Raw genomic sequence first — 144,179 nt, 5'->3', positions numbered from 1 at the left:
CCTAAAAAGCATCACTGACAACTTAAGTTTTACTGCTTTTGAACTAAAAATTATGTGCCCAACTAAGGATCATACAAGTTTATCCAGTCAGAGAGGGTATAACAAAGAAGCATTATGCCTACAGAAGCTAGGAGCAGGTATAACCTCAAGGAGTGCTGAGGGAGCATGCTTATTACTGGCTGCTGGATGACTCCTGCCCACTGAATAGTTTCAGTGTTTACTTTCTGGTACACCGCAGGGGCAGGGCTATATTCTTGAGCAACAATATGCCCTCAGGGACTGGCATGCTTCTACCAGCTCCAGCCAACCTCCCCTCTTGGGCTCTCTTAGTGCAAGCAGCCCAAATCTGGATGCCTCCTGTGCATTATTTTCTCCCCCTGTGTCAGAGCAGGGATAATTGGACCTATTGTGTAATTAAAAAAATAGAATTACTCAATGCAAACTGTATCCAAACAATCTTGAGTCTGAAAAAAAATGAATACAAGCAAAACAATTTCAGAGGCTTTATTCCTCTCCAAATTGTAAGCATCAGAGTGCCTTCCCAATGACTTCAAGTATCAGGGGGTAGCCGTGTTAGTCTGTATCTACAAAAACAACAAGGAGTCTGGTGGCACCTTAAAGACTAACAAATTTATTTGGGTATAAGCTTTCATGGGTAAAAACCTCACTTCTTCAGATGCAGAAGTGAGGTTTTTACCCATGAAAGCTTATGCCCAAATAAATCTGTTAGTCTTTAAGGTGCCACCAGACTCCTTGTTGTTCCTAATGACTTGATTGACTGCTGTTGTTTCAAATGTTGCTCTTGAATGTATTTGCTTTATTTTTGTCAGCCCTTAACTCTTTAAAAATGCAGTTTATGTTGAGTGTATTAACACAGACTGCATAATACTAAAGCTCTGTATATGATTGCACTGTATTTAATGTAGCTTGTGCATTACTTTCAAGCTCTGCAAATCAAAGGTTCAAATAATAGGACTGATCATTTCTTTAGTACAAGCCACAATCCTTCTAATATTTTATGTTTTGCAAATGTATTTTATCATACTCAGAATAACAAGCATTGCATGCTTCTAATAGATATTCATCAGACACTAGTTTAAATGATCTAACACAGAAAGAATGTGTATGTTTTGTAGAAAGTTGAAGTGATGTAGATGGCTCAGTGAATATCACCTAATAATCAGTTATTTTGTCCATAAGTCTCAGACCAATTCAGAAAGAAAATAAAGCTTCACTATCCCCATTTTACAAATAGTGAAATGTAGGCACAGAGATTAATTAATTTACCAAGGTTACACAGAAGATCAGAAGCAAAACTGTGACTATAACCCCAAATTCCTGATTTTCAGCCTCATTATTTAGCTATAGGTTCATGCGGCATCTTCACTATCAGTTAATAGTAAAGTTACTATTGTAGCTAATAACTCCAGTACCCCTGGCTATCCTACAAGAGGCACAAGAGAGAAACTCTTTGCTCTGCCTCCAAACTTGAAATTGGAGCTGCACAGATAGATCCATGTGGCCGTGGAGATCAGATTGAGGGACTGGGGCCTGTATGATCTCTCTCTCCCTTCCCTCTTGGGAAATCCTCTTGTTTTTTCCTTCCTGTATTTTTATGTGCATGCAGTACTGCTTTGGTAGCTAAGGAGTATGCCTAATAGGCCAGCTTGAGTCTCTTGAGTCCCCGTTTACTGTTTTAAGAACTTTTCACATACAATGCAGATTTTCTTGATTTCATCTAAATTTTTCGAGTTCATGTAGAACGTATCTGTTACATGACTGAAAGGCTAGACAATGAGAATGTTACCAGAATCCCTTGTCTGTTCTAGGCCAAAATTCTGCTCTTACTTATGCATGTTTAAGTCAGTGGGAGTTATATATCTCATCTACTTTCTCTGGAAAATGTAGTTAATACTAGTTTGTATGTACTCCATCCATTGCTTTTTAATCTGCAGATCTCACAGTGCTTTGCAAAAGCAGACAAACACTATTATCCCTGCTTTCAGTTGGCCTAATTAAGGTCCAGATCCCACAGTGAGTTTTATTTGGGCAGACCCCTGCATCCACATGGAACTCCACTGAAGTTAATGGGGCTGTATGCAGGCCTGGACACCCTGATCTTGCAATGAGCTAAGTCAGGGATTGGCAACCTTTGGCACGCGGCCCATCAGGGAAATCTGCTGGTGGGCCGAGACATTTGTTTACCTGCAGTGTCCGCAGGTTCGGCCAATTGCAGCTCCCACTGACTGCGGTTCGCCATTCCAGGCCAATGGGGGCTGCAGGAAGCACCACAGGCCGCAGGATCTTGGAGTCATTATGGATAGTTCTCTGAAAACTTCCACTCAATGTGCACTAACAGTCAAAAAAGGGAACAGAATGTTGGGAATCGTTAAGAAAGGGATAGATAAGACAGAAAATATCATGTTGCCTCTATATAAATTCCATGTTACGCCCACATCTTGAATACTGCATGCAGATGTGGTCACCCCATCTCATAACACAAGAACTAGGGGTCACCAAATGAAATTATAGTAAAAGCTTTTTTTATCCAGCATGTTGGGGGAATGGGGGGGGGTGCTGGTAAATGAAAAATACCAGTTAGCTAAGGAGAGAGTTTGGGTGCGGGAGGGAGTGTGGGACTGGGGGTTGGGGCACGGCAGGGGGGAAGGATGCGGGGCGTAGGCTCTGGGAGGGAGTTTGGGTGTGGCGGGGGCTCAGGGCAGGGGGTTGGGGCATAGGAGGGGCTTTGGGGTGCTGGATCTGGGGGGCGCCCACCTCGGGCAGCTCCCTGCAAGTGGCGACCTGTCCCTGCTGCTCCTAGGCAGAGGTGAGGCAGACGGCTCTGCGCGCTGCCCCCGCCCTGCTCTGAGTGCTGGCTCCGCACTCCCTCTGCACTCCTTATGGTCTTTCCTCCGCTTAGGAGCAGCAGGGACATGTTGCTCCTTCCGGGGAGCCACGTGGAGCCAAGTAGGGAGCCTGCCGGCCCTGCACCAGCCGGACTATAAACCAGACTTTCTATGAAGATTAGAAATGCCGGTTTATGGAGCTTTTCGGTTGGCACAAGGCCGGATAACACAGCTTTTAGGCAGCAGGTTTAAAACAAACAAAAGGAAGTATTTTTCCACACGATACACATTCAGTCTGTGGAACTCTTTGCTAGAGGATGTTGTGAAGGCCAAGACTATAACAGCGTTCAAAAAAGAAGTAGGTAAATTCATGGAGGATAGGTCCATCAATGGCTATTGGCCAGGATGGACAGGGATGGTGTCCCTAGTCTCTGTTTGCCAGAAGCTAGGAATGGGCGACAGGGCATGGATCACTTGATGAATACCTGTTCTGTTCATTCCCTCCTGCGCACCTGTCATTGGCCACTGTCGGAAGACAGGATACTGGGCTAGATGGATCTTTGGTCTGACCCAGTGTGGTTGTTCTTATGAGAGAGAAACTTTAAGGCAAAATTCACCCTCAGTCAAGATGCTGGAATAAATGACAAAAAGGTCTTTTATAGCACCATTTACGGGTCTATAAATAGCAGTAAATCTCCAGTCCTTTAGTTTTGTATTGAATTTGTTCAATTACAATAAGCCACTCATTTGTTCTGTTGATATGAACTTTTAAGAGAAAAAAAAATTATCTAAAATTTTTTCCAAGTGCTTTTTGTTCATTCATTGTTAATAAAATGCCTGAGTATAAATCTGGAATAAGACTAGTTTCAGATTTATTGTGCAATTACCAAAATATGACTTTACAAAGCAAATCCTTTGGAATAAAATTTTCTGTTTGTTCGGATACTAATCAAGTTAAAATTCTAATTCAAATTACTGCTGACAGTAGGGATGTAAAATGTTAAACGGTTAACCGATTAACTGATAAGTATCTGTCTTATCGGTAAGGTATTCCAGTTAACATTTAAACTCTGGCTGTGGGACTTCACTGCCATTTCTCCCCTCCCCTCCGTATCCCGGCTGCCATCCCCTGTCTGCGAGCCATCCCTGGGGTCCTGGCTACCAGCCCCCATCCCCCCGGTCCCAGCTGCCCCTGCACCAACAGAGCCCCGGGCGTGCGGGCTGGCAGCTGGGACCCGTGTGTGGGGGAACAGGGGCAGCTGGGACCCCGGATGTGCTTCCGCTGGGGGTTAAACATTTAACCAGTAAAATTTTAATAGTTTAAACGTTTTCTTTTTTTAAACGTTATTTACATCCCTAGCTGACAGTAACCTTAGCTTGCTTTAGCTCCCCCTCCCCCTTTTTTTAAATGCTTTAGAGGTAAGTCTTTCCAACAGAGAACTGATTTGTTAAAAAAGCCAAATTATCCTATTAAATATATTGATTATAATACTATTTATAGAACCTTAACACCAATCAATTACTCTTTTTGTCCTGAGAAAAGGAGATTTCACTGAAATGAAGTGGCTAGTCAAAAAAACACTAAAGTAAAAAAATATAATCCTTACATTTGGAATTGGTGTTACTTAAGAAAACAATGACAGTATCTCAGATGCCATTTGTACCTTTGAAAAACAGGGAAGCAGTAAGACAAGAAGTAAACCAGTATGTTAAAGGGCAATGTTCAAGAGATTGTTCAAACCATACAAAGATCCTCATCCTCCAGAATTTTTAAATCTAATCCTAGTAAAGCCAGTTAGGATCATGAACTGTAGCAGGCAAACTGAAAGAATGAAACTAAAAGGGCTAATATGGAAGAGCAAATAGGTAAAGAGATAAAAACAAATAGAGATTATTTAACTATGTCAGAAGCAGGAAGCCTATGAAAGAATCTGTGGGTCCATTGGATCGCCAGGGTTGTTAAAAGGATCAATCAAGGAAGATATGGACATCACTAAGAAGCTAAATGACTTCTCTGTATCAGTATTCCCTATAAAGGATGTTGGGGAGATATCTACCTAGAACTACTCTTACTTGGTAATAACCACGAGGTACTATCAGAAACTGAGGTGTCAAATGGAGGAACAGGAACTCATTGATAATTTACAAGCAATACGTCACCATACCCAGATGGTACATCTAAGGTCTGGTCTACACTACAGGGTTAGGTTGAATTTAGCCGCATTAGGTTGATTTAAAAACGAATGCATCTACACAACCAACCCCATTCCATCAACCTAAAGGGCTCTTAAAATCAACGTTTGTACTCCTCCCCGGCGAGGGGAGTAGCGCTAAAATAGACTTTGTTGGGTCGAATTTGGGGTAGTACGGACACAAATCGACGGTATTGGCCTCCACGAGCTATTCCAGAGTGCTCCATTGTGACTGCTCTGGACAGGACTTTGAACTCCAATGCACTAGCCAGGTACACAGGAAAAGCCCCGGGAACTTTTGAATTTCATTTCCCGTTTCGTCAGCGTAGCGAACTCAGCAGCACATGTGTTGTAGCAATTGAGGCCAAACAACCCTACTTTACTAGTTAGCCTAACTGGTGAAAAGTGGATAAAGTTTCATGAATGGTTAAAACGATTGGTTATATAAAACTATTTAAGAAAATATGTGAGAAGGAGACAGACAGGCTGAATTAATGTCAACAGAAAGGATCTACCAATACCATTCAAGGACTGGGTTAAGATTATGACTGGTAAACAAAATTGGTTTGGCAGAAATTAGGCCTAATTAGTTTGTCCACCAATGAGAGGATCGATTGGGACCCTTAAACAGAATCTTTAGGGGAGAAAAGTTTTTGTTTTTGCTTTTTAACCATTACTGCCAGAACACCAGACCTCGATGCTCCACTGGGGATGCTTGACCATCATTGCTGCACCAGTGAGGTCCCAAGCCTGATGCAGATGAGATCCTGCTCTGCCTTCCCCTCCCTGATGTACTCTTCTCTCCCCCCCATTATCTTCCTCCTGTCCTATCACTCTCTGCTGGCTTTTCACCTGATCCTGAAATCAACTGTACTGCATGCCACCAATATAGGGACATTATATGGCCAATCCCACTATGCCCAGGCTGAGAAGTACCAGTGAAGGAGAGGGACCTCGGCAGATCAACTAGACTCAGGAGGAGAGCGAGGGTCCAAAGCAACTGCTATCATGGCTGATCTGCCAGCTCAAAGCATCTGTGACATAGCAGCCACCATGTATCCTGAGAACATCAACAAAAATCATATCTTCCCCTATCTTTACGATCCTCTCTCTCTTCTCTCCCTTCTTTGTCTCTGTTTTGTCTAAAGCAGGAAAGTGATTATCATTCCTGACTCAGAAATGAACAACGGAACTAACCCTTTCTTCCCCACCAAGGAGGGCTGTTCAACTAAATAAGAGACTTTAACCAATATTCAATGTCTCCAAAAAGGGACTTGAATAGGCTTTAAGTAAGTTTGTTTGCATAATCACTCAATTACAGTTTCAATGTGTTTTGCCTTGTTTTGATATTTTTTTCTTTTCTGTTTCAATTAATTTCATAATATGTTTGCCAAGATGCTACGGTCTCTATATACCAAACCCTGAACTTTGTTTGATGCTGGAAAAAGGTAGGGGCTTGTCCACGTTGAAAAGTTACATCACCATAGCTATGTCTCTCAGGGGTGTGGATTTTTCACATCTCTGAGAGACCTAGTGAAGCCAACCTAACCCCTGCTATGGATGTTAGTATTCTCCTAAGAATTCTTCTGCCAACCAAACTACTGCATCTCAAGGAGGTGGATTACCTACAGTGATGGGAAAACCCATCAACAATAAGTAACAAACCATCATGGCTATTCTTATTTATTTGCCAGAGTTAGAACAAATCTACTGTTCACTACTCAACTGAAAACAAAATAGTAATGAATGGTATTTGATAAACTGAGCACAAATCTGGAGTTTCTACCTTAATGAGATCATGCAGTGTTAGTGAGATTTGGAGCTAGCCTGCATGCAGTATGGAACCATAGCATGGAATTCGTCATTAATCTACACTAGTTTTACCCCTGCCCATATGATAGGAAATGACAGCCCAAGAACTGCAGCACCTTTCCTGCTGAGATGGAGAGGGCAGGACAGGATAACCAAACAACCTGAGACCCTAGGTCAGCCAGGTTGGGAGAGGTGGGGCAGCAGAGGAGCAGGATTAAGTCATCATGACCCCTCAGGTGTCAGGCCTTGTGCCTGTGGCTCTCCTGGGGTGAAATTCTGCAATCCTCCTAGTCTCAAATTGGGCCCTGGGCTACAGTGCCCTGTGAATCAACCATGCTTACCCAGATGGCTGATTGAGTCTGGGCGCTTGCAGTTCTTCTCTTCAGGAGTCTGGCCAGTAGTGAATACACTGACCACACAACCTTCTTAACCCACAGTATTGTTTATTTAGTGGTAGGAAAAATATTTTAGAAAAAAAGGGATTTTATAACAAGAAACAGCCTACACGTCAGTCACCTAAAAGGCTATCATCCCCCAATGGCAACCTATGCAAGCCTAACGTCTAACACTCCCAGCAATGTCCTGTGTGCCCCACTGGTTCCCCCAAACAACTAGTGTCTCTCTTGAGAAAGGCCCTTTTCAATCTTGCCACAGTTCTTTTGTTCTTTTTCCACGTTCATGGGCCTTTTCTTGTCCTGGTTCAAACCAGTTTTGTAGGTTGGCTGGGGACAGAGGCAAAATCAAAGTTAGCTATAGTTCTGGCATTTTCTCTGAACAACTTTTAAGTGTTTACTGAGAAGTGGCTGTCTTGAGCTATACTTTTCCTTCCTGCCTGTTTTCCCAGACAGACTCATATTGAGCTAAACCAATATAGTCATAAAGAAAACAAACTGACAACCAGGTCAACATATAGCATTCATAAATCATTACAGAGCAGACTGAAAATGCAGGTGTTCTTGGTATGTGTGCACTCTGGTTATTTAAAGGGAACAGTTACTGAGCTTACATTTATTATTCCATAGAAGCTGACTTCGATTTAGGTCAGCACCAATGCCATTTCAAAAGCTAAGGTAATTCTTTCTTTCTTTAATTGATACTTCCAGTCTGAAGGTTTATTTTAGACTTTCCATTAGAGAGTCTACACTGAAGACAATGCCATCATGCAAAAGGAAAAAAACTCCTCTCAACTACAACCTCTGAACACAATGGGCCGGATTCCCTTCTCACATGGTGTAAACCAGGAATAAATTCACTGTAGTCAATAGAAGTGCATCAGTGTAAAATTGGTATAAATGAGGTAGAAACAGGCCCAAAGTGCTTCATGCAGTTATTAACAACATAGCTAAATTGGATGAGAATAGCTATGTCACAGCCTAGTAACAACCAACGAACACTAGGATCAGCTACACTACACACAGGTTTGTTTTTAACAGCTGTTGACAAGACCGTATGAAATAATTGTCATACATATTAGAATCAAGGGCTAAGAGGTAATAGTACTTTGACCTTTCTACTTAGATTCTGATTTGATCTTTTGGTTTAGAATCAGTTTGAATTGGAAACCAAAAACCAATTCTAATGCTCTAGTTCTTAAAGTTTCCTAAGAAACAAAAAGAGGCAAAAACATCACATGACATGCAAAGAATTACTAGTCCTACAAAATATTATCAAGAAATGAATGGGTAAACTACCAAAGAGAAGGATGATGAATAGTAAAGAACACATCAATGATACATTCATAAGGCTAAAGAGAGAGAGCCTGAAAAAATGAATTATTGTTCTAGTACAAATTTGTTAACAGGGGGAAGCAGATTTTCAATTGACTTGAATATCTGGAGTAGCAAAATGATATTTAGACTCATTTTGTCTTGTTGATCATCTGGATTATATTAGAAATTATGTCTCTGCTTGTTTGTGTTAGAGCTGGCCAACTATACCATAACCCTGATTTAATTGATAGTACAAATTCGTTTCCATAATTTTCATTCTGGTAAGCATACTCAACTTGTAGATGTCCTTCAGATTCATGAATTCTAGTACCAACTGAGCAGTGATTTCTCTTTAGTGTGCTGCCAGGCTTCAGGTTAAAATTCTAGATGGGTTAGAAAAGAGAACTACTGTATTATCATAACCCAGAAAGTACCTTACCTGCAGTAGCACTCCCACCTTTCCATGACTTTTGATCTCTCACTCACATTGAGATTTACAGGACAAAGGAAATCCTTTGCTCAGGTAAGTGGCCCTTCAAAAAGATGATTTGTAAATATGCCACTCTCCTACAGCACCTGCCTCTCCCAGTGCATTGCTGCATTTATTACATGTGATGAGGATGTCCGGGAGGCCTTTTGCTTGTGCCCTTTCACATGAGGATTTATATCATACTACTTTTCTCAGTGACTTTCTGCATTCCCTTTGCTACCCACACTAATTTTGAATCCACTTGAGATTTTTCTATTTTATCATCTATTTTTCTTGCATGATCTTTGAAGAGGAGTCCTAAACCAGGACTGTGACATGTTGTATTGCTAAATTGATTATGATATCACAGACTGATCATATGCTCTGCATCACAGAATCAAGAAAGAGGCTGTAAAGAAGAAATTCTGTTTAAAAAAAAAATTAGACAAGTAGCAAAAGCCAAAGAAAAGTTAGAGTCCTTTCACAGGTAGATTGATTTGTGGTTATATGTGTGAACATCTTCCCCAGTGTGAAATTCCCTTTTGAAACGTTTGAAAAAAGTTAATATTTATTTTAATAATTCAAAATCCATTAATCACTTCCATTTTTACATAGAATAGGTGCCTGATAACGTATTTCTTGGCACTTCAATAGCCACTGACATTTCCTAACAGGGCAATGTGGCTGCTCAGATCATTCTTTGAGCCTGATTTTACAGTCCCTTGCACACACAAAATTCCCATTGAAATCAATGGGAATTTTGCCTAGGATCTGAAGAATTAAGGTCCTGCATAGGTGATGTAGCCTTCAGAGGAAAAGAACTAGGCACTCGGCTCTTCATTCCAAGAAGCTGCATCCATAACACTTGGCAGTTCTACTCTTCCCCACAGACAATACACTGTATTTTGTGGACATCAGCTTATTTCACATGTATTTTCTTATAAAAACATTTCCAGCAGCTAAAGGATTCTTCAGTATATTGGGCCAGATCCTTAGCTTCACTAAGGTCAGTTTGTGCCATGATATACAAACATTTTTTCAGAGTGCAAAGCATCATAGAGTCACATCACAATGGACAGTAAACACAACACACAAGAGTCATTGTCCAGCAATCTTCCTCCACATTCGGCAGTCTTCACCCTGCTTTGAGAAACATGCCATACTGCATCCTGTCCAGAAAACCACATTGTCAAACCACACTCGCCAAAGGTACCCCCTTCTCTGGCACCTGACACCACTCCCTGCAAAACTTGCTTCAGCAACCTTCCTGTGTTCATCTGAGCCACATGTTCTGAAAACTCAAGTTTTCTTTGTCTGATCATCTTGATATTAGGTATCACTCCGGTTACGCTGTAAATTTAGGCAATTACCTCCTCATTAGTCATGTAAAGAATAACCAACGTGCAGCAATCACTGTAGCGTTTCAGTTTAAAGGCAGTAAGCCTCTTAATATCCTGTTTCCTTAACGTCCATGTCTCACATGCATATTGCAAGATGCTAGAGACAAGAGACTGCAGCAATTTAATTTTATACTTCGTGGTAATACCTTTATTTCTCCAAACATGGCTAAGAGTCACTGAAGCAGCAGGTGAATCCAATTCTATGTGGGCTCTCTAAGTGGTGTTTAGCATCCATTGTAGTCATGGTACCCAGGTATTTGAAGTGCTCAATGCACTCAAGCTCTCTCAGATTCCATCTGCTAAAATGAGAGAATCAGTGTCGACATTTAAAGTATCTTCACTAGCTTTAGAGTTAAAACCCCAATGAGATAAATAGAAGGTGGGGCAGAGGAGTTCACACCCTTTCAGCCGTTGTTTCAGATGGTCAGCAGATTCTGGAAGACGATCATCTGCTGATTTTTGTTCAGTCTACACTAGAAGGATTTCTTTGTAACAATGAGGGTTTTTTTTTGTTTGTTTGTTTGTTTGGGTTTTTTTTAAGTTAAAATTCTGCAGAAGCTGAATGTGTCAGGAAGGCCACATAAATATATCAAGTGGGCCAGATCTGGTCTGGGCATTTGACAATGCTGGTTTAGTGCTATGGTCTTTAATCTATCTGCATCTCAGTCTTCCCACCTGTAAGATCGGGACCATTTTCACAGGGGTAATGAGGATGAATTACTTAGCATTTCCATAGAACTTTTAAGCTGCAAAACATTTACACATTTATAATGTAAACAACAAAATGGTTCAGGTTTTTTTTTTTTTTTTTTTAAATCGAGGAAACAAATTGAGTGTTTTCTGTTTTGCACTGTGTTTAAGAAGTGAAGTGAAGAAACTTCTATTTAAAACAGACCAATGCTTTCCTGTCTAATTTCTTTTATACATAGTTCAGTTGGGGGAATCTCTGGGCTCCCTTTGTAAATAATCTCTTGGCCCACGTATCTGGAAAAAATAAGAATACTTGAGGTATAACAGATGACAGTTTGGAAAACAATAAAACAGAAACCAGATGGGACAATAATATTTTGTCCATGGATTCTTTGTTAGTGCTTCTCGCCTCCCCAGCACTGCCAGTGTGAAGTGTTCCAAATACAGTAGGAACATGCTGAAAGTTGTTTGAATCTGTTCCTCTGAATACACTGGGTAGAGAATACTGGGACACATTGAAGGCAAGGTTATATTGCATAACTGTGGGGATTGAAGAGACTTTACTTGCATGGAGGATATTTATAAAATTAAACAATCTGAATCTTCTCTTTTTTTCAAAATGTATTTTCACTATAGTGTAGTTTGTCCCATTTGAAGGGTATTTGAGGGAGTGGCCGTTTCTTCCCAACCGGGCCCCCGATCCTGCATTCCTTGTGCACTGGCACTCCTACTGTAGTCACTTGGAATTTTGGGTGTACAAGACATGCATTATGAGGCCTTAGAAGGAGCAAACAAGGATGACAGAGGCATGACTAGTTCCCTATTACTATATTTTACATTGCAGTGGCACCCAACAAGTGAGAGGCATTGTTTTAGCACAGAGGAGATGCAGCCCCAAGCTCAGTGGCTTCAGCATTGGCCTGCTAAACCCAGGGTTGTGAGTTCAATCCTTGAGGGGGCCACTTAGGGATCTGGGGCAAAAATGTCTGGGGATTGGTCCTGCTTTGAGCAGGGGGTTGGACTAGATGACCTCCTGAGGTCCCTTCCAACCCTGATATTCTATGATGACAATCTAAAAAGAGAACGACAGATAAAAGAGAAAGAAAGGGGAACAACTTACAAGCAGAGTATTTACAGGTCACTAATTTTTGGACAGGTGCTCTATGGTTCCCTACACTTACAGCAAATAAAGAATCACTGTTAAAGTAATTGCTTGCAAAAGTGAGGTTTAGCTAAACACTTGCTAACTAGGTCCACATTTGGGTCATACTGGAAACTACCCTTTTGCAAACTGAATGGACAGGGAAACTCTTATTTTATTCATTGAATGATACAAGACAAACCGAAGTTTGAAACTCCACTTTTTGATTCCTGTTTCCCAATTAGATTGTAGTGAAAAAAACATCAAAGAAACACACACTATCTTTTCTATATGGTGCTTATGCATATTGCAGCTGTACATATTGAAAGGTAATGTGTTTTCTCTGATTTTGTACAAAAAAGAAAGTCAATCAAACTCCCTCCAGAACTCTGGGGAATTTGCAAATTATGGATGCTCTTGCACTAAACAATCATCCTAGATTGTGAGCTTCTGGGGCAGGACTTTCTTTGCTTGTACATTGGCTAATACAAAAGGCCACTAATCCCTGTTTGGAATCCTGTGTTGCAGCCACAATACAAACAATAAATGAAATACAACATTCTATGCAGCCAACACAGTCATCTTCCTTTGGGGAAAACATACAGGTTTTATTATGCTATACATGCATCTTTCACAATTGTAGTTTAGAATTTTTTTTTTTTGTCCTTTACTCTCGGTAGTGTACATCCCAGGAGATAGGTGTCTGTCTACATGATAAAAAAAACAACCTTACAGCGGTCATCTTGTTAGCAGTCTCAGCAGATAAGCTAGGACAAAATAGCCTGGATGATTATACCTTCTCATCTGAAGAAACAATCTCTCTCCTGGTAAAGGTCGAGGTACATCACTGGGATAATATATAGGAGGCTTGTAGCACTGTTGTTCATGATGTGCCTGTTCTGTGTATAAATAGATGATTTCACCATGATGAGTAACTATGACATCATTCTTAAAACATTTGATGAACATTTCATTCCAAAAGGAGATAGAATTCTCATATGTGCATGCTTTTACCAAAGGGTACAAAGGCCCAGAGTAAGCATGTTAATTTTTATATGAAAAAACAAAGTATGGTGACATTAGGAAGAAGAATACATAAGACTTTCTAATAGATGAGATTTTTGAAAAGGAATTTTCAGGAAAAAAGTACAAACTTAGAAAAGTTACTGAGTTTAGTGTGGAGCAGGAAATACAAGGGACATGGCAATATGAGTTTGTGAACATGCCACCCAGAAAGCAATAGTGGAATTATAGTGCAAGAAAAAAGGAAAAGGAAGCACTATTAAAATAATCTCTTAAAAGCACAATTTCCTGAGCACAGTGTAGCATGGGAGAACACAAGATGGAGGAGTCTGCTCAGCCAATGACAAGATGTTCAGGAAATGTTAGAAAAAAGGAACATGTCCGTCAAAGCAAATAAATCAGGGAGATTCCTATTTCCTGGGACCGCTGTCCAAAGACAGCATTCATTAACAGTCTGGGCTGTTAAACTCAATATTAGCATACTGCTAAATTTAAACAGATTCATGAGCAGAGGCGACTGATTTGTAAAGACTTTTAAGGAGGGGAGTCCGAGAGCAGCCCAGGAAAGTCATTTAACCCATCTGAGCTGTGCTGAGCATTTTCTTTAGCTGCTATTTGATGTACTTTCTGTTCCTTAGCAAGGAAGCATATGTTCATCTACAAATAATCCCTGGTGTTATAAAACTATTTCTAACTGTCATCTGTCTTTGCCAACAGTTGCTGAAAGGAGGCCAGAAGGAGAATAGTGCTTCATAAAAGCTGCTTCCCAGTGCTATAGCAGGGCTAAACAACTCTTTTGTTTACATTCAGAAGATCATTTTCTCTGGCAGAACAAGACACAAAACTTTTAAAGACTTCAAAATAAAAATGTGGGTATTACAAGGGAGCTTTGGGGCCTGATCTTGCTAGGTGCCAGGCACCCTCAGTGCCCACTGACATCAATGGGAGTTGAGGGTGCTGGGGACTTTGCAGGATGAAGCCATAGAGGCCCACTTCTGGCCTTTCCTCTGAGAGGGTTGTAGCTCCTTCTGCAGTGCAAGAGTGTGTTTTTACTCTGCAGGAGGGGCAGGCGGGGAATTCTTAGGCTCCTGCCTCTGTACTGTGCACAGCTGCCGAGCACCCAGCCTGGCTTGCCCCATAATGCACAAAATAGCTAATCAGATAAGTCAATGTAACAAGGGGCTTGGAAGGCCAGGCAGTGTAGGGATTGGCGTGCCTGATGTCCAGCCCCTTGTTTCCCTGATCAACATGCCTCAGTCTTTCAGAAAGCAGAGGTAGGGGGACCTATGCCCTCCCACTCCACAGGGCCCTGTGTGAGCTGACCCCTGAACAGGGGGAACTCCAAGCAGGGAGTCCAAAAGCCACTCCTGGGCTACTTCCTACCAGAGTCCCTTCAGTTTGGGGGGTGGCCCATAGTGTCCAGTTTGCTGGGGCACCTTGTCTCCCATGGCACCCGCCAATGGATCTGGGCAGTGCCCTGCTGCAGTCCCAGGCTCCTTCGGGCAGGGCAACCATGAGTTTGGTGATGCCAAACTGCACAATGTCTCTGGGCTGCAGTCACCCAGTTACCTCAATCGCTGGAGGTTCTGAGGTCTCCTCCACAGTCTCCCTTGGTTGGGAGACAGAACGAGCTCCCTGGTGGCTGCCTTGGCTAGCGATCCTTCTTTCAAGTAGCACCGTAGCTAGCTCCTGCCTCTTCACCAGTTAGCCTTGAACTGGAGCTGGCTCTCTCCTTTTCTCCCCACTCCAGGCCTGGCATTGGCTGCAAGTATGATGGGCAGGGCTAGCTGGGCCCAAAGGCTCTCCTTAACCCCTACCATGGTGGAAGACATTTCTCTGCTTCATCACAGTCAGTGTATTTCCATGAAAGACAAGCATTTATTTAAGTATGACCCCGTTCTCTTACAAAAGGAGTATGTTTTTGGGGGGATGGGGAGGGAGATAAGAATGTGCTAATTTAAGAAATGGTCAGGTCATTATGAAGCGATGCATGATGCTTAAAATGTTGTGTATATATTACATATTTAAAAACAATTACCTAGGCTTCTGAATCATCTGAGTTCTTAACACTGCCTGCTTGTCTGCATGATTAGGACTGGAAATTGCAGCTATCTTACATTTTAAATCATGGCTGCCCTTGCAGTCATTAACAGTAATTCTCAAGGACTAAAATAATGGGAACTAGATATTATTCCCAGTGATTTCAGGAGAAACATTCATAAAAATAAGATTTGCCCAACTAGGTCTCCAAGGTAAACATTTTTATGTGTGTCCGTGGTCAAAACATAAACCCAAGTTTGTTACATGTTACAATTGTGCAATATCCACCACGTGGATGAAATTGCCTATAAACTGAAGATACTCCATGGGCCAGGAAGCTAAGAACTAGCTAGAATAATACTCATTACAAATATAAAGCCTATATTGTGTTAGTATCAGAAAAGATTGCGCTAGAGCTCTGATCTGAGTTTTTCTAAAGTAGAAAAGTTGCACAAATAGGGAAGGCAACTTTATATAGTTGTTAAAGTCAAAGCTTGGGAGACCTGATTTCTGTTCTCGCCTCTGCAAATGATTGTCACCTTACACAAGTCACTTAACTTCTTTGGATTCAGTTTCTCCATGTGTAAGAAAGGGATAATATTTACCCACCATTGCAAGTACTTTCAGATCTTTGGACAAAAGGCTATCTATGGTTATTATAAAGCAGTGTTATTAATATAACTGTAATTAAACCTGTTTTAAGTAGTCAATAAGGGGACCAGCAAAAATTGTCTATTCAAGGTGGGCTTTAACTAAAGGCAAAGCACAGTGATATTGAAAAAACTTTGTGGATACTTCAAAGTGCTCTCAAGATAAGAGATTGTCCATCAGTGGTGGCTGTTGGTGCAGGTTTCACAGTGTGAAATAAATGTATGGGTGCTTGCCTCAAAGAAGTAAATTCTTGCTCTGTGTGTATGCACCATAATTGAGAGCTCATGAATTTTAGATGCATTTTTCTGAAATAATGTTTAGAGCTTGTAGAAGAAAGGCAAGTATATTCCATGAAAAATGTAGGAAGAACCACTTTTCTTTTGTTTTTCTCAAAATGTTTAGTGAAATTCACAAGTCAACAACTGAGATGCTATTCACACTAGGTTGAACAAAAGCAGAAAATATCACATATGCTCTACAGCAGGGGTGAGCAAACTTTTTGGCCCGAGGGCCACATCTGAGTGGGAAAATTGCATTCAGGGCCATGAATGTAGGGCTGGAGCAAGGGGTTGGGGTGCGGGAGGGAGTGCGGGGTGTGGGAGGGGGTGCAGTGTACAGGAAGGAGCTCAGGGCAAGGGGTTGGGGCAGAGGAGGGTGCAGGGTGTACGAGGAGGCTCAGGGCAGGGGATTGAGGTACAGGAGGGGGTGCACAGTGTGGGAGGGGGCTCAGGGCAGGGGGTTGGAGTGCAGGAGGGGTGCGAGGTACAGCAGGGGGCTCAAGGCAGGGGGTTGGGGTGCAGGAGAGGTGTGGCAGGGGGCTATGGGCAGGGGGTTGGGGTGTGGGGTGCACAATGGGTTCAGGGTACGGGCTCCAGCCCAGCACCACTTACCTGAAGTGACTCCGGGGTGGCAGTGGCGCGCACCAGGACTGCGCCGCTCCGGGAAGCGGCCAGTACCACTTCCCTGCAGTCCCTGGGTGGGTGGGGGTGGACAGAGAGCTCCGTGCGCTGCCCTTGCCTGTGGGTACCTCCCCCAAAGCTCCCATTGGCTGCAGTTTCCCGTTCCCGGCCAATGGGAGCTTCAGGGGAGGTACCCACAGGCAAGGCCAGCATGCTCAGCCCTCTGATCCCCTTCCCCAGGGCCGCAGGGACGTGATGCCGGCCACTTCCCAGAGCGGCGCAGGGCAGCAGCGCCACGGGGGTGGCAAACCCATGGGCCGGATCCAAAGTCCAGAGGGGCCGGATCCAGCCCGCAGGCCATAGTTTGCCCATCCCTGCTCTACAAGCAAGCCTCTTCAGCAAGATTCAGATATATTTTTAGACATTTTGGTACAGGCACAATAGAACATATGCGTAAGACCCCAGCTCCCAGTGTCATATGATGAAGTCAGAATCAAACTTTCCTTAAAAATAACTAACTATGGACTTGTCTACACAGGTATACTCAGGAAAATTAATTCAAATGAAATCCATTAATGAAATCTGTGAATTTAAAATGGATATTGAAACCACATTAAACCCTGCATGGAAGCTTTTATTCAGAATTGAAGTCGCCTTAATTCAGTTTAGGTCAATTCAAAGAAGTTACCTCATTTTGTAAATTAAGCTAAACCAAATTTAAGTCACTTTAATTCTGAATGAGCATGTCCACATAAGGGTTACAGTGATTTAACTATCTACTATAAAAGTTAAGTCAGATTAATTTTCCTGAGTAGCCTCATGTATACAAGCCCAATTATATTTTTAGCGGTTATGGTTGCAAAGGAAAGCTTGAAAATGTGACCCAAATGAAAGTGATGCTGTGATGTCTTCCTGAATCTGCAGACAGAAAAAAGAACAGCAGCCATTAAATCCCAGGAGAAACCATCTGGTCTTGCACCCACCACCAGGATAGGCCTGGCTCCTATTGCTCTGGGAGGCAGCAGGACTGGGTTATTAGGAAGCATGGATGCCCCACTGGACTCTGTGGGATGGCTCTGACTTGATGAGGCTCAGATGCACCGCAGGACTCTGCTCCTCTCCTTGGCTCCACAGGTCAGACTGGGTTGGAGAGACAAAGTGGTGATCCTTTCCCAAACACCAGCTACCAAAATGAGTTGCCACTCAGTGGATTGAGAAGGTCCATGGTCGCCTTTATCCTTTCTTATATGCTTTGATAGTAGTGAAATAGTCAGCAACGTAGACATGCCAAAGGTTAACAACTAGCATTTGAGTTAACAACCCATTGAAATGAATGGGGCAGTTCACTCCTCTTGGTGCTTGTTTCTGGCTCTCTGCAGATGCAGGCAAGCACCACTTCATGTGTTTAGATTGGGTCACGTCAAGAATTTCCCCCTTACTATAAAGTCTCTTTTTAGAAAAAAAGAAAGCTTAGATTCTGGAGAACAAGATGGCAGCTCAAAGATACACCACATTACAAAGTCACCCCTATTTGAGTCTTCCTTTAACTGCAGGCACAGTGAACAAATTCAGAGTTTTAGGCCATGTCTGCACTACAGGCATTACAGAAGCACAGCTACTGCACTGAATGGGCTTAATTATCATGGACTTAAAGAAAGGGATGTGTGGTAATAAAATCTGATGATGATACCAGTCAAAGGAAGAGAGTTAATATAAGAGAGACTAGGAGAACACAATCTAGCAGGACTTGGATAGAAAAATATTCTTGATAGCCATGGAGTCCCAAAATGTTTTGTTGTATGCACAAGCAGCAGTTATTTCAACTCAGATTCATCTCTCCTGCATGCCTGTACAATTTACTTTCAGGTACTAAACTTGTGCCTGGTGTTTTTAGTGCTTGACACTAGATGTCTCTCTTGTGCTGAGAAATGGTGCTCTTTCAGAAGCAACTGGTGAGCAGCCAGCATTTCCAAAGACAGAAAATTGGCCTTGTTGTGCCACACCATGTTCTGAACTGTAGGGTTTTGGAACAATAATGCACACTATAATATACTGGCCAAAAACATTACAATTTAGAATACTGTTACTACGGTGTTTTGGATCACTACTGTACAGTACATCTGTATTTTTAAAATGAGGTACAAACTTGTTATTACTTAGTATTAGGGTAATTGCTCAAGACCCTAACTGAGACCAGGGCCCCAGTGTGCTACGCACTGTACAGATATAGATAAGAGAAAGTCTCTGCTCTGAGGGAGCTTTTGGGCTGCAAATATGTTACAACCAATATATTTGTTCATTTTTGAGGGGGGGGGTTGTAGGGAGGAGGTTTGTCTCTCTCTTTAGCTAAGGAAAGGAGAGAGGGATATTGAAGGGAGGGGGAAAAGGAAAAGAGGATGGAAGCTGGGGGCTATGGAGGGCAGGTTGAGGGAGGCTGAAATAAAGCAACGATTAGGAAGGGGGTGGGAAGGAGTTGGTGCAAAGCAGCAGAGGGGAAAGAATGTCCAGAGTAAAAGCCAAACAACACAGCCCTCAGGCACTGATGACCTTATCAGCATCCAAAGGACCTCCCCCTCTGCTGTAGCTGCATGTCTCTGCTCCTGCCATCTTAGTTTCTGGGGGACTCTTCCCATCAATTTCTTTCTTCCATGAGCTCGCAGGACTACAGGGAGGAGTGCATGGGCCATCCTGCACAGTTATAGGTCCAGGGTTGCTAACTAGGAACAAGCAGCTGTGTAGTTTTGCAACTGTAGCGAGGGGGCACGGTCTCCCTCCCTGACAGATGGGGAAGAGAACTGCAACTACCCCCAGGTGGGCAGAACCAGGGTACCCGTGGCTGCCCTGCTGAAGCAGAAGCGGGACAGGCACTGGAACTATAAAAGGCAGCCCCTCCAACTCAGTGGGAGGAGAGCTGCTAGAGGAGCAGGATGTCTCCCCCTGGCTGCTGGAGCTTGGAGCCGACGGAGGCCACTACAGCGCCAGAGACCCAGAGGAAAAGACAGTTACCTTTTCCGTAACTGGTGTTCTTCGAGATGTGTTGCTCATGTCTATTCCACCATAGATGTGCATGCTCGCCACGTGCACCGGTGCCGGAAATTTTTCCTCTAGCAGTACCTCTAGGGGAGCGCCCCCCCACGACCCCTGGAGTGACGCCCCATGGCGCGGTATAAGAGGCGCTGCACGCTCCCCCCACCCTCAGTTCCTTCTTGCCAGACAACTCCGAGGGGAAGGAGGGTGGGATGTGAAATAGACATGAGCAACACATCTCGAAGAACATCAGTTATGGAAAAGGTAACTCTCTTTTCTTCTTCGAGTGATTGCTCATGGAATCACTTATTGTGGAATACACAAGCTATATCTGTTGGAGGTGGGTAGGAGTTCACAAGGACGGAGAACAGCCCTGCAAACCCAGTGTCATCCCTGGTCTGGGGGATGCTCGTATAGTGTGAGGTGAACACGTGGTGGACCTACAAATATCCTGGAGGGGGACATGGGCCATGAAGGCAGACGATGAGGCCTGCGCTCGAGTCGAGTGTGCCCTCATAATAGGCAGCGGCGGGAACACCTGCCAGTTCGTAACAGGAACAGATGCACAAAGTGATCCAATTGGACAGCCTCTGAGTGGAAATCGGCTGGCCCTTCGAGCGATCAGCCGAGGCGACGAACAGTTGTGAGGACTTTCTGAACTGCTTATTCCGCTCGAGGTAGAAAGCCAGAGCCCACCGCACATCGAGCATGCGCTCTTCACTGGACATGTGAGGCTTGGGGCAGAGGACCAGTAGAAAAATGTCCTGACCCATGTGATAGGTGGAGACCACCTTCGGGAGGAATGCGGGATGTGGGCGGAGCTGGACTTTGTCTTTATGAAAGATGGCTCAGAGGTCAGGGCCCTGAGCTCCAAGACTCGCCTGGCCGATGTGATTGCAACCAGGAAGGCTACCTTCCATGAGAGGTGAGACCAGCAGCACGTGGACAGTGGTTCAAAGAAGGGCACCATGAGATGAGCCAACGCCAGGTTTAGGTTCCACTGTGGGACTGGGGGTCTAGACTACAGAAAAGGACGGTCCAAACCCTTAAGAAACAGGCCAGTCATAACATGGGAAAATACCATGTGCCCTTGCACCAGCGGATGGAAGACCGATATGGCTGCCAGGTGCACCCTGACCGACAAGGGTGCCAGGTCCTGGGTCCTCAGGTGGAGGAGGTAATCTAGGATAAACTGGATCGGGGCGGTCACTGGGGAGATACCCTGGTCCACCGCCCACCTAGAAAATCGGGACCACTTCGCCAAATAAGTGCGGTGACTGGAGGGCCGTCTATTTTCGAGGAGGACGCGCTGAATCTGGTCCAAGCACATCCGTTCCTCTCCACCTAACCAATGAGCAACTATGCCGAGCAGCCACGCCGTGAGGTGAAGAGCAGCTGGGTTGGGGTGGAGGAGGCGGCCCTGGTCCTGAGAGAGCAGGTCCGGGCAAAGCGGCAACGGCCATGACGGAGCTACCGCCAGGCCTGTGAGGGTCCCGTACCAATGCTGCCTGGGCCATGCCAGGGCAATGAGGAGGACCCGGGCCTTGTCTAACTTTATCTTCTCCAGGACCCTGCTTATTAGGGGGAATGGGGGAAAGGCGTAGAGAAGCCGGCCTGACCAGGACAGGAGAAAGGCATTGGAGATAGCATCTCTCCCCAGCCCCTCCCTGGAGCAGAACCGGGGGCATCGCCGGTTCTGCTGAGTCACGAATAGGTCCACCTGGGGAGTTCCCCACCTTCGGAAGAGCCGGTGGGCCACTTCCGGGTGGAGGAACCACTCGTGTTGCGAGGAAAAGTCCCTGTTCAAGCGTTCCAGGCACCCGGTGGGTGGAAGGCCTTCGGGTGGATGTCACGGGCTATACATAAGTCCCACAGCCTGAGGGCAGAGGATCGGGTCCCACCTTGCCTGTTGATATAGAACATCGAGGCCATGTTGTCCGTGAGGACCCTGACTACCTTGCCCTCTAGGTGCGAGCGAAAGGCTAGACACGCCAGCCGCACCGTCCTGAGCTCCTTGACGTTTATATGTAGGGTCAGGTCTTGAGCCGATCACAGTCCTTGGGTCTGAAAGTTCCCCACATGGGCCCTCCAACCCAGGTCCGACGCATTGGACACCAGCTCCAACGACGGGGCCCTGTCCCTGAATGGGACCCTTGGAGCATGTTGTTTGGGGCGGACCACCACTGTAGTGAGGCGATCACAGAGTCCAGCACAGTGACGACCTTGTCCATCCTGTCCGTGGCCTGGGAAAACTTTGAGACCAGCCAGAGCTGGAGGGGCCTCATCCTGAGTCTGGTGTGATGGACCACGTATGTGCACACCGACATGTGACCCCAAGAGTTGCAGGCAAACCCTGGCTGTTGTCACCAGGAACCTTGTGACTGAGTCTATGAGACCTTTCAGGGTCTCGCCCTGTCTGGCGGGAGAGAGGCCCTGGCCGATTCTGCGTCAGGAGAGCCCCGATAAACTCTATGCATTGGACCGGGACTAACGTGGACTTGGTGTTTACCAACAGGCCCAAGGCGGTGCCCCTGGACAGGAAGAGTGCCACGTGATCCCTCACCTGCGACCAGGAGGTGCCCTTGACAAGCCAATCGTCCAGATAGGGGAATATCTGGACTCACCGCCAGCTGAAGTAGGCCGCTACCACCGACATGCATTTTGTAAACACCCTGGGGGCAGTGGACAGACCAAATGGAAGGACCGTGAATTGGTAATGATTCTGTCCCACCACGAAATGGAGGAAGCGTCTGTGCCCCTAGAATATGTGGATGTGGAAGTACACGTCGTACTTGTAGATCGAGGGCAGTGTACCAGTCCCCGGGATCCAGGGAGGGGATGACAGAGGCCAGGGATACCATGCGGAACTTGAGCTTCACCATGTACTGGTTCAGGCCTCACAGGTCCAGGATGGGCCTGAGCCCCCCTTTGGCCTTTGGGATAAGGAAATAACGGGAGTAGTACCCCTTGCCCATGAACTCCTCGGGCACCGCCTCTATCGCCCCTAGGCCAAGGAGCTGCCCCACCTCCTGCTTGAGCAGAGCTTCGTGTGAGGAATCCCCCTAGAAGAACAGGGGCAAGGGGTGGTTGGGCGAGGAGGAAGTAAACTGGAGGGTGTAACCCCGGGAAATGGTGTTGAGGACCCATCGGTCCGAGGTTAGCCACGACCATTCCGGGAGGAAAGCACACAACCGGTTGGAAAAGGGAAGCTTTAATTGTGGGTGGATCCCCGATGAGGACTGGCGGGGTGCCCCTGAGCGTCCCATCAAAAATGCCTTTTCCCCGCCTGCTTGCTCTTGGAGGACCCAGGCTGGGGGGCAGGCTGAGACTGCCTCTGAGGGCGTCTCTTACAGTCCCGCTGCGTCTTATGAGTGGCCTCGTACTTCGTGAGGGAGGCCTGGGCGGTAGTCTGCCGCGGCTTGAATTTAGGTTTTGCCGGAGCTGGAACATAGAGGCCCAGAGTCTGGAGGGTCGTGGAGTCTTTCAAGCCATGCAGCCTTGTATCTGTTTACTCCACAAACAGAGCTTTCCCATCAGACGGGAGATCCTGCATGGAAGACTGCGCTTCGCTGGACAGCCCGGAGAGTAGGAGCCACGACGCCTGTCTCATGGACACTGCGGAGGCCATTGATGGTGCAGCCGTGTCCGCGGAATCCAAAGCTGCCTGCAGTGACGCCCTAGCAGCCGCTGTCCCTTCCTCCACTAGTGCCTTAAACTCCTTCCTATCGCGCTCCTGGAGGGAGTCCTCAAACTTAGGCAGGGAGCCCCACAGATTGAATTCGTACCGGCCCAGGAGAGCCTGATGGTTGGCCGCCCGTAACTGGAAGCTCAAAGATGAATAAATTTTCCTTCCGAAAGAGTCCAGTCTCCGAGAGTCTTTGTTCTTTGGGGTCAGGGCTGGCTGACCCTGCCGTTCCCTATGGTTGAACGACTCAACCACCAAGGAGTTGGGCGCCGGGTGGGTATACAAGTACTCATGCCCTTTAGTAGGTACAAAGTACTTACGTTCTGCCTTTTTAGAGATGGGAACCAATAAGGCCAGTGTTTGCCACAGGGCATTTGAAATCTTAGTCATCCCTTTGTGGAGAGGCAAGGTCACCCTACCCAGTGCCGATGGGGAAAACACGTTAAACAGAGAGTCCCAGGGCTCCTCCATCTCCTCTGCCTGGAGGTGTAGGTTCGCTGCCATCCTCTTTAAGAGTTTTTGGTGGGCCCTAGAGTCCTCCTGCAGGACATAGGGGGGCGGGGCCGCAATCGCCTCCTCTGGGCGGGGTGAAGAGGCCGGTGTGGTGCTCTGGGTGTCAGCCAGCACCGGAGAGTCCACCACCTGGTCGGACTCTGGGCACGATGCCAAGGACGTACATCCCACTGACTCCTTCCTCGGGGGTCTGGAGAGGGAGGCCGACAGTGCTTCCGAAGCTCCAGCCACCGAGCAAGCCCCACCAGGGGCTGCACCGGAGGCCACGGTGCCCACTGGTACTATTCGGCCGGCCACGACGCTCAGTGGCACTGCACCTGCTGTGGCACCGGCGGGACTGACTGTCCGGGTTGGCTGGCCTGGCCCATTGAGGGACAGCTACAGATGGAGACCGGGCTGGCATAAGATCCACTGCTCTCCCTAGACTGGGAGGAGTGGCAGTGCCGGGATCTATGACGGCCACGGGACTGCGATCTTGATGTGGAGGACTGGTACCGACAGTAATAGCTGCTCCATGAACGGCCTCGACGGGCAGACCCGCAATGGCGAGACGCCGGCAATCAATGCCCGGGGCTGCGATGTCTTGTTGGAGACTCGGAGCGGGAGGCCAAGCAAGAACTGCGTTGACGATCGTGTCGTGACCGACTGTGGTACCCTCTCCGAGATGGGGACCGACGGCAACACCCGCCGTGGTCCTGTCAAAATTCGCTCCTTGAGGACAAGCGGTGCTGCGAGTCCCGACGGACGGAACCCAGTCAGACAGTCTGGTCAGCATCCAGAGCGATCCACCTGGACTCTGCCCCAAGCGGTCTCTGGGCAGTGATCGGCATTGGGAACGTTCCCTCGACAGAGACCAGTACCAGGCCAGAGGCGGCTGCGGGGATCACAGCGGCGGCTTGCCTCTGGAGCGCGGGGCCGACATCGGCAGCGCTCCAGGCACCGGCATGGACATAACATCCCGGGCCGCCTGCAGAGCTTCAGGTGTAGAAGGCATCCGGAGAGACCTGTTCCGAAGGTGCCGGGCTACTCCGCTCAGCTTGAGTCAGAGGCCTGGGGCCCAGTGAGGATCGAGGACTGCCCGACATGGGCCTAGCTTCTGTCCCAGATTTCCCTCAGTGCCACTGCAAGGAGGGAGTCTTCTTGGCTCTCTTGGTGTGCCCTGTGGGTGGGGAGTGGTGCCAACTGGTCGATGGTACCAGTGGGTCGCCGCGTACCGGTGCCGGGTACTGGTTTGGAGTGGTGTGCTGGGATTGGGGTCAGCGCCAACTCCATCAGGATGGTCCGGAGCCTAATGTTCCTTTCTCTTTTGGTCCGAGGCTTAAACGACTTGCAAATCTTGCACCTTTGGTTGATATGGGTTTCTCCCAAGCAGCGCAAACAGTCTGCGTGCGGGTCGCTCCTTGGCACAGAATGCCTGCAAGAGCCACACGACTTAAACCCCGGGGCATGCCCTGGCCCTGGCTCACTGACTAACTAAATAGCTAACTAACAACAGGTACTAACGTTGAACCAACAGTTCTGGGGACAAGCTACAGCAAAGCTGGAGCAGAGCAGTTCCGACACACCTTCACTGGCAGCAAGAAGGAACTGAGGGTGGGGGGAGCACGCAGCTCCCCTTATACCGTGCCAGGCAAGCGCCACTCCAGGGGTCGCGGGGGGCACTCCCCTCTACAGGGGGGAAAAAATTCCGGCACCAGTGCACGTGGCAAACATGCACATCTATTGTACACATGAGCAATCACTCGAAGAACTGCCGGAGCTGCCAGACACCAAGAACACAGAGGTGCTGTTGGGGCTGCCTCTAGCCGTTTACCCCAGCGAGATGGACGACAACCCGGAACCCAAGTACCCCCAGATTGGGAGTGTAGGAAGGAGCACAGGGAAGCCGAATAGGCTTCAGCTGTGTTACTGACTAGAAAATGGCCAGTGTGTTGTGGCCAGATTTCCCTGCTGACCCGGTGGTGGACCACTCCACTACTGTTAGGGCCCTGGGCTGGGATGCAGTGGAGGAGGTGGGCCTGCATCCCCCTGCCACCTCACTGTCAGGAGTGGCAGCCTGTCGGCTAATTCTCCCCTGAATGGAGTCACTTTAGGAGCGCTGACGGCCAGGGAGAGAACTGCAACCGCCTTACAGCAACTATTTTAAAAAGTATGAAACTACAGGTAATTGGTGGTTAGCTGCCTGTGGTTTTAGTAAAATGTCTGCAGCCATGCAGCTTCAAGCTGATCTCAAACTAAGAAGCACTGGAACAGGTCAGAACGGAGATTGGAGATCTCCAGGTGCTGTAGGAAATGGCCTAAATGCAGGTTGTATTTTTCCCCATGAGCTAGAACTGGGATAATCCAACAACAAATATTTGTGCATACCAGTTATTTGAATCAGCAGGTGGTTTAACCCTGTTTATTTGCAAACATTTGGATGAATGTTCCCAAGCACAGTCCTCAGGTACTGTTCCCAATTATGTCAATGAAAACAAAATCATGATGAATGCTAGTACAAATTTCTTACAAGTATCAACCCAAAAAAGCAGTTATGGTACTTGGAAAATAACTGTTTTATTACAAAAATAAGATTAATTGAAGAGTTACAAATAGAAAACAAACACATAAAAGCCACAACCAGAATCTGACTAGAATGGCACTACACTTGCTCTCCATGTAACTCATATCACTAAACTCATTTCCTATTTTTCCTCACACTCGTTGGCATTCATGTGGTGTGGCACATAACTGCTAAGTCCCCTCATTAGGGATTAATTTTAAGGCATCTCAGTCCTGCAGTGAAAGATTTTACTGTATATTTTAGTGATTTTTGCAATTCTATTTTATTTTTGTAGTAATCTATTAGCACAAAGGGCTCAATGGCATATAGTAAATTACTGTATATACTCGTTCATTAGCCCATTCGTTTATAAGCCGACCCCCCAAGATGGTTAGGTAAAAATAGCAAAAACTGTATGATCCTTTCATAAGCCGACCCAATATTTCAGGGGTTGGCAAACTTTGGCTCCCGGCCGTCAGGGTAAGCCGCTGGTGGGTTGGGATGTTTTGTTTACTTGGAGCGTCTGCAGGCACAGAGCCCCTCAGCTCCCTGTGGCTGCGGTTCGCCGTTCCCAGCCAATGGGAGCTGCAGGAAGTGGCGCGCATGCCTGCAGACAATCCAGGTAAACAAAACAACAATGTATTAGATATTCTATTCAATGATTCCATAGAGTCTAAAATCATCAGATTTTGGTGTAGACCTGTTTATAAGCCGACCCCTACTCTTTGATGCGTCACTTTTTTCCCCAAAATATTCGGCTTATGAACGAGTATATACCGTAAATTCAAATTGTCATCGCTTGGGAGTGTTATAAAAAGGCAAAAACAAGCTGAGCAAGCATCTTCACTCTATGTGGGTCTTAACAAAAATTTCATGAAGAATTTATGGCTGTTGCGTAACTCAGCCACTCATCATCTAAGCTGGATGAGCAGAAGGCATATGATACTGTCTCTGCACAAATTGCACTGGTTCTCTACTTACTACTAGATCCAAGTCAAATTTCAGGTACTCATCTACTAAGCACTCAATGGAATAGAACCCAGATATCTCAAAGATTGCCTCTCTAATACTGATGATTGTTTAGTGGACTCTGACTAATAGAAACCAGGTTTGAACTCAAGGGACTTTGCAGATGAGCCTTCTCAACAGCTGGCCTAAAGCCAAGGAGAACTCTCCCAAAAGATATCAATGAGAGTTCTATACCACTGACATCTTCAAAAAATGCTGTGCTATTCTATTTTATGCACTTGTTGTGCATAAAAATAATGTGCTTCACAGAAAAAACAAGATAAAGTCCCAGCTCTTCAAAACATTCACTAACCAACTGTAGAAGAAAATGTGGTAGCACACCCCAAAACAGAAGCCAATGCTTAACCAAAGAGCAAAATGCAAAATTGCCTGTCACTTCTAACCTAATCATACTGATTTTCTGTAACTCATGTACAGCACCTTGATATCATGACAACAAGCTCTTTGGAAATGCTTATAGATCTAATACATTTTTGTACAGAATTTATAATATAGATGAGAATGTGAGACTCCTTTAATTCATACTATAGCTATTCGTAAATCAGGCAAAAACATTGGTTCAGACCATACCTCACTTGCATATCTGGAATTCCCAGGGCAACCAACAGGACTTCCAGCTGAAGTTAACCAGAGTTTTGAATATACAAAAAATACAGGAACAGAACCATAAGTTATATTTTCAGTCATGGCAGCTATTGATAACTGTTCTAGAAATATTAGTATGAATACAGAAAACAATACTAGCTGGAAGAACAGGTATTAGATTATTATTTATGTAAGTACTTTGGGAAAGGAGCTGTCTTTTTGTTCTGTTTGTACAGTTCTAGCACCATGGGGGACAGGTCCATTACTGGGGCTCCTAGGTGCTACCACAATTCACTCACACACACACAAAATGAGCCTGCAGTCAGCCTTTCCCTCCAACCCTAGAAACCCTGATGGGGAAAACCCCTTTTGGTGATTATACAGCACACTCACTGTACCTTTACCAAATATCTTTACTATTATTATTTCTTGCCTTAAGTTCCAGGTACAATGCAGCATGGTTACAGGGACCCTTTCTTGCTCCCTGGTTCAGTCTTTTATACAGCTTGTTTTTTTTTTCTGTAACCTATCCAGCCAGTGAACTAATTAGCTCATTATACTCCCTACAGGTGCAAGTGATCCCCTCTAAGGGTACATCTACACAGGGATAAAAGACCTGCAGCCCCAGCTGGGCTAGGTCAGCTGACTCAGACTCATGGGTCTTGGGCTGAATGGCTAAAAATTACAGTGTAGCTGTTTGGGTTCAGGCAGGATCCCGAGCTCTAGGACCCTCCATCTTTACAGAGTTCCAGAGGTCAGGGTCCTGCCTGAACCCAAATGTCTACACAGCAATTTTTCAACCCTGAGTTTTTCAACCCATGAGCTGACCTGGGCTAATCAGTTTTGTTGTTTTTATCCCTATGTAGATGCACTCTGACCGTCCAAACTCAATCACGCTACTTAATGCCTTCCTACTCTAACTGCACCCAGTGTCCTGTGTGTTCTAAGTGACCAGGGTGCTGGTCCCAAAAGGGGCTCTATTTATAACTGCTCACAGCACCCTGTCACAGTCCAAAATTAAAGAAGTAATCGCAAAAGCACATATAGGAAAAACATTTTGAGATATCTTGTTACAGCCTATTTTATTCTGAGAAAATTTACATTTCATCAGTCAAATGTATAAGTTTCAAAAAGTATCTAAAGTCTTGAGAATACAGAAATTGTTGTTGATGTATATTCTAGTAGCCCTTCCGCTCGCTCAGGCATACATGGAGGATTGAGAGGAATGGGGTTGCTCTTGCTTCTAGAAAGGGTGTAGTATTTTTTTTTTTAAATGTGATTGTCTGGTTGGAGATTGATTTGTTATATAGATCCAGGCTGGCTTAGACCGGCATTGTCATTATAGTTGTTTTGCACAGGATACGTATTTTACATTCTATCCCAGTGCTTAAATCTTGAGAGGCAGACAGTTTCAGTCAAATTAAATAAATGAGTGTTTATAAAAGATATGAGTTTAATTAAAATGGGCAAGATTCACCGTGATGTAGATAGAGCGCAATAATAGTTGTACCAGAATAACTCCCTATGTGGACACACTTATTCTGGAATAGAAGTGCCTTCTTCAGATTTAGCTTAATCCACTTTCAAAGTCCACTTTCAGTCACCAAATTCTTATTCTAAAATAGGAGCGTCCACATGAGAAATGATTCCAGAGTAATTATTCTGAAATAGCTATATCAGTAAATTTCCAAGTGTAAACAAGCCCTAAGAATAATTTCTTTAACATTATTTTGCAGTTGCCTCAAAGCAAATAAAACAAGAGTCAATAACCCACTACCGTACCAAACAAGTGAATAACATTTTATTAATTAAACACATTGCCTTATAAACCATGCAGCATATAGGTTTATCATTGAGTGGAATAGTGTAAACATTATGTCAAAGAAGTTCTGTTTTAAGGATTCCCTCTCTCTCTCTCTCTCTCTCTTTGGGTGGGTGTATGTGTGTGTTTGCATGCACCAGGCTGGGGAGGGGCATAGCCTGGGGTAGCCACTCCTGTGCTATTGATAATACATTCATGCTCCATACACCCTTCTAACAGAGACTAATCCTACATGCAGACTCACACACTTTTCTAGTAGACTACTCCACCTCACACAGTGCACGGTAAGTTTAACCAAAGAAGGAAAACAGGATCTGATTTTGTGAGGAATCGTTTTGTTTTGAGATGGGTTTGTTAGTGAATTCTGGCCACATCTTATCTTTGATGCTAGAATTAAAAAGAGATTTGTTCTCCAATCATGTTGCCAGTGGTCTTGTATCCATATTTACAAACCTCTTTCTGTTTGTTAAGACTTTGACACTTAACTAATTTAGAGAATTTTTGAACTGGGGAATACAGCAAAGAGACGTTCAGAATGCAGTGAAGAGGTTGTTAACTTGCTTTAGCCATGTAAGGAAAAAAAGAGAGATCATAAAACTGGAAAACGATATTGTAGAGAAAAATCTTTGTCTACCATTGATGGTGTTCTAAGAACCAATCTGCATAGCATAATATGTCAAAGCAAAAACAAAGCAGAGTTTGGTTATTGCAAATGATGGCATTACCTATCTTCAGTATATTGATTTCAAGTTTGTGTAATAAAACCACAAGTGAATACCTCAGGAACAGAAACTGTTTATAGTAAAACCATCCATCTGTGGAGAGTGCAGAGATGTGGTGCCTTCTGTAATTAACAGTGCCGATTTCTGAATGACCCTTTCTGACAAAGAGTAGGAGCAGCATATCGCTTGGTCTTATATTTGATTAGGATTTAGGGAGCATTAATGAATTAATGTTTGCAGAGAGATTTGAAGTAAACAGCTATATACATGACAAGTATTAATGTCTATTATTACTGAAGGCGCTGTCTCAGCAACCTTTCAGATACGCTTAATAAAGGCGTTATAAATGCTTCATAAATAATAAGAATGACCAAACAAATAGTTATGAATGACTGATCTAGTGGGGCATGCCCAACGCTGATGCGCGTGTGCTTGATGAGAGATGCATATTAATAATAATTAGCCATGCCTGTGCTGCATGTCCCCTGCTAAGTGTGCGCCCTGTCTGTCTCTCTAGGGCTCGGGGGATGCCGAGGGCCCCTCGCTCCTTCGCCGGGACTCTCCATCCCTACTGCACTTGCATGACAAAAGGCAGCCGCAGCGCAGCAGCTCCACTGACCTAATGAGATGAGGGTCTCCCGAGCCCTTCCACTGAGCCTCCTGCTCCTGGGCTGCCTGGGGGGCGCCGCCAGCGGGCAGGCCCGAGGGGCCGGTGAGAAAGCGGAGCGCCCCGCGCCCTGGGCGCAAGCCGGGCAGTTCTCTACCCGGGAGCAGCATGCGTGCAGCTGGGAGCTGGTCCGAGGGGAGGAGGCCACCGAGCTGCAGCTGAGTTGCCAGGCGCCTGGAGAGGGCGGCAGCGAGGGGCTCCGGTGCGTGTACCGGGGCCAGCCGGAGCGCTGCGCCGCCTACAGCGGCAAGAGCCGCCAGTACTGGAAGCAGATCCTGGGCAAGCTGCGCCGAAAGCGCCACCCCTGCCAGGACAGCAGCCCGCTCAAAGCCCGACTCTGCAGCAGCAAGAAGGGGCCGCCCGAGGCGCAGCTGCGCCTGGCACCCCCCAGCTCCAGCTCTGCAGCGCCTGGGGCCGCCGGGGGCCCCGCCCGGGGCAAAGCCAAGGCCCGGGGCAGCGTCCAGGAGGCGCCTACGCTGCAGCAGCCCGGGGTCCCCGGCGCCAAGGCGGTGAGCAGCGGGGCACACTCTAGTGCCCTGGAGAAGCGGGGCAAGGCGGGCAAGAGGAAAGGGGGTCCCGGCTCCCCGGTGCCCCCCGAGCAGCGGCCGCCCACGGCTGGGGGGAACCCGGAGCCGCCCACGGAGCTGAGCGAGGACCTGGCCGAGACCTACTGTGCGGAGCAGTGGCACTCGCTCTGCAGCTTCTTCGTGAACTTCTGGAACGGCTGAGGCGGCGGGGGGCGAGGAGGGAGGGAGATGGGCGGGGTGGGGGGAAGGGTCGGGTCCGGGCGGGCAGTCGGGTGGGTGGGGCGGAGCTGGGGGTAGGAGTGTGCAGCTGTGGGACACCCGGGTGGGGGGAGGGGTATAACTTACTCATTGATACTAACCCTGCAGCCGCTGCTAACCCCGGGGCAGGGCGGGAACTGGGGCCAGGCCTTTGCACGGGGGTGTTATTGGCTAACCTGACTGACCCGTCCCTCCTTCCAAGCACCATGCCGTGTGTAGTCTGCGCTGCTATTTCAGAGATATCTGCTCTGGAGGTGACCGCCGCCCCTCAGCCTACGCTCCGGTAGTTAAACCCCTAGATTTTCTGTACTGTGACTTGCGTTTACTCGCTGGGAAAGGGCGTCCCCTTGTTCACCAGGAGCAAACATGTGCCAGTGAGTTGTAGTGCAGATGATGATGGATGCAACATTAATAATAAAGATGCAACTCTTTTACAGCAGTGTGTGTGTGATCTCTGACTTGCCCCAGCCTGCTTGTGGCTGTGATGCCACAACTGAGCCCCGCAGGACCAACTGAGGAGTTGAGGCAGCAGTACCCTACATTAACTGACTGTTAACATGATTCCCTGAAGGTGGATGAGGGCCTCGAGATCCTGAAAGACTTTCCGAGGTGGCAGAATGCCTACACAGCACTGGGGCAACAGTGAAATTATACCTCTGAGTATATTGTGCAAACCTTTCATCCTACTGAAGCTAGCCATTCATACAAGACTTAGTTTATTTTCTAGTCTATTGTGAAAAGCTCCAGAGAAACAGTCAATATTTATGTGGCTATAGAGGCTGTCACCATAAGCTATTGCTTTCTCTGTTCCTTGTGTCCTGCATTGTGGAGTGCTGAGAAACACTTACTGAAGGGAACCTACTTACTCTAGGTGCCCTGGGAATATGCTCTCTTTTCCTCCACCCATGCAAATGAAACATATTTTAATAGGCATTCAAATACACTCCTCTGAGTCACACAATTTAGGTACTTTTTAGCTTATTTAACTCTCTTTGGCTGGTATTCTTTCAAAGGTGACACTCTCCCTCCTCCCCCCCCCCTTCATGCTCACCTTTTCATAGCACTTCTGCAGCACCATTTGCATCAGTTTTCAGAAAATAAATTGAAACAGTGGTCTCCATTGACCCAGCTCACACCTGTTTTTCCCTCAGGAAAGTGTCAGTTATTACACTTCACTTACTTACAGCTTCACCTCACTTATATTTAGTCTCATATTCATGTTATTTCCTACTGTGTGTGATTGTGTGGCTGCCATGGGGCCCAGTCATGGAAACCCTCAACCATGTAACTAGCCTTTCCTCTGTACCTTAATAGGACTGCTGGCAAGAAAAAAGAAAAAAAGAGAGAGGGGTTGTCGAATCAGATCCATATACTGGTTATGCTGATTTTTCTAAATATAAATCTAGGGCCCAAGCCTGCAGCTGCTTATGCACATGAATGGTCCCACTGAATTGAACTCGGTGGGACTTGCATGTGTAAAGTTACTCATGTACATAAGTGTTTACAGATGTGGTTTTAATTAATATTATCTGCCTCTCTTCTCATTTCAAAAGGTGTGGCAATTTTATTTTTTTTAATCAAAGACCTGTACTTATAATGGCAAAGTGTGATGTTCTGGCTTGAATAGGATCATCAAAAAGAGCAATGTAAACAAAATATTGATCTTATTATAGAAATCATCAAAGGAGAATCAGAATTGCTACATACTGAATGGAGAAGTTCAATGAAAGTCAACAGGAATTTCACATACAATTGCTGCAAGAATATGGCTCTCGGTTTTTAAAAGTTATGACATTATTATGCTGCTGGAAAAAAAATCCAACCTTTCTCATATAGTGTACTATGTAAATTAAGAGACAAAAACCAGCTGGAGGAGGTTCTTATTTATATATTTTAACTGATGGATGTTTTCAGTGCAGATATAAAGACTAGAAGACAGCTGATGTCTTCCCCAAATAACTAGTTTCTACATTCCCTAAAGATGAAAATCAAATTGGAAATGACCCACCTTAAAATAGACCCTGACAGTTTCAAAAATTGTATAAAAAAATACTAAAAAATACACTAAACAAAAAGCCCGCGAAGGGTTTGCTCCTTTCTTGCCTAAACCTCTTTGTGATGGCAGTAGGAACAAGAATGAAGAGCGGGGTCCTATTTTGGGGATAGGGGAAGATGTATAGGCCCAATCATGTTTCGATTAAGTCAGTGGCAAGATTGTGATTGACTGCAAACAGTTGCTGTTGTTTCTAACAGATGAGAAAAGGATTCCTAAAAGTGAACTCCGTTTGGAGATTTGAGTCTCAGTTTTTAAATCAATGGAAGTTTTGTAGTTAACACAAAGGAACATTTAAATGGAGAGGGAAATGCCTTTCTCACATCGATAATGCATTATCCAGTCTTTACAACTGGAACTATTTAAGTAGTTTATTAATTTTATTGGCTGGGCTTGATATTTTAAAGATAAACAAGTCAGTCATTTAGGTCCTGGTCCTCCAATCACATTGACGTGGGCAAATTCACTAGCCTCACTGATGTCTTGTGGCTCCATATGGGGGTCCACTCAGCATGAAGCAGTTTCAGGATCATAGTCCTAAACCCTGCTTTGACTCGCTCTCTGCACTTATAAGCAGTTCAGTGCATGCCCAATGGCACAAGCTTCTTTGAGACTTTTTCATAGACTTGATCATTTCTGGCATTCTTTCTGATTTGCTCACCTCACACCAGAGATTTACCAGAGTTCAGCTGTGTTCCTCTGGCCTGGTAGCAGCATGGTTGGAGTGGGGCTCCTGTCTACTATGGGCCATAGCCAACACGAGAGACTACTAGCTGTATTTCCAGGTATGCAGTCTGCATGGAAAGGAGAGATAAACACCAAGCAGCTGCATTTGAACCAACCGGGATTACTTCTGTTTCCTGGGATTCAAGTGGGAAGTTTTGGGGTCAAAGGACTGAAACACAGGGCCAGGCAATTTTGGGATTACATTGGTGGAATCTCCAGACCTGAGTCTGGGTACTCAGGCTTGAGCTGCATCCACACTGCAAAATGACAGGGTTTGGACCCAAATCTCATTAAGACTCGGACTCAGATGCCACCTCCCTGAGGTGGGTCCTAGCACTCAGGTCTGAGGGTTTGCTGAGCCAGGTCAGAAAGGAGTGTACATAGATAACAGGGAAGTTTGGTCTCAAACCTGAGTCTGCAGTCAGGTTTACAATCCAGTATAGACAAACACGTAGGGAAAGAGACAAGAGTGTCTTTGTGGACAACATAATGAAAGCCTCTGCTCATTGTGCAGCAGTGGTCATTAAGAATACAGAATGGGATAGAAATTATTGAAAATATTATAATGCTATTACATAAATGAATAATACTGTATGTTCTTATCTGGAATACTGCATTCAATGTGGAGCGTGTTATCTGAAAAGAGACATAGCACAAATAGAAAGGATTCCAAGATGGGATACAAGAATAGTTAGATGCATAAAGAGACCCAGTTATGAAGTCAAATTGTAAAAATGGAATTGGTCAGTTTAGAGGAGGAACTATTAAGAGGCACATGATAGAATGATATAAAATAATAAATAGAACAGAGAAGGTAAAGTTATGAGAGGGTAAAAAGGAGCACCTAATACAAGAATAAGGGGATGGCAGATGAAATTGAAAAGCAAACAGTTTAAAACTGATGAAAGGAAATACTTGAAATAAATAGCATGTGGAACTCATTGCCATAAAATATTTAAGGCCAAGTGTTTAGCAAGATTAAAAAAGAATTGGGCGTTATTTGGATAATGAGAACATTCAGTTACTGTATATAGGGTAATTTATTGTGTCTTGATATAAATCCTCATACTTTCAGGCCATAATCAATGACAAGCGGACAGGGCTCAGTAAGAAACTTTCCTTAATGGGCAGGTTAATCCATAATTGTCCCCTATGGAGTTTCTTGAACTTTCCTCCAAAGCATCTGATACTGGCTACTGTCAGTCAGCATACTGGACTATATGGACCATTGGTTTGATCTGGCATGGAGATTCTTATGTTGAAAGCAGTGGGGAAAAAATCCTTGTGTGTTCTTGAAACAGTACCGCAGAGTGCAGTAATTAGACCATCCCACAATATAGAAGATAAATTAGAATACAACATTAAATATAGCTGAGCAACACAACGGTAAACTATTTGTCATGCAATGCTGTAAGTTGTAAACATCTCAATGTTTTCACTGGTGATCTAAACCAGAATTTGAACACTGATTTCCACCTGCTAAGCCTAGTGAAATATAGTTGCTCTGAAGCCTCCATTAAAATCAGGATGGGGGGAGGGAGAAATATGAAGGGAGCGTACTACATGGAATATTCATTCCTTAAGGGGTCTCCACAGGAGCTAACTGTGGATCCAGATAAAAGATGGTTCAACAGAATGGCTGAATCTCCACTGAATAAGTTTCAAAGATGAAAATTTTGGCTCCTTAATATTCTGTTGAATACAGTCCTCAATTTGTGCACTTCCTTCCCAAGTCAGACCACACAGAAATTAAAGAATTTACTTACTGAAAACATGTACCAAAATGTGTAGATTTCTTCTTTTTACATGTCTACTTAAATAACATTTTCTAACAGGCCTATATTTTTCTCTGCCAAACAGACAGTTCAGTTTTTGCAGGCCAAAAAAGAAGTCAGAGGCAGCTTTAAAGAGGAGGTATTTTTGGTTCCAAGGAGTGATTTACATCTGCACACAATGAACTTTGAGAATTTTCCAGAAATGAAAGTGTGTAAATCACTCTAGATAAGGACATGAGGAGGGATTGCAGGATTTCCTTAACATTCCTTTTGTCGCAGGATAAAAAAAGATTTGAAATAGAAACAGAACAGATTCTAAAAGATTCAAATGCTTCTGAAAAGTAGAAGTTACTTACCTTGAATAGCAACGGTTCTTTGAGATGTGTCCCCCTGTGGCTGCTCCCTGTCAGTGTGTGCACACCTGTGCACTCTGGATCAGAGATTTTTCATCAGCAGTGACTGTGGGTCTGCAACTGTGCCCTAGGCACCCTCAAGCTCTGCTACAAGGGCATACAGGGCGGGGCGGACCCACCACCAACACTCCAGTTCCTTTTCAACTATGAAAGTCCAATAAGAGACTCCAAGGCAGAGGGGAAGGAGGTTAGGTTGTGGATCACCTACAGGGAAACACAGCTCGAAGAACTCCAGTTACCGTACAAGGTGAGTAACTGCTCCTCCTGCTTTGAGTAGTGTTGCTAGGGTGCTCCCCAACAGGAGACTCCTGAGCAGTACCTCCATGATGGAGGAGGGTGCTGATGAGGTGGATTCAGTACAAATTATAGAACAGCCTCATCAGCTCTGGAAGCAGTCACAAGAGCATAGTGCTGGAAGAATGAGTGTAATGAAGACCTGGTGGCTACTCTGCAGATGTCTGGGAGAGGTATGTTTCTCAGCAGGGCAACAGAGGTAGCTTGACCCCTGGTGGAGTAATCAATAACTCTCAGAGAGGGAAAATCCCTGAGGCTTTGTAACAGGTTAAGATGCATCTGGCAGCCCATTTGGACAATCTTTGAATGGAAATTGCCTGTCCTTTAATTCATTCTGCAATTGAGATAAAAAGTCTGGGTGAAGCCCTAAAGGACCTAGTCCTGTCTAGGTAAAAGGCAAGAGTTCTTCTTACATCCAGTGTATGAAGGCTCATTTCTTCTCTTGAAGAACCCTCTAACCCTACAAAAATGAACTGCAGAAATTAAATTATTTATTTAATTGTGGACAGGCAGTGGGTTATTTTTGCTACACAATTTAAGAAGCCACAGTTACCATCATTTTATCAGATACAGAATTTTATTACATTGTTGTGAGCATACAAATATTTTAAATAATTTACTAGCTAAATTTATGAGTAATTCTCTGGACACTGGCACCCTGAATGTTCTCGGGAGCTACAAAGTTTATTGCAGTGTAACATACAAAAGAAACTCACATTCCTAAGGCCACTATATGTTAACAATAACTTGGCGAAATTTGTTTCATTGGACTTTCCCCATCTCCCATCCCTATTACATCTTCCTTCTTCAGAGTTTGAGAAACTTGCCCAAAGCTTCATATCTAACATTGTCTTTTGCTTAAACTAGGCTCACTTCATTCCAATACATTTCAAGATGTATATCTGGATGGAAACAAAGCATTGAAAGGGAATCATGTTTTGATATTTTAATAGGGAAGGACAAAAGATGATGCTTTAAGAAATTAGAACTGAGTCAGTTCAAGATTATATTGCTAGGGACAAGATTCTGTGGAAGTCAACTGGGAAAAAAAAACAACTTGATATGGCTAAACTACAGAAAGTTTCCACAAGAAACTTCAGTGGCCATGAAATGTAAAACAATGTAAATGACTGCTGGAAGCTGTTGCTAGGCAACTAGTGCTCCACACATAAATGGTGAAGCAGTTCCAGACCAGCTTGTAGTTTGACAGTTGGAAATAGAGCTGGTTGGTCACATGACAAAGTTTGGGCTGCAGACCCCAAATCTTTGATCAGTAGGTTCTTTTGTTTTTGTGCACAATGACCACAATGGGAATTATTCTTTCCTAGATCCTGCGCTGGGTACTTAGGCATTTAAATTGCCTAACATCAGAAAAAGGGGGAGGGTAGTGTTGGGGAGGGACGCCTGGGCAAGATGCCACTCTTTATTTGTTGAACAATCTAAAAATGTAGTTCCTATTGTTTCAGAAACTAAATGTTTACTGTAATTGCCATGATGCTTCCTGTGTGTCTTCTTCATTCTGTTCACTGTCAAGTCTGCCTGAGAGATTTGTTTAAGGTTGCCAGAAGAGACCAAATTCTGACTTCATCTACCACATTGTTCATATTCACTGGCACTAAAATGTTGTGGATCCATTCGTAGTGCAAAGAAATGGTGTAATGAAGTCTAGTGAGCAATCCCTAGTCTGCTTGGAAATGCTCTGCCTGAGAGGGTCACCGAAGCGTTAAGCCTGAATACTCCCTTCAACCTACATTGAAGAGTTTGAGTGAGAAACTCACATTAAAATAATGTCACTGAGCCCTTAATTGTCAATTACATCTAACAAAATAGTAGAGCTATGCATTATTATGAAAGAGCAAAAGCCATAGATCAGCCAAATCTCCTCCATATGAAATTGCAGCAATTTCAATCAATACATCTTATACAGTATGTGCCTACTGTTACGTGTAGATTGCTTCAATATATTACGGGTCCTGCCCTATATGTGAACTACTCATGACTTTTATATAAAATAGAAAATACTGGTATCTATACAAACAAGCTCTTTCCAGGACCCTTTTCTGCAACTCCCACTGAAACATTTCAACTGTTCACTCTATCTCATTTTGAAACTGAAATCTGTTTGTGCAGAGGGTTAACCTGTACTTAACATCCGGAGTTCTGCTCAGTTTCTGACCTCCACCTTTAGGTCTCAGTTCCATCATTGTGAAAATCCTTATGTATAACCTTAAAGTTCTAGCATTTGGGCTCCCATTCAGCAAAACACTTAAGCATGTGTTTAAGTCCCATTGGCTTAAAGTTAAAAGTAAGTATGCATTTAAATACTTGGTTGAACTGCGGCCTTAATGGGGACAGCAAAGTTCTTTAATTTTCACAGATCTCTGTGTGAGAAACTGGTTTGAGGAAAGGGAAATCAGATCCATATTTCTCATTAACAGATCTATGTTTAGCTTGTATTGGCTTGAATAAGTTTCCCCCTCCCGCTGCAATATGACTCCATTTGTCCTGATGGAATCCTTAGTAATTTCCTCATCAGACCTAACATAGCTCAGTGCATAAACTTCTTACCAGTACTTACCTAGGGAGAAGATTCTACAGTAATATGGTTCAACTGGTGGTCAGTGTCTTCTTGTTATGCACATCCAAGCTGAACATCATTCTACAGCTTGGAAAATGTGTCTGCATGTGGGATACTGAGAGACTAAGGAAAGCTGTGGAGAACAGAGGTTAGTTGTCAGGATTTTGAAAACAGATATAAACTGTGGTTTAAATTGTTTTCCAGCAGCATGGGGGGAGATGAGAGCTTGTTTTGAATTTCAGTCTCATCATTACCTTTACAAATCCATTTGTACACTTACTCCTTGGGACAAGTGAGGAGCCAGAGTCTTGTCAAATGATCCCTATTCAGATAGATCCCTATTGGCTATATCCCTATACAATACTACATATTTAAATTATTTCACATCTGATTAGTTGTAATTAATGTTTTCTGCATGGGTCCAAGATCCAACTGTTTGAGTGGGTATCCTCAGAAATTAACCTTTTTTCATATATCTGCATTGTGGAGCAGAGTGCCAGAATCAAGCCCTTAACAAACAGAACAATAAGACAGGGAAACAGGACAGCAACAATTTAAATGAAAGCAAGTTGGATAACTGAACCTTAAGTCTTTAGTGACGTCTCATTAATTAACCCTAATATAATAGTGCCCTACCTTGCACCGTGATCCTTTTATTGAAACTCACAGTAAAATCAAACAATACAACAGACATTTCAGCAGCAGACTTTCCAATTTTCACTACCACCTTAAACAAGTTACTCCACTAATAATTTGGATTTAAGGATTTCATGCTCAATCTATAAACATAATTACATTCAGGAAGCTTTTAAACAGAAGGTATTATAGAGTTTAGATTAATTCTCCCAGTCACCACAGTGTTTCATTAAGGGAGGGGATCTATCAAGTACAATCATGTAGAAAATATTATACAGCTTTAGAAATAATTCAGGCTTGTAGGGCTTAACATGGTTTGGTATGTGCCTTGCTTTGTTAGATTTGTACAGTCTCTGTTACCCTCAGTGTAAGGAAAATATTTTGTTCTATTTATTTCAAGCATTCAGAAGGTTAATGATGCATGTGCCTTGGAGGGGGGAAAAGGGCGTGAGAGGGAAGGCTGCACCATCCTTAACTCAGCCCACATTCCAGCTTTCTGAATAGAAGAAATGGCCTGATCGCTATGGTGTGATTTTTACTCATCAAAATGCAGCCTTCCCACAGAACAGGTCCCTCCCTCCTTCTCCTGGAACACCACGTGCCTCGCAGTCACATTACATTCCATTTGACTCAAACACAGTCTTGAATGATTACAAAAAGAGAAACACTGAAAATTCTCATGGTCTTAGAAAATTAAGAAAATGCACAAATACAGCAAAAATAACTTCAGCTTCATAACAAGGAAAAGGTTACACCCTGTAATCTGGAAGTGTTCTTTATTAACCCTTATAATCTGAAATTGTATATAGTTTATGCTTGATATTAGTGTGTACCTCATGAAGGGGACTTTGCCTGATGCTGGCTTGCTGTACTTGTCTTGCTGTTAGAAAGACAGTATTGGCTTCACTTTAGCAGAAGTATATTTCAATTGGCTGTAGTGAAAAACATATGCAACACAGTAAGGATATTGCATTCATACAATGCGCCTTTTTGGGGGGCATAATTCATGTACATAATATTTTTATTATACACAAACCATAATGAACATTTAAATGTTACTTTTCGAATTTTGTTAGATCACCGATATATGTTCTATGATTAAATGTCATATGAAATCGAGAACCTTTTAAAATAAAATAAACCTTTTAAACCTGATCTTAATTTCAGATTTCTATTTTGATTTGATATTTAAATATTTTCTATTTAAGATTTCTCAAATCAGAAGACACTTAATTAAATAATTTTTATGAACATATAATTACATAACTTTTTGTAATATATAAATATAAACACATACACACACAGAGATTATACTGAATTTATCAAAGGAAACAAGTAAAAGAAGATTTGGGTCTATAAAAAAAGATCCAAATCTTAAAGTGCAACGTTTTACTTAAGATGTATGCAGAATAGTTGTTAATTTACTAGAAAACTCTTAAAGGGTTTGATCCTGCAAATCATACTCAAATAAATATTCCTTATTCATATGAGTAGTCACAGTGAACTCAATAGGTTTACTTACATGAGTAAGGATTGGGCCACCAAAGTGTCTGTAGAATATGAGGTCTGAGTTAAAGAGATCACATAATCTTGCACAGTTATGCTTTTCTAGTAGCATTTACTGTGTATGACATTCAGCTTTGGAACTACAATTATATTAAATACATCAAAATCAAACCTCAGCTAATCTAGAGAAACTTTGGAAAGGGAGATCCAATGCAGGAGTTTTTCAAAGCTTTTTTTTTTTAAAAGAATTATAAAACTATAATACACTTCTCGAAAGACCCACCTTGAACAGCATAATGATTTGCAATGAAGCAGGCAGGATCTAAAAGAAATGTACATAGTCTGCAATCAGTGTGCATATTTTATATGTTTCTTTTCAGAGCAAAACCTTTCAAAATTATACATTTATCATTACTATTCTGTTGACAGGAAAGGATTAAAAAGAAGGCAACACAGTGGAATATCATTTCATGTTAGTAGAGACAAGATGTTAAGGATATAGAAGTAATCTTTTGTCTCTACCCAAGGACAAACAGTATTAAATTTATATGCATGCTTCTGTCCTGACAGCAAAGGACTTCCACACAACTCTTACTGAGGGTTAATAGCTCTTTGAGATTCTACTCTCTAATGTACCTTGGCATGAAATGGTCTCTCGCGATTCATCTCCCCTTTTAATAGTAGCTCCAAGACTACAAGCACTTTTTTTTTTTTAAGTTCTTTTATCCCCAGCTGAAGCAATCTGCATTTTCATTGGATCTGAGACCACATAGCGTGAACATTTTTTTCCTTTTTGGTTCTATTCTCCAGCAGCCCTCAGCAGATAGTTAGGCAATCTGAAGAACCTATTGAATATAGGGCACAATGTCATACCACCCATAGAGGGGCCAATGAGGAGTCTCCTTTGGACCATCACAAGGAGAAATGTACATATTGACTGTATTTTAACAGCTTCTAGGAGCATTGTAAACCTCTGTGAGTTCACTGTAAACAGTAAGGGAACCTTAAGGGCTTTATTTCATTGGTTTTTTGTTATTTTTTAAATTTATCTTTGCTAAGTCTTCATGGTGCAGGAGTCACACAGTAACATTAAATATCAGCAAACATATCTCTTTGCACTTCAGAAGTTTGTTTGGTTCCTATCAATATAAGATGAAAGCCCAAATCCTTGTGTCTGTCTTTGGAGTGGACAGTGCAACTCAGGAGGGCCTGGTTGTGAAGGGAGCTCTCAGGCCTAGGCCAGCTATACGCCACTCTGGTCTGTAAGAGCAGTCCAAGGCTGATCGCACTTGCGCTGGCTGCCAACACTCTACAGGTATGTCTACACTGCAGTTAAACACCCGTGGCTGGCCTGAACCCAGGCTCCAGCCTGAAGCTGAACATCTACACTGCAATTTTACACCCCAGCCCTACAAGTCCGAGTCAGGTGACACAAGCCAGCCGTGGGTTTAACTGCAGTGTAGACATACTTTTAGGGCAGAGGTCCCCAAAGTGTGGGGCGTGCTCCCCTAGGGGGGTGCAGAGAAACATTCAGGGGGTGACTGGGGCCCAGGTAAGCCCATATGGGGGGCGGGGAGGGAGTGCCACCCAGCTCCGCTTTAGCCTTGGCCCCAGCTATTGGCTCTGGCTGCTGGCCCCATACCCATATCCAGCTGGCCCCAGCCTTGGCCCCCCTATGCCTGTCTGCGTCCCTGCACTTGGTGGGCGTGAGGTAAAAAGGGGGGCATGAGGTAAAAAGTTTGGGGACCACTGCTTTAGAGGGTAAGACAGCCAAAAATCACTAGGGCACAGAGAAACCCATGCCTCTATGCCAACCTTGAGCTGGGCTTAGGGAGCTAGAGAGGGTTTTTTTTTTTTTTTTTTTTTTTTTTTTTATTAAGAGTGTTACATCAGCTCTTCACCACCAGGGGATCCCCCCATCCCTGCTTTGCGCCACCGGTTCAATACAAAGCAGCCCTAAAGCAGGGGAGGATCTGGGCTAAAGATTGTTCTAGCTTCTTCTTCTTGAAGAATGTTGGCATAACACCTAAAATACTAACACATGAGAGTTATGGCTATAAAATATATCCATTACATAAAAGCAGTCAGGTGGTCATCCTCCTCATAAATATTGATTTGGAATTTGTTTGCAGGTTCAAGCACTGCTAGGGTTGCCAACCCTTCCAGATTGGCCAGGAGCCTACCAGAATCGGCTTCAATCTCCCAGTGACTATTAAAAGCAATCCGGTCGGCGACGCAGCAGGGCTAAGGCAGGCTCCCTACCTGCCCTGGCTCCATGCGGCTCCCGGAAGTGGCTGGCATATCCGGCTCCTAGGCAGAGGGGCGGCCAGGGGGTCTCTGTGCACTGCCCCCGCTCCCCCCCCCGCCCCAAGTGCTGGCTCCGCAACTCCCATTGGCCGGGAACCACGGCCAATGGGAGCTGCGGGGGGTGGTGCCTGCAGACATGGGCAGCGCACGGAGCCGCCTGGCTGCCCCAGGCCAAGGGGCCTCTCCATATAACAAGCCAAACAACTATTAGAAATCCTAACACCTCTGAACTCTGAAGATGTTCAAAATCTCTTCTACTTCAGACATTTCTAACACACCCCTCACCACAACATCTAATTTCTGAAATTGTGGCCCAAACCCAGACATTAGTTTTTCAATTAAGGCATCTCAGTAGAATGAAAACCCCAACTCCTCTGTGTAATGAAAACCTCAAATCGAAAAGCCCGAAACACTGACACGGTTATTTTAAAAACAGTTACAAATAGTAACTTGTGTGTATAGATTGCTATTCTTTCTAGTGGATTAATGTGTGCTTCCTTTCCAATATTCCCCATTGATTTCCCCCCAATAACTCCATAAATTGAAAGCCTGAAACCTTGGCAAGCCCCTTTCTCTGCTTCAGCCACACACTCCTCATGATACATCGTTCTCTCTATGAGCTTGTAATTGTGCATTAAGTGATTTAGGAGGAGTGAGATGTGTCAAAATAAGTGTCATGGGACCACCACTCACTTTGCGCTGCCTGGATCACCTGCTTATTTGGAATGCAGCCTCCTCTTGGCTATGATGAGGCTATGAACAGGTAGGCCTTTGGGCAGACTAGTCATGCAAAGCTTAACTCATTTGATAAGGAACTTGTGTTTTTTGTTTTGTTTTTTTGGAAAACTGCTTCTACCCTATCAGATGGATACAACTTATGTATTTTTAAAACACTATTGTAGCAAACACCCTTTGAGAAGTAACCACGCCTAAACAACTTATTACGGATCTCTTACCTGCAGTAAAGTTTCTTCTAGCTACGATATCAAGCATTCATTGGGAACATGGAGAGATAATCTTGTTGCTGCAGCCATAGACCTCGGACTTCTGTTGAGGTTTCCTTTGCTTTTATATTGGAACTGAAAAGAGATTGGCTGAAAAGAGAGGGAAGGCTCCACCTAAGTTCCACTCCTAATGGAGGTGAGGCTACAAAAATGGCCAGAAGGGACTGGAAGGAGAGTGTGGGCAAACTTGCCATGTATGGATTACTAGGGGAGAATATCTAATCAATGTTTTTCAGTTCTAAGGTACTTAACTCTAAGGGTATGTCTACACTACGAAATTAGGTCGAATTTATAGAAGCTGAGTTTATAGATATCGGTTTTATACAGTCGATTGTGTGTGTCCCCACATAAAATGCTCTAAGTGCATTAAGTCGGCGGACCGCGTCCACAGTACCGAGGCTAGCGTCGACTTCCAGAGCGTTGCACTGTGGGTAGCTATCCCACAGTTCCCGCAGTCTCCGCCGCCCATTGGAATTCTGGGTTGAGATCCCAATGCCTGAATGATGCAAAAACAGTGTTGTGGGGGGTTCTGGGTATGTCGTCAGGCCCCTCCACCTCCATCAGAGCAACGGCAGACAATCGATTCGCACCTTTTTACCTGGGTTACCTCATGCAGACAATATAGCACGGCAAGCATGGAGCCCGCTCAGCTCAGATCACTGTCACCATATGTCATCTGGGTGCCGGCAGACGTGGTACTGCATTGCTACACAGCAGCAGCTCCTTGCCTTTTGGCAGTGGATGGTGTATTACGACTGGTATCCGTTGTCATCGTACTCCTCAGTGACTTCGGTCAGAGGCACCTGGGCAGACATGTTTTGTCTCCTGGAGACTCAGTCCTGTCAGCAGTCCTATTGAACCGTCTTGACGATGATGGCTAGCAGTCGTTATACAGCATTTTCTGCCAAGCACCCAGAAGATGCCGATGGCTATCAGTCACGCTGCTCCGTCTGCTGCCAGCTTAAGATCTAAAAAATAGATGGACCAGATTTGTTCTGTATTCATTTGCTTCTCCCCCCCTCCGTGAAACCAACAGCCTGCTAAACCCAGGATTTTGAGTTCAATCTTTGGGGGGGGGGGGCATTCTGTGTGACAGTTGTTTGTGTTTCTCCCTGATGCACAGCCACCTTTGTTGATTTTAATTCTCTGTAAGCCATGTCGTCACTCGCCCCTCCCTCCCTGCGTCAGACAATAGTTTTGCGCCTTTTTTCAGCCCAGACGCCATAGCACTGGGATCAGGGAGCCCGCTCAGATCACCGCGGCAATTATGAGCACTATAAACACCACGCGCATTGTCCTGGAGTATATGCAGAGCCAGAACATGCCAAAGCAAAACCAGGCGAGGAGGCGATTGCAGCGACTGCAGCACGGCGACGAGAGTGATGAGGAAATTGACATGGACATAGACCTCTCACAAAGTACAGGCCCCAGCAATGTGCAAATCATGGTGTTACTAGGGCAGGTTCATGCCGTGGAACGCCGATTCTGGGCCCGGGAAACAAGCACAGACTGGTGGGACCGCATCGTGTTGCAGGTGTGGGATGATTCCTAGTGGCTGCGAAATTTTCGCATGCGTAAGGGCACTTTCATGGAACTTTGTGACCTGCTTTCCCCTGCCCTGAAGCGCCAGAATACCAGGATGAGAGCAGCCCTCACAGTTGAGAAGCAAGTAGCAATAGCCCTGTGGAAGCTTGCAATGCCAGACAGCTACCGGTCAGTCGGGAATCAATTTGGAGTGGGCAAATCTACTGTGGGGGCTGCTGTGATCCAAGTAGCCAACGCAATCAAAGACCTGCTGATATCAAGGGTAGTGACTCTGGGAAACGTGCAGGTCATAGTGGATGGCTTTGCTGCAATGGGATTCCCAAACTGTGATGGGGCGATAGATGGAACCCATATCCCTATCTTGTCACCAGAGCACCAAGTCGCCGAGTACATAAACCGCACGGGGTACTTTTCAATGCTGCTGCAAGCCCTGGTGGATCACAAGGGACGTTTCACTAACATCAACGTGGGATGGCCAGGAAAGGTACATGATGCTCGCGTCTTCAGGAACTCTGGTCTGTTTCAAAAGCTGGAGGAAGGGACTTTTTTCCTGGACCAGAAAATAACCGTTGGGGATGTTGAAATGCCTATCGTTATCCTTGGGGACCCAGCCTACCCCTTAATGCCATGGCTCATGAAGCCATACACAGGCAGCCTGGACAGTAGTCAGGACCTGTTCAACTACAGGCTGAGCAAGTGCCGAATGGTGGTGGAATGTGCATTTGGACGTTTAAAAGCGCGCTGGCGCAGTTTATTGACTTGGATAGACCTCAGCGAAGCCAATATTCCAATTGTTATTGCTGCTTGCTGTGCGCTCCACAATATCTGTGAGAGTAAGGGGGAGACATTTATGGCGGGGTGGGAGGTTGAGGCAAATCGCCTAGCCGCTGATTATGCGCAGCCAGACACTAGGGCGGTTAGAAGAGTACAGCAGGGCGCGGTGCGCATCAGAGAAGCTTTGAAAACCAGTTTTGTGACTGGCCAGGCTACGGTGTGAAACTTCTGTTTGTTTCTCCTTGATGAACCCTCCGCTCCCCCCACCCCCCGTGCACTCTACTTCCCTGTAAACTAACCACCCTCCCCTTCCCCCTTCGAGCACCGCTTGCAGAGGCAATAAAGTCATTGTTACTTCACATTCATGCATTCTGTATTAATTCATCACACAACTGGGGGGATAACTGCCAAGGTAGCCCGGGAGGGGTGGGAGAGGAGGGATAGAAAAGGACACACTGCAGTTTAAAACTTTAACTCTTATTGAAGGCCAGCCTTCTGATGCTTGGGCAATCATCTGGGGTGGAGTGACTGGGTGGCCGGAGGCCCCCCCCACCGCGTTCTTGGGCGTCTGGGTGAGGAGGCTATGGAACTTGGGGAGGAGGGCTGTTGGTTACACAGGGGCTGTAGCGGCGGTCTCTGCTCCTGCTGCCTTTCCTGCAGCTCAACCATACGCTGGAGCATATCAGTTTGATGCTCCAGCAGGCAGAGCATCGACTCCTGCCTTCTGTCAGCAAGCTGACGCCACCTATCCTCTTCAGCCTGCCACCTCTCCTCTCGTTCATATTGTGCTTTTTTGCACTCTGACATTGACTGCCTCCATGAATTCTGCTGTGCTCTGTCAGCGTGGGAGGACATCTGGAGCTCCGAGAACATATCATCCTGAGTCCGCCGTTTTCTCCTTCTAATCTTCACTAACCTCTGTGAAGGAGAAACATTTGCAGCTGGTGGTGGAGAAGGGAGAGGTGGTTAAAAAAGACACATTTTAGAGAACAATGAGTACACTCTTTCACTTTAAATTTTCCTGTTCACATTACACAGCACATGTGCTTTTGTTACAAGGTCGCATTTTTCCTCTTATATTGAGGGCCTGCCGGTTTGGTGTGAGAGATCACTCATGCAGTGCCAGGCAACAGAATTCGGCTTGCAGGCAGCCATGGTAAGCCACAATCTTTTGGCTTTTTTAACCTTCTTAACATGTGGGAATGGTTTCAAACAGTAGCGCCCTCATTTCCCATACCAAGCACCTGTTGGATTGGCCATTTAAAATGGGTTTGCAATGTAAAAGGAGGGGCTGCGGTTTCCAGGTTAACATGCAGCAGAAACCCAACTACCCTCTCCCCCAATTCTCTGGGATGATCACTTAGCCACGCGGTGGGGGGGAGGGGTGAACAGTGGGGAACATTTCTGTTCAGCTGAGCAGGAACAGGCACCTCTGAATATCCCCTTAATAAAATCACCCCATTTCAACTAGGTGACTGTGAATGATATCACTCTCCTGATGATAACAAAGAGAGATAAGGAATGGATGTTGTCTGCATGCCAGCAAACACCGGGACCATACGCTGCCATGCTTTGTTATGCATGGATTTCAGACTACGTGCTACTGGCCTGGCGTGGTAAAGTGTCCTACCATGGCGGACGTGATAAGGCAGCCCTCCCCAGAAACCTTTTGCAAAGGCTTTGGGAGTACATGAAGGACAGCTTTCTGGAGATGTCCCTGGAGGATTTCCGCTCCATCCCCATACACGTTAACAGCTTTTCCAGTAGCTGTACTGGCCGCGATTGCCAGGGCAAATTAATCATTAAACACACTTGCTATTAAACCATGTGTAATATTTACAAAGGTACACTCACCAGAGGTCCCTTGTGTGCCCTCAGGGTCTGGGAGCATGCCTTGGGTGAGTTTGGGGGTTACTGGTTCCAGGTCCAGGGTGATAAACATATCCTGGCTGTTGGGGAAACCGTTTTTTCTGCTTCCTTGCTGTGAGCTATCTTCCTCATACCCCAAACCCTCTTCCCTGTTGCGTGATTCTCCATTGATGGAGTCAAAGCACACGGTTGGGGTAGTGGTGGCTGCACCCCCTAGCATGGCATGCAGCTCCGCGTAGAAGCGGCATGTTTGCAGCTCTGCCCGAACCTTCCGTTTGTCTCTCTGGCTTTGTGGTAGGCTTGCCTTAGCTCCTTAATTTTCACGCGGCACTGCTGTGCGTCCCTGTTAGGCCTCTGTCCTTCATGGCCTTTGAGACTTTTTCTAATATTTTGCCATTTCGTTTACTGCTACAGAGTTCAGCTAGCAGTGATTCGTCTCCCCATATGGCGAGCAGATCCTGTACCTCCCGTTCGGTCCATGCTGGAGCTCTTTTGTGATCCTGGGACTCCATCATGGTTACCTGTGCTGATGAGCTCTGCGTGGTCATCTGTGCTCTCCACACTGGGCAAACAGGAAATGAAATTCAAAAGTTTGCGGGGCTTTTCCTGTCTACCTGGTCAGTGCATCTGAGTTGAGAGTGCTGTCCAGAGCGGTCACAATGAAGCACTGTGGGATAGCTCCCGGAGGCCAATAACGTCGAATTCCGTCCACACTACCCTAAATCTGACCCGCAAAGGCCGATTTTAGCGCTAATCCCCTCGTCGGAGGTGAAGTAAAGAAACCGGTTTAAAGGGCCCTTTAAGTCGAAAAAAAGGGCTTCGTCGTGTGGACGTGTCCAGGCTTAATTCAATTTAACGCTGCTAAATTTGTCCTAAACCCCGTAGTGTAGACCAGGCCTAAGAAAATGTTGTATATATCTTTATCGGTAGGTTTTAAAGTTTGTTGTTTAACACTTTCCTTTTCACTCGTGGTGGAACATCACTATTACTACAGGCTTGTTCTATTCCATATTTAGGTATTGCAAAATCATTAGACTATCAACATTAAAGTACATCACAGGGTATGTCTGCACTGCAAGCACAAGGTGTGACTGTAGCTTGTGCAGTCATACCCAAGCTAGCTTTTGGGGAAGTGCTGTGTACTTTTTGAGAGTGGGGAGCATTTTTCTTTAGACTTCTTTAAGTGGTTAAATTAAACTTTTTGAAAACTGATAATTACTTGAAATATCATGTTTATGTGATGTAGAAAGATACTTTGCATTTAATCTGCCCCCCATTCTTGGGGGAAAAAGTTAATTCAAACTGTCAGCAGCTGTCCCTTCCCAACTCTAGTAAGCGTGGTTAATGCAGTTTTAGATTGAACCTTTCTGGAGCATGCAGCTATTGAAGAGCATCCATCCCTGCATGAGGATAGAGTTTACTAAATATAACTAGTGCTCTCTATTTACATTAATATTTTAATTAGAAAATGTCAGGCTAAAAATCAATATTTCTACTTGGAATACTGGGGAGCTGGGCTCTCTAAGAATGCAAGGAGTAACTGAAAACGATCAGATGTACAGGGAGGGGAGAAAATACAGAAATCATGTATTAAAATGAGCCATGAAAACACAATACTAATGTGATAAGTCAGGGCAATATGCAAATAACTGCATGTCCCAGAAACTCTAATCCTATCAAGAATGCCTAGGATGTTAATTTGACCATCTTTCACAGCTCATAAATCTATCCACTGCAAAGCCAAGCTGCCAGATGCCATCAAGTAGCACTTCTTTCAGGCTAGCGGTTTCAGCATAGATGCCTGGATCATGCCTCAGTAAAGACTAATAAAGAGCTTTGTACGTGTGGACTTGAGAGCAGCTTCTCACATTTTGCTACAATAGAGCAAAACAGTGGGAAATGTGAATGACTGATTGTCAGAACTGGTGGTCTCTCTTGTGCTGTCTTCGTCATACTGAGCTATAGATTTCAAACTGTTAATATGTAGATGGATTTATCTTGCATCCTAACAATTAATAGTATAAACTACTGGAGAATTAGTTTATTTAATCCTCAACTATAAATACAAATTTAGCATAGTTCTTTTTATGTTAAGCAGACAATCCTTTTATATTTAAAACTCAAATATATACAAAACTGTTTCTGTTATGGTGTGACTACATTATTTTATTTCATTCAGTGTTTAGACTGGAAATTATCCTGTTTTAAAGCAGAGTAATTTACATTTTCCTCTGAAACATGAATCACTTCTACCATTCACAGTGTCATTTTAAACTTTATGTCTAGCAGTCTAAGCTTTTGAGTTTGAACCAGAAAACATCCATTCTTGAGATCTGCGCCTTTAAAGCATGCTTTTACAGAGTGGCTTTTAAAGAACCCAATTAAAGAGGGTGAAGTGACACAAAGATTGTTCGCACCAGGCTTTCACCTTTGCATAACGGGGTTCAAATCTGACTTTGATCTATAGTGAAAGGAGTTTTTCAACAGTTCCCATTGGACATTTATTCACACCACAAAACCACCACACAGAACTACCACCACTTTGGTGGTAGTTCACAGGAAGAAACCAAGCCAAAGGGCAGTGTTTGATATTGAAATAGACCTGGCCCTAGAAGAATCAGAGGAAAAAATGGTTACTCACCTTTCATAATTGTTGTTCTTCGAGATGTGTTGCTCACGTCCAATCCATTGTAGGTGTGTGCTCTTGCCACATGCACTGGTGCTGGCTCTGGCGCCCTCTGGAGAGGTGCGCATATGCACCAGTGTAAGGGGTGCCGCCAACCCCCTCCCTCCCTCAGTTTCTGCTTGCCGGAACTCCTTCTGAGGGGAAAGGTGGGTCATGGAATGGACATGAGCAACACATCTTGAAGAAAAACAGTTACAAAAGGTGAGTAACCGTTTTTTCTTCTTCGAGTGCTTGCTCATGTCCATTCCATTGTAGGTGACTCCCAAGCAGTACCTCTGGAGGCGGGTCGGAGTTCATGGACGTGTCGATTGCAACACAGCTCTGCCAAATCCAGCATCATCCCTGGTTTGCTGGGTAATGGCTTAATGCGTTGTGAAGGTGTGGATCGATGACCACGTCGTGGCTCTGCAGATATCCTGGATGGGGACATGAGCCAGGAAAGCGGCCGATGACGCCTGAGCTCTTGTGGAGTGAGCAGTTACTATTGGTGGAGGCGTCACCTGCACCAATTCGTAGCAAGTACGGATGCAGGTAGTGATCCAGGACGAGATCCTTTGGGATGACACTGGGAGGCCCTTCATTCTGTCAGCCACCACAATGAAAAGTTGAGTCGATCTGTGGAAAGGCTTAGTATGCTTCAGGTAGAAAGCAAGGGCATGCCTGACATCTAGGGTGTGCAGATGTCTATCTTCGTTAGACGCGTGTGGCTTTAGACAGAACACTGGGAGGAAGATGTCCTGGTTGACATGGAACTGCAACGCCTCCTTAGGCAGGATGGGGATGCAGCTGGACCTTATCCTTGTAGAACACCCTGTATGGGGGCTTCGATGTAAGAGCTTTAATCTTGGAGACGCACCTCGCCAAGCCGAGCAGAAGCAGCACTTCCACTTTGTGAGGTAGGTAGCTCTAGTGGAGGAATTTCTACTTTCCAGAAGAACCTGCTGGACCTGAGTGGAGCAGGCCTGCTCCTCGGGGCTCAGCCATGCAGCATCCACCCCGTGAAGTGGAGAGAGAGGCAAGGTTCAGGTTTAGCAACCATCCATGATCCTGAGACAGCAAGTCCAGATGGCTGGGAAGAGTCCATGGGGCTGCCACTGCCAAGTCCATGAGAGTGCCAAACCAATGCTGGTGAGGCCAGGCCGGGGCGATCATAATGACTCGTGCCTTGTCCTTCTTGATCTTGAAAAGGATCCTGCTGATCAGCAGGATTGGCCAAAAGGTATACATGAGATCCTCTGACCATGACAAAAGGAAGGTATCCGACAGTGAGCTGCTGTCGAGGTCTTGTAGCGAGCAGAATTGATTTTCTGTTCTGTCTGGTGGCGAACTGGTCCACTTGGGGAGCTCCCCACCTTTCGAAGAACATCCAGGCAACCTCCAAATGGAGGGACCACTTGTGGTGATAGAAGGAGGACCTGCTGAGGCAATCCACCAGCACATTCCGAACCCTAGGGAGGTGGGAGACTTCTAGGTGGATAGTATACTGGATGCAGAAGTCCCAGATGAAAAGAGCTTCCTGACACGGGACTGACGACCGGGTTCCCCCTTGTCTGTTGACATAGAACATGGAGGCCATGTTGTCTGTCAGTACATGCACCACTTAACCAGATAGATGGGGAAGGAACACCTCGCATGCCAGGCAGATGGCCCTGAGCTCTCTGACGTTTATGTGACGCGACAGCTCCTCCTGCGACCATAGTCCTTGAGTTTGAGGGCACTAAAGTGCGCTCCCCAGCTGAGGTCAGACGCATCTGACATCAGGGACACTGTGGGCCATGGAACCGCAAACGGAACCCTTTCCATCACTGGATTTGGATTGTACTACCATTGGAGGGAGAGGAGTACCCGGAGTGGGACCGTGAGGAGCATGTCCAATGGGTTCCTTACTGGGGAATAGACCGATAACCATATTTGAAGGGGCCTCAGCCGCAGCCTTGTGTGCTGGACTACATAGGTGCATGCAGCCATGTGCCCTAGGAGTCAGACAGACCCGAGCTATGGTGCGTGGATGTGTGGTGACTTGGGCAATCAGATCTGACATTGCTCTGAATCTGGCTTGTGGTAAGAATGCTCTGGCTTGGGTAGAGTCGAGAACTGCTCCGATGAACTCTGTCCTCTGAACAGTGACCAATGTTAATTTATCAACAGGCCCAGGGCATGACACCTCGATACTGCGCTGCACCTGCCCTTTGGAGCCCTTGATGAGCCAGTCATCCAGATAGGGAGAGATCTGGACCCCCTCTCCCCCGATGCCTGAGGTAAGCTGCGACTACTGCCATGCACTTTGTAAACACTCTTGGCGCTGTCGCTAGGCCGAATGGAAGCACTGCAAACTGATAATGTGTCTGACTGACCAAAAACCATACAAATCTCTTGTGGCCGAGAAATATTAATGTAACCCTTCTGCCCATCTAAATTGGCAGCAACAAGGGCCGGGTTCTGTATCTAGGGGTTCCGTTTCAATAACGCAATGCAAAACCGGCTCGAGCCCCCACCCAGTGACCTGGGACAATTACATACCACCCCCTGGGCGCCTCTAAGAGGCAATACTTCCCCTCTCGCAAGCACAGAGTCTGAGTGTAACAGAAAATGTTTAATAACATGAGGTAAACGACATCAGTGTTAAATTGGAAAAACACCATAAACAGGCTTCATGAGCAAAAAAACTCACCCCAGCAAATTGGGCTGTGTCCTTTCCCTTTGGTTCTTGACACCAGCAACCCAAGGATCACCAAAGTCCCCAAAGTCCAACAACCCCCCAAAGTCTCTGTCCCTGGTCAGTGCAGCCCCAGAGTTCAAGCGGGGGGGGGGAGGCATGCAGGGTGTTAAGGGGCACCTTACGTGATCCAAGGCCGACCGGCTGCCTCTCCGTGGGGTTCCGCCGCAGCCTTCTCCACGAGCCGCTCCCGCCGTCCACGAACTGCTCTGGCAGCTGCTCCGCTCTGCTCACCGACCTGTGAGCCACTCAGCTCTGCTCCACTTCAGCCGTTCCTTGGGCCGCTCCCACAAGGCTCCGCTCTGCTCGCTGCTTCTCCAGCCGCTCCGCCCTGCTCACCGACCTGTGAGTCGCTCAGCTCTGCTCTGCTCGCTGCTTCTCCAGCCGCTCCGCCCTGCTCACCGACCTGTGAGTCGCTCAGCTCCGCTCCAACCGTCCCCATGAGGCTCCACTCTGCTAGCTGCTTCGCCAGCCGCTTAGCAATATAGCTTCAGGCTCCCCCACTAGTTAACACAGCCTCAGTGATCTCAGCTCTTTTGTGATTTCAGCTCATAGTAGGGGAGCCCCAGTGCTAGTGCACCATTGGCCCAAAGTGAATTCAGCTCAGCAGTCTGTAATTAGACTTCTAATGGAATCAAAGTTAGCTCTGACATTCAACAGTGGAGAGAGGAGGTAGTGCAATTGGTGTTTCAACCCCTCGGGGAGGGGGCCATACCATCAGGTACAAATACCTGTCCCCATCCTCTCTCTATTCACTGGGTTTTGTAACCCATGCCCCTTGTCAATCAAGTGCTACTTAGGTAATGGTGATGGACTCACTCAGTCCTTCTGTCATACAACAGGTTCACTGCCCTTGATTCACAGAATCAGGGTAACAAAACTTTATTCTTCCTGCCCCAATAACAAAGAAACTGGGGATCCCACACCAGCCAAAGTAACCACTTTGAGTTGCTGTTGTTTCATGCCAGGCGAGTGGGTGTGCCTATGCAAACAAGATCAGCCCCTGGAGTTCTTTTCCACACTCGCCATAATTCACCACCAGATGTCAGGGTAGAGCTCATCCTGACTCTGCTTACATTAAGATGTGAAAGTAAGCGTCTTTTAGGTTGAGGGCTGCATACCAGTCTCCAGGAAGGGGATGATGGAGGCCAGGGAGACCATATGGAACTTCAACTTCTGGAGATATTTGTTGAGCTCTCGCATGTCCAGGATGGGGCATAGGCTCCCTTTGGAATAAGAAAGTACTGGGAGTAAAAAAATCTTTCCCTCTTGGTTCTACAGGAACTTCCTCCACGGCCCCCAGCTGCAGGAGGGCTTGTACCTCCCGGCGAGCAATTGCTCGTGAGAAGGGTTCCTGAAGAGGGACGGGGAAGAGAGGTGGGAAGGAGGGGATAGAACAAAATTGGAGGGTATACCCTACTGCCACCGTATTGAGGACCCAGCAGTCCATAGTTATGGTGGTCCAAGCGGGAAGGTAAGGTAACAAATAGTGGGAAAATAAGAGGTGAGAAAGATCCTGGTTGCAGGTTGGGAGGTTTCCCTCAAGCGTCCCTTCAAAATGACTGTGTTTTTAGGAGGGGTGCTGCTCTAGCCCGAATGATCCCCTGCTGCTGACGGCTGATCTTGACAGTGCCTATAACCCCTGTTCTTTTTGCGGTATGGTTCTGCTCTGGCCTGGCTCATGAACCTCTGAGTGTGTTGAGGCTTAAATCGCTTCCTAGCGTGGGCCAAGGTGTACAGGTTCAGCGAGCAAAGAGTGGCCCTAGAGTCTTTCAGGCTGTGTAATCTGCTGTCCATTTGTTCAGCAAACAGGGCCGAGCCGTCGAATGGGAGGTCCTGGATGAATTGCTGGTCTTCTGCCGAGAGGCCAGATGACTGCAGCCACGACACCCATCTCATTGACACCACCGATGCCATGGCTCTGGCTGTGGAAACTGCCACGTCTGAGGCAGCCTGGAGGGAGACCCTTGCAATCGCCTTACCCTCATCCAGCATGGCACTGAACTGCTTAACGTCCTGCGGGAGCAAGTCAGCAAACTTGGCTGTGGATTGTCATACATTAAAATGACAACTGCCGAGCAAGGCCTGGTGGTTTGCTATGCAAAGCTGTAGGCTGGCTGTAGAATAAATGTTCCTGCTGTACAGACTGAGTTGCTTGACGTCTTTATTCTTGGGGGTCGAGCTGGGTTGACCGTGCCTGTCATGCTCATTGGCCGCTGTGACTAATACCGACCTGAAGGAGGAGTGCATATACAGGTACTCGAACCCTTTTGCAGGGACGTAGTACTTACGCGCTGCCCTTTGGGACATAGTTGGCAAGGATAACGGGGTCTACCACAGGGCATTTACGATTCTGACCACCCCATCGTGGACTGGTAGGGCCACCTTTGCTGGCACTGCTGCAGCCAGCACGTCAAACAGGAAGTCCTCTGGTTTGGACATTTCCTCGGCCTTTAATCCCAGGTTTGCTGCGACCCAACTATGCAGCTCCTGGTGGGCTTTGACATCATCCTGGGGCACCGCCTGCGAGGGGCCTGCTACTGCCTCATCAGGCGATGATGAGGAGGCGGCTAACCCAGGGGGAAGGGTGGGTTGTGCGTCCCCCCTGCCTGGGTAGCCACATGTCCTGGAGGGGGTGGTTCCTGGGAACCTTGGCCCGACCCAACCTTCGAGCTCAGGGTAGGGCGAGACACTAATGCTGAAGGTCCTTTCTACACCCTCAAGACTAATCTTAGAGTCTGAGGTCCTCCAGCTTGGGAACATGCCCATGGGTTATACCCCTACCAGGTCCACGGCCATTGACCTTGTGGCCACGCACTTGCAGACTGGCCCGCTGGCTGCGCAGGTAGTGGTAGGTCTCTGGGGGCTGGCAACTCCTCGCTCTCGGAGGAATAATCTGCCTCTGGCGACCATGTCAGAGCCGCCACAGGGTAGGCTTCCCCACTGTATCTGGCAGCCTCACACCTGCCATTCGGGGAGCGGTACTGGGAACCCACTGAACCATGCTGCATATCCGGCGATCAGTGGTGATGTGCATAGACCTGCTAATAATCTGGGGAGTAATGCGACCTGCTTTGAGCATAGTGTGCCAGTTCCGATGACTGGGAGCGTGGGGACCATCCATCATGCTGTGGTGATTGGCGACGGGGCTCCGATGACGAGGTTCCGGTGACCAGTGTCACAGGTCCGGCGAGGCTCTAAGGTGCGGTGCCAGGACTCCTGAGCGCCAAGGGGGCTCTGGTGAGCAGCACTTGGGCACTAAGGAGTGATCTCCGGGGCTCAGAGGACCGATGGTGTGCTTCTGTGGCTCAGTACTGTGGGTCCGGTGACTGGTGTCGGGATTCCCAATGATCAGTGCCTGGACTTCAGCAATCCGTGTTGGGAACTCGCCGCCTGCTTGCGGGCGTATGCTCCAGGATGTGGCTCCAGAGTTGTTGGCATGGCTCTGGGGAGTGGGATGGGGCCAGGGTATGTTGCCTTAGGGATTACATGTTCAGGGGTACCATTGAAGGCTTTCCTCTTGAAACGGGTGGGAGGGAGGGGTCCATGGGCCGCTCTTCCGGAGTAGGTGACACCAGGAGGGAGAAAATATCTCTTGCCGCTTGCAAGGCTTCCAGGATGGATGGCACCGTGAGGTACCGCATGCCTCTAGCACTCTCAGGAGTGGGAGACAGCTTGTGTGGTGGAGTAGGTCCCATCAGTGAGGCTGTCACCTGGCTAGGTTCCAGGGATGGCGAGATAGCCTGAGTTGGTCTGGACTCCACCTGTGCCTTGTCCTTATGGGTGTCGGGGGAGTGCCCCCTTCTCACGTGTTTTTATGTCTTTTGGCTGGTATCTAAGATGAAAGGACAGCCCGTGGGAGAAAATATAGAGCTTCTTCCATTGCACTTCATACTTCAGCTGTAGCCAACTGCTTTGCACAGGCAGCCCTAACTTGGGCCTAAACCATGTTTGAAAATCTTACTAACAAGGTTTTTAAATCTACCATGTGAAAAATTTCTTCTTTGTCTCTACGGCATCAACCAGCTATGCTGAAGGAAAATTAAGAATTACTTAAACTGTGACTGAGGTTAAGGAAAATTAGACCTTCCTTTTCTTGAGCCACCAAGTGAGGGACTTCAGACAATCTTAAAAGAGCAAGCAACTCTTTTGCCATTTCACCTTTTCCTCTACAAACTGATTTTGAAGAAGAGAAGGGGAAATGGAATCAAGCCAAGAATACAAGATAAATGAATGATTCCAAGATAATCCAAAGGCAGGTCTCCTCATGGTGAATAGGAGAAGAATGATACAATTTTCTTTGCGATAGATAGTCTCTTCCCCTGCCCAAAAGGTAATGGAAGTGATTTTGTCAGGCTATGGTATCAAATTCTAGAGAAGCTCTCATCCTAGATATTTTTCCAACACAATTTCTTCCAATTCTTTTAAATAAGTTATTTCCTACTTACTAGCAATTAGAACCATAGAATGTATACCTAAAGTGGAGCAATGGTAAATCTATTTTACATTCTTCCCAATCTCCAAATGCTCAACTGGAAATTCTGGATCTAAAACATTGGAACAAATCTGGCAAGAGAATAAAATTCCCAGTAGAGATTCTGCCATCTATGTTAGCAGTAATTTCCAAGAGGGTCTTCTTATCTACAGATGTAAGGGAAGCCTGTCTCCAGCTGTGTCACAGAAATTCTTCTTAGAGTGCTTGCTCATGTCTATTCCATTCTAGCTGTGTGTGCTCATCATATGCAATGATGCCAGAAGTTTTTCTTCAGTGGTTTCCGTAGGGGACTAGCTCTGGTGACCTCTAGAATGGCCCACATATGCGCTGGTATAAGGGGCGCTGCCAGCCTCCTTTCTCCCTCCCTCAGTTCCTTCTTACTGCCAGTAACTGTGCTGGAACTCTCCCCTTGTTCTAGCAAGCAGTTCCCATTCAGTGGTTCTTTGAACTTTTTCTTTGTAAACAGTTGGATACAGCTGAAGTATGAAGTGCAGTGGAAGAAGCTCTACTTTCTCCCACGGGCTGTTCTTTCATCTTGGTTCACTGAGGAAAAGTGCCATCCCCAAGGTAAGATGGCTGTGCCTAAGGTGGATGCAGTATTGCTGCTTCCTTGAGCCATTATTCAGGGAGGCAAATTGGCAGAATCTGCTTTAGTGCTAGGAATTGTGTAAAACTTCTGCACCTGACTGGAAAGACTTCCATATTTATTAGGCTATTTCCACTCTTATTTGAGGAGATATTTTTGGTAGTTTCATTTCTTTCACATCACGACTGTCCTGCACTGGTGAAACCTCATCAGATTTGATATCAAGAGAAATCAATCATTCTGAGTAGCATTACCAATTCAAAGCTATCTGCTTAGATACTTGTTTCTTCCATGGTCTCAATTCAGGATCCGAGAGCTCTTCATCCTCAGAAGAGAAAGATTAAATCCATATTAGATTTTCAAAAATCACCTCTGGTAAGGGAGGCAAACAGGTATTTTTAAGTAACTATTTTCTTGCTTTTGTAGTTTTGATCTGCTGTCTTTGGTCTTTCCTTCTTATGAAGGAGAGATCTAGACGCCAAAGGGTGTGAAGAAAGTGGGCACTCTCCCACTTCCTCTTCTGTTCGGTCCTGGACAAAGCAGTGGAGAACCTAAGGGTATGTCTACACTACGGGATTAATCCGAATTTATATAATTCGGATTTGAAAAACAGGTTGTATAAAGTCGAAATGTATGCGGCCACACTAAGCACATTAATTCGGTGGTGTGCGTCCAAGTACCGGGGCTAGCGTCGATTTCTGCAGCGTTGCACTGTGGGTAGCTATCCCATAGCTATCCCATAGTTCCGGCAGTCTCCCGCGCCCATTGGAATTGTGGGTTAAGATCCCAGTGCCTGATGGGACAAAAAACATCGTCGCAGGTGGTTCTGGGTACAGCCTCACCTCCTCCCTCCCTCCCTCCCTGCATGAAAGCAACGGACGGCAGACAACCATTTTCGCGCCTTTTTTCCTGGGTGGGTGAACACTTCAGACTCCATACCACGGCAAGCATGGAGCCCGCTGAGCTCAAGACAGCAGTCATGAACATTGTAAACACCTCACGCGTTCTCGTGGAGTTTATGCTCAACCAGGACCAGAAAAACGAGGCGAGGAGGCAGCGGCGGCGGCAGCGCAGCGACAAGCATGATGAGGACATTGACATGGACATGGACACGGATACAGAATTCTGTGAAACCACGGGCCCCGGTGCTTTGGAGATCATGTTGTTAATGGGGCAGATTCTATCCATGGAACGCCGATTCTGGGCAAGGGAAACAAGCACAGACTGGTGGGACCGCATAGTGTTGCAGGTGTGGGACGATTCCCAGTGGCTGCGGAACTTTCGCATGCGTAAGGGCACTTTCATGGAACTTTGTGACTTGCTGTCCCCTGCCCTGAAACGCCAGAATACCAAGATGAGAGCAGCCCTCACAGTTGAGAAGTGCGTGGCGATAGCCCTGTGGAAGCTTGCAACGCCAGACAGCTACCGGTCAGTCGGGAATTAATTTGGAGTGGGCAAATCTACTGTGGGGGCTGCTGTGATGCAAGTAGCCAAAGCAATCATTCAGGTGCTGCTACGAAAGTTAGTGACTCTGGGAAATGTGCAGGCTATAGTGGATGGTTTTGCTGCAATGGGATTCCCTAACTGTGGTGGGGCGATAGACGGAACCCATATCCCTATCTTGGCACCGGAGCACCAAGCCACCGAGTACATAAACCGCAAGGGGTACTTTTCAATGGTGCTGCAAGCACTTGTGGATCACAAGGGACGTTACACCAACATCAACGCGGGCTGGGCGGGAAGGGTTCATGACGCTCGCGTCTTCAGGAACACTACTCTGTTTAAAGGGCTGCAGCAAGTGACTTACTTTCCGGACCAGAAAATAACCGTTGGGGATGTTGAAATGCCAATAGTTATTCTTGGGGACCCAGCCTACCCCTTAATGCCATGGCTCATGAAGCCGTACACAGGCAGCCTGGACAGGAGTCAGGAGCTGTTTAACTACAGGCTAAGCAAGTGCAGAATGGTGGTAGAATGTGCATTTGGACGTTTAAAAGGTCGCTGGCGATCATTATTGACTCGCTCTGACCTCAGCCAAAGAAATCTCCCCATTGTTATTTCTGCTTGCTGTGTGCTCCACAATCTCTGTGAAAGTAAGGGGGAGACCTTTATGGCGGGGTGGGAGGCTGAGGCAAATCGCCTGGCTGCTGATTACGCGCAGCCAGACACCATGGCGATTAGAAGAGCACACCAGGAAGCGCTGTGCATCAGAGAAGCTTTAAAAACCAGTTTCATGACTGGCCAGGCTACAGTGTGAAATATCTGTTTGTTTCTCCATCATGAAAACCCGCCCCCTTTATTGACTGATTTTCTGTAAGGAACCCACCCTCCCCCTTCCCCCAGCTTTCTTTCAAACCAAATAAAGTCACTATCATTTAAAAATCATTTATTCTTTATTAATAGATTAGAAAAAGAGGGAGGGAACCCGGGTGGTATTTGGGAGGAGGATTGCTGGGAAGGAAAAAGCCACTAAGAAAAGGTTAAAAAAATGACAGCCTTTTGCTTGGGCTGTCTACTGGGGTGGAATGGGAAGGTGTACGGAGCCTCCCCCCCCACGTTCTTACATGTCTGGGTGAGGAGGATACGGAACATGGGGAGGGGGGAGGGTGGAACAGGGGCTGAAGCGGCAGTCTGTTTTCCAGCAGCTGTTCCTGAAGCTCCACCAGACGCCGGAGCATGTCTGTTTGCTCACGCAGCAGCCCCAGCGTTGCATCCTGCCTCCTCTGATCTGCCTGCCGCCACCTCTCATCTCGAGCGTCCCTCCTCTCCTCACGTTGGTCCCTCCTCTCCTTACGTTCACTGGCTTCTTTCCTATACTTTGAAACTGTTTCCTTCCACTCATTCAGATGAGCTCTGTCACTGCGGCTGGATTCCATAATTTCAGAAAACATCTCGTCTTGCGTTCTCTTCTTACGACGCCTTATCTGTGATAACCTTCGGGATGGAGGAGGGAGGCTTGAGGAATTTGCAGCTGCTGTAGGGAGGGGAAAAAAGAGAATTGTTTAAAAAGCTACATTTTGCAGAACAATGCTTATACTCTTTCACGGTGACCAACACTATTCACATTACATAGCACATGTGATTTCTGTGCAAGGTCGCATTTTGCCTCTTAATGCTGAGTGCCTGTGGCTTTGCTGCTAGAGATCACAGGTCTGGGCAACAGAATTCGGCTTGCATGCGGCCATGGTAAGCCATTGTCTTACAGCTTCTGCGCCCTCCTTTCCCACATACCAAGCATAGCCTGTAGAGTGCTGCGGTTTTTCTGTTAACATTCAGCAGTAGCAGAAAACAAACTAACCCCCCTCCCCTCTCGCCATGAATTCTCTGGGATGATCGCTGTACCCCTCCCCCCCACCGCGTGGCTGGTATCAGGGAAGATCCCTGCAGGCACCAAACTAACCACCACCCCCCGCCGCCGCCCCCCTCCCGCCATGAATTCTCTGGGATGATCACGGTACCCCTCCCCCCACTGCGTGGCTGGTAACAGGGAAGATCCCTGCTAGCCAAACGCGAAAAACTCAGGGCCAATTTCCCATCTGCGCTTGGCTAACTGCAGGGAAGGATTTATTTTCCGCCACAGGCAAACAGCCCAGTAGGAACGGCCACCTCTGTCCCCTTAATTAAGTTCCCGTATTTCAACCAGGTTACCAGGAGTGATATCACTCTCCTGAGGATTACACAACAAGATAAAGAACGGATGTTGCTTGAATGCCAGCAAACACCGGGACCATACGCTGCCAGGCTTTGTCAGGCAATGATACCAGATTACTTGCTGCAAGCATGGCGTGGTCAAGTGTCCTACCATGGAGGACGGAATAAGGATGCACTGCCCAGAAACCTTGTGGCAAGGCTTTTGGAGTACCTCCAGGAGAGCTTCATGGAGATGTCCCTGGAGGATTTCCGCTCCATCCCCAGACACGTTAACAGACTTTTCCAGTAGCTGAACTGACCGCGAATGCATCCCAAGTCCTCAGGGCAAAGTAATCATTAAAAACCGTTTGCTTTTAAAACAAGTTTTATATTTTAAAAGGTAAACTCACCTGAGGTCCCTTCCATGGGGTCAGAGTCTTGGGTACTGGCTTGGGAGGGTACTTCAGTCAGGGTGAGAAAAAGATCATGGCTGTTGGGGAGAACGGAGTGCTGTGTGCTCTCTGCAAGCTCATCCTCCTCTCCCCCATCGGCAGAATCCTCAGGTGTCGCTGATGAGACTATCCCCGACCCAGAATCCACGATCACAGGTGGGGTAGTGGTGGCAGCCCCCCCTAGAATTGCATGCAGCTCGGCGTAGAAGCGGCATGTCCGCGGCTCTGACCCGGAGCGACCGTTTGCCTCCTTTGTTTTTTGATAGGCTTGTCTGAGCTCCTTGACTTTCACGCGGCACTGATCAGAGTCCCTATTGTGGCCTCTCTCCATCATGCCCTTGGAGATTTTTTCAAAAGTTTTTGCATTTCGTCTTTTAGAACGAAGTTCTGCAAGCACTGAATCCTCTCCCCATACAGCGATCAGATCCAGTACCTCCCTCACGGTCCATGCTGGTGCTCTTTTTCGATTATCAGCCTGCATGGTTACCTGTGCTGATGAGCTATCTGTGGTCACCTTGCTCTCCACGCTGGGCAAACAGGAAATGAAATTCAAATGTTCGCGGGGCTTTTCCTGTCTACCTGGCCAGTGCATCCGAGTTTAGATTGCTGTCCAGAGCGGTCACAATGATGCACTGTGGGATAGCTCCCGGAGGCCAATACCATCGAATTGCGGCCACACTATCCCTAATTCGAAATGTTGAAATCGATTTTGGCGCTACTCCGCTCGTCGGGGTGGAGTACAGAAATCGATTTAAAGGGCCCTTTACATCGAAATAAATAGCGTCGTTGTGTGGACGGTTGCAGGGTAAATTCGAATTAAAGCTGATAAATCCGAATTAAAGTCGTAGTGTAGACCAGGCCTAAGCTTTGCCCAGGACACTCAATTCTGGGGATCCTTTCTGAAAGGATTAACAATCCTTTGGAGGGACTCACATGTCATGGTAGGAGGGATGGACTGAGTTCAAGGAGGGCGTTACTCTTTTGAAGGGAATAATTCCAGAGAGATGGGGAGTGAAGTTCATCTCCTCCTGGAATAGGGTTCAATCTCTTTCTCAGCAGGGAGCAGAGGGGGAGGATGCAGCACTGTAAGGATAAGAATGTCTCCTACGGCTAACATACTCAAGGGATGGGATCTCAGAAGGTACCATTGTGTTAGAATGAATAGGAAAGCAAAAAGACCAAGGAACTGGTCCAAACACTGGTGGTTATAACAGGCTCTCTGAAGTCACTAATTGTGGTGGAAGGGCCAAAGAGAGAAAGATGAGGGAGATGTCTGCCTCTGAAGTGGATCCAGGCACTACTACTGTAGGATCACTGCTGTTTAACTCAGTCAGGTTCCCCGGAGATAGCTACAACAATGGTGGAGAAACTGCTGTCTGGGGCCAACACAGTTCTTGAGGGGGAAGAGAGCAACCAGAGGTGAGAGGAACAGGATCAGCTGCCCTATTGGAGCACCCTCCTAAATTAGTCACCACCACCTCCTTCAGGAGGAACAAAAAACAAAACACACACTCAGGCAAGAAACTACCGGTGAAAGGCATTTCGTGTACTACTTCATTTTAAAGTGTTATCTTGACCCTGAGTGAGGGACAGCTGACAGCTGCAGACCAAACCTGTTAGGTAACACTGAAACTAAATACTCCACTACATCAAACAAACACCAAGGGTGGGGAAGAAAAACAACAAAACAGGTTTACAAACTAGAGCATATGATCTGTGAATTTGCCTGAGGCAGGGCCTTTCCTCGACTAACAGGTCTGGTCCTGTCTCATAGCTAGGGCCCTACCAAATTCATGGTCCATTTCGGTCAATTTCACGGTCATATGATTTTAAATAGTAAATTTCATGATTTCAGCTATTTACATGTGAAATTTCAGTGTTGTAATTGTAGGGATCCTGACCTAAAAAGGAGTTTGGGGGTGGGGGGGGTTGTGGCACTGCTACTTTTACTGCTGCAGGGAGCAGTGCTGCCTTCAGAGCCGGGCAGCTGGAGAGCAGTGGCTGCTGGCCAGGAGCCCAGCGCTGAAGTCAGATGCACCGCTAGCAGCAGCGCAGAAGGAAGGATGGCATGGTATAGTATTGCCACCCTAACTTCTGTGCTGCTGCTGGTGGGGTCATTGCCTTCAGACCCGGGCACCTGGCCAATAGTCGCCGCTCTCTGGCTACCCAGCTCTGAAGGCAATGCCGAAGTACGGGTGGCAGTAGTGCGACTCCTCTGCAACTCCCTTTTGGGTCAGGACCCGCAATTTGAGAAACTCTGGTCTCCTAATGAAATCTGTGTAGTACAGTAATACACAAGATCCGATTTCACAGGGGGAGACCAGATTTCACAGTCCATGACACGTTTTTCATGGCTGTGAATTTGGTAGGGCCCTACTCATAGCTGATAGAAGTAGAGACAACCCATTGTCTGAAGAGATAAACCTGCAGATGTTGGAGAACAGTATTTCAGCATTAGTAGTTGGGAGTTTTCCCCATAGAATGAGACAGTGCACTTGGTTGAGAATCTACTGGACTGTTCCAATTAACTGCTTAAAAAATACCCTAATTTTACAATACTAGAACACTTAAATGAAGGATTCCAATTCCCCTTTTTAATTTAGTTTTCTGTATATAGCAACATCAAGAGCCAAACAAGCTTGGGTTAAAAAATACAGGACCACCATGCTAAAGCTGATGAGCAAGTGAGCGCCAGGCATCCCACTGCCTTGACCAAAACTCAGTAAGCTGGAGGTGTTGAACTTCACAAAACTCTGCACCATGAAATGAGACTAGTGAGTTAGACATATTGAGCCATGGACTCTGCAATAAATACTCTTGTCTTGACAGTCATACAAGCAAGCTAGAGCCACTGCGTTAATAGTGTCAAGGAAGAGGACTGACATCAGCCCCAGCAGCTACTGGAACTATAAACGTAACCTCACAAGGGCCTATGTCTGACATTGGCTCAACATCTCTAGCTTGCAGAGGGACAGTGAGAATATCCAGGCAAGTTAGAGCTAGTGACCTCACAGAGGACTTATCCTTGATATCAACCCAGCAAGCGACTGCTGTTGTGCCAGTAATCTTCAGAAACCTGTGCCTTGACATCAGCCCCAGCTCAAGATTCTGAACGAGAGACGTCAAAGAAACTTGTGCCTTGAAATCAGCCCAACAGAGACACTGAGCCAGTAACCAGTGGGTCTTGATACCTTGACATTTGCTCAGCAAGCGTTAGGTGCTGAGCCAGGAACTTCAAAGAGGTCCATGTCTTGGCATTATCACAGAAAGGTACTTAGCTAGTAACCTCATGAAGGGTGTTTCCATCAGGCAGCAATATAAAGTTGTTGAGTTAGTAGTTACAGAGGCCCGTGACTTGACATCAGCACAACAATCTGGAGCTCCTGAGCAAGGAATCAAACTAAGAACTCTATGGAAGCTCCCCTGCTGTTACAGAGGTCATTCCTTGCTCTTTCTGCCTCTTCATGATCTACAGAAATGAAAATTCTGGAGAATTTGACGCGAGAGCAGCAGGATGGGCTGGTGCCTGTCCCCAAACTTTCCTGACAGAAATGGTGAGGGTCCCCAAATGTCCCTTTGATTTACTTTAAACCACTGTTTTTTCATTTTTCTGGGCAGGCAACACTAACCCTATCTGAAATTAGCTCTAATGTACCTAATATTAATGTTTTAATATTAATGATGGTTTGTATGGTTAATCTAAGTCAGGGCTATATACCGCAAAGAACATTTTCCTGAATTGTTCTAATTTAAACTAAGAATTAAACTTGAAATTATTTGTAAAGCTTTCAGAAAAACTTTGCTATATTATTTCATTAACTGCAGATAGGTTGCTGTACAACTACAGTAACACCTCACTTAACGTTGTAGTTATGTTCCTGAACAATGCAACTTTAAGCAAAACGATGTTAAGCGAATCCAATTTCCCCATAAGAATTAATGTAAAAGGGGGGGGTTAGGTTCCGGGGAAATTTTTTTTCACCAGACAAAAAACTATATATTATATAGACATACAGACAGTATACGTTTTAAACAAACAATTTAATACTGTTCACAGCTATGATGATTGTGAAGCTTGGTTGAGGTGGTGAAGTTAGAGGGTGGAAGAGCGAGGGATATTTCCCAGGGAATGCCTTGCTGCTAAATGATGAACTAGCACTCGGCTGAGCCCTCAAAGGTTAACACATTGTTGTTAATGTAGCCTCTCATCAAGGCAGCACGAACAGAAGGGAGGGGAAACAGCATAGCCGACAGACACACACCGTGTGTGTGTGTGTGTGTGTGTGAGAGAGATGCACACTGCCCCTTTAAGAAAGCTGACCCACTCTTAAGTGCATTGTCTTTTCAAGTGGATCAGGAAGTTGAGACAGCAGCTGCTGCCCCAAGCTCTCTGTCTCTCTCCGTCTATGTCCCCTCCCTGCTCTATATGGAGGAGTACGTGGGGTGCAGGAGCAGGGGGGACACCCTGACATTAGCGCCCTCCCACCCCTTCCACAGCAAGCAGGAGTCTCTGGGAGCAGCTCCAAGGCAGAGGGCAGGAACAGCACATGGCAGTGGGGGGAGAGACAGCAGAACTGCCAATTGATAGCCTGCTGGGCGGTTGCAGCACAGGGAACTTAGGGGAGCGGGGAGCTGATAGGGGGCTGCCGGTCCACCCTGGTTACAAGCCCCCCATCAGTTAGCTGCAACAGGCTGCTCTTCCTGCAAGCAGTGGACAAAGCAGGCAGCTGCCAAACGACGTTAGAAGGGAGCATTGCACAACTTTAAATGAGCATGTTCCCTAATTGATCAGCAACGTAACAACATAAACCGGGACCACTAAGTGAGGAGTTACTTTATTTAAAAATTAATGTTATATGTAAACAGAGTCACAGGTTAGAGTTGTTTTATATATTTATTAAAAACCTAGACATGATAGGTGCTTTTGAAAATCCCACCTAAGGTTTTCAAGAACACAAGTCCCAATGAAAGTCAATGGAACTCGTGTCTTAAGTCACTTTTGAAAATTCCACATTACAGTCTTAGTAAAGATTTACATTCCTGCCCTCTAGTGGCCATAACTGCTCACCACCACCTGATAAGAATAGGCCTTCTTGGTGTTTGGAAAGCACCTATCACATTCATGTCTGCTACTGGAATAAAAATATATTTTCAGTGTTACACTAACTGATCCAAGCAATGCTCCATCTTTATTCATTTAGATAAAATGTGCTCTGAAACACCTGTACAGTAAAGGATAGGCAATTGTTTTGAATTCCTGGATTTGAAGTTTATTATAGGTTTTACAAAACTGCCTCAAACTATCAGGCAGATTATTCCTTTTCAACCTTGACCATTTTTTTGACCAGCTGATAGTGTTTAAGTGCAGAATTCTAAAAGTAAAATCTTAGTTTAATTCTTCTCTCATACCAAAAGATGTTGATTAGATTTTTTTCTTCAATACCAAGCTGCAAATTACTCCAATACTCCACTCTTTTCATCTCGGTTAAGAACTTTTCCATATTCAGAACTAAATTATGTTCTACTGTAATCAGTTTATTGTAATGATAATATGCATTCTTGTACTCAGAAAGGTTGATCAATTTACTTACATTATGCCTGTAATTACTACGATGCTACCAGAAAACCAGTGAATTTAAATTTATTTAGTGTTAAATGGGTATGGAATGTGGTACAGTACATGTAAGACACTTCAAGATGAGTAAAGCAGACCCAATTGCACAAGAGATAAAAGTTTCACCTCAAAAGTCAAGACTATCAATTACAATTTCCACCTTCAGAATGCAAGGTATATCATGCAAAAACTAAAACAGACAAAAACAACATTGTGGTGCCACTTAAATGCTATCTTACCACAGTATTTTACAAGACATTAAGTAATCATTCATAGAGAATGAAATATTTTAGCAATGAAACTAAAATATCAATGTTTTAATCATATTTACCAGATTTTGCATGACCACCAGTTCCAGCATTACAGTAAACCAAGGAGTGGGCAACATCCTGGGAAAAATACCTTAAATTAAAGCACCTTTTATTCACTGTCAATATTGCTTTCTGCTAGAGTTAGATTTTATGATATTATTTCTCAGACTCCTCATATAATTTTGTACTTTTCAGTACACTTACTCATGTACAGAATAATTACATCATCACCATATCAGCAAGACAATTTAAAATAGTCTTGACTAATTATTACATTTAAAACCATGTTATGGTCATACGACCTGCAAACAAATTAACTTATGGGACAGAGTCTAGATGTAGAAATATAACCAATTAAAATATGCTCTTATTCAGTTTAAAATTAAACCCATGGTATGAACTATAATATGTCTGCATTTTATTTACATTTTTAAATATGGAGGTAAAAATTGCAGATGAAGTAAAAACAGAACGCAGATGAACTACGATGGGATGAACAAAAGGGCAGTGCATTCATTTATCTGTAATGTGCCTTGATCAGGTGGTTTATCTCCTTTGCTCTCTTCTCCCCCAAGAAATAGTCATGGGACAACTGTAGCCAATAGCTGCCTAGCTCTTTCTGCTCATGCACAAGTGTTTTATCTATCAAGCTGAATGCAACAGACTACGATCCTACAATCCTATCGATTTCATTCAGCACAAAGCACTGCAGCAGCAAACTTCTATTACTGCTGAAGCTACCAGCCTGAGCATAAACAAGGAGGAAGCATAAACAGAAAGAGACAGAAATGGCCTAAGGATGTCCACCCCATAATGTTTATATTCTGTGTGCACCCACAAGTTATATGGACTAACCATGATGTACCAGAAAATAAATCAATTTATTCACTCTCACTAGACATTATGTATTCAACTTCCTTATGTTAAAGTGTTAGGGACCTGTCTAGAAAGACCTCCTTGAAGTAAAGTTTCCACCTACATTCAAGGAAAATCATTTATTAGCCATAATTCACAGGATCTAATAGCCCTGAAATAAGACTACTGATTAACTATAGATCTAGTCCAATACAAATTCTAGAAGACAATTGAATGATCATGAAATGTGAAATTCTGGTAAACAAGTGGCAAAATACTTCAATAATCAAACGGAGTGTCCTACTTTCATAGGTCATGAATCTCTGGAATGCATATTTTGTAATTAAAACCACAGGAGTATCTTTTGAATAACTGTTCAAGCATTGTATAATTCTAAACTGGTTAATTAAAATCAAATGTATTCTCCCCCTTCCCAAAAGACAAACCCTGGAATCAAAGTCTTCTCCTATTTATCGTGTATGATGAAACATAGATGAACAATGCAATGTTTGGAAAAAAAATACTTTGTACAAGGTTGCAGTTCTAACACACATATATTACAAAGCAATGTAAATAAATACCAGGCTAGTACAAAAGCTCTTATTTACAGTTTTACAAATGAAATTGTATTCAGTGTAAATGCAGTGTTTTAAAGAACACAGTATAAGTAAAATGAATTCCTGTGTGGAATATTATAGTTTCTGCTGGATTTCAATGTAGTATTATATAAAAAGCATAGTTCAAGTTAATTTATGCTTATAATTTAGTACAGACAAACCCAGTTTACCTGGAATGGTATCTGTTAAAGTGCTGAAAAAGAGGAAGTTTTTGAACTTTTAGAAAACATACTGTACATTATTAAAGCTTTATCAAGTCAAAATGTTAGATTTTTTTCACATTTTCTACCACAATGCCTGTGGATAAAATTTTTTCATCAATTCAGTGTAATTTAGAAGATGTTAGGTATTGGTATCTTCATGTTCAGATCTGTTGATTTCCAAAAGCAATTTGCCTCAAGCTTCCATGGTGGCTTCAGGTTTCATAATCTGGTAAGTAATCAAATATTCTGGATAAGCCTGAAAGGCAAATGATTCAGTAAGGTTAATTTTCTTAGCAAATTCAGAACACATTTTACAGGATTTCTTGCCATCTGAGCAAAAGGTGCAACATCTATGTCATGGAGAAGGGAGAGCAAAATATCTGCCAGAAGTTTTCAGTAAATAAGGACCTGTGATTCTCAACTTTAAAAGCGTAGGTTTTATTTATATGCACTGAAAGACAAACCCCAATAAATCAAAAAAAGAGGTTCAGTGTCAATGGCATATCAGTGAAAAATGGCATTTGGGCTTCTTAAAATTAAGTATATCTTGACAAGAAAACAAAAAAAAACCCCATTACCTGTTCTCCTCTGTAAATGACGTACTCTGCTAAAGCCAGTCCATTTACACTAGGTCGACCAGTAACTGAATGATGTCCTGGAGGGGAATGAGCCATTTTCATTGCACTGAACTGCAAGAAAGACTTGCCCAATGTTACACGGCAAAACAGCAACTGCCTATAGTAAAGAAAAACTTTTACAACCAAAAATGTTTGGAAAGTAGGAAAAACATTTCTTGGTCATTCAAAAGCTCTGTTCAGAGAGAGAGAACGGTAACTTTAAACCTCTTTAGCCATTTTTCATATTCCACAAATTCTGAAGTTTTATCCATAACATTATGTTCCCCTTTTTCAGTCCTGGTTCCTTTCCCCAACCTCCAGAGATTTTTCTGACTACACACAATGCATGTTATATTAATCGTTTGTGGAAATAGAATGTTTAATAGTGAACTCAAAGACTGTCACCTCAGTTCTTTATTTTTTGGGAAAGTATATGTCACTCAGACAAACAGATGAAGTCTACATAAAAGTATGTAGTAGTTCCTAACACTAAAATTTGTGTATCTGTCTCAGAGAAGGACGCCATATTCAAACTATTACCAGGGCCAACTACAAACAGGTCTACTACAAACCCTAGCTCAAATTAAACCCACCACGTATCGGAATCGGTCAGTATATTAGATGTGGTTGCTTTTTTTGTTTTATAGAAAGGGATACAAGGACACATTTCCTTATGTATCTCCAATTGTTATCTAAATACTTGGATAAGAAATGTAATTATGTTTCACACACCACTGAAGTTCATATGCTTGATTTCAACTTCCTTGGACATTTGCGTTCCGTGGCACAACCAGCAACAGTACAGACTATAAAAGAGGAACCACCAGTGTTCCCACATACTCCTGGAAGGGATGGTCAGGAGACCTACAGCTAACTTGGGAAGAGGGTGGGGGCAACAGAGAGGACCAAAGAATAGGAAGACTGAATTTCCTGTTTCCTCCCCAAAGGAAGGTGGCTCCTGGCAGCACAGCTCTTAATACACTGTAAACAAAAATGCATTTGCTGACCAGATGACAAATGGGCCGGTCAAGGTGGTAACTCATATAGCTCGAATGACATTTCTCTTTGTTCTGTCCAGGAAGCAGCAACTGCCTAAGCGGAGTAAGTCCAGGAAAGGAGTCTCAGCAGCTTTGTAGGTCAACTAAATACTGGAGCCAATTTGTTGGGCTGTGCTCATTCAAGACACTTCTTGCCCCTTTTCAAACCTTTCACATACAGCAAGAAGTAAGTCCCTCTTGTCTGATCTGTTGAAGGGAATCCTGAGTCCTCCTCAAATCTAGAGTGTCATATCTTTCTCTTCTTCGGCTGAGCCTATCAAAGAAGCTTGGAGAGTTTTGCCTTGCTTCAAATGAAAAGGGGCACAAGTCTTAGGAAGGAAACTGAAGCAAGTTCCAACTACCACTTTGGAAGCCAGTGGGACAATGGTAGGACAAGGCTGCAATTTCATCACCATTTCTGGTTGAAGTGACTGCCAACGGGAACACTGAACAGTGAGAAAGCTTAAGTCTTTGAAACCTCTCAGCTCACAAGGAGGTGCTAAGTTTCTAAAGCATGAGATTTAGGTTCCAAGGGGAAACCAGAGAGACACAAGAAGAATGCTTTTAGAAACCCAGAAACTCGTGGGAAGGGACGTTCTACCAATCTACCTTGCGCTTCCTCAGAGCACTAAGGATCAAGATCTGAACCTACAAGGTGGGGTCAACATTACTGAGCTCATCTTGAAAGAAATACAGGATGATCATAATCTCGACTCATCTAGTGGACACCTCTCCCGCCATGAACCACATAATATGCAAGTACTGTGCTCTTCTAGAAGTCTCCTTGTTTGTGCACTGTCTGGCAGAAAAATAATTATTGATCAATTTTTACTGTATCTTTCATACTTTTAAAAATCTCTAGCAAATCCTCTCTTTTCATTTCCAGGCTACACAATTCTGGGTTTTGGGATCTGAAAGGAGGTAAGTCTTACAATGTCTTTAACTATCTCCATTGCCCCTCCCCGGCTCTTTTAAGTTTGCACTACAGCTTTAAAAGGTGGCAACCAAAACTCATATAGCAGTACTATCTGTTTTAACTGTTAGTGCATAGGCAGACATCTCTACTGAGCTATATAGTCTTTCTTCAAAGATTCTGCTGGGGACTTGACTGCCTCTAACACAGGCTGCACTTGAAAAATCAGATTTCTTGGTATGAATGATTGAGGTATAAAGTATTGTAACTTACCTGTGACAAACATAACAAGATCGATCTTTGTGAACTGGGCATCCAGTGCCACCTCCAATTCCATATACATACTGATTGCTTTTGGAAGAGTTTTCAGCAAAATATATCCCAGCTCCAAACATTCCACCTATGTATGCATGTCTCTCATCAAAACCTTTATGAATGATTGCATTCACAAATGGGGAACCTAGAAGTAAATTAGTAAGGAAAAACATTTAAATTAATCACCTACAGTTTTTACGTAATCACTAATTATTAAATCATTTCAAGAGCCTATTGAGTGTTATATCCTACCCTCCCAAAAAACCCTAAGATTTACCAGTAAAGTTACCTTTTGTTGAAATCGATACATTTTTAACAAGTCAGAGCAACTATGTGATGCAGTATCAGTCTGCCACAGCAAACACTTAATATCCACTGTATTACAGCAGTGTACATTGTTACATTCACAAAATATTAGATATCTAGGGACAATTCCTGACCTGTCTTTACAGGGAAAGCTGCATAGGCACTGGACACCCTTTCTGTAGAGCTTAGGCCTACAAGTCACCCTGGATAGTTTGGTCTATGGGGATTTTGGTTGGACATATTCCTGGAGACTTCATCACATGACATAATCTTTAAACATTAATCTTAAATTCCTGGAGACTCCAGGACAATCCTGGAGGATTGGCAACCCAAGTGTGCAGCACTTTGGTGCACACTGCTATTCATACTAGCAGTGTGCACCAAAGTGCTGCACCATAATGCTACTGTATGGATACTGTGGGCACAAACTAAAAGGATCCTAGTTCACATTAATGTAACTACTCGGGGGATTTACAGTGCAGCACTTCGGTGTGCACTGCTATTCACACCCCTGTAGTCCAGCCTCCGTGGCAATGTAGAGAAGCTCACAGATTCTGTTTCTTTCCAACACTGAGGATGCACTAGAGCTGCAGAGCTTCCTTCAACCCTAAGGCTGTAGTATCTGCACAGCAGCTCTGATCACATTCAACAACCGAGGGTAAGGAGAAGGATTCTTAAAAGTATAGAAATGTAGGGCTGGAAGGGACCTTGAGAAGTCATCCAGTCTAGCCCCTTGTGCTGAGGCAGGAACAAATTAACCTTGACCGTCCCTGATAGGTGTTTGTCCAACTTGTTCTTAAAAAACACCAATAATAGGGATTCCTCAACCTCTCTTGGAAGCTTATTCCAGAACTTATCTGCCCTTGTAGTTAGAAACCTTTTCCTAACCTCTAAACTAAATCTCCCTTGCTGCAGATTAAGCCCAATACCTCGTCCTACCTTTAGTGGACATGGAGAACTGATCACGATACTCTTTGTAACAGCCCTTAACCTATTTGAAGACATCTCAGGTCCCTTCTCAGACTTCTTTTCTCAAGACTAAACATACCAAAGTTTTTTAACCTTTCCTCACAGGTCAGGTTTTCTAAACCTTTTATCATTTCTGTTATCCTCTGGACTTATTTGGCCACAACTTTCCTAAAGTGTGGCACCCAGTACTCCATTTGAGGCCTCACTAGTGCCAAGTAGAGTGGGACAATTACGTTTCATGGCTTACATATAACACACCTTTTAATACATCCCAGACTGACATTAGCCCTTTTTGCGACTGTATCATATCATTGATTCTTATTTCATTTTGTGATTCATTATAATCTCCTGATGCTTTTCAGCAATACCACCACCTAGCCAGTCATTCCCATTTTGTCGTTGTGCATTTGACTTTTCCTTGATAAGTGAAGTATTTTCCACTTGTCTTTATTTAATTTCATCTTGCTGATTTCAGACTAATTCTCTAATTTGTCAAGGTACTTTTGAATTCTAATCCTATCCTCCAAAGTGCTTGCAACCCCTCCTAACTTGGTATAATCCTCAAATTTTACAAGCATACCCTCCACTCTGTTATCCAAGTCATTATTGAAAATACTGAACAGTACTGGACACAGGACTGACCCTTGTGGAACGCCACTAGATACGGCTTCCCAGTTTGGCAAAGAACCATCGATAACTACTCTGAGTACTGTCTTTCAGCCAGTTGTGCACCCACCTACTTGTAATTTCATCTAGCCCACATTTCCTTAGTTTGCTTATGAGAATGTCACGTGGAACTGTGTCAAAAGCCTTACTAAAAATCAAGATACATCATGTTTACTGCTTCTCTCCTATCCTAACTCTGTCAAGAAAAGAAATTAGACTGGTTTGGCACGCTTTTTTCTTGACAAATTCATGCTCATTATTCCTTACCACCCTATTATCCTCTAGTGCTTACAAACTGATTGTTTAATAATTTGTTCTAGTACCTTCCCAAATATTGAGGTTAGGCTGATTAGTCTGATTCCCCAAGTCCTCTTTGCCCCCTTTTTTAAAGATAGGTACTAGTACGTATGCCCTTCTCCAGTCCTCTGGAGTTCTCCATGAATTCTCAAAGATAATTGCTAATCATTCCAAGACTGCTTCAGCTAGTTCCTTAAGTACCCTAGGATGAATTTTATCAGGCCCTGCTGACTTGAATACATCTAATTCAGAGGTTCAGGAACAATTTGAACTAAACTGTAAACTGTATATGATAGAAACCACTTCAAGTCCGTGACTGCGCAGTGTTCCAGTACCTATGATCTGATTTATGTAAATATTTTTTAACCACTTCTGCCTCTGCAAAGCAATGTTTAGTTATTTAAGTTGAGTATTGATCATAACATTTAATCTTAAATTACCCATTCAAATTGGAAGGTGCTCTGCATTGCAGCACTTATCTCTAGAGACACCCGACGTATTCAGTTTCACAAAGATGCACCTTTTTACTAAAAAGGCTTTTAAAATTACATGTAAATATAAAGGTAGTTCTAGGATTATTAGGACTGTTTTGTTCAGAGAGGAGATGAACAAGAGAGGACATGACAGAATTGAGACTTATGTAAAATAAGAAATGTTATACTGAAAGTAAATCAAAAACTCTTATTTACCTTCTGTGTAATACAAGAACAAGGAGACGTGAAATAGAAATAGAAAATGAAAAATAGCAGCTTTTTTTTTAAATATACAAACTCATTAACAACTTGTGGAACCATCACAAGATATCACTGACGTTAAGAAGTTAGCAGGATTAAAAAAGGGGAACATATATGTAAACATCCATTATCACGTTAAATAGATACAGAATTGTAAGGGATATAAGTGCTCATGCTGCAGGACATAATCCAACCACTATCTGACCAGGTTAGGAAGAACTTCCCTTCCAGATGGGTTATACCATTAAAGGGTTGCTTGCACCTTCCTCTGGGCTGATACCGGCCATTTTCAGAGACAGAATACCAAATCACTGGTCTGATCTAGTATGATAATTTCTATGTTATTATTATGCCCATCCAAAGCCTGTATGAAAGAAACACTAAAGTTACACTGTTAAGCACTCAGCTGGGAAATGACAAAGTTGCATCATCAGCAGCTGACCCCTTTGTATGTGAACAAGACCATGAGCTTTAATTACAAGATCACATACTATTTGTGAGCTATGTCACATTTTTCTACAGCTTTAGATATACACTGTTGGTGTCTTATATAGGTTTCACCCCCACTCTGGACTTTAGAGTACAGATATGGGGACCTGCATGTGAACCCCTAAGCTGAATTACCAGCTTAGACCTGGTTTTGCTGCCACCACTCCCAAGTACTAACTCCCTTCCCTGGGTAGCCTTGAGAGACTTCTTACCAATTTCCTGGTGAACACCAATCCAAACCCTTGGATCTTAACACAAGGAGAATTTAACCATCCCCCCCTTCTTTCCCCCACCAATTCCTGGTGAGTCCAGATCCAATCCCCTTGGATCTTAACACAAGGAAAAATTAATCAGGTTCTTAAAAATAAGACTTTTAATTAAAGAAAAGAAAGGTAAAAGAAAACCCTCTGGGAGACAGCATACCAGCTGATCTCACAGACAATAGATTTAAAACACAGAGGATGTTCCCCTGGGAAAAAACTTAGTTACACAAAAAATACCCAATTTGATTATTCCCTAATGCCCAAGACAAGTTACAAAGAAAATAAACATAAACCTATTTATTCCCTTCACTAATACTCACTACTTGATAAGAGGCTGATTAGTGGGGCTTTCCCACGCCGGTCAAAACTGAAACTGACTCTAAACAAAGGAAACTTCCCTCCTTCCTTTTGAGACATCTTATCCCCACATTGGTTCCTCTGGTCAGGTGTTAGCTAGGCTAGGTGAACTTCTTAACCCTTTACAGGTAAAAGAGGCACTAACCCATAACTATCTGTTTATGACAGCCAGAATTCATTAAAAGATTTTATATGACAAATACACAAACTGTTCTTACACAACACACTACAGATGAAGTATAACAGGAGTGATAGCAAAGGTTTGTTGGCATATATAAATCATAAGTCTGTCACCAAGGTAGTGTTGTAGTTTCTTTCTGATCCCAAGTTATAGCTAAGGCAGACTGTGCTACTAGTTGGGAAAAAATTGCAAACTGCATGGCTACACACTGTTATCTTCTCTGAGGAATTTAATTATGTAAAAAAAAATCTGTCAAAAATATGGAAGACCATTATGAAATAGTGTAAGTTTACAAGAATTAAAATATCTAAGATACCATACAAACATGTATATCTGTGGTTATAGAAGAAAATGTTAAATTGTATTAGAGAAAGTTTGCAATCATGTAACTATCGTAATGCATATCCACAAGGGGAAGAATTAAGGTTGGACATGCAATCTTAATTCACATTCTGAATTTTGATTAGTCTGAACTATTTTTTGTTTTCAAATAAAAAAATCCAAGATGCTTACAACGGACACCACTGGACCACCTTATCCCACCAAATTATAAGCTCTGCAGTAGAGAGTTGTGCAGATTTTACTTCAGTGAATGTGCAGCTAACTTAGCCATTTACTGAGTCACTATGCATATGCAGGGAACAATTTTCAATAGGTTATAACTGTCAAATCAAAACTTAACTTCACTGGAGCTCAAGAAGACACTTTTGAACAAGAGCTAACATGCCAAATGTAAAATCCATCTTGGTCAGAGTTGGTAAAACAAATTGTAAGAAAGTTTCCTCACTCCTACCCCCTTCAAACTGAATCTTCTGACTTGTTTTTCTATTTTTGATCAAACCAAACAAAACCCCCAAAAAATCCATACTTTTCTTTGGGCAAAGACAAGGCAGGAAAATTTAAGCAAAAAAAGCAAAGGGTTCAAAATTACAAGGCAACTGAAAATGGGAATTAGAATAGATATAGCTATAGTTGTCACCTCTGTGATAACATGCAATACTGGTAACAGGATTTATCAAAATTATGAAAAACTTAACTCTGATCTACATTTTTATTTCCAGTCGTTAATTATATAGCAAATTTACCTAAATTTTTGGCACCAACAAAAATATTCCCACCAAGATTAACAGCATGGAAGAAAATTTAAATTTCAAAGTTCTTACCATGAAACAGCATCCTTTCATTAGCATGGTTATGGTTTTCTTCAGAAACTTCTTTCCTCCTGTGAGTGTATCTTTCCCAGAGTTTTTTGTTACAAACTTTTTGAATCTGAAATAATTAAATCAGAATTCAAATTCTATTTTGAAGACAAGACCTTCCAATTTTTTGCTTTATCATTTGACAGACATTTTGATGCACAGTGGGTATATCACAATAGATCCACTCCAAAACTGGGAACAAGTAGTCAAATTTCTAGAGAAGAAAAGAGATTCTCTCTCTCAGGTTCTAAGGAATTCAATTCAATTCTTCTCATAGCATGATATAGTGAGTAAAATCATCACCATAAACCTAAGTTAACCAAGCCATTCTGTTCTAAACCACTGTTCAGTGATCTCTCTAAAGTTTTTAGACTGACACTTATCAGGCTTAGTCACAACTTAAGAATTTTTTGGAAAGTTTAAACGAACTAGATCAAAGGGATTTTTTAGATTGCAACCCCCAATCCATCCAAACTTTGATAAAATAATTCTCTCCCTCCATTCAAAGTACTGCTAACCCCCTTCTTTAGATTTCTTTACTAGCTTCCTCACTTTCCATATTAATTCAAGCTGCTTATCACCACCTTCAAGACCCTGTACCACCACTCCATTTCTGTTCTCAGTCTCATTCTAAATCCTGCCCCTCCAGTCCTGGTGGACAAAAACTGATGATTTTTTCAAAACAAATTTGATTTTTTTGAAATTTAATTTAAATACATTTCTCTTTTTAAAAATAAACAGATTTAAAATTAAATTTTAAATAATTACAACCTATATTAAGGCCCTACCTTGCTATAAACAATTACAACTATTTAAATAAATAAAGTAATATGATGTATCAGTGAGCCTTCCTCAAATCTTAATGAGTTAAAGGATGATGCTTTTTAAATTATATATAGAATCAGGGGGAAAACATCTTTAATTTTTGAGTTCAACTGAAGTTTTCTAAATATATCACAATGCCCATGTTCTGCATTACATAGCTATATTATTTTCAGTCATTACAAGGGCTGAATTGCCCCCAGAAACTGCAGACAGGAAATGACTATCCCATATATGAGAGATGCTAGACTGCAGAAAGCATGTTTTCCTCTTCCAATCTATGAATAAAAAGCAAGCGGGAGAGGAGAAGATCCACTAATTCTAAAATCCTGCAGGACAAGGGAACAGATTTTAAACACCTAAAAATGCAGATAGGCACCTAATACCCACTGATTTCCACTCCAATGATTTCAATAGGAGTCAGGCACCTAACCTTCATAGTCACTTCTAAAAATTCCATAAGGTGCCTATTTGCATCTTTTAACTGCCAAAATCCTTTTGAAAATCTGATGCATGGTGACCAGAAATAATCTGTCAATTCACTAACTACAGTTAATACTTCCTTTGTTTAAAAACTTTATTTTTAGAAGCAAAACATGTTTTAATAAGCTTACTTTTTTACCTTATGTATCCAGCACATTGAAAGGTAGCTTTATTTAACTAATAAATAAATGGCGTTTTTATGCATTTTAATATATTTCCAATTTCCATCCAAATGCAGCTTGACAGATGTCTCAAATATAAAATTATCTTCTAGTAAATAAATGATCATTTTCTAACATAATAAAATATAAAAATGAAGAATCAGAACAAACATACATTGAGCTATATAATTGCTTAAATAAATGTGTAGACATAGTGTATCCTCCTGGTTAGCAAAAAGAAGCATTAAAATTAATGTAAAGTCTATATTTAGCAGCAAATCTACATATTTTAATAGTCATACTAACCAATGAAAATGAACTAAAGGGTTGAGCGCATAGCTATCATTTAAGAACTATAAAAATGTGAATGTTACCTTCAGAAAATTGTATTTGTTGAACACTCCACCAGCATGCCCACCATCTCTGTGCTCTCGGACTGTACTTTGCATCTGAAGAATAAGAGTTTTAAGGCTGTATATTTTGGACAAATATTCCAATATTCTTTGTAATAATCAGAACAGTTGATTCTATTCTTAAAAACAGAAGACACCTATTAGCTAAAAATTAGCACAGGTTTTGTGATTTTTCTACAAAACTTCAGAGATTCTGAATACTTTGTGGAACATGCAGTGATAGTTCTTAATTTACGCTCTTTAACTGATCACATCTACTTAGAATCACATGCTGTGCAATTATTAAAATGCTGGGCAGAAAGTAGAGAAAGAATTGATTAGAAACTGGGTCTGGTATGTAGGGAAATGACTGTAGTGAAGATTTCCATGCTGCAGAAATAATTTCACTTCAGATGGAGACCTCTCAAGTATGTTACTAGAAGGAGCGACATTAAGAGAGACAAAGGGTCTTGCCACTTAACACTTTGGGCTGGAGCAGTAATTTCTAGCTCAAGACGACACAAATGTGGTAGCTCTGATTGAGTGAATGCACTAAAAACAGACATGCAACCACAGCAGTAAGAGCAATGGAAGGGGCTAGCTGCCTGAGTACGTACCTAGTGCCTTGGATTGATACACAGCCTGCTGCAGCGGCTACACTTACATTTTTAATATGCCAGTTCAATTAGAGATAGTGCTGGTATGTCTCCTCAAGCTGGAAATTATACCTCCAGTTTGCAGTGTAGACATACAGTACAACCTCAAAGATATGAACACCAGAGTTACGGACTGACCAGTCAACCGAACACCATGTGAAACCGGAAGTAACCAATCAGGCAGCAGCAGAGACCAAAAAAATTAAAAATCAAAGCAAATACTGTAGTGTGCCTGTATTGCATCTTAAAAGGTAGACACACCTGGGCTGCCTGTCCCCAACCCTAACTTCACCCCCACACGCAGGGGGAACCTGGAACCTGGCCTGGAGTGTGAACTGCTGGAGTCGGAGCTGCATTTTGTTCACAGTCATGAACATTTCAGAGTTACGGACAATCTCCATTCCCGAGGTGTCCATAACTCTGAGGTTTTATTGTATGCTAAATCGTGGACATGTCAAGCATGGATTATAACAGTGGGACAGCACTGACAAAGGAAAATGGAATAAGTGTCTTGATGCAAGCTTTAATCCATTATGTTTAGCAGTATTTGAGTCTTATATTAATAGTCTACTGGAACTCATGCGTCTACCCATAAGTGACAATGCCAAAAAGAATTTGAGATGCTAGGCAGCAAAACATACCTCCTCTTCCACTGACTGAAATTCCTTATCATCAGGAGAGAGATCTATAAGAATTGTTCCACTACCAGAAGTATTCAAAGTCAGGTATGGGTTAAGACCTATAAATACAATGAACGCACATATTTCAGACGCAGAGAACAAAAATTAAAAACACAGGCATAGCTCAATTTCCCAGGAATGAAAAGATAGAAGATGCCATATAGAGACAAAGGTCAAGAAAAGGGGAACATTTGTGATTTTAAAGTTATATTAACTTTCAGTTTAAGTCTCACTTCTGCCATGGTTTTGGGATCTTAAGTAGTTTAAAGTTTTAGTTTTTTAAAACCTATTTTGATTTGCCTTTGTAATTCTGCTCCTCTGAAGATATCATGCAGGATACTCATTTCTTGGCCTCAGCTTCCTAGCTAAACACAGACAGAATCTACAGGTCCTTAATGGTAGTAGTGGTGGCCACGGCCATAAGCCAACTTCCCTCATCCCCACAAGTGATTGTGCACCACCTGAGACCTCTGCCAACCCTGAAACATTCCAGTCAGTCAGTCGCTAGCTGAGTACCGAGTAAAGGATCCCTAAAGTAATAGGTCTGTCACCTAACATTTTACAGAAAAATCATGCTTCAGAAGCAGAAAGACTTAAAGTACAGGTATCTGTGACCTAAACAGAAGCCCATCCAAACTCTAAGGGGAGAAGGGGGCGGGGGGCGCAAGTATGTGTGACTTCTGCAAGACTTCTTTCCCCATCTACCAATAAGATTTCTCACATTGAGCATTAGAGCACTTGCTCAAATACATCAGGCAAGTATCACTCTTCTCTCTCAGAAGTCATACCATAACAGAGAGGGTCCTTAAAATGGGATAGAATGAGGTGTACCTTTGTCAGGGCCCTTATTACTATAAGAATTAGTATCTAGACATATCAGAGCACCTCTGAAGTAGATAAGACATCCTTGCTAATGTGGCCTATTCTGGCTGTCCCAAGCAGTTCCTTCTTCCTCAGACCTCCCATTTCTCCTTTGAGAAGGGGACCTGATCCATAATTCTCTAGGAAGAAAGTATGCAGAAAGGTTTAGAACATACTGACCCAATGGTCTCTTCTGAATTGCATGTGCCCAATTCATATGCTTTGGAAACTACAAATACAGATGTGGGCATGAGACCATCTTCTGGCTCTAGCATATCCTTGTGGCCCACAAACATCCTGAGCCATAAGGCTGATGTATTTCTGGTGGAGCTGCCACATAATCCAGTTATCTATGGGGTCAGGATGAGATAAAGTAGTTCAGCATGAAATCTAAGGACTGAAACAATGGTTGCAACCAGACTATGTGCAGAAGGCACCAAAAACTGCTGGTGATGAGATCAGGGCTTCACACACAGAAGAGAGCTGACTCTTGAAGCATAAGCTCTCACCTCTACACAAGAACTCTTTGACTGTGCTGAGTTCTACTTTGGGTTTTTTACAGTATTTACTACCTTCGACTGCAAGTGTTTCTAGCTCAGATCATGCTGCAGAGCAGTAAGAGAACTTTAAGGCAGTCTCCAAACCCAGGAAGCCAAAGTCTGATGCTGGCTATTCTCAGGACCCTCTCTCTTGAAAGCTCCAAATACACCAACAAACAACTGCAGCGTGATATGGAGATCAACACCAATTCTGATAATGCCAAGAATTCTGAATGAGTTGGCAAATAACTGGCAATCATTTATTGGATTTAAGAACCCAGCGAGATGCTCTACACCAGAAGTCCTTATGCAATGGCCTGCCCAGGATACATGAGCAGGTTGCTGCAGCGAGATACTGGGTTCCCCATCACTGCTCTGGGCAGTTAGCTGCATGTGCATTAACAACTGACTGCAGCTCAACACTGGGCATCCCAGCAATGCTTTCTGCCAGGAGCCCATGATGTTTGAACAGTCAGCAAACACTTGACTAGGGGTTTTCCTCTGGAACTCTCTGCTGGGAGCCTATGCTCATTGGTCTGTGGCTGGAACTTAGCAAATTATATAAAAGTGTCTGGGGGCAAGACACTTTGACTTAACAAGAAAAGCATCAAAATGAAGCTCCAAAAGAAAGTTCTAGTTAATCCTGAAACAATGGGTCCACTGTATCCAGGGAAGGGTGCTAAAACACTGATGCAAATGTGCTAAAGCACCAGAACACTGAGGCAAAGCACAGAGACCTGAGGAAAGCTCCACAGCTTGAGTATTAAGTCAAATGAGGCTTTGAGGTAAAGCTCTGAAATATTCAGGTAAGGAGTTGAACATCTAGAGATGACAATGCTAAGGCCTTTTAAGGCAAAAATGCTGAAAATCTCTAAAGAACCTGCGCAAACTGCAAGACCAGGACTCCAGGGACCCCGCGATGTTCTTTGGCTAGAGTGTTTGACTGCAAATTCAAAGAGAACAGATGAGACCCAATTGGAAAGCAAGGACACTGTATAAAATGATACTTACAGCAGTGTAAAACTACACTGGAAACAGGAACAGACTGGCAGCTGAAGAGATAGCTCCCACCCAGAACACCTTCACTGACGGCAATTAAGAAGCAACTGATTGTTCAAGGGACAGCTATTGAAGCTCCAGGGAGATACCTGAACATGATGAAGTGGTTGTCTTGTGGCCCTGATTACTACTGCTGCCCTTTAGGGCCAAAAAAACCCTTTAGAGTATGGGGAGTTCTGCCTGTTTTATACTAGAGTCCAGATTTGGGAGTGAGAATCCACAGATGGTGTCTAGAGAAAAAAAATCCAACCAATTCTAACTAATATTATTCCATTTCTATGAAATGTAGTGAGACAATAGTAGCCAATGTTTCAATATGACAGAATCAATACAGTGTGCTCTTTATTTTTTTCTTCAGCTGTAGTCCAACAAAACATGTTATTCCTATGATTGTGCTGTCATCAACAATGCTGCAAAATAAAGAAGTTTTATCATAAAACTCAACGCAAGTTGAAGTTGTTAAACAAAGCAGCTATGCTAATTTCAGCTCCACTGGAAAGATACCAACTATTTTTTTAAAGAAAATATTTTAAAACTTCAATTATCCTTTTGGGGAAAAAGGACACAGCCCGTGTCACTCAGTAAATAATAATTCACTTTTCAATCTGTATTGTGGTAGCACATAAGAACCCCAGTCACTGACCAGAACCCCATTGTGTAGGTACAAACAGAACAAAGAAATAGTCCCTGTCCCAAAACACTTACAATCAAAGTTCTCTAAATCTACAATCCAACTAATGAAAGTAAACGTGGACAATGACCATGATAAAGCAGTCAAATATTAAAGGCAACTGAATGCTGGTGTTCATGATAATTTATACCACTAATGAAAGCTTCTCACACGAGCTTCAAGTTGAAAGACAGTGTATATTGCCAGTAAGCACAATTTTACATTTTGTGGTATAAAGAACTGCATTATCAGCTCTTTCTAAGAAGAGATGATTTGGAACAAAACTGGTAAAGTTTATAAAAATGAACTCTATATTAAAGCAGTGCCACTTCAGTAATTCAATAAAAATATACCTTGCTGTCCAGAGATCAGTCTCTCAACTCCTTTAATGATTTTATGCCTATGTCCATAAGCATTGATCCCAATTTCCTTTAACTCTTTGTGGCCCATTTCAACCAATACATCCAGTGTTATCTATAGCAAAGCACAATATCCTTTGTTTAGATTGCTGTATACATTTTAATAAAAATTTCATGACAAATATTTCATTAGAAAGGATCAATAATAACCTCAGAAATAAAATTTATGACAATTTAGTTAGGTTATAAAACAGAGTGGTGTACAGATATGCAACCCCTGGAGACCTGTATATTGTGCAGCAGAAGAAAAATTAGGGAAGTTTTAAAACAAGCCATAGTTATAAAACAAGCCATAAAACAAGTGAAGATATTTTATAAGTATATTAAAATAAAATTAGATTAATGGTAACAAGAGTCACATTCTGAATGTTTTAATGTAACAGTTCATCCTTGGCTTTGTGTCTACTGTTTTCCCTACCATGAAATTTTGCTTTTGAATAACATAAAACATGCTACAAGTCATAGTAGAATTGCTGTTACCTTCCCCATTTTTTTGTTCATCACTTTGCATGACCCTACCTAAAAAATAGGCCAGTGGTACTGCAAGAGTCACTTCCCTGACTGGGGAATTTCACTTTCAGAATATATTACAAAGCTAACAGAATAGTCTACACCTTCATAATTACTACTCATAATTTCATGATATTCACTTCCTACTGACTTCATCACCTGTGCTAAGATAACAGAAACAGAAACTTAACCTGTTGGTCTTAAATTACAAGTACTATTCCTCCTCCCACTTGAAAAAGGAACCCACTGGTAGAGTTTTCTAACCCAGTATTTGTACACAGCTACTCACTTGCTCTCTCTCAAATACGTCAATCAGATGTTCAAGTCCAAGATTCCTCACAAACTGATTTATGCTAAAATCTACACCTGGAACTGAATATAAAGAAGAATATATAAGATACTTTCACATTCATATTATCTAAAACACAGTATATTCCATACTTACACTTCTGCAATAAGGGGAAATACAAGAATTTTTAAGAGATTGGTAACATTAAGAAAATATTTAAGTTACTAAGAAGACACAATTATATATTACTGTTTCTGGTGGCACCTAGAACACGCTAGGTCAGGGGTCGGCAACCTAAGGCACGCGTACCAAACACGGCACGCAAGCCGATTTTGACTGGCACGCCGCTGCCTACCTTGATCCCGGTCCCCAGCCCCACTCAGCCCCCTCCCGCCCACTGTTCTCCCTTGCGGGGGCAGGAGGCAGAAACTTGGTCCTGCGGCAGCCAAGCTTCCCCCCTCCCCCGCTTCTTCCCCCAGCATGGTGCTTTCCTGTCCCTCCTCCTCCTCCCCCTCCCTCTCCCTGCACCGATCAGCTGATGGCCCTTGCAAGGGGGAAGGGGAGAGGGAGCGGAGCAGAGCCGAGCGGCAGCATGCTCGCTGCTCCGTAGAGGAGGCAGAGAAGAGGTAGGGATGGGACCATGAGCCGGTCAGGGCAGGGGGCTGGGAGCACTCCCACGAGCCAAGCACCCCAGTCCTCTGCCCTGACCCCCCCACGCACACACACACCCAGCTTTCTGCCCTGCATCCCCCCACCCTCCCCAGCCTTCTGCTCTGCACCCCCACAGCCCCCATCCCTCTGCCCTCACCCTTGAACCCCCCCCCACACACCCAGCCTTCTGCCCTGCACCCCCCCCTCACACCCAGCTCTCTACCATGACCCCTGAGGCCCCCCCCCCCAGGTCTGGGGTCCCAGCTGCCGGCCCCTTGCCAGCTGGTGTCCTGGCCGTAGGCCCCGCTCAGCCCACTGCCGGCCTAGGTGAACAGAACCCCAGGCTGGCAGCGGGCTGAGCAGGCTGGCGGCATAAGATCAGCATTTTAATTTAATTTTAAATGAAACTTCTAAAACATTTTGAAAACCTTGTTTACTTTACATACAACAATAGCTTAGTTATATAATACAGACTTATAGAGAGACACCTTCTAAAAAACATTAAAATGTATTACCGGCACGCGAAACCTTAAATTAAAGTGAATAAATGAAGACTCGGCACACCACTTCTGAAAGGTTGCCTACCCCCTCACTAGGTTCTTTATAAAAATAGAAATACATGGTTCTGGCCTCCAAAAAAAGTAAGTGTTAAGCTACTACTACTGCATATTTAAGCAATGAACAGAAGTTATTAAAGCAACCTTGTTCATAAATCATCAGTCTTGCAAATCTTTTAGAACCTATACACAATGAAATGGTATCATAAGACCATTCCAATATGTATTTATTTGATTTCTATTTAAAACCTGATTTATCAGTAAGAGTCTATCTGGAAAAAATGCTTGAAGACCCCTGCCCAAGAGTTAAAATTTTTGTTCTTTTGGCTATGTGCTCCTTATCAAGCCACAGTTGGAAACAGAGATAATAACAGAAGGTGAAGATGGTTAATGCATAAATTGAAAATTCTAGTAAGAGCTGAAGAGTACCCACAAAACTCACTAAATTAGATAAAAATACTGAAAAAGAAAATTATTTTTCAACAAAATCATGCTTTATTTAACTTTATTTATATAAACTGCTCAAGAGTCATTAATTCACATCTACAATTAGAACAAAAGAAAGCCTCACCTTCCTTTTTCTCTAAAACAGTTGCTCCCTCTGCACCATTTGTACCAACAACTGAAGGGAGTTCAGAAAAGCTACCAGATAAGTTGTCAAGGCTACTGGCAGCAGACAGACTGGATGGGCTGGATGGAACGGAAGACAGGGAATCAGCCGTAGGTCCGGTGGTTTGAGATACATTTATAACCTGAGGTTTATAACAAGATGGCAACGCAGAAGGAGGCATAGCAGCTGTCAACAGCGCGTTAACATCATCTGCCTAAATATCAAAAGACAGTTTATTAAAATGGAGGAAGCCTTCCATGCAAAGTTATTTTCTGGAATTAAATACTTGAGAAAATTAAGCCCAAAGCCATAGTGAACAAATGTGTAAGTATAATGTAAACATTTCAACCAATTAAAAAACAATCTTTCATTTAAACAAGATTTAAACAAAACAACTTAAATAAGATTTAAAAAAAAATGTTCTAAATTAAAAGTGCAATACATGAATGTTTTGATATTTGTAACTTTTTTCCAGATAAACACAAGGTCAAACAAAACTCATTACTAATTTACTTTAGAAATAAGAAATCCCAATTTGAAGCAAGACGATCCATTTAGTATTACTCTGAAAATATGAAGCTTTTGATTGTATTATAATACTCTAAAACAAAACCTTAAATAGCCTGATTAAGTTTTATAAAATGAGAAGGTTTTAATAAAGTTAGACTAAATTTCACCTCTAACGCAGTTTTTTGAGGTCAAATATATTAGCCAGTAAAATAGGTAGATCAAGTACCCAAAATAAAATTAAAAATAGATAAATGTCAATTCTGGAACAAATCAATGTTTGTTTTCTTTCTCCATCAGGCAGTCAGAAGTACTTTGCAGTAATGTTGTGCAAGAGAACAGAGAAAAGATGTATTCAGGTGTACTGGCTTGCATAACCAAAAATGCTTAGACAACCAAGAAACCAGAGTTTATAAATTGTGCACTAACTTCAAATTTGTACTTTGAATAAAAGTGTCTAAAAGCATCTTATATAAACCAGGCGAGCAACCACTAGCTGCAGCTAAGCACAAATTTCTCAAAAGATCCCATCACTTACGGTGACCAGGTCTAATGGTGTTTGTCCTTCCTGGTTTTTCAGAGTAGGATCAGCTCCATGTGCCAATAACAAGGCACAAAGCTGTGTCCTTCCTTTCTGGGCTGCTTCATGCAAAGGTGTGAAAGCCCATTTGTCCGTAGCATTCACACACGCATTATACTTTATAAGTAAAGCTGCTACATCTACGTGCTGGAAAATAAAATATCCTGTTACATTCCGAGATGGTAGTTTAATATACCGAAACTCTCAGAATTATTAATCAACCCTTTTTGTAACTTCATTCTGGATTTTCCTAGAATTGATCTAAATTACAATAAGATAAAAAATAAACACTAACAAAACAGAAGAGACTATTCTGAACTATAATGTACCTGTGTATAATTAAGTCATTTTCTTCCATAAAACAGAAGTAGACCAAACCAGAATCCCAAATACAAAACTCCTTTGAATTTAAGGAGCGCTTGAATTCAAATCCCTGAATCCGAAAGTAGCCCAGACTGCATCCAAACGCAGAAGGGCCTTATTTCCTGCTCTGGGTTCACAGATGTCTGAAATCTCACAAGATCACCCACAGAACTGTAAGTGAAATCTTTACTAGTGAAATTCTACTAGTATGCACATGTGAAAAGCAGTTTTACAGGACATCTTTTAGGCTGCTTGTTTTTACGATAGTTTTTGAATGACCTTTCTCAGCATAATTTCCAACAGTAATTTTACAAATTTAAAAACTTCACTTCTGCAATAGTCAGTTGAATTTGATCTGCAGTTATAATTTTTAAGTAATTCCAAATGAGGTGATATTATAACACAATGACAAAAGCTTTTTAGAGATTGTCAGGCTACACAATTAATGCCAAAAAATAATAAATAAATAAATAAAATAAATAAATAAAAGCATCATAGCACAACTTTTTACAGAAGTTTCAATTTGTTCCAAAAGATAGTAAGTTAGAGATTCTTACCCCATAAGATGCAGCATTATGTAGAGGAATCAACCCTCCTTTATCCTGTGCATTCACATCCGCTCCATACTGTAACAGGTACTCTGCAACCTCCAAATTGTTGTAACCAGCTAACAGGCAGTTAAGGAAGGAAGTGAAAAACTGTCACCAGAATAATTATTATGATTAAATACCATTTTTTTTATTTTTAAATCACCTCTGAGGGAAAAAAGTCTGCAAATAAATAGCCAAATTGTGCTATACTGTGTGAAACCATTTACTACAGCTATTGAATAAATTAATTCCGTGTATTCGATTCCATAATAAATGTCACTTAATTTGCAAAGAGTACTCGAGTGCTATATGTTTTTTTAATATTTCAAATGTTTAAGCAAGCACATACTCCAATTCAACATCTTTACTTAAAAATAAAGGTGTTAACTGTCTGCACCTAGACATTTGGCGTTGAGTATTTAGATTTCCAAAAAAAAAAAAAAATTGATTTCAAATCAGCACTGATGTTGGAAAATCTAAATTCTCCATTTACCAAGAGTTATATTTCTAATGGAGTGAGCAATTAAATAGAAAACTTCAGGTAAGCATCTTCATTCTGATGGACAAGAAAATTCTGCTTCCATTCCTCTGACAAAAACAGCCCACTTTCATCCCACCCATCTCTGTCTCTGTTCTCCAGCATGTTTTCTTCCACCTTCCTTCACCTTTTCTACTGAATCCCACCGAGCTGTCAACCCCTTGCAATCTGCCAGCTCTGCTGGCCCCACATTAGCAAAGTCACTGTCCTGGCGGGGTATCAGCTACATGTTGTCTCCCCTTGCTGGTGCCTGGTTTTAAGGAGAAATTGCGGCGGCAAGGCAAGCAGAAAGGGTACTTGTCAATAAGGACACAGAAATTCCTCATTACAGGTGAGAATCCGGATTTGGTGTCTCACTAAAAACTCACTAGATTTGACAAGATCAGGTTAACAGTTCAGGTTACTACAGATAACATACCTGACACCAAACCAAAAAAGCAAGATAAAGAAAAGTTAAGCCACCAACAGAATATACCCTCTATTCCTTTACCACCAGACGGTTAAGCAGCATACTTTTTTACACCTTGCTTTTGTGTTGCATATAGCAAACATCTAATAAAATTTGTGCATTAACTTCCTAGTTTTTTAAAAATGGGAATGTTTAAGCACTAGCTGTAACATCCCCATGCAAATCCACACAAGCCCTGCTTTTCTCTTCACCCCTTTGCCCCTTGGAATGGCAGCCTGTAACAGTCTTGGGCCAATGAACTTGTCATAGGAGACCCTCCTGAGGTAAGCCATGAGAAGTTTATAGAATGCAGAGGCTGGCCCAGTAAGAAAGCTTGGGGGAGTTTGCCTGCCAGTTCTGCCTCATCCTGTAGAGTTTAGGGGCTGCAACACTGAGAAGAGGACAAATGGAGATTGCGGTGTAGGGGTTTGAGGGAGGGTGACAGAAAAAATACTGTCAAATACAAGCATTCAAAAATAATGAGACTGGCTTAAATATAATACGATTTAGAAACAAATTGCATTTTTGTTTGCCTACTGATTTTTGAGCCTTTAGATGCAAGTCACCCACCCCTAAATTGGGTCTGAACATTTTGGATTCAAAGGTCAATTTTAAAGGGACCAAAGTGCCAACCTCTCCTTTGCCTGCTTGGAGAAGACACCACTTATCCAACTGCCACTCTGTCTTTCTCCTATCCTGCTTCTCCCTCCTGGTCTTCCCTGTCCCACTCATATTCTTCCCCCATGCTACCTACATCTCATGTCTTCCATCTGCTCCCTTAATATTTGCTCTCCCTATCTCCTCAGTTTACTGTTCCTCACATTCTCCTTCTTGCCTCTATTTCCTTATACTTCTCCCATCTCAACCTCTCTGTCTTCCCTCCCATAGTCACCTGCTCCTCACAGTGCTCTCCTCTGCTTCTTTGGCAGAACAGAGTGCCACCATCTTCACTGAGGGTAGCTAGTTTTCACTATCTTTGCAAAGAGCAGCCTAAATTTCCTCATGATTAGGCTGTATAGAAATGGTGATTATCTTAACTGATGGCAACCTATAGGCTCAATTCCACTGAAAATAATGCAAAACACCTACCCAGCCAGTGTTAATTCCAGTCCCACCCTAGGGCAGAAATGTGGAAAAGGTTTCAAGGCATGTTGCTGCCACAAGTAGAGGAGGAATTATGAGGAAAGAGATAAATAGGGATGAGTGGCAGGGAGGAGAGAGGGGCTGGGGGACTCAGGTGAAGGGTTGAGAGTTACATGAGATGGGAGGGGAGGGACACTGGGAAGGGGGACATGGAGATGAGTGGTAAGGAGACTGGTGAAGAGGAGCAAGGGCACCTGCCAGCCCCACATTCTCGCTTCCCAATGTGTGCACCATAATCTGGAAGGGCTATTTCTCCTTGGAGGTCTGTCTCTCTCCTTGCCTGCGCATGTGTGCCAGAAATGGGGAGGCTACTGCCCATACGTGGGAGTCTGGCCTCCCCTCATGTGAGCTAGGATAAGGGGGTGGGGCTTATCTTTCTGGGAGTGTCTGAGTCCCTTTGCCTACCACCCTTCATGTGATCTGGGGGCACCAGCCCCCCTTGGGTGTCAGAATTTCTCTTTACCTGCCTCATGTAAGCTGGGATCTGGGGGACCTTGTCAGGATGGGGAGTATGGGGGAGCGGGAGGTGTCAAAGACTTCTCCCTGCAAGCATCTGGGTGAGAAGCGGAGAACAGGCATGCCAGGAGCATGCATCAAGAACACACTGCATATCAAAGACTCTCCAACACTGGGGGTCAGGGAAGGGGGAAACGGGAACATCCAAGGACATTAATGGAGCAGTTCATACATCTCAGAGCTATTGGTACACTTTATTCATCTCCATAAGGTGTTCTCATTCAGTGGAGATCATCACATTGAGATGAATAGGCCACTTCACACCTCTCAGAGTCTCCTAGGCTTTCAGGATTATCCTGTCACAGAAGTACATTTCCACTCTAATGAATCTGACCAAGGGCTTGTCTACACTACCAAGTTTTGTTGACAAAACTTATGTCAACACCCAAAAGTCGACAAAACAAAAAATCGCCAAAGGGTGTTCACGCTTGCTCCCTTTGTCGACAGATCATATCCACATTGGGGACACCATCGACAGGGTGAGCAATGCACCGTGGGTATACATCCCACAGTGCAGTGTTGTGGGAAGGAAGAGCTGATCGCTGCATATCTTGGGATTCTCTACGAATTCTCCCACAGCCCCCTCAGCTGCCAAGAGCAGCATCATGAGTAGCTCTGTGAGCTCTCCATGTTGAGAAATGGCAAAGCAGCACAGCAGTCTGTCCTCCTCCCCCTGCCTCAGCAGAACAGGAGCATTCCAGTTACTTGCTCTGTTTGTTCACCAAATGGAGCAGCACACAGATACTTCCCGGAGCTTTGAAAGGGGAGGGACGCATGCCTGCAGGGCAGCAAGAGATCAAAACACTGAGCAGAGCAATGAGGGCAGGCATTGTGGGATACTGGCGGAAGCCAGTTCTGTGAACAAAACAGCCAGCAACGTCTACACTGGCTCTTTGTCAACAATAAAGGGAGGGGAAAAGACAAAAACGTCTCTCATGTGGGTGGAAGTTTCTTGTTGCCAAAACTGGGCATTTTTCACAACAAAAATCCCATTGTAGTGTGTATGCTCTTGCTGTTTTACTGCCAAAAGTCAGTTTTTGGTGACAAAACTTGGTAGTGTAGTCAACTAAGGGCATGTATACACTAAAAACTTAAGTCAACCTATGTTAGGTCAATTCATGGCCACCACATTAATTATGGTGGCTCATGTCCACACTACACCTCACCAGTAACGCTTCCACCAATGGAAGAGGGGCAGTGTGGGGGGCTGAGAGTCTGGGAGCCCAGCTGCTTCCCACCCCAAGGCTCTCAGCTCCCTGCTGTGAGCCTGGCTGCCCCCAATCCCCACTGGGAGCAAGGCAGTTACCTCGGGCTCCTAGCTGGGGAGCTCTGCACCCAGAGCTTGGGCGGCTGCTGTGCTCGGTGCAGCCAGGCTCCCAGTGGGAAGCCAGGACCATGAGGTCAGCTGGGCTCTAGCTGGAGCCCCCCCCCCACCCGCCCCAGGGTGACAGCCCGAGCTGTGAACGGCTTTCCTGTTAATTTCATGGCTCCAGCATGGAGCCATGGAATTGCCAACAGCGACGTAAGTAACCCACAGTGTCTACATGGACACTGCATCACCCTAACTACACCGACATAAGCCCGTCACCTCTCATGGAGGTGGAGTTATTATGTCAGTGTAGTGGGACACTTACATCGGTGGCAGCAAGGTTGTAGTGTGTACACTGACATAATTAGTTTGACTTAAGCTGCCATATGTCGACCTAAGTATGGACTAGTATTGTTTAGTATTTAACAGCACTAACCTGCTAAATGTAGTGGTGTTGAATGTCTTCCTTGTGTGTCACGACAATTTACATTGTCCGGTGAACAAAGCTTCTTTACTCGGGCCAAACAACCCTTCTTGGCAGCATCTAGCAAAGCTGCATCTCCTCTAAGTAGGTCTTGAATATCAGTATCACCATCTTTAACAAGATCCAAAGCAGTATTTCCATCTCTGTTCTTCTTTGTGGAGTCAGCACCATGCTGTAGCATATAAAAAGCCCAGAAGAAATTAAGTACTCATCTCACTTTAGCAATTGTCAAAAATTGAAATAATCAGAGTAAGTATTTCTAGCTCTGAGATAGCTTATATACCCCATTGGTAATTTATTTCCATTCACATTCAACTTGTGTAGAGAAAAGCTATCATGTATTCAAAAGAATAAAAGTCCACACATTGTGAGAGGAAGGACAGTGTACCCTTAAAACATATTTCTTAATTTAAAAATTCAGATGTTTAATAACCATTGATTGGAAACCCGACCTGAATAAAATCCAATTTCTTACAGAAGCCCTGCCCCACACTTCGGATTAAACAGACATACTTATTTCCATCAATTAACCTCCTATCAATCTGTAGAGTACCTGTAATAGAAGTTTGCAGATCTCATATTTTCCTTTCGCTGCAGCTTCATGTAAGGGAGTGAACTTCCACAAATCAGCAACATTTACAACTGCACCATGTTTAACAAGCAGTTCTGCTACTTCATAGTGACCATAGGAACAAGCATTGTGCAAAGGGACAAGACCTCTGAAAACAAGATTAAGCAAACTTCTCTTAATACATGCTACATTTTAGGTTTACATCATTGTGTCAAAAACAGCTCTAACTTTATTACACCATGAATATGCTACAACTTTTCTGAAAGCAATCAGATTTTTTGAACCTTTGAAGAGAAATCAAGCCATTAAAATATGAAAAATAGGTAGTTACCTATATATTTAGAGATGCTATAAGACTAATATTTAATTTCGCCATTGTGTACAGGTATCCCTTGTGAATGCATGTTTGCCTTTCAATGGCTTTAAATCTTTAAAAATCCAATGCTAAAAAATGCTCATTACTTCTTTTGACAACTAAAGTGGCCTTAATTTTATCAGTGAGGATAACTGTGAACATATGAACCTAAGAAAGGCCATACTATGTCAGACCAATGGTCCATCTAGCTCAGCATCCAGTCTTCCGACAGTGGCCAATGCCAGGTGCTTCAGAAGGAACGAACAGAACAGATAATCATCAAGTGATCCATCCCCTGTTGCCCATTCCCAGCTTCTGGCAAACAGAGCCTAGGGACACTTCAGAGCATGATTTTGCATCCCTGCCCACCCTGGCTAATAGCCATTGATGTATCTATCCTCCATGAACTTATCTAGTTCTTTTTTGAACCTTGTTATAGTCTTGGCCTTCACAACATCCTCTGGCAAAGAGTTCCACAGGTTGATTTGTGCGTTGTGTAGAGAAATACTTCCTTTTGTTTGTTTTAAACCTGCTGCCTATTAATTTCATTTGCTGACCCCTAGTTCATGTGTTACGAGAAGAGTAAATAACACTTCCTTATTTACTTTCTCCATACCCGTCATGATTTTATAGGCCTCTAGCATATCACCCCCCAGTCGTCTCTTTTCCAAGCTGAAAAGTCCCCATCTTATTATTCTGTCTCATATGGAAGCTGTTCAATACCCCTAATGATTTTTGTTGCCCTTTACTGCACCTTTTCTGATTCCAATTTTTTATTTTTGTTTAGATGGAGCGACTAGATCAGCACGCAATATTCAAGATGTGGGCGTACCATGGATTTATATAGAGGAAATATTATATTTTCTGTCTTATTATCTAACAATGTTGGGAATCATTAGGAAAGGGATAGCTTTTTTGACTGCCGTAGCACATTGAGTGGATGTTTTCAGACAACTATCCACAATGACTCCAAGATCTCTTTCTTGAGTGGTAACAGCTAATTTAGACCCCATCATTTTATATGTATAGTTGGGATGATGTTTTCCTTTGCATCAACAATGAATTTCATCTGCCATTTTGTTGCCCAGTCACCCAATATTGTGAGATCACTTTGTAAGTCTTTGCAGTCTGCCTGGGACTTAACTATCTTGAGTAGTTTTGTATCATCTGCAAATTTTGCCACCTCACTGTTTACACCTTTTTCCAGATCATTTATGAATAGGTTGAACAGTACTGGTCCCAGTACTGATCCTTGGGGGACACCACTATTTACCTCTCTCCATTCTGAAAACTGACCATTTAATCCTACCCTTTGTTTCCTTCCTTTTAACCAGTTACTGACCCAGGAGAGGACCTTCTCTTTTATCCCATAACAGTTTACTTTGCTTAAGAGCCTTAGGTGAGGGCCTTGTCAAAGGCTTTCTGAAAATCTAAGTCACTGGCTCACCCTTGTCCACATGCTTGTTGACCCCCCTCAAAGAATTCTAGTAGATTGGTGAGGCATGATTTCCCTTTACAAAAACCATGTTGAGTCTTCCCCAACAAATCGTGTTCATCTACATGTCTGATAATTCTGTTCTTTACTATAGTGTGATACTTATGCTGATGTTTAAAATGCATATTCTGTACTATATATACACACATCACTATTTCTCACTTGTGTGTTTTGACTGGCCTAAAGTACATGATTCAGGTCTTGTAGACTATATAGTGGGTATATTTTAAAGTCCTATAGCACTAGCGTGAGTGAGAATTTCTTGTAGCATTATATAGGAAGGATTTTCCAAAGAAATACAAAGTATCTGAAGTAAGACAGAACACGAATCAGTCAGCAAAATTCAAGGACTCATAACTACCACAAAACACAGACAACAGCTTTCAAGTACTTGTATAAGTAGTACTGGGAAGAGTACTCACCCTTTATCTTTTGCATGAACATCAGCTCCATGCTGAAGAAGATACTCAACCACAGACACTCTGTTATATCCTGCTGCAAAGTGAAGTGGTGTGGACTGACGCCCTTCAATATCTCTGCAGTTCACACTCTGAATTGTACATAACTTCTGTGAAACAGACGAAAACATACATTACTATACATATAACAAAAAACAAGCATGTAGACACTGGTCATAAAATACTGTTCTGCATATCTGATTTGAAAAATTACTTCTGTTTACCAAAACCAGAAGATTTAATAATACTCATTATAATCTGTACATGACATTTAATTTGCCAATGAGTTTTTACATAAAGGCTTTGCTTTTCAGAGATCCTGTATCTCCGACAGAGCAAAGAGAATCACCTGTTTCCCTCTCTTTAAACCTGTAACTATTGTCAGTACTATTTCGTTTCAATGAAGAACTGAATGAGACTCCAGAAAAATGACCAATATTACTCTTTAAATCTGACCAGGGGATTTTTGTGCAGTACGAAAGGAATCAGGACCAGGATCATGAGTCTACAGCACTCAGACTGAGAAAGGCTCTCCCTCTTTTTAAGCAACATAAATGTAGTTTGACAAAATATGCATGATAGTAAATATTAAAACTGCATATTCTTACTTTTACAGTATCCACATCTCCTGCCTTTGCAGCTTCCAGCAACTGTCGATCTGCATCTGAATTACCTAATGGGATGCCTTCTACAAAAGAAAATAGGGCTATAAAGAAAGTAATTGTTTGTATTTTTAGAGTTTATTTAACTAAAGGAACATTTAAGATCAGACTACTATATAGTACTTCAAGGGCTGCTCTTAAGTAAATCAGGAAATTCTAGTCAATGTATGGCTTTTCATATAATCCCCAAAATGTAACTTGTGGTTATACCCTCTAATTCACAGGTTTCCAAAATTGTGTTAATTTGCCCCTTGCATTGTCCTCAACTTTGGAATATTGCAGAACCAGTCAAACTTCCTTATTCAGTCTTTGAATTTCAATTATTCCTAAAAAGCTTATATGTTTCGCTTATAAATTTATTATTCATGGTTTTTTTCCACCTAAAAAATCTCTAAGCTATGTATATATCTATCTATCTCTGGTCACAAAAGCAAAACAAAAATAGTTAAAATTGATCCTCACTTTTAGCCTAAGAGATTTCTTTTCAGTGTTTCTCCAAACTGATTGGAAGTGGCAGGTCTACTAAATATACCGAGAAGCAGTTAGCAGATGACACAAGCATATAAAATATTTTTTTGCTTGAGCTCAGTGCTATTTCTTAATGGCTGACGATGTAGCAAATGAAACAAAACATGACACCATTTTTTAAATGGACTTATTTCCTAAAACAAACATGGTACCTTGTAGTAATTGTTGCACACTTTCAGTCCCCATTTGTAAAGCTGTGAAACCCTGCAGTGACACAATTGAGGGATCACATCCAGAGCTCAACAACAATCTGCATGTCTGCAGATGGCCACAATGTGCAGCTCTATGCAGAGAAGTCTGACCAAGATTGTCCAATGCATTAACCTAAAGAGAACATAGAATCTTAAGAATGTAGTTTTACAGGATTTAAAAACATCAAGGACCTTATTTTCACAAATGACCAGGTAGAAATTCACAATGAGCACTTATGTCAACAGATCTTACCTCTAGACCCGTGAAGGAGAATCTTGATTTTCACTTCATGAAAAAAAAAAAGTTTGTAACTCATTTCCATGCAAAGGTACAGGGCTTGCCTTACCATGTGGCGAACTGAGGTGGCCGCCTCAGGTGTCAGATTGTGGGGGGGGGGGCGCCACTAGGACCCAGAGTGTAGAAAATTGTGTCTGCTGCTGGTGCATATGTATTCTCTCTGCTCTAGATGCACAGAGATGGTGGAGTGCTGTGCTGGAGGAAGGAGGGCACAAGAGACATAACAGACAGGCAGGAGAAAAGGCGAGAGGGAATAACAGAAAGCAGCAGGAGTTGCAGGGAGAGAGAGAGGAGGAGGAGCCTCTTATGTACCTCTCTAGCACCCCCAGGAGCCTGGACTGATTAACACCAGCTTCTCAGGGAGCTTCCTGTTTCCTGCTGTTTCCCTGAACCCACTTGAGGAGAACAAGCAGTCAACTGAAGTAGTAGGAGCCAGTGAGGCCCTTAAGACACTGATAGCTTCCCTCACTCAGGCCCTGCTACCAGCCTGCTTATTTGTCCCCTTCAATTGAGTGTTGAGAGCCACTATAGCTGGCACAGAACAGCAGTCATGAGTGAAAGAAGAAAACACTCCTCTGGAAAAAGAAAGCAAGCAAAGGAAGCTTTTCTATCTAAGCAGGAAGGAGCTCTCCTGAGATACACAGACACAAGCGTTCACAGTGAGCCTTCCGGCCCCAGTGAGGATGTGAGTGTGAGGAGATGCCTGATCTTCCAGTTAGTCAGAGTGCAGGTGACCTTGCAGCTACTGCAGCATCCATATCTCCATCTCCAATGGATGTAACCATGCACACGCCTGAAGAAAAGTGTAGATCAGCGAAGAGAGTGTGGTGGAAGCGCAAGAAACAGCTGCTGCTGAGTTTAGTTCCTTAAATCTAGATGATCCAGGACCGTGGACCCACTTGAGCAGTAGACTGAAGGACTTCCTTGTACTGCATAGGCCACAGCAAGTGAAAAACTTCATGTTCCCCAGAGACAATGAAAATAGAAGTTTCCATCCAACATATTACTGGCGTGAAATCCCCAATGGTGACAAAGCGGAGAGGCCATGGCTTATGTACTCAAAAACCCAGAATGCTGCATACTGTTTTTGTTGCAAACTCCTCCAGTCTAATGTTCCAGCCACAATGGGTTCTACAGGAACAAAGGACTGGAAAAATCTGGCTAGAAATCTGGCATGCCATGAGAAGGCAGCAAATCACCAGAGAGCATTCCATAGGTGGAAAGAGCTTGAGATGAGACTAAGGTTAAAGGCAACCATAGATGATCAGCATCATGAGAAGATTGCATCAGAGTCTCTTTACTGGCAAAATGTTCTGAAAAGGCTCATTGCCATTGTGAGAATGCTTGCTGCCCAAAACCTAGCACTGCGTGGCACTTCAGATCAGCTGTATGTGCCAAACAATGGAAACTTCCTTAAAATTGTGAAGCTGATGGCTGAGTTTGATGCTGTACTCCAGGAGCATCTCAGAAGAGTCACCACCCAAGAAACGTACACACCCCACTACCTTGGAAAAAACAATTCAAAACGAGATCATACAGTTACTGGCAACAAAAGACAATTTGTGGCAGATCTGAAGTCAGCAAGATATTACTGTGTTATTCTGGACTGCACACCTGACATCAGCCATACGGAACAAATGACTTTAATGGTACGTTTTGTAACAACAACAACAGAACCTAGTGAAAATGTCCCTGCAAGGGTGACTGTCAGAGAGCATTTTCTAGAATTTATTGACATTCATACTATAGGAGCTGGTATGACAAATGTGCTTCTTAAAAAGCTGGAAGATACAAGAATTGCGATAGCTGACATGAGAGGTCATGGCTACGATAATGGTGCAAACAAGAGAGGAAAGAACAGAGGAGTGCAGACATGGATGTGAGAGTTAAACCCTTGAGCTTTTTTTGTCCCATGCAGTTCTCATTCATTGAACTTGGTGGTCAGTGATGCAGCATCAGCTTCTAGTGAGGCTGTTGAATTTTTAATGTAATTCAAAGCATCTATGTATTTTTCTCTGCATCAACTCATTGATGGCAAATTTTGAAGCAACATCTGGGAACATCCTCTCTGACACTGAAACCACAGAGTGCCACACGATGAGAAAGTTGAGTGGAGGCGATAAAGCCTATCAAACACCAAATTGGGAAGATAGATGATGCCATATGTGCTATGACAGGAACTGTTCATGGGAGAACAGTGGCAGAGGGAAATGGAATCACCAGAAACATACATCACTTCAAATTTCTGTGTGGCTTAGTGTGGTGACATGACATACTGTTTAAAATAAATGTTGTAAGCAAGAGACTCCAAGGTGTTGACCTTGATATATCTGGAGCAATGGAACAACTGGACAAAGCAAAGTCATAACTACAGTCTTACCGGTCAGAAGAGGGATTTCAAAATGTTCTGAAGAGTGCACAGAAGTTGGCAGAGGAATTTCACACTGAAACTATTTTCCCACCCATTCAAGAATACAAGAGTCACCGAATAAGACATTTTGATTACGAGGCATGGGATAATCCCATGAGACCCTAAACAACAATTCAAAGTTGAATCCTTTAACCAGGTGCTAGATTGTGCAATACAGTCAGTTGAAGAATGTTTCATGCAGCTCCAGGAACACAGCAGTATATCTGGGATGTTGCATGATATTCCAAAACTCCTCACTATACCTGAAGACGACCTACACCAGCAATGCAGGACACTAGAAACAGTGTTGACACATCATGACCTGCGCGATATTGATGCGAGTGATTTAGGTGATGAACTGAAAGCCCTTTCAAGATACATTTCAGCAGGATCAATTCCAAAGGCTGTTCTGGAATATATGTGCACAAATAAGATGACCACCGTCTTTCCAAATGCTTTTGTTGCTCTGCGCATACTTCTAACACTTCCTGTAACAGCTGCCAATAGAGAACGCAGCTTCTTCAAGCTGAAGTTAATTAAAAACACATTTACACTCCACAATGACACAGGAGAGTCTGGTCGGCCTTGCAACCATCTCAGTAGAGCATGAGCTGGCCCAGACTGTGGACCTTCAGGAAGCAGTTCAAATCTTTGCAACCAAGATGACACGGAAAGCACCACTTTGATTATTCAAACAGATAAAAATGCCAGTGTTTACTATGCAGACAAGAAAAGTTACATTTGCTGTTCAGGCATTTGAAAGTTAAGTGTTAATTAAAATTTTTGAACAAGGCATTTTAAAGTTGTTAGTTCTCCTTTATTGGGGTAGGTAGCAGAGCAGCACCATCAGAGGAGAAGAACAGGAAGAAGGCAGAATTGAGACCTTTCAAAGTTTTGGCCCAAGCAAGGAGGCATGAGGGCGTTGTTTGAGCTCCCTGCCTCAGGTGCCAAAATGTTGTGGACCAGCCCTGCAAAGGTAACCTAGCAAATATGAAAAATGTAAGCCAGTCGGGAATGTTGAATACAACAAGCAGCTGGGCTTTTATTTTACAGCAAAAGGGTAGCAGAGACCTAAGGATCCCGCAACCCTTAACTTCCAGTACATTTATTTAAAATGAATCAGTAAAGTTGGGGTTTTACCCAGAAAATTATTTCACTAACCCTCTCCAAAATCCTTAGGCAATGCCTGTGCAAAGCAGTCAGAGAATGATGGACAGGAATACTTGGTAGCTAGAGGTGTTGGCACAAGCTATTTTGCTGACCCTTCCTTCACCAAATCTTAAGGGCAGCTATGCTTATCAATTTTAGCCCTCACTTAAGTTGGTACTGAGCCTGCTGCTAACCCAGACAGCTGCTCTGCGAAGGGTATGCCTGCCATTGCCACAGAAGCTGCTGTAAGAGGAACTTCCACTACTGCATCTTACACTAGCACTAGAGAAGAACACACTACTCAGTCTCCATATGTTTCCCCCCTCATCAGCCACTCCAACCTGCCAGTCCTCTCAGGGTATGTCTACATAGCAATGTAAACCCAGGCTTGAGCCTGGGCTCAAGCTTAACTACGCTTGTGTCCACACACCAATTGTGCTAATCTAGGATTCAGATCTAGGGTCCCAGGACCTTGCAGGGATGGAGGGTCTGAGCCCTATTGCTTTCCTGTGTGCATGCCACCCTCGCTTAACTCTGGACCTGGAAGTCCTCCAGATGTATCCCAGAGTTCCCGGTAGCAGAAGAGCCATTACTGCCTGGCCAAGTGCACTCCCACTTCCTGCTCCAGCTCCTCCTTGCTGCTGCGTGGAACATGCTCGGAGCAGGAAGCAAAGCTGACAGGTGGGAGGCAGCTCCTGGCTGTTGAGGGTCATCCCTCCCCTGGCCTGTGGCCATGCTAAACCAGATCTGCCCATCTGCCTCCCTGTAGGGCAGTTCCTGCTCCACTCTCTGGCCCTTGCTCCTGGCCCCCCCCAGCCATCCTGGGCAGGGATGCCTGGGAAATGTGCGCTGTGAGGGCAGAGAGTGGAAGCCAGCCTCAAAACTCTCCCACATCTACCAAGGGATCCTTTATCCCTGCCCCCCATGGTGCAGCAGGGGCAGCGATAAGGGATCTCAGGAGGGTGCTGGAGTACACTGCACCCCAAGTCCTGGGGAATGCACTTCACTGCTCTGCAGTTGGCAGCAGCCAGGCTGGGGTGTGTGCACAATTTTCCTCTGAAACCTACTTTTTACGTCAAATATCAAAACAGACAAAAATAAATAAAAAACCAACCAAACAAAAACACCCTCGCTAAACATCCCATTTTAAAAATGAAGAATTTCAAAGTTTAATTTTGATAGTTTGAAAGTCGTGGGCACTGATATCCTAATTATCCTGAGAACAGGTGCAAATGGGCATTTTCCTGACAATGTGACTCAGCCTAGAGGTAGAGAGCCCAATTCTCAGGTTAGATGGTAGTTCAGTATAAAGCCTCCTCAAACTGCAGTCATTCTCCTGAGACAGCCACCAAAGGAGCTAGTTATGAAGTTTATGTACTCATGGACTCCTTATGGGCACCTGAGTCCCATCAATGGCACCACTACAGTTAGGAAACAGGGTGGGCAGTAGTGTTTTCCTACAGTGCAACACATTCGTAGGGCTAGAGTGTTGACAATGGGAGCGGAGTGCTACCAACTCTGGGATAGGGTTACTTTGACTGAGATCTGTGCTCTGCAGTGTGGATGCCAGAGCCCTAGGTTCAAGCACAGGTCAGAAAATTCTAAGCCTAGGGTTAAAATACAGTGTTAACATTCAAGCCAGGGTTCTCTGACATGGGTCAACTGACTCTAATCCCATTAACCCTAGGCTTATGTTGCTGTGTAGACATACCTTTAGCTTCAACATGGAGTTTAAAGAGCCAATACCAGGGAGGAGTCTGGAGCTCTGCTTCAACCAACATCATGCAAGGGAAGCCTGTTTTCCTTCCCTTTCAGATCAGCCAAAGTAGACCAGAAAAACCTCAAGATACAAAAGGGGCACATTCCCTGAATGACTACCCTGTTCACCGTAAAGGGGGACCCACTCTTCACCCGTTTGCCCTATAGCTGGAAGCCTCAATATGACACCGCTTCCGGGTAGGGGAGCCACCCAGAGAGTGCTCTGTGAAGTGCTAGGGAGGAATAAACATGGCGGGTTGAGAGTTATTAGGGAAGATGGCTTAGAGTAGCAATTCTCACTCCACATGGCAAATAGTTCATTTAATTGACAATGGTAATGCTAAGACTTAAAAAAGGAACACAAAATATCTAGTCTGCTCTTGAACACAGCATCTAGGCTAAAAGAGGATGCATTTTTCTTTGAAGTTCAGCATTTAACAACAGCTCTTGGCAAGTACCACAGCTTCAAAAGGAAAATCTTACTGCTTTATTAATACAAGTTCAGTAAGGCTGAAGGTATGTTAGACCACTAAAACGTAGCCTAGAATGCATTAGAAATTACTTGAAAAAGGAAATTGTGAAAATTCTCAACTGCAGTAATACATTCCTACTACGCTGCATATAAGGAAATATTCAGTATGTTACTGAAGTTTAAGGAATTTAACGGCATATTGGGCTGCATTAGTAGGAGCACTGCCTGCAGATCGAGGGAAGTGATTATTCCCCTCTATTCGGCACTGGGGAGGCCACATTTTGGCCCCCCCACTACAGAAAGGATGTAGACAAATTGGAGAGAGTCCACCTGAGGGCAACGAAAATTATTAGGGGGCTGGGGCACATGATTTATGAGGAGACGCTGAGGGAACTGGGCTTATTTAGTCTGCAGAGGAGAAGAGGGAGGGGGGGGATTTGATAGCAGCCTTCAACTACCTGAAGGGGGGTTCCAAAGAGGATGAACCTAGGCTGTTCTCAGTGGTGGGAGATAATGGAACAAGGAGCAATGGTCTCAAGTTGCAGTGGGGGAGGTCTAGGTTGGATATTAGGAAAAACTATTTTACTAGGAGGGTGGTGAAGCACTGGAATGGCTTACCAAGGGAGGTGGTGGAATCTCCAGCCTTAAGAGATTTTTAAGGCCTAGCTTGACAAAGCCCTAGGTGAGATGATTTAGTTGGGGTTGGTCCTGCTTTGAGCAGGGGGTTGGGACTGGATGACCTCCTGAGATCTCTTTCAACTCTAATTTTCTACGATTCTGTCACTGTTTAACTACTAAATAAGATGTAGACAAAGTTGTTCTGTACATCAGCTAATATTGGCTATTCTGGTTTGAGAACCTCTGAATTTTTCTAATAACTAATTAAGAAATTCAGTAACTCAACCCTATAACAAGTAGCTTTCTATTCTTCTCTCTGCTTCTCTCAATAGCCATGTCAGAAGTCCTACAGCAGTCAGCCTTTAATCTAGTTCCAAAAATCAGAATCCTAAGTCTTTATTTTAGCTGTCTTGTTCAATGTGATTACAGTAAGTGGCACACCCTATTTCCATACTTTCTATGTGAAAACTTGACCAAAATGCAGTGCAGCTGTGCAACATCTTGACATGATCTTAATTTTATTGCCAGTGACACCATTTAAATTTTTCTCCATTTTATCTTTTTGAATTTAAGCCCCAGATCTCTTACACTATTCTTCTAACTAGTTTATTTTCCACCTCCTCTCTTCGTTGTTTTTGTAAAACACCTTCACAATTCTATTGCTTATAATTAAGCACCAAATACATCTTTTTTCCATACTTGGTGAAAGTAGTAGTAATTAGTCAAACTACAGGGTTTTGAGTCTTAAAACTTTACAAATGTATGAAGTCTATATACATAATTCTATACAAGTGTATCATCTCTGTCTTGCATATGTAAACATGAATACTTACAAAAACTAATTCTATGCACAATACTGAATTTATAACTGCAGTCTTTCTGTCAACTTTGTGCTACAATGTTACATCTTATAGATAATTCTAGCCAAAGAAATACAGGAAGTAAGTCATACCTTAGCTTCATGCTTCACAACAACTTCAACGACATCATTATGTGCTTTTTCTGATGCCACATGGAGAGGTGTCAAGAAGCTTTATTAAAAAATAAATATTACAATTAAGTTGTATGCTATAAAATTATCCTGAACAATCAATAGCATCCATCAGTAGCACTCACTCTTTTGTCTTTTCATTGATGTTGGCTCCTTTTCTCAGAAGTAATTCACAGACTTGCTTTCTCTTGGGATAAGGAGATGCAGCAGCACAGTGCTAAATATTTCAAAATTGCAGCATTAATAATGCTCTTGTTATATACAGCATTTTATTAGTTGCTAATGAACAGCAAACTAAAGCAAGATCCTGTGTCAGGAACTGCTAGAACAGACCCATGCAGAGTACTATTAATTTCAATGGGACCTACATGTGGGTTTGTACCATGATTTTCCAACACAGCATTTAACTAACTTCTAACACTAAGTTGTAGATTCTAAGGCCAGAAGGGGCTATCTATTCTGACTTCCAGTATAATATAATAATGTTTGGGAAATTAATGAACACAGAACCAGTAAATTAAAAAACAGGTAGATAACATGTTCTATATTCCTCTGTTAGCTTAATATAACTGCAGTTAGACAAACTGGTAACAAGAAGATACATTTGAGAGGAGAAAATATCTTAAGGGTAGAGTCCTCTCTCACCAGTGGAAAACATGTGATACTGCAAATCTACTGTTGATACATGAGTTCAGGAGAAACACTTTTAAAGTGGGAGACATTATCCTGTAACAATATCCTATTACAATTAAATGAGTTCTGTCCAACTAAACAGCTGAAGAAGACTGTCACTGTACATTGGGGATGTTGCTGCAATAATAGAACAATTATTATTATACGATTCTCCTTTTATGCTTAGATTAGCTTGGAAAACAGCCCTACTGATTACTTCAACCACAGAGCATACTTCAGTACTTTTAAGCTTACATAGTATCCTACTCCTGAGGGATTTAATAATTAATATATTAATAACTAGAGGCATAGGTTCTAGAAATGGCACATAAATACATGAAAGGTATATGAGCACTTAAATGAAACTGATCTCCAAGTGCTTTAAAACAAGGAATCTGGCCCAGATTTTTAAAGGTATTCAGGTGTTGCTGTGCTCAGAGTTGCCACACCTAACTGATCTAGGAGCCTAAGTCTCATCTTCAAAAGAGATTTAGGAGCCAAAAACCCATTGACGGCCAAAGAGATTTTAGCTCCTAAGTGACTAAATCCCTTTTGAACATGAGACTTAGGTGCTGCAATATCTAAATATCAGGGCCTTAGTCTCAATATTCATGGTAAAGCAAATATCTCCATTTTACAGATGAGGAAACAGGCAGACAGTGATTAAGTGACTTGCTTAATGTCACATGGGCATCTGGACCAGAGGGAATACAACAAAGATTTCTGGACTTCTCACCCTACATCTTACCTTTAGACCACCTGTACTTCTACACCCCAACAATTAACCAAAAGCTGGTCTGTCTCCATCTTAACAGTTCCAGAATAGAAAATTACAACTACCAACCAGGGTTGAGGTATGGGGTCTATAACTATCGAAGAGCTATGTTTCTATGTTTGATTGATAACTCATAAAAAGGATACCAAGGTTGATACCAAGCCAAAGAAAAACACACTAATATTAGAGTTTTTAGTTTATGAGAGAAGATTCTTAGTATAGCCCACTTAACTGAGGCGGACAAAGATTGGTATAACAGTACCTAGGACTTTGAGAATCTTGAAGTCTATGTTAATTACAGAGATGGATCAATAATTTGTACATATTGGATGAAATCCTGGCCCCAGTGAAGTCAATGAGAGTTTTGCCATTGACTTCAATCGAGCCAGGATTTTACCCATTTTATTTTTTTGACTTGAGAATCAGTATAGTAAGAGCAGTTTTAGGTTTGGAGGTTGAACTTATAAAATCACTCAAATAGCTAGCAACAAAATTTATTTAATTATTATTTATATAAATATATTAGGAAATCTAGTTTCAGGGTCTTAATATTTGCATAGTTTTACTAGACTAAATTCATCCCTGGAACAAGAAAAAGGCAAGGGAGTTACATTGGCTGAATCTGGACCATTTAATCCAGTATTTCTGGCAAAAACGCTTTTCAGGAACTGTAACTAGGTCATGCTTAGGGCCCTACTAAATTTCAAATTTCACGGTCATATGATTTTAAAAATCATGAATTTCTTGATTTCAGATATTTATATCTGAAATTTCATAATGTTGTACTTGTAAGGGTCCCGACCCGAAAAGGAGTTGTGTGTGTGTGTGGGGGGTCACAAGATTATTGTAGGGGGTTTGAGTTACTGCTACCCTTACTTCTGCTGGCAGCAGCGCTGCCTTCAGAGCTGGGTGGCCAGAGAGCGATGACTGCTGGCCGGGAGCCATTGCCAGCAGCAGTGCAGAAGTAAGGATGGCATGGTACCATACTGCAACCCTTACGTCTAAGCTGCTGCCTGCAGAGCTAGGCCCTCGATCAGCATCCACACTCTCCGGCCGCCCATCTCTGAAAGCAGCAGTGCAGAAGTAAGGTGGCATCGTATGGTATTGCCACCCTTACTTCTGCGCTGCTGCTGGCGGGGCGCTACCTTCAGAGCTGGGTGCCAGGCCAACAGCTGCCGCCCTCTGGCCACCCAGCTCTAAAGGCAGTGCAGAAGTAAGGGTGGCAATACTACGACCCCCCCTAAAATAACCTTGTGACACGTCCCCCCCACAACCCCTTTTTAGGTCAGGACCCCTTTGAGAAACGTTTGTCTCCCCCGTGAAATCTGTATAATATAGGGTAAAAGCACAGAAAAGGCTAGATTTCACGGTCCATGATGCATTTTTCATGGCCATGAATTTTTTACCATGGGTCACATAAAGGATATTACACAATAGCATTTTCTGTTCTCTTTCCTCATCGCTCTTTCCTTTTACTTTGTTTGCCATTTCCTCTCTCTCTCCCTCAACATATAATAACTATCATAATAAAGTAATCAAAAGCAAGAGAATGGGAATCAAGCATGAGTTTGTAATGATCAAGCCACACAAATCTGACTTATTTTAACAATTACTAAAATTTCTAGATGAAGGGGCCAAACACTTTTCATATGGATTGAAAACTGGCTGGATTCTAAGCAAAAAAAAATTAGGATAAATGGCTGTGTCAGGAATAGAGGCAGAGAGAAAGCTGCCTACTGCAGTGCTGCAGCAGTTGGCATTAGACTGAGCTTATCTTTATTCTTTCAATTCACTGATGAAACATGCATATGAAATTACATTGAAAAGTGAAAAACACCTACAAGGATAGAACTACAAAAGCCATTAGAAGAGATTAGAAATAGGAGCAGACAGTAAGTGTGGTTCAACCTGAAAAAAATGTAAGCTAATATATGTAGAAGAAAACTTAGAAACTCAAGTATTCAGTGGATTGAGAAAGATGACGAACAGTGGTAGACACGACCTAGAAAAAATAGACAAATTGGGTACAACCTTTCGCTGATATGGTAGCAGCGAACTATCCTGCAAGACTTGACAGGAATGTGAAACGTTTAAATTACAAAGGATACTCCAGATGTGTTATCTTAATAATTTATTATACACTAGAGTTGACTTGCCAGTCTTTATCAAAGTCAGGTTCTCAGAAACTGGAATTTGTTTTAAAGCATTGCCGAACATATTTAGTTTAGCCACCACACATCTTAAATCACTAATACATCTGAAATATTACCAATGCTGTTTCATGAGTTTGAGGATGCTTGAAATTCACTGTTTCCAAAGATAGATATTTTTTGATGCGAGCTACATCTGATTCTCGTGCCGCCTGTAGCAAGGAGTGACCTTTGAATTCATCTGGAAAAGAAAGATTATATTCTTTATAGGTCTGGAAAGTATTAAAGGGATTGTTTGCTTCTAGTAGGGAAATGCTCTTTTCAGTGCATGGGAGAGAACTTAGAAAGCCATTTCTAGTAATTTACTGTAAACGGGCTCATTATATGGATGTAACCCAGCACTCTATATACTCCAGAAAATTACTACTTTGTCCATGCATAGGCTGAGCATGAGGATTCCTTAGCTATGCCAGACAGAACTCATGTCTCAATTCTCCACTTTAGAAGTTGAGAGAAAGCGGTAGCATTTCATCTTCAGAACAAATGTATTCAGAGTTCTAAGTAATTATGCTGTTTTGTTGTTGTTTTTGTTCAAATGATCTTTGCTGAAGAGAAAAATGGTGTTGCTGTGAATAAGTTTTTGGAAAGATCATAGGGAGAAGTGGGGAAGCAGCAGGAAGAAAACAGGATTCCAGGAAAGAAAAATCTACACAAGCCATTACCGCCACAAGACTGTTGAACAGTAACTAAAATCTGTTTTTAAATCTAGGTTCAAAAGGGCCTGTTAGTTGTATATATTTGAAACTATTTCATGTTTTAGGATAATATTTTCAGGTAGGCATTACACAATTGTTTGCAAAATGTAAACACTTTCTCCCAAACTTGTTATCAGTGTGATACTGTTTATGAAACTTAAGGCACATATTACAAAGAAAAACAACTGATCTATTGGAGATGAGCTATGAAATGCCAACTATCCTATTCAGTTTCACATTCACTTTATACTCACATGCCAATCGTTCTTTTAATTGAGGTGTTGGGGCTAAATCAATGGTGCTTTTATTGTGACAGTTCAACAGCGTTGGATCAGCACCATAACTTAACAAGAGAGAACACACTTCCACCCTGTTCTTAGAAGCTGCTTCATGCAGAGGAGTGAACTGCCACAGATCCATAGCATTCACACATGCTCCATGCTGGGAAAGTTACAAAAACAAAGCAGACATCAAGATAAATATATAAGATATTTTTCCAGAAATATCTATTGTAAGTCCTTATACAGCCCCCATTACCATACCATCAGAGTGCCTCATAATCTGTAATGAATTTATCCTTACAACACACCTGTGAGGTAGGGCACTATTACTATCCCCATTTTATAGATAGGGAAATGAGATACAAAGAAACTAAAGGCCTAGTCTACTCTAGAAAATTAAGTCAGCACAATGACATCACTCAGGGGTGTGAAAAATCCAAACCTGAGTGGCACAGTTAGGATGACCCAAGTCCCAGTGCAGACAGCACTGGGTCGACTGAAGAATTTCAACTCTTGGGGAGGTGAATTACCTATGACAACAGAACCTCTCCAGTTAGCATCTATACCAGGTGTCGGCAAACTTCGGCACGTGCCCCATTAGAGTAATTCGCCAGCGGGCTGCGAGATGTGTTTAGGTTGACTGACTGCAGGCATGGCCCCCTGCAGCTCCCAGTGGCTGGGAATGGCAAACTGTGGCCACTAGGAGCTGCGGGGGCCGTGCCTGCAGATGGTCAACCTAAACACGTTTCGTGGCCTGCCAGTAGATTACCCTGATGGGCCACATGCCGAAGGCTGCTGACCCCTTAGTCTACACTGAAGTGCTGCAGCGGTGCAACTGTGCCGCTGTAGCATTTTAAGTGTAGACAAGCCCTAAGTGATGTGCCCAAGGTCACAAAGAAAGCCAGTGTCGGAGCAGGGAATTGCGCCTAAGTCTCCCAAACTCTAGGCTAGCTCTCTAACCACTGGATCATCCTTCCTCTCACTATTATCACAACTATATTATCATCCTTCCATCATTATTCTCTACATAACTGAATGGTTCTTTAGCCTAAGTAAGAGCTACCGTTTCCCAAGAGGAAGTTGACAGTTTGACAAAATGATAAATCAGTCTGTGAACACAAGAAAATGTTTATAAACTCAGTTGCTTCAAGGCAACTTCTATTTACTCTGTCACATTTTTTAAAATGTAACATTTTTTGTTACATAACAAAATACTAACAAAAAGTTTATTGCAACACTAATCCTCATCGTGTCACTTGCCTACAAATGCTGAGAAGCACTTTTTGTCACAAATCGTCAGTCAACATAAATCTGCTAACGCAGCAAGAAAATTCTTATTTAATAGTTTGAACTTTTAACTAGTTTTAAAATACATATATTTCAAAATGAGTTGCAGATTCTTTCCCCTACAAATCATTAAAATGTAGTAGTTAGGGATTAGAAACACAGTTGTGTCTGTATGCCCAGGACAAAATAGTCTGTATTTTGTATCTACTTGAGTTACATATTTTTCTTCTAAAAATTTCAAGTAATTCTGTACATACTTTTATACTTACCTGCAATTTTAAACTATAAAAAACATCTCCAGTTAAAAATCTAAGCTAAATTAAGGTTTTAAATAGTTATCAGTTATTTAAAGGGAAAAAATATTTAAAATATTTATTAAAAAAATCCTGTAATGCCAAGTTAAGGTTAAACCTAAAAATCTTAAACATGCAAATGCATTTTTAGTCATCCACTAAGCCTTAAGTCTGATGCCAGACCTGTGCCTTCCACAGAACCATAATATCTGTGTCTAAGATAGAGACATTTCAATGTAATTTTTCATAAAAAACACTTCAAAAATCCTCTTTATATTGCTTGCCTGTGAAGTCAAGGAATTTTTGAAATTTCTGGTTTTTTACATGTACACACAGTAGAACCTCAGTTACGAATGCCTTGAGAATGGAGGTTGTTTGTAACTCTGAAATGTTTGTAACTTTGAATAAAACGTTATGTTTCTTCTTTCAAAAGTTTACAATTGAACATTGACTTCATACAGCTTTGAAACTTTACTATGAAGAAAAATGCTGCTTTCCCTTTATTATTTTTAGTTTACATTTAACACAGTACTGTACTGTATTTGCTTTTTTTTTAGTCTCTGCTGCTGCCTGACTGCATAGTTTCAGTTCCAAATGAGGTATGTGGTTGACTGGTCAGTTCATAACTCTGGTGCTTGTAACTCTGAGGTTCTATTGTATTATGTAAGCATTATTACCACCATCTGGTATGACCCTAAGTATTGGTTTGGTTCTTAAAAGGTTTGTACACTCAGATACAAGCATCCATGTTAAGTCTCACAATACAACACCACATTTGATATACCAAATGGTGTAATGGAAAAGGTGTGAAAACCTATCTTTTCCTAGTGGTCTAGTTACGTTCTTAAAGAAGGCAAGAACGGTTTTCTATAATGTAAACACAGTGCACACCTGCTTAAGTGTATTTTAAACTACTGAATGCAGTTTCAATGTTTCAGTTTACAATTTAGCAGCAGACAATAAGCCTAACAACAAGAGTAAGATAATCCAGTTAAACCACTTCAAGTTTTGGCAACGCTGACTATTTCCTATGGTGTAGGACAGGGCACTGGTAAATACTATCTTAAACTGAGAAAAATAATTGCATCAGTGTCCAGCAAGTTTCAGCAAGCACAGAACAAATCTTTTCAAACTTTGGATACATCCATTCAAAATTGAGGAATAGGCTCCATCTATCCACTACATCAAAGTTGGTCTTCTGATACACAATGCAGCATGGTCAAATGGACCTGGATTGGTAGTCTGCAATTCTGCATGCTTCTGATTGCTTAATGCTTCAAGCCTACAACTCTGCATTACTATTGTTTCATATAATCTAATGTTTTTAATGTTTATATAACATTGAAAACTGAAATATGCATCATGACATGTATAGCTTCCTTGAGAAAATACCAAACTAAAATGCAGACATTCCGATGTTCAGTATTATAATTACATTGCACCTACTGCAATTTTACTTTTCATTTGTACAACCCTACCTTATTAACCACAACTTGAATATGTAGCTAAAACTAAGTGCAATTATGAAGCAGTTTTTAAAACAGAAAATGCCTTAAATTGGGATTAGTTTTTCCTAGGGTGGAAACAACCATAATTTTACTGGTAAAAACCACCTCTGGTAACTACCATGCCACCCCTGATATTTTGAGTCACTGATGCAATGAAAGTAAATACATTTATCTCCTAGTTTGGGGGGAGAGAGGGAGTGGTTTGTGTGCAATGACACAGGGTCAGAGTGAAGGTGCTACTGTTCATTTCCACATGAGACTGATGACTTTTTCAGGGGTTCAACATTAATTAAATATTTGCAATCTCAAGTACAACTTGAATTTTTTCATGGACCCTTCATGCTCTGCTTTCTCCTGGAAGAGAGGGTTTGTGTATGCATGCGCAGAAGTGTCTTACCAGCACTTCTAGGACATTCTTCTCTCATTTTACTGAAGAAACTGGAAGTGACAACAAACATTCAATATAGGGTACAAAAGAGGACAGCAGGGAGGGAAAGAGTGTTTGTAAGAATAAAATTTCCATGCAAGCAGATAATACACAGGGGGTAGTAAGAATTCTGTAGTTAGGCCCCAACTCTGCACCACTGAAATGGAGACCAAAAGGATGTTTTTAATAACCCTGCAAACTAATCAGTGGCTGAAGTGAGGAAAAAAGTTCAAAATGTTAGAACTGTTGCAGATATAGAGCCATCTCTCAACATTTTAGTTCACTAAATTTTTATATTCTCTAGATACAATAAAATTTGTAAAGATTGCTAATTGTTTAAACGTTATGTCTGAAGTGTATACAGAATATATATACACAAGTAGTTATGGTTTTTTCCTACGCAATTTTTCTTTTTTCTTCCCTTTATCTCCGTCTGATTGATAGTTACTTTAACAAATCTAGTTTTAGGCTCCAAGGGAATATTTTTGAGACTCAGACTATTATAAAAAATAAATATTTACATTAAGTTAAATATTTTTGCAAGTGAACTGTCAATGTCATTTCATTTATTAGTAATACTTGTGTCTGAGACGGATGAACTTCCCTCTTTTCAAGACCCAATTCTGCAAATTTTTGCGTGCACACTGTTGTGTCAATGCAGAGCCCCAGCGGCTTTAATGGGCCTCCACAGATATGCACTGTTGTGCCTGCATGCAAACAGTTGCAGGATTGGTGCCTTAATTTGTACAGGGCTGGAACAAGGCTTACAAATCATCTCTTTAGATGACAATTTTTTAAAAAGCTTTGCTAAATCTTTGTTTACATCTAGAGTGCTAGAACTACTGGGTTGGTATTTCTACAATATTTTAAAACCCTAATAATCCTAGCCCTACACTAATCTTACAAGCCATCATGACACCTCCGTAACTTGAAAGTGAAATGTATTTACCTAGCCAATTGCTGACTTCCACTGCAACTTCATCTTGACACGAACAGTTCGTTTTAAAGTGACAGTGCATTTTTATAAGCTGCTTTACAGGTCATGCTTCTAACTTATTCTGGGCGGGAGAGTGAAGTTAGAGTACATATATCAAATTGACATATCAAACCTTACTGTCTTTTTTTTAAACGATTTTAAATACAAAAAGATAAGTGACACTCAAAAACCAGGAAAAATTCACAATAGAAGAATCTCACCCAGTTTGAAAGAGGAATGAAATTAAATACCAACCTTTACTAGAAGTTCTGTTACTTCATAATGACCATAGGAACAGGCATTGTGAAGCGGCACCAAATCTCTAAGCAGGTGGGGGTGGGGGAGGAGAATATGATTATATATACTTGGATTAGAAGTATGTAAACTCAGTAAATTACAAATAAAAATATGTAGCATTCAAACAATTCTAAAAATTAAAAAACCCAGCTATCCCACTGAAAAGAGATGGGGAAAACAGATATGAGAAAATAACCTCCACAGTTACTGAAATCAATGTCTACTTAACTTAATCACAATAAATTGCACAATGAATTCCATAAGCACATGGAAATTGCATTGTATTTGTTGTAAGTGACTTGGTTCCAGAGATTTTATTAAATTAAACAGTACTTACACTAAGTGGAAAGCACTGTATTGGGAGAAGTTATTTCAAAGAAGACAGTAATCTTTCCTTTATCCCTAAAAAGTTTTGTTGCACAATCTCTTTAGCATTCTAAAGAAGTCTGATTGGTTTAGTGTTAATATCACTGAGCAAGATCCTGTACTATACACCTAAGAACACAGCACAGACCTCACCTCCACAGGGAGGGAAAACTAAGGTGTTTAAACCACCTCTGCTCCCTCCTGATCCTGAGCTGTTCTGGTGGCTGGCTAGTGTAATTTAGACAGCCAGGGAGACTCAATCTCATTGCAAGGGTAGCAAGGGAGGACTGACAAAGGTTTCAAGTTTACAAGGGCCTTGCAACCCTTTGATCAGGCAGCTGTTCTATGCACCCTGAAGTGATATGTTGGGAATAAAGACTTAAGATTCTATTTTCTATAATTTCAGCCTATTTATTCACAATTTTAAAAAAAGGTTTCTAGAGATTAAATATTTTCTGTAAATTTGTATGAACTTACCATGTTGCAATTAGCAATTCTATACTTAGCAATAGCAAAAGTCCCTTATATGCTAAGTGAATGCTTAGAAATATATTACTCCCGTGGGAATTTTGTGCCACTGCGTGTGAGCAGAATTCATGGCCCCCGCAGATTTCTTTGCTTCCCTGCAGAAAAATGACTTTCTGACAGAGAAGCAAGGGGAAGCTGCAAGAGCAGTGACGCACCCCTCCCTAGCAGCACAGGTACAACGTTTCAGGCACCCGGAGCACCTGGCAGCGAGGTAAATCACTGCAGGGCTGGGGTTCAGCTGCTAGTCCTGGCTGGGCTGGAGGCAGGAGAGGACAGGACTTCCTCTTCCCCTGCAAGGAGTGGCTGGGTCTGTGTCAGACCCACCCCCAGAAACCTTCCCCAGCTGCAGGAAGCTCAGCATCCCCCCCTGCTTCCTGCCCCCATCAATCCTCAGCTGTGCAGGGAAGGGTCACTATATAGGGAGCTGCTCCCCCATCCACCCAACTCCTATGCATCCGGATCTCCCATACCCAGATACCCCTGCCAAGCCTTACCTGGTACATCCAGATCCTGCCCCCCAAACTCCTCCTGCAGCCAAACCCCCTGCCTGAGCCCCATGCCGCACCCCGCACCCCTCCTGCACCGACCCCCTGCCCTGAGCCCCCAACCGCACCCTGCACCCCAACCCCCTGCCCTGAGCCCCCTACCTTACCCCACACGCCTCCTGCACCCCAACCCACTGCCGAGCCCCATGCCGCACCCGTCCTGCACCCCGACCCCCTGCCGTACCCTGCACCCCTCCTGCATCCTGACCCCCTGCTGTACCCCTCACTCCTGCACCCCACATCCCAACTTCCTGCCCTGGGCCCCCGCCACACCCACACCCCTCCTGCACCCCCTGGGGGGCAGAGTTGGGGTGGGGATTTCGGGGAAGGGGTTGGAATGGGGGTAGGGAAGGGGTGGGAAGAGGCGGGGCCTCATGGAAGGGGTGGAGTGGGGGCGGGGCCGAGGGCAGCGGGGGTGGGGGGGCGAGAGATGTCAGTAATGTGGCCCTCATGGTTATTTGCGTTTGAGACCCCTGACCTAGACCCTCCCACTGAGCTGCTTGCACCCAGATTGTCCCACACAGAATCCTCTCACCCCACACCTGGATTCCCCGACACTTGAATCCTGCCTGGTTGAGCCGACCTGCCGCACACCTGGTGCGCCTGGCGCAGAGGGGCATGGCCCTAGGGTATTTCTGGGGCAGGCCCAGGCCTTGTGCTTTGTCAGGATTGGGTGCAGCCTCACAGTGGCCTGTGCTCCCCACTGCCATGCTGAAGCCTCTGCATTTATTTATTGACAAATAAAACTTGCAGAATTTTAAAATATTGTGTGTAGAAATTTTTATTTTTTGGTGCACAATGCCCTCAGGAGTAATACATTATCCAAATTCAGTATCTCGGAAACAAAAATGATGTTTATTCTTTTGAGTATAGCCTTTTAAAAAATGAGTAATCATGGGAATCCAATCAGAAAACTATTTTTAAAGTGAAAGGGGGACTTCAAAGGAAAATGAAAGCTGAACCAACCACAGATGTGTACTGAATTTTGATAGGTATGGTATGAAAGCATTTTTTAAAAATGTAAGCCTTTTAAAGTCTTTTGGACATATACAGGTTGGCAGTTCACCTCTTAGAATGAATATGTTTTATGGATGATTGGGAATTAGTTTTATTGCTTTGCAGGTTTCTCATAAGATTGTGACCAAACATTAGAAGGTCACAGTTATAAAGTTAGAGATAGTACATCTGCTTCAACTTTGAGTTTTCTGGCATTTGATCCAGGTCAAGTTTTTTTTTTTTAACATTAGAATTCTTTATTACATGTAAAAGTGCATTATTGATACATTCTAAACACAAATGAAAGAAAACTCACCCTTTATCCTTGGCATGTACATCAGCTCCATGCTGTAGTAACAGCTGCACAATCTTAACCCGGTTATACCCAGCTGCTAAGTGTAATGGAGTTGACTGGAAAGATAGAATGAATTTAGAATGCATCAAAATTATAAGTTCAATTATTAACTAATCAAGCATTGTGAAATGTGAAAGGAATACAACTAATAAAGTTATCCAAGTCCTCAAAATATTCGTATCAGTAGAGAGAGAATGTTTTAAGAGTTATTTAATAAGTATTTGTGCAAAGGACATTTTTTCCTTACCTGCTCACCTTTTTTTTTTTTTTCTGTGATCTAGTTACCATCAATACACATTGCAAGGTTTTACTCACCACTAATACATTCAGGCAAACGACAACCACTGTGACAGATTTTTGGGCTCTGCAGCCAGCTCCCATTTCCTCCCAGTTTAGTCCTTCCATAGATATGCCAAAGCCCTCCCCCTGAGGCTCCCTCTGTGACTTGGCTGTTACCAATATATTGCCAGATTATGAACAGTTGTCTTTACCAAGTAAGAAGTTACGTTTAGAAATAAGCCACAGTGACGACTAACTGCTGGAGAGACGAGTGTGATTACATGCAGAACAAACAGAAAAACTTCATCTTATCCTCCACCTGAACTCCCAAGGCAGACGACTGCTCTATGAGCTGTCCAGTCAATAGGCATGAGAGTTTTTAGAGAGGAGTACCCAGCAAAAGGCCTGAAGCAATAGGATTTGCACAGAGATCTTTATCTTCTTCATTCAGGAAGTGGATAGGTTCATCAACTTGAGGGGTTTGCACAGTTGGACCAGATTTATACTCCACAAGGAGGGGGAAGAAATAGTACTGATGCTCAGACACTTAAAAGTTTTGGAGAGCTTCAGATATCCAACTGCAGGATGTAACATGTAAGACACTGGCTTGGGAAAAACCTAGAAACTTAAGGGAATGAGCCCATGCAAATATCTAATGAGACAGAGCCATAGATAGCGACTTGAACCTTCAGGAAAGCTATGGGCTCAAACTGAAGAAATTTCAAAAAATTTTGGATGGGAATTTTGGCCCTTTTAGCCAAGATACCCTTATCCTGCCAGAAATAAGTCCAGCCCCTGTAAATGTAGCGTTAACTCTACTGTAAGAAGAGGTAATGTCAGAGCCAGTGGCAAGCTTTGGGGACCAAGTTTTGGTGGTGCAAAAGAAGAGCATGGATACAACTCTTCAACTCACTTGGCAACTATTAGGATCAAAGAAGGAAGGCTTTTGTTGTAAGTTTGACATCAGCACAGCTGCAAAGAAGGTCAGTCAGCATAAGAAAGTTGTTCTGCCATTACTCTTTTATGCAGATGATAAATGCAAAAAGTAGTGCATATAGTTCTTTTTAAGCAAAGAAGAAAACATATCTGACAGTTGCCACATAGGTACATTCTGTCCTCACATACAATTTTTTAAGTACAAGTTGAATATGACATACCAAAAATCTGATTCAAATGGCAATTTTAAATATAAAGAATTAAATATAAATGTTAACATTTCAAAACAAAATGTCTAGGCTTTGAGCTAAAATACCTTTCTGCCATCACTTGCATGACAGTTGACATTTAATGGTGTAAGAAGAGCCATCATCTTTTCTTCATTACCACCCCTAGAAAAAAAAGATAGTTTAAACACACACGGGACATTTTGGCCAATTGATACTGCATATAAAAACAACTTTAGTTGCTTTCAGTATTTACAGTGCCGCACAAATAGCAGAAACAACAAAACAGCTATTTGGAATGTTTCAAATCTACTAAAAACAACTTCTACAAAGGATTTCAAATGATACAATATGAACATTGACATATTACAAGCCAGTAGTTACTGTGCATCACATCTTGTCTAACATTAATTGGCTGTTTTCATCAACACTGCCTAACAAAGAACCCTATGGTTCTTCACTGTAAGTAGAACCTATGAGGGGGTATACCAGACCCTCTGAGGCCCCCTGCTGGAGGCTCCTCCAAGCTACCTAGAGTGGCTTTGTGGGACACAGCCAATCAGGGCCCAGCAGCCTAACTATGAAAACAGCTCCAGGGGCAGAGGGCGTTTAGTTCCTTTCTGGAGCTGTAGGAGTGTGGTGGTTGATGGAGTGACAGAACCCTGGACAGGGCAGTGCTGTCAGAAGCTGGGGAGAGTGAGAAGGAGCCCTGAGCTAGCTGCTGGGACTCCATTAGGACAAGGCCCTGAGGTAAGGGTGCCATAATTGTTTTATTAATTTCACCCAAGAATGACTGTCCAAGGCCTAGTACGTACTCAGAAAGCAATCTTAAAGTTAATTTGTATGTGTTATTAAAAAGTGGGTTATTTTGAAAATATTGCCATGTGCAAATGGTTTTCTACATTTAATACATACCTGGCACTTTCTAAGAGTTCATCCTTCTTGTAATCACCTGAAAGTGAAAAGAAAATGATTTCCTTACCTATCAAAAACATACAGTCCATGGATAAAAGTTTTTATAATCTAAAGTTTTCTGCTTATCCTCTTCTTTCAGTATTTAGAGAACACAAAGTCTCCAGCTATTTCCCCTCTTTAAAATAATTAGCACTTTGTGCTCTTGAAATTCTGATAGGTTCTGTCATTTATACTTGGGGTCTGGTCACAAATAGAAATTAAACTAATATTTAAGAAAAATCCAGAACAGCATATTACTTTTGGAATAGGAGCAATGGTAGCCATAATCTATCAGTTACAGATTAAAAAAACACCACTTACCAGTCAGCACTGCTTTTGCAGATAGGTCTGCTAAATCCAAAGCTGTCCGTCCATCTGTATTACGGATGGCTGGTTCAGCACCATGCTGCAACAGTACTATAAAGTAGCAAAATATTTTATGTGAAACAACACTGATAGAAACTAGGCTTTTGAAATATGGCTTGTCATCCCACCAAGACCCATCAACAGAATGGCCCAGTTGGGGACTCTCTTGACTCCCTTGCCCAAACTTTACATATGTTGAGGCCACCTATGTCATAACTAATATCCCTGACGTGTCAGACATGCTCTTATGCCAAGGTAAACTTATCAAAACCGCCTCTGGCAAATTGGACAAGACAACTGGAAGATAAGGGCTCAGACACATATTTCACTACTTGACCACTTTACTAACTGTTTAATACTCTTCATAGCTCTCTTAACTGCCTAGTTAAAACACAAATTCAATTTAATCTATTGGTTTGGGTGAAGACTGATTGATGCCTCTGACTAATTTAGAGGGGGTACAGGGCACAAAAGACCAGAACTAAGTCATTATGTTAAAGAAGTTTCTGTTGCTTCCATGTGTTATGAGGCGCAGCAGCAGGGCAGGATAGACAGAATGTGGGAAGAGAGAAAGACCACTTAGTGGTCAAAATACTACTTATAAAATAAATCGAATTCACATGACTACTTTTCCCCTCCCCCACCATGTAGTTCTCTCCACCTAAGAGAGAACCATATAAGGTAGCAGGGGGATTTTTGCATTTCTGTAACTTACAGGTATGTGTCAACAGATTTTTATATGTCAAGTTTCAGCTCACAGTAAATTTTTCATTTTTGTGAGTGTGCACCTGACAAACTAGAATTTAGTGATGGGCAGAGCTTGATTTAAAAAAAAAAAAATGAAGAATTGGGCTTCGCATGGTTTTAATTCACACAGAAGTCAGTTGAGGGGGAAATCTGATAAAGTTACCTATGCAGACATCAATCTTGCCCTTAATGGCAGCTTCATGAAGAGGAGTATAGTTCCAATTATCCCGAGCATTAGGATCTGCACCATGGCGCAAAAGAAGATTGACAACTTCAGCGTGACCAAAAGAGCAGGCATTATGAAGAGGAATGAGGCCACCATCATCTCGTGCATGGACATTGGCACCACTCTGAAGCAAATATTCAACTACTTCCTTCCGACCAAAACCTAAAACAAAAAGATGACTCTGTATAAACCACTAGGCATTAAAAGAATCAGGCCAAGATTAAAATTAGAAAAACAAGACAATTAAAGAGGGAAACTACTATAGAAGAAACCACAACTGAGTTCTCGGCTACAGCAATACTTTTATTGAAACCAATGTATTAAAAACCCTACATGTAATGCTAAAGAGTATACTGATACTATACCTAAGTATATAGTGTAACTACAGCTGTCTTGGTTAGAAATGCTAGGATAAACCGTTGTAACCTGAAAATATCAGGTAACATTAGTGCAGTACATTGACAAGCTTAGGGAGGAAAGATGGTTGAGTGCCTAAGGTGCCCACAGCACTCAGGAAAACTAGGTTCAATTCTCTGCTCTGCTACAGACTTCCTCTGCGAGCTTGGGCAAGTCACTAAGAGCTTGTCTACACACACAACTACAATTATATCATTACAAGCCCCATAGTGTGGACTCTCACACTCTAGTCCCTGCTTTCCCCACCCCCAAAAACCCTCTTGAAGGCTCTCATTTTTGATAGAGCCCAGGCTAAAGACCATGATCTCCATGCAGCAAGTTAGTTAAGCTGTTACCTCTGAGAGGTTCAAGCAGCATCAGGAGGCAGCAGAATGATTTCCTCTGCGTGCAGCACCAGACAGTCTGGGTACCCTGATTTTCCAGTGATTCATGCTTTTCTGGTATTTCAATTTACACACACTATGGAGCTGCATATTAGACCTTGCTTCACTTGGCCAATGAAAAATAAGAACATTCATAGTCCCCAGAGATAATCAGAAATATATAAAGAATATATACTTCATTAGGGTTGGGCCTTTGACTGGTCAAGAAGCAACTAGTCAATTGACCAGCCAAACGATGTAAAAAAATGGTCATATATTTGAAAGCACTAATTTAATGGAACAGTAACAACAGTAATAAAAATGTATGGTCTCCAGTAAGCATAGCCTTAGATCAGTGGTCTCAGATCTTTTTATGCACAAGATCACTTTTTGAATTTAAGTGCAACCCAGGATCTGCCCTGCCCACTCCATTCCCCCTCCTGCTGTTGCTCGCTCTCCCCCACCCTCACTCACTTTCACCAGGCTGGGGCAGGGGGTTAGGGTGCAGGAGGGGGTTTGGGGTGCTAGGAGGGGTGCAGGCTCCTGCTGGGCAGCACTTACCTTGGACAGCGGGGCTAAGGCAGATTCCCTACCACGCCGCTCCTGGAAGCAGACAGCATGCCCTTGCAGCCCCTGGGGAGCGGCGAGGCACGTGGCGCCGCATGCTGCCCCCCTCTGCAAGCACCGCCTCCGCAGCTCCCATTGGCCGCATTCTCCGTTCCCGGCCAATGGGCGCTGCGGAGGCGGTGCTTAGGCAGGAGCAGCGCACTGAGACCTCTGCCCCTCCTCCCCCAAGACGTCAGCAGCGTGCTGTCCACTTCCAGGAGCAGCACAGGGCCAGAGCAGGCAGGGAGCCTTTTTTAGCCCTGATGGACCACCAGACTTTTAGTTTCCAGAGATTGCGATCGACTGGTAGAGGCTCCAGGATTGACCAGTCGATCACTATCTACAGGTTGATGATCACCTTAGATGCATACTTATGCCTAATTACAAAAAAAGTTACTTTACTGAGTTATTTTAACTCAGAAAAAATGCAAAAACACAATCAAATGAAGTTCAAAAAAAATCAGAGAATCGCTACTACCTTTTAGCAATTAGATGTGCATGTTATTCGAGACTCAACTGTTACAAAAGAAATATGAAATTAGAAATAAAACTGTAAAAGGAGTCCTTTTTAAATGCACTTATGCTAGGCAGGCAGCAGGCCAACTCCTCAAACATCTTGCTTTCATCATCTGCTTCAGCTATATGTCAAACACAGCAGTATTGCCTTCTTCGTCTGATAAATACTGAGTGAACTCTTCATCTGCCATTTTCTTCTCTAATCTTAAACTGTGATACATGCTCACTAGCTTCCCAGTGGAGGTTTTGAGTCTATTTCTGGTTTTTAAAAGGATTACTTCTTAAACCTATCAATTTTATTCCACACATGTTGTAGTACACAGAAGTACTAAAAGAATTTCTGCCACTTTAGCTAGAGTGCAAGGAGGACACAACCCTTTCCACTATGATGAAGTAGCAAGCTATTTGATTCAACTGCTGAGATTGTATTCCACATTGTTTTAGGACTAAACTGGATACTTCTTGCTTTATAATTTGCTACCTCCATCCAAACTGTTTATATATCCTTTGAAATTTGCAACAACCATGATGAGGTCACGAGATGAATCAAATTAATCATCAGAAAAGTCTTGGCCCAGGAAGTATGGCTCAAGAAGGTAGGCAGCATTATGGGCGGGAATGATCACTTGATTTTTTGTGTGTGTGAGATTTTGTATATTTGAGCTTTTATAAGCGGACTGTATTCAGTATTCTCACAGCTGGCGCACTGTCTACACTGGCACTTTACAGCGCTGAAACTTGCTGAGCTCAAGGGGACTGTGCCTTTTTGCTCCTTGTGTTGGGGGAGGAGGTTTAATAACTGAACAATCCTATTCCTCCCCCACTCCATTGAGTTAACTTCTGTATGTTTGTCTAGTAAATTTAGATTGTAAGACATTTGGGGCAGGGACCATGTCTTTTGTCTTGTTTAATGTGCTTTGCAAACTACCATATACTCCACTGCCTTAGTATACAAATAAAGATCTTCATACAATGTTTTTCTTCAAGATTCCAGATAATCAAGATGCTCATCTTTCCATTAGTTCACCTCTTTCCCCAACAATTAGCATGTAATAAAATGAACGATCAAGATATTTAAGTAGTCTTGCTAACAGATGGCACTATGATGCAATCAAAAAGGTAGGCCCAGGCTGCTGCCTACATTAGAGCATTCCTGCTGAAATATCTGACCATGTTTGACTGTGGTCAAATAACAGGTGGTCAACTGACTGGCTTGCCAATCCTTAAGAGCATAAGCCAACCATTAAAGCAGGATCTACACATAGCTTTTATAGTGGTATAACCTATTTTGGTTAGGGGTATTTTTTTAACTGAATAGTTATGATCAGGTACAACTCCCAGCCTGGATGCAGTTATTCCAGTATAACAGCATCTTATAACAGTAGTTTATTTCTCTTCCTGTACAGGGGGGCAGCATGTTGTACCACTTTTCACTATACCAGTGTAGTTAATAAAATACAACTTTTGTGTTTAGTCAAGACTTAACTGCCTGGAATTAGGAAGAAATATGATACCAGAGTACATGGACTATTGCTCTGATTTGGTATGAAAATTCTTATGAGCTTCCAAGTTACCGCAATGCCTCTGAGCATGTCATCAGTAGCAGGATTTAAACCTGGGATCTCTGAATCTAAAACCATGAGCCTCTCTATTTCCTGAGTTAAAAGATCCAGTTAGCTTAAAGGCTGGGAAGCAAAAATGTCCTTGTAGTCCAGCCACTAGTGTGTGTGTGTGGGGGGGGGGGGGGGGTGTGAAACAGATGGCCACACTGCTATATGGGATACGCAACTATGTTAAAAATAGTGATAATGGAAGGATGAGTTTTCTATAAGGAAACTTAAGACCTCAACAACAGCAGCTTCCTTCAAAAAATATGTATGTTGGATAGAGGCTAGATTTTTATAGTAGAGTACCTATATTTAAGTTTCATAGGAAAAAATGTTGAAAACTAAATTGTGTATAAACATTAAACAGAAAAATTAGTTAGGAATATGCTGGCGCTTAGCCTATTTTTAACATATACTTGTACTTACACTTTCTTGGTTTGGAAGCAAACTGGGTTCTGTATTCTAATTCACTGATCAAATTTTGCTGCAGCAAAAGCTTGGGTTTTGGGTTGGTTTTTGTTTTTAAAGATATAGAAAATAGGTCTCTTGAAGAACCAATGTCTCATTTCTCCAGTCAGTCCTTTTTAAGAGCAGGGAAAAAGAACCAGCCACAAGCTTTTATATCTTACCATCTTTTTTTTTGGGGGGGGGGGGGGGGGGAGGACACGACAGACGACACATTCAAGTCTGTAAAGGTCAACATTACATAAGGAAGATCCTGATTGAAGGCAAGTAGATTTCTTACCAATTTAAAGTTTTCACTGTCTCCCCATTCATTGGCTCAAAACAATCTGAATGTCCCCCACTTATAAGCGTAGTTTAATTCTGAAATTGTACACTGGGGGCAAATAGCCTATAAAGTAATTTATCATAGTGACTTCACACAGCTACAATTTGAGGAAGTTCACCACTTCTATATTCAGTGACCCCTAATATAATGATATATATCTGATCAAAAGTGAAGTGTGAACAGATTTTTAAATAAACACTTGGGTAAGGTTTTACATTCCAATTAGTTACTGGAAAGCAAAAAAGGTAGCCAATTTTAACAAAGCACTGCAAAATTCTACTTGCCTTCTCATGTAGGGCAAGTAATATTTTAAAGTAAAATATCAATATTTGTCCAAAATAGAGTGGACAAGCAAATTATGCATATGCTGGCAAGTGACAATTATGCAAGCCTGGTTTAATGTCATATTGCACTAACAAGCCTAAATTTTATATAAAGCAGTTTTGTAATGTTGTTAGTCCAATGCTGGCTACATCTTAAGTATTTCTCTAATTGAAAATGCACCAGCACTGCAAATCTTGACCATTTATATTAAGTTTTGACAGCTCTCTCTTTTCAAGAAGCTAGGATGATTTAGGGCACTTGCTCATGCATATCCTACTCATAGAACTAAACCTTACAGGATGTGATTAGTGCCTATAACGGTCCTTGGGGCACTTCAGAACCACCTTTATCTCTAAAGAAGAGGTGCAAGTTTTTGTTTCTCCAGAAACAAAAAAGCCTAATGAGCAGAGTAGATTGATTTTTAAATGAGGATTTAAATCAAGTGGAAAACGTCAAATTAAATCAACTTTCCCATTTGTACTTCCTTTATTTTCTAAAGAGAGGTGCATTCTCATTGGTTGATATAACCATTAAAGCAGGGGTTCTCAAACTGGGGGTCGGGACAAAGTAATTACATGAGGGTGGGGGTTGCGAGCTGTCAGCCTCCACCCCAAACCCCACTTTACCTCCAGCATTTATAATGGTGTTAAATATATTTTAAAGTGTTTAATTTATAAGGGGGGGTTGCACTCAGAGGCTTGCTATGCGAAAAGGGTCAACAGTATAAAGTTTTGAGAACCACTACATTAAAGCATGCTGATTTACAACTAAATAGAGCCTTTATACCAGATTAAGTACATCTTTCTGCTGTCTAGGAGGGGTACACAGCTATATATTTATTCAAGCAATTGTACAGCTACTGACAACAGCTGAGGATCTTCCTCTGTCTACTTCTGTGATAGGTCTTATTTAGACTTTTACTTGACTGACTTCCTGGACTTTCCTCAGGATTTGAAACTGATTTATATCCGTATTCTCTTGCCTCTCATCAATTCTAACAGTAATTATGTATAGTCACTAGGAGAGGCTCCTGTGTCCTCTCTTGGCATTGGGTTAATTTCCCTGGTAGGCAATAAAGTAATACAAATAACTAGGAGCTGCAGTCACAGACCAGGACCCCACTGTACTAGCTGCTGTACAAACACAGAGACACACAATCCCTGCTCCAAAGAGTTTACAAACCTAAATACATCTGTTCCTCATGTCTTCTGTTTAAAAAAACAAAAACAAAACTTGAATGTTTTAGGAAGGGCATTCTGGCTACTACAAATCCCTTGAATCAGTGGCATTTTCTGGTTGTCATGCTCCATCTCTGGAGATATTTAAGAGTAGGTTAGATAAATGTCTATCAGGGATGGTCTAGACAGTATTTGGTCCTGCCATGTGGGCAGGGGACTGGACTCAATGACCTCTCGACGTCCCTTCCAGTCCTAGAATCTATGAATCTATGACAAAAAGGGTTGCCTGCCTATAGATTGTCCTAGGCCCGGTCTACACCTAGAACTTAGGTTGACGTTGGAACATCGCTCAGGGGAGAGAAAAATTCACACCCCTGAGACACACCTCCTCTTAGACAAGTGGATTAACTACAGTGACAGAAAAATCCTTTCATCAACTTAATGAGTCTCTACACTACAGCCTTAGCTGTGCTTCTGTAGCACAGACAGCCTTACACATGCCCCTAACTTTTGTTAATTGGACTTGATTACATGCCTACTTTGTTGTGCAGACAGTGACACTCTTGACTTAAGCTTCAATACAACTTAACTGCCGTAGGTTCATCTCATGTGCAATGGAGTTAAGAAACATCAAGATTAATCTTCACCAAGATCCCCAGATTCATTGTTTCCAAAGAGCAGCACATGCATGAGAACAGCCTGTTCTCTCAACCCTTTTCAGTTAGTAAAGTCAACTCTAAAGTAAGTCTTTTAGACCAGGAGGAAGAATGGAAATTCTTTATTTAAGGAATGGAAGAGAAGACGACCTTGTCTAACAGGCTGCATTTTTTAAAGTCTAAGAAAAAAGGAACACAAGTTCCCTGGAATTGTGGCATCTCTGTTGCGAAGCAAAAACCTACAGAATAAGTACACTTCTCCAGAACTGAACTAAACCAAACAAAAAAGGTTGCCTAGCACATGCATTAATACAAAGGTGTGCACACCCAGCCTCATTAACAGAGGTTCTACTGTGTGAAACTACAGCAGAGCCTTTGTTTCCACTTCCTGGTAGGTTACGTCTATCTTCAGTAGTCTGGTAATCCTCCAGAGACAGAAGACAGAGAGAGCAGCCCTTATTATTCACACCCTGAATAATGGAACAAAAAAACCCAAACATGACTTTGCTACCAGTCACATTACTCTCTCATTTACTAGTTAGGTTCACAGTGGAAAAGTTCCATCCAATGGAAGGCTATAAGTATATCTTCTCAAGAGAGACTAACAGGTAGGTCTCTCTACCAGAGAGATCCTGCAGTCTTGGGAGGGAAGACATCAGTAACTGCCTTGTAATCCTCTTTTCAGGAACCAAAGGGAGGAATATGGAACCCTCCCGATAGCTCTGCTACCTAGTGGCATATACCACGTATCTGTTTCTATTGCGAATTTAATAAGGATGTGATTTATTTTTTTAAGGTTATTCAGAGTCTTGAAAGTTCCACTGGACAAAACTAAGCAGGGTTATTCTTATCTAGGCACTTAATTTTTTTTATACGATCTTAAGAGAAACCTGTGTGTGTGTATATATGGACTATTTGGTGAGTGTCCCTTCAGTAATCAAAAATATATTATCTTCTATCTCCCAAGTCTGTAGTAGAAATAGCCTGACTGGCTAACAAAGGAATTTGAGTTTTATGAATCAACTGCAGGTGTGCTGTGTGTAAAGATCTTATTGAAAGAAGTGAGTTTGGTACTTAGGTTTTGAAAGCATTAGGAGTTCCGTAGTCTATTAAAATGGTCTCATGTGTTTAATGGTTTACCTTTAATGGTAAACTATTTCAGTTTCAGTGGAACACAGCTATCCTGCAAGAGGCTTTCAGGTAAATAGGGCCAACCCCATGAAGGCCTTTGAATATGAGAAGACACACACTCAGCAGGACTCTGTTCAATGGGGAACCTGAGCAGAGTGGAGCAGCAAGGCTACATGTTCATAATGACCTATGTTTGGCAAATAATGGGCTGCTGATTTTGTATCATTTACCCCTAGAAATGAGTTGCAATAGACAAGCCTATAGCATCCACATAAGTGTTTGGACAGCTACAGCCAGGTCTGTGCCTGAAGCGATAGAATACAATCTCCTGACCAGCTGCAATGCCTACTGTGCAATGTCATGTTATTTAGGCATCCAAAAGAACTGAATCCAAGCAATGTTCATTTACAAGTGAGAACAAACAAAAAAAGTGCATAAAGTTTGGGACTTACAAAAGGGACCAGTCAGACAATGTAAGAAATTCTACTAATATAGGGCAGTTTTAAAATCAACAGGAGATAAGCTAATTCTTCTCTTAACTGTCAGTCTAGATACAGACTAACACAGCTGCTATTTAAGTATCCACATATTTCCCCATATTAAGTATCCTCACACCTTCTTGTCAAATTGTCTGGAATGGGCCATCTTGATTATTACTACAAAAGTTTTTTTTCCTCCTGCTGATAATAGCTCATATTAATTAATTAGCCTCTTAGAGTTGGTATGGCAACTTCCACCTTTTCATGTTCTCTGTATGTATATATATCTTCTTACTATATGTTCCATTCTATGCATCTGATGAAGTGGTCTGTAGCCCACAAAAGCTTATGCTCAAATAAATTTGTTAGTCTCTAAGGTGCCACAAGTACTCCTGGTTTTTTTAGTACATTAAGTATCTTCTAACATTTCTGTAGAGCAAAAGGCATTAGTACTCCAGTTTTACATGAGGGGAACCAACACAGATTCAAAGGACTTGTCAAACAGGAAGTTTGGGAAACGCAGCCAAGACCTGAACTCAGATCGCATGAGTCCTAATCCAGCACCTTAGCGAGAAGGCCATACCACCCAGTCAGCGGCCACCGTCTTCCGTTCAATTGGGCAAGTTCCAACCTCTATGGGACTAACTCTCACCGTCACCAAATGGGTGTTTGGCGCCCAGCAAGCTGGGCGGATCGCCAAGCTGGCGTATGTACAATTGAACGGGCGAGGGCAACCCCCCCAACGCCCGTCACTGAAGCACAGACACAGCCCCTCTTGTGGAGATACGCTGTGCAGAGCCAGGCGCCCCCAACGCTGGCAGCTAGCGAAGCCCCGCCACAAGTAGCAATCACGGGGGTCCGACAGGGCCAGGCTCCCGGGTTCGCGCTTTGGGCAGTCCCCAGGCACCCCGGCGCTAGCCGGGCTCGGGCCAGGTGCGTGGCACAGCCGGAAGCGGGCTCGCTCCCACACAGGCCCGGGCGGGAGGCGCCGGCCCCGCCAGAGCAGACGTGCGCCCGGTACCTGCGGCGAAGTGCAGGGGGCTGGACTTCCTGCCCGCCGTGTCCCTGCCGTTCACGTTCTCGGATCGCACCAGCCGCTTAACCCGCTCCACGTCCCCGTTCCTGCAGGCCTCGAACAGCTCCCGGGCCGGCTCCGCCGCGGGCCCGCAGCCCGGCGCCTCCGCCAAGGGGGCCGCTCCGCCCGCGCCCCGCCGCCCGGCCATGGCGCTCCCCTTCCCAGCAGCAGCGGCGGCGGCGGTTCGGGTGTCTGTCACGGGCCGCCCCCCGGCATAGCCCCGACTCCCGACACGCCTCGCTACAGGAGAAAGCGAGCCCGGGGCAGCCCTGGCCAGACTCCCTCCCCCACAGCTCCAGCGCCCGGAGCCAGACACGCTGCGCGTGCGTGCGTGCGTGCGTGCGTCCGCCTTGGGGGAGGGGCTGGGTGTGCGTCACATAGAGCGTGCGCAGAAAGGAGAGCCGCCACGAGACTGAACACAGCACATGAGTACTGCTGTTTGCGCGCGCGCACTGCGCAGAGACTCGGAGTCGGCAGTGAGATAGGCAGGGGGGCGGGGCCGATTCAGTGTGAGAGCCCAGTGGTGAGGCGAGGGACCCCTCCCGGCGCACTAGTGCAGCGGCGTCTCCGGGCAGGTGGTGGGGGCCTTTGCTTCCGACGATATAGCGATGGCCCCTGTGGGGCCCGCAGCACCAGCCCGGCCGGGTTGTCATGACGTGCTGACCCGCCACCGGTGGCGTAGCTAAGGCTAAGGGCAGGCAGTCTGCCCGTGGTGCCATGCGGCCGGGTACCTGCTGCTCCAAGGCAGACTGGAGCTTCCCCCAGCCCAGGGTGGGGATCAGGGGTTGAATGCTCTAAGGCAGCCTGGAGCGCTCCTGTTGGCATAATAAAACCATCTCCAGGAGAGGGGGGTAGCTATGTTTCCGGGCAATGCTCTCCCCCACCATCCATAGAATATCAGGTTTGGAAGGGACCTCAAGAGGTCATCTAGTCCAACCCCCTGCTCAAAGCAGGACCAATTCCCAACTAAATCATCCCAGCAAGGGCTTTGTCAAGCCGGGCCTTAAAAACCTCCACCACCTCCCTAGGTAACGCATTCCAGTGTTTCACCACCCTCCTAGTGAAATAGTGTTTCCTAATATCCAACCTGGACCTCCCCCACTGCAACTTGAGACCATTGCTCCTTGTTCTGTCATCTGCCACCACTGAGAACAGCCGAGCTCCATCCTCTTTGGAACACCCCTTCAGGTAGTTGAAGGCTGCTATCAAATCCCCTCTCATTCTTCTCTTCTGGAGACTAAACAATCCCAGTTCCCTCAGCCTCTCCTCATAAGTCACGTGCTCCAGACCCCTAATCATTTTTGTTGCCCTCCGTTGGACTCTTTCCAATTTTTCCACATCCTTCTTGTAGTGTGGGGCCCAAAACTGGACACAGTATTCCAGATGAGGCCTCACCAATGTCGAATAAAGGGGAACGATCACGTTCCTCGATCTGCTGGCAATGCCCCTACTTATACAGCCCAAAATGCCATTAGACTTCTTGGCAACAAGAGCACACTGTTGACTCATATCCAGCTTCTCGTCCACTGTGACCCCTAGGTCCTTTTCTGCAGAACTGCTATCTAGCCATTCGGTCCCTAGTCTGTAGCAGTGCATGGGATTCTTCCGTCCTAAGTGCAGGACTCTGCACTTGTCCTTATTGATCCTCATCAGGTTTTTTTTTGGCCCAATCCTCTAATTTGTCTAGGTCCCTCTGTATCCGATCCCTACCCTCTAGTGTATCTACCACGCCTCCTAGTTTAGTGTCATCTGCAAACTTGCTGAGAGTGCAGTCCACACCATCCTCCAGATCATTAATAAAGATATTAAACAAAACCGGCCCCAGGACCAACCCTTGGGGCACTCCGCTTGAAACCGGCTGCCAACTAGACATGGAGTCATTGATCACTACCTGTTGAGCCCGACGATCTAGCCAGCTTTCTATCCACCTTACAGTCCATTCATCCAGCCCATACTTCTTTAACTTGGCGGCAAGAATACTGTGGGAGACCGTATCAAAAGACCGTATCCACACTGTGCTTAGGTCACTGTAACTTACCTCACTTAGGGGGTGGCTTATTCACACCCCTGAGTGACAGAAGTGGTTGTGTAGAAGCCCTGAGATGAGTAAAGTGGGGGTCAGGATTCTAGTTGCAGTTTGATAAGAAGTGTGAGAATACTTACAAGGGGAGATAGATTCAATGTTTGTAATGGCTCAGCCATTCCCAGTCCTTATTCAAACCGGAGTTGATTGTGTCTAGTTTGAGCCATTACAAACATTGAATCTATCTCCCCTTGTAAGTATTCTCACACTTCTTATCAAACTGTCTGTACTGGGCTAGCTTGATTATCACTTCAAAAGTTTTTTTTCTCTTAATTGGCCTCTCAGAGTTGGTAAGACAACTCCCACCTGTTTATGCTCTCTGTATGTGTGTATATATATCTCCTCAATATATGTTCCATTCTATATGCATCCGAAGAAGTGGGCTGTAGTCCACGAAAGCTTATGCTCTAATAAATGTGTTAGTCTCTAAGGTGCCACAAGTACTCCTGTTCTTCTTTTTGCGGATACAGACTAACACGGCTGCTACTCTGATACCTAAAATCACTACATCATCTTTCCTTTTAAATCTCACAGGGCCCGTAGTGATTCTGTACACAGAGCACCAAGGCAGATGTTAGATGAGGTCAAGGGCAGCCCAGGTATATATATTTTTAAGTGGATGCTGCCCATAGTTTTCTGGTAGGTCCAAAGAGACCATATGCATAAAAGTAATCACAATACAAACTGACTTTTAAATCACTTGGCAAAATGGCCCTTTAATCAGAGAGAGCTGGATGTGTGTGAAGTTAGGTAAGAAGTGAAGTCAAACTCAGAGGCTTGTATACTACCATCTCTCTCTCTCTAAGGTGGTGATTCTCAAACTTTTGTACTGGTGTCCGCTTTCACATAGCAAGCCTCTGAGTATGACCCCGCCCCCCTTCTAAATTAGAAACATTTTTTAATCTATTTAACACCATTATAAATGCTGCAGGCAAAGCAGGGTTTGAGGTTGAGGCTGACAGCTTGCGACCCCCCACCTAACCTCATGATCCCCTCAGGGGTCCCAACCCCCAGTTTGAGAACCCCTGCTCTAAGGGCATGGCTACACTTGTAGATGTAGAGCGCTGGGAGTTAAACCAGCCCTTGGAGACCGCAGCAGGGAAAGCACTGCCCTGTGTTCACACTGTCAGCTGCAAGTGCAGTGGTGTGGCCACAGAGAGCAGTGCATTGTGGTACCTATCCTAGTGTGCAAGTGGCTGCAGCATGCTTTTCAAATGGGGAGAGGGAGGAAGTGGAGTGTGAAAGAGAGGGTGTTGTGTGTATGTGGGGGGAGAGAGTGTATTTTGTGGGGCAGAGTGTGTCAGCATGCTGTCTTGTAAGTTCAGACAGCAGCAGGGGGAAGCCTTGCTCCCCCCGCCCCTCTCTCTCACACACACACAGGCACAAATGCCTGCCTCTGCAGCAGGAGCATTCCACAGTAATGGTTTGCTTTGTCTCGGAGCAGATAAGAATGGTGGCTGTCAGAAACTGAGCTTTGAAAGGGGATATCCACATGCCTGCAGCCAAGTTCAAAACAATGACCAGAGTGGCCACTTGACTTCAGGGGATTATGGGACATTTCCAGAGGCCAATCACAGCACAGTAATGCAACACGTCATCCACACTGACACCCCGGCATTTCAGCCAGGGCACAGCAAGATCTTTGCTTCTCCTGGAGGTGGATTACCAGGAGTGCTCCAGCTATAGAGTCCAGGCGCTCTAAGTGCCTTGCCAGTGTGGACACTTCAGGAGTTAGGGCGCCCGGGGCTGATTTAATGCGCTCTAACTTGCAAGTGTAGCCAAGGCCTAAGGCAGCAACTGAGTCTAGACTTGTCTTCACTGCTTGCTTGGAGTTTATAGCTTGGTAAAACTAAAGTGCCTTCACGGTTTACCCTTGAATAGCTCATGTGCATTAGTGACAAGCGCTCTGTGGGCAGCTCAGTCCACCAGTCTATCACTCACTGAGCTCTTTCTAAACAACTGCATATTCCCACCTTCAGGAATGAGGCTTTGCTTTCCTGAAGAATAAGCTTTATTAAACCAAGCTCTGACCTTTGTTGAAATTTTAACAGGAGCTTCAGGCCAGATTTTCACATGCACAGTCTGCAGTCCCCAGTCTCCTGGAATTTGTGGGCAAAAAAGCATCAGAAGAGTAATTTTAAAAATCAGGTCTATATCTTTTGTCAAATTACCCTGATTTTACATCATATATTATATGCCTATGTTTGAGGTGGCCTACCAGTTTCCATGGCAATCTTCATAGGCATGTGGATTTCACAGCGTTTTATAAAGGTGGCTCTTAAATAGAAAGTTTGTTGCAGTCTTACTTATGAGGTAGGCAGTCTCACAACAAATTTTTGTTAGTTAGACGGTGGGTCACTAACTCTTGCAGGTGACCACTCTGACAGGCTTTCCTAAAGCACTTAACTTTAGGAAAAACAAATGAATATGCACATATACACGTCCAAATCATTGTAATTTATTTATGTAGGGTTTTTTTGCGCAGACTCAATAGTAAAAATAATGTACAGTTGTCTATTCTTTACTGGACCTAAACAGAATAGAAACATAAGGGGTTTTTTTTTTAAAGACTTGCTAGCTAGTAAGTCTGCTACTATGAAAAGTGATATTTGTTAATATCACTTTTCACAGCAGACTCACTCATCCCCAGCAAGCTGGGGAACAAACCCTGGATGTGGAGGTTGGTACGGCAGCGGGAGGGCCAGGGGCAATGGGTGACTGGATGGGGGGGGTGGAGGAGGCAGCGCGGGTCAGGGCGATGCAGGTGGGGTGAGTCTAGGGCTGTAGCCTGGAGTCCTGCTGCACGGCTGGGGGCTGGAGGAGGCAGCAGGGGCCAGGGACAATGTGGGATGGGGGGCGAGCCCAGAGCCCGAAGCCCAGCGGCTGGGAGACGGAGCCTGCTGCCTCATGGCTAGAGCCTGCTGCCCACCACCCCAGGGCAGAAGCCCATAGCCCAAGCCCAGGGGTGCTGGAACAATTTGTATAGTGGGAGTACTGAGAGCCATTGAACCAAACTTTAAACCCTGGATATAATGGAAACCACTTCAAGCCAAGGGGTGCGATAGCACCGCTAGTTCCAGCACCTATGCACAAGTCCCACCGCCCCCAGGAAGGTGGGGAACTCACACTGGTCACCTGCTCCTACAGTGTTTGTGGCTCCAGAAGGGGGCAGGGACCAACCCCTGCTGGTGATCCCAGGGGAGGGGCCACTGTTTGCCCCCCCCCCCTCCAATCACCACCCAGGAGGCTGTGGCCGCAAGAAAAGCCCCTGGTGGCTGCATTTGAGAAACGCTGAATAGGGCAGCTAAGAGCCCCCTTTAATTTAGGCACCTACGTGGCCTGATTTTTAAAAGTGCGAAGCACCCAGCAGCTCCCACTGAAGGAGAGAGAGAGAGAGAGAGAGAGAGAGAGAGAGAGAGAGAGACTTCAGTGGGATATTTATCTCCCCCACAAAGCCATAAGATGACATTTAAAACCAGAGACATTTCTCAGAAGCATAAAGTGCAGTATAAACTGTATTTCTTTTCCTGACAGAAGGGATTCTGAAACATTAATGAAATAAATTAGAAATCTGGTATGGCTTTAAAATTCATTATGCCTTTGAGGATCTAAAATAAAAAACATTTCAACAAGCCCACATCATTATACTAAACAAAAACCACTTTGTCAGGCTCCATGTTCCAGGAGGGCTCTGTGGCAGCTAGAGCATGGAACTGACCTATGGCTCACAGGACTCTGGACTTGCAGGGCCTGAACTGGAGAGGGGGGGGGGGGGAAGGTTAACATTCTTTTATGCTAAGAGGTTGATTCTTCAAAGTGCTAAGCATTCTGGCAAGGTGCTGAACATCCTCAGCTCCCTCGGAGGTCAGTGAGAGTTGAAAGTGGATCACTCCCTTAATATCTCCCTCAATCTTGCTGTTGGGGGCATTATACCACATCAGAATGCCTCCAGTTTATTTATTAGTACATTTTATGTGAAGGTCACCTTTAAAGTTCAGTAGTTTTCCCCAGTATATTGTACGCCAGCTGAAATTCAGAAAAAAATAGAGCCACATTTCTGGTCACCATATACACTGCTCTACAGCCAAAATGCTTCTGAAATAAATGTAGTCAAACTTTACTAATTCTGGGTCACTGAGAACGAAAATGATGCTTAAAATTGTTGATTGGCTCTAGTTTTCAAGATATGCTATTGGGTCAGTATATACGACCCTTGACTTGGGAATAGCGGAGGATAAGTGAGTTATACAGGGAAGAGATCTCAATTTAAACCAGAAATGACTAAAACACATCTTTGGATCTGTGAATAAATCTATGACTGGGTTTGGACAGCACTTGCTTTTTAGGCAAAACAATGAATGATGCAATCTGAAGCTGGTATTGCATCATACATGATATGAATTGCATCATTTTATTCCTAGAAGTCATGGATGATGCAAGCATAACGAAGCTTACATCACTCTGCTGAACAAATTGCCCTATATCAGCTCTAGAAATCATACAGTGTCGTGCTCTCTTATTTGTCAGTGTTTGATTTTGCAAAGGGACACATTTCTGTTTAGCCAAAGTGAGCAGAGATGCCTCGTACTTGTGTGAGCAGTGCAGATAACTTCTGCTATGTTTGTGGTGAAGTGACTTTTGCATCACAAAAGCGCAGTATAACCACTATGGTTAAGAAAGCCTATCACCTTTATTTTGGCTGCAAAATTGGAGATCAGGACAAGAGGTGGGCCCCACACATATGCTGCAACACTTGTGCAACAAATCTTCGCCAGTGGTTGAACAGGAAAAGGAAATCTATGCCTTTTGCAGTGCCAATGATTTGGAGAGAGCCAACAGATCATACCAGCAATTGTTACTTCTGCATGGTGCCTCCAGTTGGGAAAGGTGTGTCAAAGAAGAAAAAGTGGACTGTGCATTATCCAAACATTCCATCAGCTATACGCCCAGTACCCCACGGAGAAGGACTGCCGGTTCCTGATGCACCAGAATCATTCTCACTTGAGTCAGACGAGGAAGAGGATGAAACTTCTGGTCCTGAACCATCAATGTCACAGGACCCACATTTTCTCCCATCCTCCTCCTCTGAACCACACCTCATAACACAAGGTAAACTGAATGATCTTGTCAGGGATTTGGAACTACCCAAGAGTAAGGCAGAGCTGTTGGGCTCCAGACTACAGCAGTGGAATCTCCTGGCAGGTGATGTTAGGGTTTCCATGTTCCGTGACCGTCAAAAGGATCTTGTCCCATTCTTCTTCATGGAAGGTGATCTTGTAGCCTGCAACAACATCGATGGTGTGATGGCAGCCCTCAACATCGTTCACGATCCAGATGAGTGGAGACTGTTCATTGATTCATCAAAGACGAGTCTCAAAGCTGTTTTACTGCATAATGGCAATGTTTTGCCATCAATTCCAGTTGGTCATGCAGTCCATATGAAGGAAACCGATGACAACATGAAACAACTTTTGAGGTGCATAAGCTATGACCAACATCAGTGGCAGCTTTGTGGCGATTTGAAGGTTGTTGCTCTCTTGCTTGGTCTGCAGACTGGATACACAAAGTACTGCTGTTTTCTCTCCGAATGGGATAGTCGTGCAAGAGATTCCCACTACATCAAGAAAGATTGGCCACTCTGACAGTCATTGGAGCCTGGGAGAAAAAGTGTTCAGCATCCACCACTTGTTGAATCAAGGAAGATTTTGTTACCACCCTTACACATCAAGCTGGGTCTGATGAAGAACTTTGTCAAGGCCATTGACAAAACACAAGCAGCTTTCAAGTACCTCCGTGGAAAATTTCCAAGGTTAAGTGAAGCTAAGATAAAGGAAGGTGTCTTTGTTGGTCCTCAGATTTGTGAACTTCTTCGAGATGATGCATTTGACCATGCACTGCGTGGCAAGGAAAAGACGGCATGGAAAGCCTTCCAGTTAGTGGCAATACATTTTCTCGGAAACAACAAGGCAGACAACTACAGGTTGTTGGTGGAAAACCTCCTCAAGGTATACAAAAGCCTTGGTTGCAACAGGTCACTAAAGATACATTTTTTGCACTCTCATCTAGATTTTTTTCCACTGAACTGCAGAGCAGTGAGCGACGAGCATGGCGAGCGATTTCACCAGGACATTGCAACAATGGAGAAACGCTATCAGGGCAAATGGAGCCCATCAATGCTTGCAGACTATTGCTGGACAGTGACAAGAGATGCTCCATTTAATGAATACAAGAGACAAGCCAAGAAGCGCCGAGTAGACAGTGAATAGGACTAAACTATGTACATAATAGTTTTTTGCCTTTTATTTCATAATACATTTTATTTATATAACCCTTTTGCTGATTTTTAAAGTGTTACATAAACAGGACAGATGAAATATTATCATGTAAAGCAACCATAAACACATGAAAAGACCTAGGTTTACAATTTATGATTAAAACTCTACTATCTACACACTATCCATAGACATAAAATGTAAAAACTTAAATATCTTAGAAACAGTAGCCAGTTGTTTTAATTGTCATATTTGAATTCAGCACATCAAAATACATAATAAATAGCACATTTTATCTCTGAAGCAGACGACTTCTCAAAAATTGTAGACCAGTGTTATTAGTTACATCACAAATTATAAAATAGCAACTAATACACACTGTAGCATATTAGTAAGTAAAGTTATTGGCTTGAGATGGCCTCAGAAAATACAGTGACATCTTTAAAGTGTCTATAGATTTTTTTCTAAAAATATTTTTGGTTTGTCACTAGAGGGCAGAAAAATACAAGTTGAAAACTGTATGTGCAAGCCTGATTTATAAAAGGGAAAACAATGCATTTCTTATTTCCTTGTGAAAATAAAGGTTGTGCATGTGGGAATTCATGTGCAGGGACATCTTCAATGCCAATCTGCATGGTAGTCAATTAGCTTTAGGGTTTTCAACTATTATCCTTTTTAATTCCCAATGAATTTCCTGAATCTTTCCAATTGGTCCCCATAATGACTTGTAGTGCTGGTAGAAGCAGTGACTAATGTTGCCATTAAAAGTCTCGAAGTGTCAACCAGTATTTTTCATTTCAAAAGAATAATTACTAAAATGCACTTGCTTTAGGTTTTCCCATGGTAAGACTCAGAAGAACAACTCTATTAATTGGCAAAAAGAATGAGGAGTACTTGTCGCACCTTAGAGACTAAGAAATTTATTTGAGCTAAAAGCAACACCCATTTTTCCATGTCCTCTGTGTATATCTATATCTCTATATATCTCTCTTCCTACTGAATTTTCCACTGCATGCATCCGATGAAGTGGGTTTTAGCCCATGAAAGCTTATGCTCAAATAAATTTGTTAGTCTCTAAGGTGCCACAAGTACTCCTCATTTTTTTTTGCTGATATAGACTAATACGGCTACCACTCTGAAATCTATTAATTGGTACTCAAGATCTGGACATTGTGAAATGTGCTTTCCAGTCAAAAATTCAAAGTTAACAGTTCTGACTACTGTGCTGGAGCAGAGCATGGAGAATCTAGCCCATAAAATAAACAAAAATACTTATAAGGAAAACTAAGGTGGTAGATTTTTAGTTAATAACTATTTATTATAAAACAGAATCATTGACTGTTGGAGTTATTTTTTCCCGTAAGTTGTAAGAGAGGTTATCAATAAGAGATAAGGGCAGTACAGATTGTATGTTACCGTGAGTGTACAAAAATAGATATTTTTAAAGCTTCAGGGTTTTTTTAATCAGATCATTTGATCCATCAAAGAAGACATCTGATAATCTCATACAGACAGCTAGTTATTCCATTTTTTTTTAATTCCTACCAACCACTTTTATCTAGTTAGTATTTATTCTTTATTTGCTATCTTTGTGTGACCAGCAGATGGGGGTATAGTGGAACAACATTAGAACAAGAAGCTGTGGAGTAATGAAGAAATGATAGAATCTTTAGAGCTCAGAGACCTGACAAACAGAGTTAAGCACTAAGAGTAAGCACAAGAGAGTTTGGATCAGTTGTATATGAAGGTGGTCATTCCAGAAGGGATATAGTTGTGAGATGTAGAGAAGCTGTGGTGACAGGAAATTCAGTCATTAGAATATTGATAGCTATGTTTGTGGTGACCATGAAAACCATTAAGTGACTTAACTCTCAGGTATACAGGTATCACATGATACATCTAGACAAACTTCTAGTCAGAGGTGGGAGGAGCCTGTGGCCATGATACTAATGATATAGAAAGGCAAAAGACTGATCGTAAGCATGCGCAGACTCACCCAGTACTGCCTGCTGCTGGTTGTCCTCGGGAATTGGCATCCAGCCTCCGGAGCCTCCTCTTCAGGCCGGTGTCTCGCTGCTACTGCTGGCCCCCCATGTCCCTCCCAGGACCCCGGTGCCCCTTTAACTGGGTGCTGCCCCCGGGCAGTACCCCCACAGTTCTAGGTCTCCCCCTCCCAGGGGAACCCCCACCCACTATCCCCACTTCACCTCAGTCTTGGCTACTGCCCAGTCTCCATCTAGCCCCTGTTCACTGAGGCAGACTGCAGTATAAGCCACTCATCACAGGCAAAGGGGTTCGGACCTGCTGCCTTTGCCTACCCATGGGCTGCCCTGTTGCAACCCTGCACCTATTCGGCCTATAGTCAGGCCTGCAGCCTGGGGCTTTCCAGGCCGGAGCTCCCAGTTCCCCTGGCCCTTCCCCAGCCCTGCTCCCAATCTAGGTGTCTTGCTTAGCTCCCTGCAGCTAGGCCCTTCTCCCGCTACAAGCAGAGGGAGACTTATTAGGCCCTGGCTCCCAGCCTTTTATAGGGGCCAGCTGGGCCTGATTGGGGCATGTCCACAATTGAGCCTACGTTCCCCAATCAGTCCAGGCTTCTTGCTGCAGCCACAGCCCTCTCCTCGGCTGTTTCAAGTCCCACAGGGCAGGAGCAGGTAACCACCCCGCTACAATGGTCATGAAAGCTAAATTGAGGTAACTAAAAAAAGCT

The 144,179-nt window shown here is 43.4% G+C and overlaps 3 protein-coding genes across 8 annotated transcripts; 1 reads left to right on the top strand and 2 right to left on the bottom strand.

Moving 5' to 3' along the window:
• Positions 1 to 30,231: 30,231 nt before the first annotated feature.
• FGFBP3 (fibroblast growth factor binding protein 3) lies at positions 30,232 to 32,688 on the top strand. The gene is made up of 2 exons (XM_005292557.4): positions 30,232 to 30,359; positions 31,315 to 32,688. Exon 2 carries the CDS (start codon positions 31,425 to 31,427, stop codon positions 32,190 to 32,192), a length of 768 nt encoding a protein of 255 aa, XP_005292614.2. The 5' UTR covers positions 30,232 to 30,359; positions 31,315 to 31,424; the 3' UTR covers positions 32,193 to 32,688.
• Positions 32,689 to 62,545: 29,857 nt separating this feature from the next.
• Positions 62,546 to 65,024, bottom strand: LOC135972770 (uncharacterized). Its single transcript, XM_065552071.1, has 2 exons — positions 64,253 to 65,024; positions 62,546 to 63,186 (listed from the first exon to the last, which is right to left on the bottom strand). The coding sequence occupies exons 1-2, from the start codon at positions 64,884 to 64,886 to the stop codon at positions 62,693 to 62,695; spliced, it is 1,128 nt and encodes a 375-aa protein (XP_065408143.1). The 5' UTR covers positions 64,887 to 65,024; the 3' UTR covers positions 62,546 to 62,692.
• A 4,895-nt stretch (positions 65,025 to 69,919) lies between these two features.
• On the bottom strand, positions 69,920 to 133,408 carry TNKS2 (tankyrase 2). Of its 6 annotated transcripts, none has more exons than XM_024107293.3 (27): positions 133,064 to 133,408; positions 123,914 to 124,138; positions 122,959 to 123,054; positions 122,599 to 122,635; positions 121,773 to 121,848; positions 120,203 to 120,297; positions 117,410 to 117,476; positions 112,637 to 112,823; positions 111,747 to 111,868; positions 108,156 to 108,247; positions 107,992 to 108,070; positions 100,296 to 100,467; positions 99,562 to 99,659; positions 98,918 to 99,063; positions 96,628 to 96,793; positions 96,027 to 96,246; positions 91,604 to 91,713; positions 90,642 to 90,830; positions 89,558 to 89,810; positions 87,779 to 87,861; positions 86,914 to 87,034; positions 83,393 to 83,490; positions 82,078 to 82,152; positions 80,202 to 80,307; positions 74,735 to 74,921; positions 72,473 to 72,629; positions 69,920 to 72,150 (listed from the first exon to the last, which is right to left on the bottom strand). In XM_024107293.3, the coding sequence occupies exons 1-27, from the start codon at positions 133,263 to 133,265 to the stop codon at positions 72,088 to 72,090; spliced, it is 3,522 nt and encodes a 1,173-aa protein (XP_023963061.1). In that variant the 5' UTR covers positions 133,266 to 133,408; the 3' UTR covers positions 69,920 to 72,087. The 6 variants fall into 6 exon arrangements, with proteins under 6 accessions (XP_023963061.1, XP_042712752.1, XP_005292591.1 ...); XM_042856818.2 differs by having other exon boundaries at positions 87,779 to 87,855; XM_005292534.4 differs by having other exon boundaries at positions 99,562 to 99,641.
• Positions 133,409 to 144,179: the final 10,771 nt, after the last annotated feature.

This window comes from Chrysemys picta, chromosome 7 (genome assembly GCF_011386835.1).
Source record: "Chrysemys picta bellii isolate R12L10 chromosome 7, ASM1138683v2, whole genome shotgun sequence".
Lineage (NCBI taxonomy): Eukaryota > Metazoa > Chordata > Testudines > Emydidae > Chrysemys > Chrysemys picta.
The sequence above is the reverse complement of the archived record's forward strand: the minus strand, read 5'-3'. Positions and strand labels throughout refer to the sequence as shown.

Excerpts from the sequence above, each read along its gene's own strand:
- FGFBP3 (XM_005292557.4), top strand. The coding sequence starts at position 31,425 with ATGAGGGTCTCCCGAGCCCTTCCACTGAGCCTCCTGCTCCTGGGCTGC.
- LOC135972770 (XM_065552071.1), bottom strand. The coding sequence starts at position 64,886 with ATGCACTGGCCAGGTAGACAGGAAAAGCCCCGCGAACATTTGAATTTC. Across the intron at positions 63,187-64,252 it reads CCCCATGGAAGGGACCTCAG|CAGCTGCAAATTCCTCAAGC; the intron begins GTGAGTTTACCT and ends CCCTCCCTACAG.
- TNKS2 (XM_024107293.3), bottom strand. The coding sequence starts at position 133,265 with ATGGCCGGGCGGCGGGGCGCGGGCGGAGCGGCCCCCTTGGCGGAGGCG. Across the intron at positions 112,824-117,409 it reads TAACAGAACTTCTAGTAAAG|CATGGAGCATGTGTGAATGC; the intron begins GTTGGTATTTAA and ends TAACTTTCCCAG. Across the intron at positions 100,468-107,991 it reads TTGTGAAGCATGAAGCTAAG|GTTAATGCATTGGACAATCT; the intron begins GTATGACTTACT and ends TGTTCTCTTTAG.